The sequence below is a fragment of the Lagenorhynchus albirostris genome, chromosome 4, assembly GCF_949774975.1.
Source record: "Lagenorhynchus albirostris chromosome 4, mLagAlb1.1, whole genome shotgun sequence".
NCBI lineage: Eukaryota > Metazoa > Chordata > Mammalia > Artiodactyla > Delphinidae > Lagenorhynchus > Lagenorhynchus albirostris.
In genome coordinates this window covers 3,023,716-3,167,894 of record NC_083098.1, presented here as the reverse complement: position 1 = coordinate 3,167,894, position 144,179 = coordinate 3,023,716, and the positions used below count along the sequence as shown (strand labels likewise).

Genomic DNA, 144,179 nt, shown 5'->3' with positions numbered 1-144,179 from the left:
AGTAGAATACATAAAAATCCTAAATAATAAACAAGTGCTGAGATTTCATGTCTTAGTCCTGTTTAATTTAGGCAGCAGAGACATCCTCTTAGAATAACTATTAATTTGATTACTAGTTACATTTATATTTCCTAGGATAATGAGGTAAGTAAAATCTCTCTCCTAAGATACTTGATTAGGGCACTGAAAACACTCTAATGGGTGGTTAATGTTATAGGATGTTAGTTTGCATAATAATGTTTTCGTTTGCATTACTCCCTTGTTCCTCCAAATAACTGTGCTAGGCGGAGTTGGTATTTTATTTTATTTTTTCCACTATTTTTATTTTATTTTATTTTTTTAACATCTTTATTGGAGTATAACTGCTTTACAATGGTGTGTTAGTTTCTGCTTTATAACAAAGTGAATCAGCTATACGTATACATATATCCCCCATCCCCTCCCTATTGCGTCTCCCTCCCTCCCTCCCTATCCCACCCCTCTAGGTGGTCACAAAGCACCGAGCTGATCTCCCTGTGCTATGTGGCTGCTTCCCACTAGCTATCTATTTTACGTTTGGTAGTGTACATATGTCCATGTCACTCTCTCACTTCGTCCCAGCTTACCCTTCCCCCTCCCCGTGCCCTCAAGTCCATTCTCTATGTCTGCATCTTTATTCCTGTCCTGCCCCTAGGTTGTTTTGAGTTCTGACAGGTACATCATCTTTCTTTTACTGTGACTTGGGCATGCATCTGAAATTACTTCTTCATCCTAGCTGTTGCTGCGTTTGCTTTGTCCCTGCAACCCTGTTAACCCAATTTGAGGTTTGGTCTTTTTCTGAGTTCATCCTGGTCTGATGACTGCTGATGCCATTTTGTCTCTGGGCTCATCCTCTCTTTGTGTGACCAGCCTCTGGAACTTTGCTGTCTCACAGATGGTCTTCAGCACTCTGGCCAATAATGTGGCTTCGTAATAGATGAAGAAACCAAGGCTCAGGGAGGTTAATCAAATGATCTCGTACTACACTACTAGTAGGTGGCAGGATCGGGTTTTAGACTTTTGCCTCTCTGATATCGTAAGCAGCCTTTGGCAGGAAAGAGCTCTCTGCTGGAGGCCCCTTGGTCTTGTCACTAACCTTAAACGAGGCACCCCCACGCTCTACTCATCTCTGGCCCTAGCACACCTTTCAAAATGTTTTGATCACACAATACCTTGCCTAATTTGCTGGTTGTTTCCATAGATCAAAGAAGTAGAAATGGAGAATAAATAATTAATAGAGGACCAGATCCCTTCCCCAGCTTCAGTAACCTCATGAACACGCTGTGTGAACAAGAAGCATCTAGAGAAAGATCACAAGAAGTCGACAGCCTGTACACAGTGGGGGACGGCGACAGCTGTGACCCCCTAGCTCAGTGATTCACTGAGATCACTTCCCTTTTTGCTTTTCAAAACCTTCACGGCTGAACGGAATCTTCAGAGTTGTTGTTTTGCAGACAGTGAGTCTGCCATCTCCCCAGACTGCCGGCGTTCTGATTTAAGGCAACTTTCCTGTCCACCAGCGTTTGCCTCTCTCCAGTATTGATTATAGTCTTGAATATGACTGCACAGGGCTTTTGATACCGACCAGGGTTCTTGGCCTCCCCCAATCAATAGAAATTGATCAGAGGCCAGACAAGAAATTCAGGCAGGGCTGTGAGAAGCTCGCGCACCACAACACAGAGTAGCCCCCGCTCGCTGCAACTAGAGAAAGCCCAGGCGCAGCAACGAAGACCCAACGCAGCCAAAAATAGATAAATAAATAAGAAATAAATAAAATAAAGGCATGGATTCTGGAGTCAGACCAGCTGGGCTTGAATCCCGGCGCTCGCACTTATTAGCTGTATGCCCCTAGGTAAGTGCCTCTTTGTGCCTCAGTTGTTTAATCTGTAGAATGGAGAAACTGAGAGCAGCTATGTTAACGACTTGCTGTGAGGATTGTGTGTTAATGTGTGAAAGGCACTGGGACACAGATCGGTACATGGGTAAGCACTGAAGAAGTATTAATGACTATTGTACATGAATATGCTGGATGAACATGGCCACTTCAATTCAAAACCAACAAAAATATATTGAGTCTATACTACATTTACTGAGCTTGACTCACACTCTGTAGTTTGCCCTGTGATCTTATTTTTTTCCCTCTTGCTTATGGATTTAGTAGGCCAATTACAAAACCTAGACTGACCCGTTCCCTAAGATGGGCAAATGGCTGAGAGCTGTGATGTCAAATGTGACAACCACTAGCTACATGTGGCTATTAAAATTAATATTACTGGAAATGGAATAAAGTAAAAAAATCAGTTCCTTGGTCACATTAGCCACATTTCAAGAGCTCAATGGTCACATGTTGCTAGCGGCTACCATAATGGACAGTGCAAATACAAAGCATCTTCAACTTTGCGGGAAGTTCTTTTGCGTTGTTCTCATAGAGTTTGCTAGTGTGCTAGCTCTCTTGTTCCATTCTGACCTATAGCTAATAAACAGCTTCTAACTTGCAAATGAGATGCACACTGGAAGTTCATTGGCAAGTTGGTGGGAACGTTGAATACAGGTCCCTATGGACCAATTATATTAAGATCATGGCAACATACATCCTATGAAGAGGTCAATGGCTACAAACATAAGGAAATATTCAGGCTCATTGAAAATGGAAATTATGACAATGCGCTTAGGTTCGATTATCCAACTGGAAAGATTAAAATAGTGTTCAGGTTCAATGCTGGTAGATGTGCAGTGAAGCAAGAATTTGTGGGTGTATATTTTGGTAAAATTTATCTGTAAAGTAATTTGGCAATACATTTTAAAAGTCTTAAAATTGTTTGTACTCTTTGGCCCTATAATTCACTCTCCAGGACTTTAATATAAGAAAATAGATACTTCCAAGATCCAGCACAGAGGTTCTCATAACAGGATTAATTATAGTAACAGTTGGAAACAACCCAAGTGTTTTACAAGAGGGAGAGGGTTAGGTCAGTGATGACTTGGATATATTGGAATGCTGTATATCCATTAAAATGTTAATGTTAATTAAAATGTTCTCTTTTACCATAGGAAATACTCATGTAGAAATAAATGAAAAATAATATTTAATACTGCATAGCATGATTAAATAAAATATCCTTAGGAAACACTTGAAAATAAACTAAAATGTTAATAGTAATATCTAAGTTTTATGGGATGGTGTGTGATTTCTTTTTTAATATTCTTTTATACTTTTAAGTGGCCTACAGCAGGGGTCCCAAATATTTGTTTAAAGGCTATGAAAAAGACAATAAATAAGGTTGATTTAATAGGTATACACTGAATTTAATAGTCTGAGAACAGTTATGACACCTTATTTTCAAACATCATTAAGCATTTATAGAAATAAGATCCTATCTTAGCGCACAAAAAATTCTTCAGTATATTTTAATAAATAGAAAGAATATAGATTGCATTAATTATGTGAAAAATAGAAAGTAGAAAAATAAAAATTAAAATTTTTAACCACCTGGACATTTTTAAATGCTGCCTTAATTTTTCTTGTGTAAAGCAGGATACTGAAATTGATAGTACAGAATCCCTAGAAAATGAAAACAAAAACTCTAGATATCAAAAATTATGTGACTTGTCTAAAACCATATTTATAGAAAAATTAATAGGCCTAGGAACTTATACTTACTAAAAGAAGTAGAATAAAACATTGAATTAACCACTTAACTCAGATTAAAAATAAAGAGTATTAAAATGATTACAACAGATATATGAAAGATAAGTAGTAGAATTGATAAAACCAAGAACTGGTACTCCAAAACAATAATAATAAGATAGAAAATCACGCAGTAGCACAACCAAAATATTTTAAAAATGTGCAAAGATATTAGATGCTCTTGAATAGGAAGACTCAATATTTGAAATTTATATATTGAATTATTTGAATTGTTATTAAAATATAATTCAATGTTTGAAGTAAATCTACAAATTCAGATGCTATCCAAACAAAATACAAACAGATGTTCATTGCTGTTATATGCGTTTGCTTGGAACTTGATAGACTTATTCTAAGTTCATCCAGAAAATTAAGCATGCAAGAATAGCCTGGAATAACCTGAAAGAGAATAACAACAATAATGGACAAGCTAAACAATTTCAATATATGTTATTAAGACAGTAACTACAGCACTTCCCTGGAGGCACAGTGGTTAGGAATCCGCCTGCCAGTGCAGGGGAGACAGGTTCCATTGCTGGTCCGGGAAGATCCCACATGCCGCGGAGCATCTAAGCCCGTGCGCCACAACTACCGAGCCCGTGCCTAGAGCCCGTGCTCTGCAACAAGAGAAGCCCCCACTCACCATAACTAGAGAAAGCCCACGCGCAGCAACAAAGACCCAACGCAGCCAAAAATAATATAAATAAATAAATAAATAAATAAAGGAAACTTACATTAAAACCCCCCCAAAAAAACAGTACATTACAACTCGGTGGTCCTAGCACAAAAAATGATTACAGGACCCACAGATTTATTCAAGCACCTATAGGAATTTGGCATTCATTAAAAACATTTCAGAACACCAGAGAAAAGCAGAATTTTTCAACAAATGGTGCTGGGATAAATACCAAGTTGTCATTCAACCCCTCCACCCCCAATAAAATGCACAAAATCCTACTGGAATATATTGTGAGAGTTAATTATATATATTTTCTTACCACCTATTTAAGAACTATGTTATATTTCCATGTGAAAGCTGAAGGTTTTATTACTAAGACAGCACCTATATGTGATTTTGGAATTTCAGACCTGAGGTCCTCGATAGGAAGCACCACAAGATGATGTAAATGAAGAGACAGGATTCTAAATGACTTCTGTTGTGTAAATGAAGAGAAATTAAGAAGATTCTGGAAAATATCTCCGTTTCTGATCTGAGCATTTTAGACATGTCCAGCTTTCCTAGCTCCGTGGAACTTGTTTCTCGGTAATTTTCCACTAGGCACTTAAGAGCTGAAACAGACATCAGGCTCATTTGCCACTCCATTTACGTCAAACAGTTCACCTTAGTAAGACATCGTTCTGTACCCAGGAAATAGGAACTGAGAACTCGCCTTCCACAAGCCAGTCTACCAGTGATGGGAAGACCCTTAAGAATCCATATTTAGAATCCAACCAGATACAGCGTAGGATTTCTTAATAGCCTATTGGGAAAACATTCCTGCCTCTTGGTTGCAAAAAGTTCTTCAAAAATAGCAGGGCAAATAGTCCCAGGTCTCTGTGACCTAAAATGCCTAATGAAGCTGAAGAATTATTAGAGCATCTTAGAGAAACCTGAGGCAATTCAGCCTGACGATTTAGTAATGACGGTTCTGTCACCGGCTCAGAGAATTACGAGACTTCTAGCTCAGTATTTGCTCGGCATTACTCACAGTGTTGGCAGCACGGGCTGCGAGAATTCTTCTAGGTCCTGAATATTCTAAGGCGACACACCCTTCTGTTTGAACAACTCTAGGTGTGGGTTCATTCTGTGATGTGTTCAACTTCTAGGAAACCAAATGATAAAGTCCAAATAATAAGGCTGAAAAGGCGTGAAAACGTACAGACTGAAAAGCAGACGTCACACTGGGGATCCGACTGATACATGTAAGACGTAAGGCAGATAGTAGTTTTCTTTCCTAGTGCATATTTTTCAAATCCACTGATGGGGGCTTCCCTGGTGACGCAGTGGTTGAGAGTCCGCCTGCCGATGCAGGGGACACGGGTTCGTGCCCCGGTCCGGGAAGATCCCACATGCCGCGGAGCGGCTGGGCCCGTGAGCCATGGCCGCTGAGCCTGCACGTCCGGAGCCTGTGCTCCACAACGGGAGAGGCCACAGCAGTGAGAGGCCCGTGTACCGCAAAAAAAAAAAAAAAAAAAAAAAAATCCATTGATGGCAAATTATAGTCATTTCCGAAGAGAGGTGCAGGGCAAGGCAGGGCAAGGCAGGGCAAGGCAGGTCAGGGGTGGGGACGGGGAAGAGTGAGGAAGCTCAAACTTTAAAAAAAAAATAGTTTACATGTTTTAACATAAAGACTATCACAACTAAGCCTATACTGCCTCCTGGTGGTCAAATATGAAAATGTATTTCTACAGATGAATTAAATGAATGGTTATTTAGCATACGTCAAAATAACTAAAGGTAGAGCAACCAAGTGCCTCAGTTTGTATGAATATCTCATTTTCACTAACTCACCTGACTACATTTCCCCTAGTTATTAAGGTTGAATGGCTCTTTTTTGGAGAGGTCCCAATTCTACACTTTTCTAAACTGTAAGTAGTAAATTGTATTGGGTAATACCACTTATATACTTGGGATTTAGGTATTTATATATGTTACAATTTATGCAGAAATAATAAGAAAGAATATTTTCCTCGATCTGTTGCACTACTTAATCTTAAAAAGTAGACAATGAATTATTTAATGCCTTAAATAATTTTACCATGCATATTTATCAGGCATATTAAAATGAATATTTTAGGAACACAGACATGTACATTATTATCACGGTATATCAGGCTATAGTCTCTTAAGCCAGCAATCATACCTAGTGCTCTTCGTGGTTACTCTGGTCAGATAATTTTTCTGATTGACAATTTTAAATTTCTCAAACTTGAACTTTACTACTTGCACAATAAAAACTATTTCTTTAAAAACAAAAATATGAAATCCAGGGGAATCAAATGACCTGCCCACAGTTTCACTGCTGGTAGTATGTAGGGGCCCTAACACCATCCAGTGATTTTCTCTATAGTCTTCAAAGTATGATATATTTCCTGTTACTAACAAAAATGTAACGTTTCCTCTGAACCTGCTTTTCATTACAATGTACTGTTCCTATTTGCTTTCAGTCGCATCTCAGATGCTAATCCCCTTGGGGTGAGTACTCGGGTGTGGGGCTTTAGATATCCTGTGAGGTCTTAGTTCCCCGACCAGGGATTGCACTGGAAGCATGGAGTCTTTTTTTTTTGTGGGGGGTGGGGGTGGGGGTGTATAGTTGCTTTACACTGCTGTGTCAGTTTCTGCCGTACAGCAAAGTGAATCAGTTATACGTATACATATATCCCCTCTTATTTAGATTTCCTTCCCGTTTAGGTCGCCACAGAGTACCGAGTACAGTTCCCTGTGCTCTACAGTAGGTTCTCTCAGTTATCTATTTTATACATAGTAGTGCATATATGTCAGTCCCAATCTCCCAATCCACCCCACCCTCCCCTTCCCCCTTGCAGAGTCTTAACCAGTGGACCACCAGGGAAGTCCTCAAAAGAGCTGTCCTTGGGTGTCTTTCCCCAGCATGTCAGTGGGGTCATTAGTGGGTGTCCACTCTTCACTGGGGCTGTAAGACAGATGAAGAAGCTTCTCTGTAGATGTTTATACACTGAAAACCAGTGGAGAGCTGTCTGCAAGATCAGAAAAGGGCAACTCCCCCTTGCTCTTTGCTGGTTTCCATTCCTCAAACAGCAGACATTGTTAGGAGCTGCTGTGAAGAAGCATCAATTCAGTCCACACACACCGACCTTCTCTTACCCATGGCCTATCACCCAGCAAATTTCACAAATTGCCTCAATAAAAGTAAACCTCAAAGTTTCCCCAAAGCTTCCTTCTCTTACTATATCATATTTTGAACCAAATAGAAACACTATTTCGAACATAGTCTTACCATGTTTTTCTCCATCAAAATTTATGGAATTTTATCACTTACTAAAACGTTTTATGTATTTAAAAAATTTATTGTGAATGAACTGACCACCGAGCTCATAATGCTGTGACCAGTCAAGTCAATGACAACTTACCCTACTCCTTTGTATTTCAACAGCTCTGTGTCAGGTTTCAGCTGAAAGATGCATTACACACATGGAGAGAATCTATTGAGTTTCCTTTTTCAGACTGTGCACAAATTTCTTAAAAGGCTGAACCATGTTTTTTACACGCTTCCACATGTTTACTTCTATAGAGCTTAATTTGACTTCAAGATAAGTGAGTGAAATTCGAATTAATGTCCGATCAGGTATGATCCAGAGGAGAACCTCTTAAGAATTGCATGTTCTTTTGTGTGTTTATAATAAACATGTTTTTACTAGAGTCTCAGACACATCATGAAAATCTCCACATGACAGTATTACCAAACAGTGTATTCAAGTGTTTAAATTTGCTTCACTAGATCTTCTTGCAAAATCTCCATTTGGAAATTGGAATTTTTGTTTGTTTGTTTTCATGGCATCCTGTCAACATGAATTGTGTTAGAGATTTTATACTGGAGAAAGAATCAGTCTGCATAATCTGAAGTGAAAATAGACTTGGCCACCAGGCAGAGATGATTCGATGTGTGGAAGTTACGTGGTTTGAGCCAAAAAAGGTAATATGATGCTCAGTCATTATTACTGTTATTTTTTGCCAAAAATTCCACGTAAACAGGATGGTTTCAAACCTTTCATTTTTTTCTCCTAAAAATCTTCATAAAATTAAGTGGATACCTATTCTTTTATATCTTCTCTCTTTCCTCTAGGAGTAGAAGACAATATTCTTTTTTATTTTGTAATAACCTAGTACTTTGAAATCTTTTAGATAGCAAGGTATAAGCCACAAATAGAAAAACTTTAGAGCACAAGTGTGATAAGAATCACCAACAGTACTTGTAAAAAATGCAAATTCATACTTTCCAGCCCCAGAGATTATAATCCATTAGGTCAATGTAAGAAACCCAAGAACAGGCGTTTTTTTCCAACATGTAGAAAATGGAGGTCATCTAGTTTAAGCAGTTTAATATCTTACAGCCCCTCAAAAGAGAACATTATAGAGTGGGGATGGACTCAAAGGGTAGCTAAGAATTCTTCTTAACCACACTATTAATTTAAAATGGTGACTTTCTGGAACATGACATATCACACACTTAAATATAACAATTCCAAATGTTAATCATTTCTGCTTTAGTTGTTATTTTGAATACACACATATACTTTCTTCCACTAGGGAGAACGATTGAGAATGCATTATAATTGTTTCAGATCAGTAAAAATTGTTTGAAAATGGCTAGAAGATGAAATAAATCAGATATGAAGGGTACATTGTATATGATCCCATTTATATGAAATTTTAGAATAGGCAAAAGTAATCTAGAACGACAGAAAACAGATCACCGGTTAGCTACAAAGAGGCAGAAGGGAACTTCTTGGGTTGTTGGAAATGTTCTGTATCTAGGGTGTAGTGGTGGTTACATGAGTATATATTTGCTGAAGCTCATAGCACTGTTCACTTAAAATGGGAGAATTTTATTGGATGCAAATTATACCTCTTAAAGTTGATTAAAATAGACTACAAGGTATTTGTGAGTTTTTTTTGTTGTTGTTGTTTAATGAGGCCAAATTTCTGCAACAACTATATTAGGTAGCTCACAGAATCTCCCGCAGGACCATAGAATTGGGCTTGGAGGCTCCATGGTCAGAAAAACCCTTAGATCCTAACACAGGGAGGCTAGGAAAGCGAGTTTCTGGCTTCCACCTTTAGGAGGTGGGACTCCCACACTGGAAAATTTCCCAGTTTTGTCCTGATCTTTGTGTTTTTAGTTTGTGTGTTCGTGTGTGTGTATTCTTGCTTTGATATTTTAAACAGTACCTAGTTTGAATTACTTTAACATTTAGACATATGCTTCTGAGATTTTCTGCCGTTGATTCTTTAACACATATTAAAGAACACATAGATGAATTCATTGCCATAAAAACTAGAGTATTGCAGGTAATGCTCAAGGTCACCTTGACCTAGTGTCACCATTTTATTCTCACTATTATGAGTTCAGTACCTACGTTTTTCTAATATGTTGCATACATATGGATTCACAGAAAATGTACATATTTCTTTGATTTTTAAAAATTTATTTAAATGGTATCACACCGTGCACACATCTCTACAACTCACGTTTTTTGACTCAATGTGTTTTTCAGAAGCTCTCCCAATAGTGATACGTACAAGGCTAGTAGGTAGCAACTCTATAAGTACAAATAAATCAGTATAACAGGACCAAAAGGAGGTTTGGTAGCTCAGGGGAAAGTCTGTACTATTAATTCTTTAAAACTCGTTAGGGATTTTTGGTAATCAGGCATTTTTCTTCTGAGAGTAGAAAATTACCACAATCTGGAGGCCAGCTTCACTGGGGGCTATGCCCTCCTAAGATATTGCCCTCTGAACACAGAGACAGAGAACCAAGCCAAAAGGAATGCATACACAAGAATCTGACCATACTAGACAAGGAAAAAGGAAACCCCCAAACTTTAAGGACCGTGGGCATTAACTTCCTAAGGTAAGCGAAGGGAGTGGAGATTTGGAAATTGCCCGTTTAGACTAACCTCTACATAAAAAGTTGTTTGTTTGGTAAGCCTTTTGAAAAAGCTTGTTCTCTCCCACACTACTGTCCTCACATTATAGGCACTATCTGGTAGCAGAAACAGTAGAGTGGTAATAAGATTTTTTTTTTTCATTTTTCCTCTGCAATTGCTTTACTTCACATTTAAAATTTTGCATACAAACTGGCAACCTCAGCTGAAGAATAATTCAATGCCATTAATATAAAATTTTAAAATATATTTAAACAAGAAAAATAGCTTCGTATCATGTCAGTTGATTCAAAGATATCAACACTTTAGGTTAAAATTAAAATGAATTTTTGGAAGATGTTACAATCAAATATTTATTTATATTCACATTTCAACAATTAAACAGGGACTCCAGGATCATTTTTAAATTGAGCTCATAGAGAGGCATAAGGAGTTGTTTGAGTGTGGGTGGTGGTGAGAGGAGTAGCTCTTACAAAGTATTCTCCAATCTACAGACACAGGCTTTCTTTCTCAAACAAGACATATTACAATAGCTAAGAATTAGAGGGGCTTCCCTGGTGGCACAGTGGTTAGGAATCCGCCTGCCAGTGCAGGGGACACGGGTTCAAGCCCTGGCCCGGGAAGATCCCACACGCCGCAGAGCAACTAAGCCCGTGTGCCACAACTACTGAGCCCTCGCTCTAGAGCCCGCGAGCCACAGCTACTGAGCCCGCGTGCCTAGAGCCCGTGCTCTGCAACAAGAGAAGCCACTGCAATAAGAAGCCTGTGCACCACAATGAATAGTAGCCCCCGCTTGCCGCAACTAGAGAAAAGCCCGCGCAGCAGCGAAGACCCAGTGCGGCCAAAAGTGAATTAAAAAAAAAGAATTATATATTTGCCAAGCACCAGACACTCATGAAAATACTTCACAGATTTTCACTAATTTGAATATCCCAGTAACCATGTGAGATGGATGTTACCCTTATCTCCAGTTTACAGATGGGGAATCTGATACAGGGGGTGCAGGACCTTTATCCAAAGTCACACAATTAAGATGAAGCAGAGGCGGGATTTGAACCCATACAGATTAACTAGGGAGTCACACACCTTCTGCCTGGCCTAGCAACAAAGTAAAGTGCTTCTAGGAGAGGGAGTGGGTGAAATTGACACAGCACTCTTCCAGGTTTTTTTTTTTTTTTTTTGTGGTACGCGGGCCTCTCACTGTTGTGGCCTCTCCCGTTGCGGAGCACAGGCTCTGGACGCGCAGGCTCAGCGGCCATGGCTCACGGGCCCAGCCACTCTGCGGCACATGGGATCTTCCCGGACCGAGGCACGAACCCGTGTCCCCTGCATCGGCAGGCGGACTCTCAACCACTGCGCCACCAGGGAAGCCCTCTTCCAGGTTTTTTAATTCGACTATTTTGACAGTTTGGGAACCACGGTGATAAACATTGTACTAGCAGTTCCATTTCAGTTTTCTTAAAGAACACTATCATTTTCTGTGATTTTCTTTTACCTGGTGGAAACCGCCAGTTAAAACAGGAAGAAAACCACTGGTTACAAGAGGGATTTTAGAAAAGTATATTTCAGAAAAAAAAATTAAATTGTACATCTAAAGGAGTGTGTTGGTCCCTTAAAATTCTCACTCCTATAAGCTAGAATCTCACTTCACCAATTCTAGAATCTCCTCCCAATTTGGAGTAGTACATACATATACGCATGTGTATTCATGTGTGTACTTGTTTATGTATGTATATGTGTTACACACATTCTCAGCGGTGGAAGTTTTTGTTCTCTGAGGATGGATTTTATCTGGAGATAATCAAAAGGCACTTTGAGCTAAGTCAGGTGGGTGATGGAGAACTGGGCAACATTAATTTGAGGTTAAAATAAGTCTGGGCTAAAAATAATGAAATGGCCCTTTTCACATTCTGTTACCAACTCTGACATTTACTTTTTCTCGCAAAGGCCCCAGATATCTTTGGATTCTAATTCCACTATAAGTCTTCTTCCCACTCCTCCCCAAACATTTTTATGCCTCTCTTCACTAATGAGGTTCATATGTTGGAAATTTGGACATGTGCCAAGTTCTTTGTATACGAAATCCACACGGTTTTCTAGATTATGCACCAGTAAGTATATATTGTCGTTAAAGCAGCATCCTTAGACGTAATGCTTCATAAATAGTTCATTAGAAGAATTTCTCATTTTTATGCTCGACTGAAAGTGTTTTCCTTCATTCTCACGTTTGTGGGGGAAAAATATCATTTACCCTAATCCGGGATGGTTGGAGATCCATTTGCTGTGTGAACATGAACCTTGTTCTCAGCACAGTCTCTGTGTCCAGGAGAGACGTGTTCTCAAGCACTGCTGCCATCTGCTGGCCTTGTGGTTGTTAGATTTTAGAAAAAGCCGTGCATAAGGCTCCAGCCAAGATGATGCAAAATGCAAGTATCATCAGCAGGTAGTTCTGTCGACCCTAAGTAATAAAAATGAATAACTGTCATTAAGAAAACCTGAACCAAATATGCAAAAAGCACAGACTCTCAACATTGCTGTGGACCTTAGTAACCATCTGGTCTACCTCCTGTATGTTTTTTGCTCCCCCCTCTGCCTGATCTTCCTGACTCTCTGGAAACCCCGCAGGTCCTCCATCCTTTAACCATTCAGTAAACACATGCGCGCTCCCACTATGCATCCACACTTGCTGGGGTTAAAATGGTGAACAAAAACGTGCCCCTATTCAGTTACTCACATAATATGGGAGACAGAAATGAATAAAATCATTACAGAAAGGCTTGTTAAAAGACCGGGAGAGGCTAATAAGCAAACGCCCAAGGCTGTTTGTGTGTTACCAAGGAATCTTAAGGTGGGAGGTTTGAGGTTGAGTTGAGCTTCTAAGTATCAATGAACTGAATAAGGAAGGAGGGCAGCTGGTAGAGATCCTGGGTGGAAGGAATGTGTGTGCAGAGCTCTGCTGCAAGAGAAACATGGTACTCGCCAGGGATTAAGAGAAGGTCCACGAGGCTACAGCAGTGAGTTAGGTGGAGCTCGATGAGGTTGGAAGCTATGGGCCTGAGCACACAGGCATCTCAGAGGCCATGCTCTACTTTTGGTTTTATTTTTCCAAGCAGTGGGAAAACATCGGAGGAATGGGCAGAGCTGGGTGTGGCGAAAAGATGGGATTTGCATTTTGTAAAGCCCACGCTTTTGCAGATGGTGAACAGATTGGAGGGAGCCAGAAGGGATGCAAGGGGACCAATGAGAAGGTGACTGCAGTCCTCCTGGGCAGAAACGATGCAGTGAAAACGGAGAGACAGAGACCAGTCTAAAGGGCAAGGGAAAAACAGAGATGGAGTTTACTCGCCCAGCTATGTTGTCTTAAAGATGGAAGCACGGAGGACCACTTCCCACTGCAGCCAGTCCCTCTGTACCTTAACAAAGAAATACCGTCTTGTGCGCAGTAGAAATATTGTATTTCTCATAAGTTCCATCTCTAGGGGTACGGATAGATCAATTCTAATCTGTCTTCCACAAGATAAACCCTCAAACATTGAAAAATAAAAGTCTTTTATCCCTGAAGCATCTTTTTCCCTGGTCAATATTTTAGCTCCTTTGACTATCTTTCAAATGGAACGGTTTCAAGGTCCCGCACGGTCCTGGATGTTTCCTTCTGAATGATTGCCAGGCTGTCTATATAGCTCTTTAAATATAGACCCAATACTATGAGGCAAGTAATATAGGGTCTCAATTACACTGAGATCTCCTGATAGTCAAATCATATGATACTATTACCAGCTTTTTTTTAAGATTAATGACAATTAATATATAGTCAAAAAGGTATATCCCCTTTTTTATCATCTTAATAAACAGTTGGGTTAAAGTGGGTGATTTTGCCTCTGTTTGATGACCACAGTGGTCTTTGCAAGTTGGGTTGGGCTGGTTGAATTACCTGATTCACTGTTAGCACCAACCCTTGCCAGGCACAGGGCAGCCTATGTACACACACACACACACACACACACACACACACACACACACACACACACACTCCTGCATGAAGGTGTTAAGGGTCCCTGACATCTTTTTCTTAGTCTTAAAGATTGCAGCCTTTGCCTAGATGCCAGTATTGGTGCAGAGTGGACACTCAATAAATATTTGTTCAAAGAATCAATACACTCGGGCAATTTCCAAATGTGCTTTGTAAATTAGCCAATTGATGCAATCACTGAAATAAAGAACAATATATGGGGCCTCACTTATCAGCACTTTACCACCTAATTATGTGAACACTTCATAAGCGCTCTATTTTATTGTCTATGTAGACAGAAGAACAATGTCCTTAGGGGGTAAAATTTTTTCCCTTTTAAGGTTAAGAATCTGTCCAAACTGCCTAGTGTCCTAGATAAAAAGACTGATTATATTTGGGCAAAATAGTTTTCCTTTGTCCAAGGTGAATGTTGACTCTTAGAAAGATCATGCTAGCATTCCTTCCCGAAGCAAAGAAAAGTGTTTAACTTGGATTTCTGAGACAGCTGCTAAAATGACAAATCATCTCATTCTTTATCTGGGTGTTGCTATGGACCTGTAAATTGCTGTGGTAACAATCCCCACATTGGGATTTCTGTGGACACACAGACTAAAATGTGTTGCTAAAAATATGATGTCTGTCTAGTTTACAATAGCTAAATATAAGATTCTAAAACAAACTTCCCAAAGAAGAACAGATATCAGATATAAAAGAAGGTCTCAAGGGCAAAGCAGACAAACAGAGCACTGATGTCATTAAAATGAAATAAAATCGTTAAACTCTTTCACTCAAAAGGTGCTTGGATCTCCCATTAAGTCCTTATTGCTCCAGGCTGTAGACTTTTAAATACGTGTCTTTGAGGACTGCTTCAAGACAGAGCTGATAGGACCTATGAGTCATAAAGGTAAACGTCTTGGTTTTGTTTTGCTCTGCGGTTTTATCTTCTTTTTAAGAAAAATAATTTAAAAAATTCAGATAGGATTTTGGTAACACTGTCTAGTTGATAACTCTTTGTTAAACTCGTTGGCATGGGAAGTATTTAAAACTTTCCTTTAAAGTTGCTGTCAAGAGGCAACTCAGTATCTGCATTGAACAAGTATCGCTGGACACACCTTAAGTTCTGTTTGTAGACAGATTTGTAAGGCTTTTTAAACTAGAGTTAAGAGGTCAGCAAAACTCGCTGTGCTTTCAGCTTTGCCCTCTCTCTATTTTTACTTACATACTTGGCCAAACTTTTGCACTCACTCTCAAATCTGCAGATCAAACACACTGGGATTTTATCTGAATTACACTGAATGTAATTGGGGGTGCTGCCTAAACCACAGTGAGCCGTCCCATCAGGGACATATGAGTCTCCTATTTGCTCTGATAGTCTTTTATGTTTTGTAGTAAACTTGTGCAGTAGAGGAAAAGATTTTATAAATCCAGCACGTTTCTTGTTAATTATTTTCTTTTATTTTTATAATTTTTTGTAGGTATTAATAGCATTTATTTTCCTCTTTTTAATTGGTTCTTGGTGACATATTGGAAAGCTATTGATTGAATATTTATCCTATATTTCAGTGCCTTAGTAAATGATCTTATTGGGTCTCAAGATTTTCAGCTGATACTCTTAAATTTTTAAAGAAGAGAATGTTATATGCAAATGACAATTTTCTCTCCTCTATCTAGTCCTCTTATTTCTTAATTTTATCTTATCACACTGGCTAGGATCTCCAGAAAATACTGAATAATAGCAATGATGGAGAATCTATGACTTCCAACTTACAGAGAACTCTTATTTTTTTCAGTTCTATTGAGATAGAGTTGACAGAGAACTCTTACGTTTCACCTTAGTTACATATTTGCTATTGTTTTTTGATAGACATCTTGTATCAACTAAAGCTTCCTCCTATTTGTAAGAGGTTTCTACTATTGTAAGAGGCTGTTTTCTTAATTAAAAACTGGTTTTTAATTTTAGTAAGTGCCTTTTGAATATATATTGTCACAGAGTTTCTTTCTGTTTATCTAATAGTATAATAAATTACATTAATTAACTTGCATATTATGAACCATCCTCGCATTCCTGAATTAAACCCTACTTGGTCATGTTTTATCATTTTTAAAAGTTCCTCCTCTATTTGGCCTGAGCTGATTTTTTAAGAGGTGTCTTAAAAAAACATTTCTTTGAATGTGCTTAGTGTCTTTTTAGAGGACTCTGAAGAATTAACACGAGGCCCAATGGTTAGGGATTCTCTCTCTTAAGGGAGTTCTTGTATCTAGGGAAGAAGACTTTAAATTCAGTATCATTATTACTGTGGTAGTGACTAAAATAATTTTTAAATGCTTCATAATAAATCTATTCTTAGTTTGTGCTTATTTATATCTATAGTTGCAAATAAGCTATGGTTACTTACTTGTTCTTTTCTAAGGCTTCAGAGTGTTATACTGTATAATACCCAATTCTATAGAAATCATTATCCTTCATGAGGCAGATGAAATATTTGCAAAGAGATTTACAGCATGCCTTAGGCATAGAATTACTTTCTGTGGAAAGCAACCCTAACTAAAATAAGTAAGAAACATGTGCACAAAAGTAACTTATGGGTCTATAAATGTTTTAAATTGTCTTGTAAATTTAAAAACACAAAAATTAAGACCATGATCCAAATACCTTCTAAACAAATTTGTTACTTCTTCAATCTGAAAATCTTACTTGTATTAACATCTTATGGCTTTCTAAGTCAAAACATTTCATTTGGAATGAATGAAATGATGTTTTAAATGTAAAGCTGGATAATCATTTTAAGAATTATCCAGTGACATGTTCACTTTATGGCTCCCAGAGATTAGCAACATCAGATCTTCTTAGAAATAGGAATTATTTGCTGCTTATTAAGACAAAAAGTATTATATCTATGATGCCTTGACAGTGTCTCTAGTTTATATATTTTTTTAGTAAAAACTATTACAAAATACTATTCACATAGATTGCTCAACTGAAGACTTTTTCCACAAATAAAGGTAAAGGGGAAAAATCCTAAAACAATTTTTAATGAGAATACACACACACATCCTAGAACTATTTGATAAATGCAATTTTAAGTCCACACCATTGGAGGCTTCCCTGTTGGTGCAATGGTTAGGAATCCACCTGCCAGTGCAGGGGACATGGGTTCAAGCCCTGGTCCGGGAAGATCCCACACGCCATGGAGCAACTAAGCCCATGCGCCACAACTACTGAGCCCCCGTTCCACAACTACTGAAGCCTGTGCACCTAGAGCCTGTGCTCCACAACAAAAGAAGCCACCACAATGAGAAGCCCACGCACCACAAGGAAGAGTAGCCCCCGCTTGCCACAACTAGAGAAAGCCCGCGCACAGCAGCAAAGACCCAGCACAGCCAAATAAATTAAAAAAAAAAAAATGTCAGCACCATTTACACTCAAGAGGGAAGAGGTAGTTGTCACCTGTTACCACACTGTTTTCCTGTAAAGCTTGTGGTTGGATATGGAAGACCTTGGGAGGCATGAGAGCCAACAGAAAATCTATTCCCAAATTCCATTTGCCTCAGGGATATTTTAATCTTTGGGATAAAAAATATTTCATCTTGTTTATCTACCATATTTTACAATAGATAAAATTTCCCCTCTATCATATTTTATTGGATTATTTAACCAAAATCTCTTACAGGAAAATAAAGTCAACTAAAGCATTTTTCCCTGAAGTTGGGGTGGAGAAAAACATGTTCATAATAATTGTCACATCATTAAGATCTTCTTTCCTAGTTAGAGATGATAGCACTTTGAACATCTGACCTGTCAAATTCATTCATGTTGCATGCAATTTTCAGAAAATAACACATAGTATTAAATACCCTTCTCAACTGCACCTGCACCTTTCGTGTACATACCTGTATTTCCTTAAACATGAAGACACCCCACATTGCAGCTATAAATCCGGGACCCTTAAAAAAAAATAAGAACTTTATTTAAATTGGTTATTTTTCTGTGACTGTACTCTACACAAATACAGTAAGGTGGAGAGCTGATCTGACACTTTCCTCAAATAAACTTCTATTGTAAAAATATAACAATATTGTCAGGAAAAACTATTCATAATCTCAACCTGAGCTCACCATTGAGTTAAACTAAGTAGCGTTAGGTGAAAAAATGAAGACTTTTTTCCTTTTTTTTCTCTATGGTTTTCATTTTTATTATTTTGATGATGCTATAATATTTTATGCCATACAATGTGTTTCTTTAATGTGATTTATAATAAAATATTTTAATAAGCAAATAGTTTATTTTTTCTGGTGAACTACTTCCTTAGGATTCTAGAAATGGGCTTAAGAGGAAAACATGTATGAATAAACTTATAACTTCCTTTGGCATTAGATAATATCATAACTAAAGAAATTTTAGTGTGTTCTTTTGGACCTGATAAATAATGTGCATATGGGAGCAGCATGTACTTTAAGATTCTCTTTAGCTGATATTACTGCACAGTAATCAGCTATGTCTCACATTATGCTCTAGTGAATGCTACAGATAGTATTATGGGAAGATGGAAAAACCGTGTAAGGAAAAATAAACAACAGGTTAGTGAGCAGGAGACAAAGACAGGAATGAGATAATACAGCACAAAAGAGAAGAAATGAGATGGAGAAAGGAAGATTCTGAAAACTGAAATAGCTGAAAACTTGAAGCTATTAAAGTTTATTAATTTTTTTCACTGAGAAAGGAAAACATTGGAATTTAGATTAATTGCAGTCTTTGTGTAGAAGGTGTACTGTATCAACATTTTGACGATTCCTTTTCAAACCCTGCACACGCTCTGGAAGAGTTTCAAATAAACAATCCCAGCCTGTTTTCCCCTCCACCCCTCCAACTGTCTACATGACTGGTTCAGCAAAGCTGGACTCCACTCCTGGCAGGTGAGCAAAGCAATAGGAACACACTACTCTCTGTTTATTGGGATCTGAAAAGTCAAGATCAAAAGAGCCAGAGAAATAGGTCAAAGGAACTGTCTTCTACCAATGACATATGGTCCTAAGCCTCAAAATCCAAACCGAACAAGAAGCACCTGGGCCCTCTAGCAGATTCATAGTGACCTGGGGCAGGATGGGAGGAAATGATAGAATAGGGTGTAAATATTAATGCTGTCATGACAATCACTCAAGAATTTTATCCTCTTTAATCCCTTCAGAGTACGTGGGAGAAGACAATACCAAGAGGTACCACTGACCTCTGAAGCTTTCTGGCTGATGACTTCCTAAATATGAGTTTAGACATGGCCTCAGAGTTATTGGAAGGAGCACTGTGGTTGCTGGAAGCCGTGCTTGCTAGATGTAACCCAAGCAGAAGTCTAAGTGTGCGCGGACCCTGGTTTGGCAAAGGACGGTCAACGGAGAAGGGCATCTTAAATAAGAGTCACAGCTGTCCTGGCCCTGGGATTGCGTAGTTTTCTATTGTAAACGAGTACAAATTACACATTTATAAATCAGCCTTGGAAAAGCAGGTGAGCTTGAGCCATCTGGAGAAGCTCCACCTTCCTGAGAAGCTGATTCGGCTGTTCAATTCCTTGAGGAAGACCGGGACCACAGGTACCCAGCCCGCTGTCCTGCTACGTGGGCTGTTCTCCTTTCTTTCTCTTTTCCTTTTCTTTTTTTCTTTTTAATGGAATATTTGCCAATAAACAATGTAGATGCTGCTTTCAAGGAACTCTCAGTCTAGTCACCAATGGGTCCTAAGAATGGAAATACGTGTCCTAGGGTAAAAGGGTATGCTGCTGGGACGTGAAAAATGTACTCTTGATGAAACAAGACTGACCGTATTCATAATTGTTAAAGCTGGGTGATGGGTGTCTTTGAAATTTTCCAGCAAAAAAAGTTAAAATTAAAACCAGTCTAGCTCTACCATGAAAATAAAATAAAGAAGAAGGTAAGATCTGAAGGGCAGGGCCGAATCTTTTCTGCATACAGATAAGGCTGTCTTTGAACTAATGACAGTGAAACCAAGCAAGAGCCCAGTAGCAATAAAGACCTAGGCCCTCACCTCCCGGAAATACCTGTCCCTCCTGGAAACAATCCTCAGGGGCCAGAGGAAGCCACACGTGGTGGGTGAGACGCCTGCTTTCATCACAGTGTTTGAGAATCATGCTTCTGGTGGGCGAGTCTCCAAATGCCACAGTGACCACTTCCACCGGCCCTTTGCCTACACCCCACCTGCCGTAGCCATTTATTTCCACTGAATCGGGCTTTAATGTCTTGTGCGAAGTCTTTACCATAACTTAATACAAGAAACAGTAGGAGGAAAACCATATCTCTATCTACTATAAAATTTTTGTAAGAATATTATTTATTATTGTTCCACGTCCCCTGTATAAGGCCCCATAGGATAAATTCTATTAAGAATTTAGTGTTTAAAAAACAAAAGCAAAAAAAAAATTAGTGTTAGAAAATAACTGGTCTTTTCTGAGGAAATAATGTTACCAGTTAAAAAGAATTAGTTATCACATTGTCTCACTCCCTTTTGCAAGCAGAAGTAAAACAGTGTTTAATCACATAACTATTTACTCTCTCTGTTATTTGCTGACTTTCTCACTTGTATCATAGTTTTCATTTTCTATTTGTATTTCTGTTTGTCTTGTGTGGCTTAATTCTATCTGTGTATTTTATACAAAATGTTGCTTAAATTTGATGTGATTAATGACTGCATCTATTTTAATGTGTCATTCCTCCTTATGTAGTGGGATATGACTGTCAAATAACATTTGCATCCCTAGTCGAGGTGCACATCATACTGTATACTTTGCTCTACAAATTTACTTTTAAGCATTTCACTGGTAAGTGATATATCCCATTGCCCATTACATTGTCCTGTTATATGGTCACTTCTAGCATTAAATATCTTTGAAATAATGAGAAACAAACCCTTTCTGTGAAAAAATTTGGGTCGCCATTCCAATGATGAGGACTTAAACTTAAAAATATTCCTTATAGGGCTTCCCTGGTGGCGCAGTGGTTGAGAGTCCGCCTGCCGATGCAGGGGACGCAGGTTCGTGCCCCGGTCTGGGAAGATCCCACATGCCGCGGGGCTGCTGGGCCCTTGAGCCATGGCGGCTGAGCCTGCGCGTCCGGAGCCTGTGCTGCGCAACGGGAGAGGCCGCAACAGTGAGAGGCCCGCGTACAGCAAAAAAAAAAATATATATATATATATATATATATATATATATATATATATTCCTTATAACTTGCTCAATTTTGATAACATTTTCCCGCAATTGAAATTAAGAATGTCAAAATGTGAGCCCTTTAAATTAAAAAAAACCTAACCTATTAAAATAGTTCACTTTAGTGTACCACTAAATTCAAATAAAAAATAAAGCCAACAGTTTTATGAACACAGAACTGTCAAAATATGCTGTTTGAAACCCAGAATTTAAATTAAAATTTAAGGATGTTTCAAACTTTTATGGAATGTATTTTAGACCAGACGATGTGTTTGAAAATATCAGTTTTGTAGGCTTGCACAGGTGTGCTGCTAAAATGTTTTAGGCAAATTTTGTTTATGATGATGATTTAGGAAGCAGGGAGGCAGGTAAACAACTTAACAATCTAAGATACTAGAGTAGAAATAAGCACTCAACGTTAAAGCAATTAATTCGTGTGTGTGTGTGTGTGTGTGTGTGTGTGTGTGTGTGTGTGTGTGTCGGTCCTAGTACCATAAGGAACCTGAAACATTCTAAATTGGATTCTATACTAAAGGCAAAATGTAGTCCTGCATGCAAGAAACTCTCTCCTGAGAAACCCTGAGATGTCCACGTAGCCATGTTCTTTCAGACGACTCTGTCAGCTATTGCCTCAATTTTCTCATCTTCAAAATGGGCGCAAGCCTGACAATACCTGTCCTGCCTATGTCAAAAGAAACATTTTTGTTTTTCTGTTACCTATGCGCTACAGGATTGGCACCTAAAAACATCAGATGAAGCAAACTGCATTACGAATGCATGATAAATGCCACCATCCAGAGACAATACTTTGCTTCAGCACTTTCTGAAAGCCTTCCTTAAAATATTGACGAGCCCTAAGAACAGGGGCCGAAATACTTTCTGTCTCACAAGGCTGTCATGAGATTCAAGTGTGATAATACACACAAAAGCATTTTTTACATCTATAAACTGTTATATAGATATGAATATTGTTATCAATAGCAAATTACAATGTATCCCAAATGAAATTAGGTAAAACGTCCAAACAAAAACTGCAAGGTTATCAAAGATTAACAAACCTGCTAAAATGAGGTTAGCAATATTCCCTTAGAGATCAAGGACATGAGATTAGAGGGTATCAGTTTACCTACATGAATCTGTTATACTAATTATACTCCTGAAAAATTAAACTCCATGACAGGCTTCAGTGATTCACTAAGAATGCTTGAGAAAAATTAGATTTACGTTTGAAAAACAAAAATTTGGAAAAGCAGTTCAGCTACTTACAGCAGTGATGATTGGAAAACTGACCACAGCGCTGAGGGAGTGGTTCGCTATGAACCAACAGCAGGTAGCAATGGCCCAGAGTATTCCAGACAGGAATCCTGAAACACACACACACCACACATTTACCAACCACCTCCCCTCCTGAAAAATCCACACTCCAGGTAGAGCGGGAATGTTAAAGTGCTCAGATCAACACACTCCTATCAACACTGACGGCCAACATGGGTTTTTTAGCCATGTTTTAGGACCATTTTGGAAACCAAATGATTTCTCTTTTCTTGACTGCTGTGGGTATAAAGATCACCTTTTACCTTATTGACATGAAATCAAGTACCCAAAATAGTAGTTGAGGTAAAGATTGGGTAGTGGAGGGGGACCCAGGGAAGATACTGGGTCTGGACATATTCTGCAAACACCATTTACTCTAAACCATGACCATAAGAATCTGTGAAATTCAGAATGATGCTTAGCTAAGGGGAAAAAGACTCCTAGAATGTGAATAAAAATATCAGCTAAAAGTTTTGATACTTTAGCTAGGCATTCAGTAAATATTTACCATTTTCTAAAATGGTATAGTGGTACCGTGGCACACTTTGTCTTCAATGAATTAGGCGCTCAAAGTGAATCTCTGACATATGCTTTATTTTGTTCTTTAAAACACTTTACTTGTGGACCTATATTCCAGATTGAATTATAGCAAACTTTTAAATAAGTGAGAAATTATAATTTCTCATTATATTTATAATACATATAATTTCTCTTTATATATGTGTGTGTGTGTATGTATATATATGCACACACAGATATATTACCATCAATGCCTTGTGGATTAAATTCAAAAGCATGTACATTTAACATGCCATTTTTAAGCTCAAAAATAATTTCTCCTAACTTTTTGGAGAAAATGTTTTCCCTAGTGACAATATAAAAAATATGTGAAATTCAAGATAATGCTTAGCTAAGGGGGGAAAAAAAACCCTCCTGGAATTTGAATAAAAATAGCAGCTAAAATTTTCAGGATACTTTAGCTAGACATTCAGTAAATACCCTACCATTTTCTATAACGGTATAGTGGTACCGTGGCACACTTTGGCTTAAATGAATCAGGCACTCAAAGTGAATCTCGGACATATGCTTTATTTTGTTCTTTAAAAAATTTTACTTGTGGTTCTATATTCCATATCGAATTACAGCAAACTCTTAAATAAGTGAGAAATTATAACTTTTCATTATATATACGCTTTTTTTTTTTTTACCAATGCCTAACTGATTAAATCCAAAAGCATGTGCATTTAACATAACTTTTTTAAACTTTAAAATAATTTCCCCTAAATTTTTGGAGAAAATGTTTATTTTCCCAAGTGACTGGAGATTCATATTTGTTGACACTTTAAAAATATATACAGGACTTCCCTGGTGGTGCAGTGGTTAAGAATTCGCCTGCCAATGCAGGGGACATGGGTTTAATCCCTGGTCCAGGAAGACCCCACAAGCTGTGGAGCAACTAAGCCTGTGCGCCACAACTACTGAGCCCACGAGCCACAACTACTGAAGCCCACGTGCCTAGAACCTGTGCTCTGCAACAAGAGAAGTCACCAAAATGAGAAGCCCATGCATCTCAACGAAGAGTAGCCCCCGATCACTGCAAATAGAGAGAGCCCGAGGGCAGCATCAAAGTCCCAACACAGCCATAAATAAATAAATAGATAGATAGATAAATAAAAATAGAGAGAGAGCCCCAGGACTCTGACTCTTAATATACATCCTTAGTTGGTGAAGAAGAAATACTAAAGTCTGATACTCAATACACAAGATGTTTCAGCACAGGAAACAATCTTAGATTCATTGTTCAAGTTCTAGGTTCTGTAATAATGACTTGGCATTTCAAACCCAGTTTCATGGGTTTTTGTTTGTTTGTTTTTTGTTTTTTTTTTGCGGTACGCGGGCCTATGGCTCACGGGCCTAGCCGCTCCGCGGCATGTGGGATCTTCCCGGACCGGGGCACGAACCCGCGTCCCCTGCATCGGCAGGCGGACTCTCAACCACTGCGCCACCAGGGAAGCCCCAGTTTCATGTTTTTTAAATCCTTCATATTTGGTGGTGAACTGGGCCAAAGTCACTGAGGGAATGAACACATACGCACACAGACACACAAAAACGGACACACACAGAGAATGGCTTGGTTTCCAGAAGACGATTATTCAAGCTAAATGAATAGGGCATGATACTTTCACTGATTTACTTCACAGAGTAAGAAGAGTTTCTGTCGTTAATATTCTTACCTGGCAAGACTGCTTTGGGATATAGTTTAGGATTATTTTTCATGGCTATACAGTAGGCCAGAAAGTAGACTGTACTTGCAAGGAAGATGCCACTGAAGTGTGCAAAAACGTAGTCTAAATCTGGAAATACAGGTTAGAAAACTCTCAAGCGTATCAGTTTAGTCATTTCAAATACATCTAGAGTCCTAAGAATAAAACGAACTCACTCAAATCAACCTTAAATGTAAAGGAAGCATTAATTCTCTTTTATCATCTACATGTTATTTATATAGAATTTTAATTAACATATTTAAAATAGTAAGAAGTTAGTTACTATAATCAAATCTAAAAGACTGGCTTTTATGATTATCTTGGAAAGCTAAATAAGAAACAACAAACATTATGTGAATATAACGTTCATATCTCCTTTTTTATTTTTTTTATATCTTTATTGGAGTATAATTGCTTTACAATGGTGTGTTAGTTTCTGCTTTATAACAAAGAACATATTTCCTTTTTTAAGAATCGGTATCAGACCTAATTTTACTGATGGCTATAGCCACTGTAGCAAATCTCCAAGTAGACTGTAGTTGGGGGGATGGTGTGTAAAAAAATGTTAGAAGTGCTCATTTTTTATGGTGTATTGATCAATCTGGAGACAAGCTTCCAGGTTGCAGATGGCAGCCACCCAGGCAGCTATACAGAAGGATATTCAGGAAGTTATTCCAAAGAGGATTTTATTTGTTTTCTATAAACCTAATTACACGGGGGAGTTAATAACACAGATGGTGGCCCAATATCTGAGAAATCCAGCTCCACTGACTATTTAAAGCAGAGGGTCCTTTGGCCAAACAGATGGGTGTAATGCAGGTTCTTGACTGGGAAGGTCACACTGGGCTCGATGTCTCAACTAAATTTGGAGAAAGATGAGTGGCCCTGTTTAGCCAGAAAATCTTGAAAGTCAAAGGGTTTGTCTCTTCTTCTAAAGTCTTAAATCCTGCTTCTGAGTCATATCACAACACATCTACCCAAAGACCACCAGAAAAGGCAGCATAATCTAGTGATTAAAACACTGACAACCTGGTGGGACTCATCAATCCACCACTTGTTAACTTGGAGACTTGGGTAAGTTACCTACTCTCTCTCTGTCTTAATTTTCTCAATTGTAAAACCGGAATAATAATGGTATCCAACCAGTAGGGTTGCTAGGAGGGTCCCTTGAGTTATTACTGTAACTAGAACAGTGCCCAGCACAGAGCATATACCATTTATGTGATTGTTAAATAAGTGACATTAAAAAAATATGCCCCCTTGAATTATTTTTGAATAAATTGCAATAAAGTGTATCTCTATCAGATGACATCTGAGTTGTCATAAGAAAGATGCCTAAGAACTGATTGTACTATTTATGGGAAGAGATTGTTGAGGACATTGTTTATTATGTCCCAGTACCAAGAACAACTGTACTCCTGCACAATTAGTTGTTTTTATCTTGTGTTTGCTGAATTCTGGGACTGATCTGATTTCCTTTGTGGCTGTAAGGGATCTTAGAGCCAAATTATGACTCATCACTAGCAAGTGTAGCACAGTTTTTCGACTCATTCATGGCTCTTTTATTTTGTCACTCTTTTTTCCTTCTCTCTTAATTTATCCTATGCTATTCTACTTTTGTTAGTTTTTATCCTTTAAAATGAAAAGAATAAAAATACAAAAGGTATTTGTATAAAATCTTTAAAAAAAGACAGAAATTAATAAAAGTTTGAGTACTGTTCGTGGGGCTGAGTATAAAAAGGAAGAAACAGACCATGGTAGTCATGGTATCTGCTCATTTAGAGTTCAAATCCCAGCTTCTCCATCAATCTTTCCCTCATGACTTGCCCTCCAGAAGTCTCCCTTATCGGATCACAGATGACATTCATTTCCTGTGCCACGGATGTAGAACTGTCTTAACCACGATATCATTCTTTTATCGTTTCGTGGGTGTAAGCCACGTTTCAGTATAATCACAGGATCCTGAATTAGACACTCTCACCTCCTTGGAGCCTGCAGAAGGCTGTTGCACACTGTGTGGAAGTGACGTCTTGAGAGATTAATTCTAGGGTTAGAAACTGAGATAATCTGGCAGCATTACATTGGGCCTTTCAATGCGTTACTCTGTGCTCGAAAAATAATATACTAAGCAGGCTGTATTTTGACCTTTATTTGATTTTAAAGTACTATGTGCTACACTTCAGGGTTTTGTTTTTTTTTTTTTTAAAGAAGAATACATATTTTCCTAGAGATCATCAAACTGGAAAATAATCTCCAAATCTTGCAGCAAAGCCAGAAACCATGTGTTAAGATCCAAGTAGCTGAAACGAACCCTGACTAAAATTGATTCTATTTGTATGTTAAAGATCACATGAAAATATTCCAACAGTCCTTTATTTTTAGTTTCCCGTGCCCTTCTAACTCACCACTTGCAATGACAAAGTAAGATCAAATCTGATGAAATGAAATTTTATTTTAAGGCACGCCGAGAAAATCTAGACATAAAATTCTCTCTGTGTCTGTCTGGGCTTCCTCCCTCCCTAATGTGAGGTACGCATCTGCATTACACTTTAACTGGAGCTTCTCAGAATGGGAGTGCTTGCCTGACCGGAAAGATCAATTTCTTTTTTGCTCCTGATGCTACCAATGTATGACAACTTCTTAAAAGACTTGTTCTTTCCCAGCTCTGCAGCGGGCCATGGTGACCTGCTGCTCCTTTGCAGCTGCTTACGGTGGACTATGTGTCCTTGGTGAACTTTACGTAAAATATCGGTACGTCATTTTGATGTACGATCCTTTGTCTCGGAAAAGTATGTGACAGTGCGTTTGCCTTTTAACAGGCGGAACGGTTCTCAGAGCTTCTGAGAGTCTGTCTCCTGGGCTATAATCCTCAGTTTGGCTCAGATAAAATTCCCTTTTTTCGCTTCTTAACTTGACTGTTAATTGAATTTTCATCGACAAATCTATGTACCAGTACCCACCACAGTCCCATTCTTTTTATACTCTTAACTAGATACATGGGTATTGAGTTTATTTATAAAGTAAAATAACTTTTTCCTCTCACCGTTCTGACTTGCCCCTGCATATATACTATCATTTCTCTTGCTGTGGTCCTTGATGTAAATGATTGGCACAAATGTGGATCCATAGAGTATTCCAGATATTACCGCGAGACTGCAGCCCCTTAAAAACAAATAAATCGCTATTCATCTGGGCCCAAAGCAATGTTTCTGCCAAACGCACACATGGAATCGTATCAAAAGCATGCTTCAAAATGGAAATCACAAGGCATTGTGTAGCAATCACCCATCCATCTCAAGTGGGGTGACAAGCAGAAGCCCCAGGAGTGCCCTGCAGGGTCGAGGTACCTGACGCCACCTTGCTGTGATTCAGCTTCCGTCCTCCACCATCTAATGGTGGAAGGACATGATTTACAGACGCTGCAGTGGATTACCGTGATAAACTGTCATTACGTAGGTGAGAATATTGCCATCATACAGGTGACATAAATAAACCTGGCTCTCTCGTTAAATTATGCAGTATTTGTAGACTGACACCGTGCCCTATGCTTCTTTTTTAAACCCTCTGTGACAATAGCACAGATAATAATAATGACTAGAATAGACTAAGGACCAAACACACGTTTGTTCAAAACAACTGCTGAGATCCACAGACTTGCCTATGTCTTAGGCATGGTCAAGGGGAAGTGCTGATTTAATAACATAATTTAAGAAACTTTTTTTTTTTTTTTTGTGCTGACAACCTGTGGGATCGTAGTTCCCAGACCAGGGATTAAACCCCGGCCCCCTGCAGTGAAAGCGCCAAGTCCTAACCCTGGACCGCCAGGGAATTCCCTAACAAAATCATTTGAATATTTCAGGTAAAACATTACTTCCTGTAAGAAGAAAACGTTTTGCCTTAAGCACTAGGGTCACGTTGATCCCTCAGACTTGGGCCATATCTGCGGGAAGCAAGGGTTTCCAGTGGTTTTGGCAGGGAGGTGAATAATATTTTGCAACAATCCCTTTGGCTTAATATAAAGAACAATAGCATGAAACAGGAAAGAGTTTTAGGCAAAAACCATACCTTTCCAAGCTTGAAAACAAATGCTTAGGGACTTCCCTGATGGTCCAGTGGTTAAGACTCCACGCTTCCACTGTAGGGGGCATGGGTTCGATCCCTGGCTGGGGAACTAAGATCCCACATGCCGCAGGGTGTGGCCCCCCCAAAAAATGAAGTCTATTTTAGTGGTGTTTTAAGGAATATGAGACTGTAGGTACTCACACGGCCAGTGAGCTCTGTTCATGATGGAAACCCCTGCATCCTGGGGAGGCCTAGACCATCTGGTCCTGGAGGAGGGTCCCAAATGCGGACCAGAGTAATAGACTAGGCTGGCCAATGAGACAACTGAAAACATTCTCCTTAACAAATATTCCCTTAACAAAGGCAATGCTTTGTGAAAAATGTTTTGTTTGATATATCTATTTTATTCCAAAGCAAAAATAGCAACATATTTATTTCTTCCAAAGCGTGTGGGTTAGTTCATTCTTTCATTCATTCCATGTATTCAAATATTTATTGAGCATCTATTATGCACCCAGTACTGCCTCTTTCCCACTGTGAGGCCATTGTATATACTAACAGAGGACATGCCTCCTATTCTTGAGGTGTCACCACAGAAAGTCTAAAACATCCCTCAACTGAAAAATGCAAGCTACATACTATTACATATCCATATTTCTTATATAACATATACAAAATTTTCATACATAAAACATAAACATTCTCATATTTCTCTGTCAGCCCCCAAAACCCTAAAATATAAGGGCTGTCATTGAGCCTAACTCTCCTGGTCTTGATACAAAGAATTGGGGGTGGGCGCTAGGGCCTACACAGACACAAAATATTCCACTGTATTTGACAATAAATATCTTGGGATTATAAAACTGTCTGACACACGAGTGGAGGGATTTCCAGTGGAGAGCATCCTGGATAATGTAATGGAGACGTGGACCTAATTCGATTGGGATGGCTGGGAGCATACTGGCCATTATACTCTGTGGCCTATGGTTTTACTTTCCTTTGCTTTTTCTTTTTCTTTTTTAACTTTACTTTTACTTTAGGCGCGAAAGTCCTGCAAAATGAGATTGCTTTTGTCAGTTACTTATTGGCTAGAGACACTGCAGTGGCTTAGGAATTCCTTGGAGCACCGAGACCAAGGCCCTCTGTACCTTAAAATTCAGCAAGCGACCCGAAAGTCTCTCTACCACGGAGCTAGGAAGTCAAAGCTTGTGTTACCATTTTCGTCTTGAACTCAGATGAATATGACTTCACTCTTGCATTAACCAAATATAAAACAGAATAAGAGAACCTTTTCTTACACTAAGCGGTTTTGCACTGTAGAAAGTTTATCCACCCAGGAATGTTCAGGATCGGGGTCTTGAGTTTTGTTAACCACCTATTGAAAACATTGGCAAAAATCAAAAGGAAAACAGCATTCAACTGATAACCACACTGGTGACAAGAAGATGTTCAGCGTTTTTCTCTTCTCTCTCAAACGCACTTTAAAATATGACCACGTCACCCTGCATACTGATTCCGTGGGCATCTCTAGACTCAGATGTTTCTGATTCTGTTTCTCTGTCACTCAGAATGGTCTGGCAGTGGGCAACTTCTCTGTTCAAATGCTTTTCACAGTTTATTAAATGGCTATTTTGATACACCTGTCAAAGCTAACAAAAGTTATTAATGCTTGCATTCTATTTGCAAATTTTAATAACTTGTAAAGAAATTAGAACTTAGACTCTTCTACTATGGAATACCTAAGATCAGTAGGCATATTTTTATCCAGACTCTTTAACTAAATTAGCTAACGAAACATTTCCAGCCTTGTTTTGAGATTAGCTAATATTCTAGGTCAGGAAAAGTTATGAGCAAATTCAGAATATTTCTACTATTGAATGTAAGCATCTTTGTCTCCTGGCTGAAGTTTCCTTCATGCCATACTCCGAATGCTTTCGTAAGAGATGAGAAACTATTGTACATCTGAATTCTTCGTTATGTGCTAAGTCAAGCTTTCCTTTGGCAATCATGCTTTCTCACCCCACGAGCAGCTCGTGATGTATAGCAGCATCGTAACCAATACTTTCTATGTATCTTTAAACTTAAGTTTGCTTACATACTTCCATCTTGATGGAAAAATCTAAGGTCGTTCGCCTTCTCTGTGGCTTCTGCCAAGTTGCATTTATTTTCCTTTCTTCCCCCTTTGTTTGCAGGGAAGTTGGTTAGGAGGTATCTGGGTCCCCAAAGTGGGCAAGGAATACCAGACACCTTCCCCCCATCTCACTCCTTCATTCTCTCTGAAACATCTCCCTGATCAGAGAGGCCTACGGATCAATACATCTTTCCTCTAACACCTAAGCTACTTATCATTTGACTTTAGTGTCAATTTAACTAAGGTTTCTGTCACCTTAGTTGATAAAAGTTTTGATAGGGGAAGAAGGAAGGGGAAGAAACAGTTCATTTTGAAGTAAAGAGTAGAGGCAGCGCCTTCCAGGGAGGCAGCGCCTCCGTGTGTGGGTGGGAGGTGGCGGCAGCCAGCACTGGGCCCTGGGCAGGCGCACGAGACACTCAGCATCCGTGGTGCTGGAGTCTGTGCTCATGGCCGTGGCGGTTTGCCCTGGAACCACTTCTGTATGTGGAGCTGCTGGCAGTAGTGCTGCGGCTGTCTTGTAAAGGTTGCCCCTGTTTAACCTAGACTTGCTATTCCAGACTAATTTATGTTCTTCAGGGTCAAAACAGTGACTCCTTACTTATTTCCTGTCTTCACCTTTGAGTGGAATGGGATACGGCAGAAAAGAGAAATAGAAGAAAGCCAAGTCTAATTCCCACTTTCGTGTGATTTGATTTACCCTTTCACTGGCTTTGTCTTATCTGTGGCCCCTGCCCTCTCCCAATCCTACTTTAAAGCCTCCTTCCTCCCCCTTTCTAAAGTCATTTTCGTGTTCCTTCTCAGTATTCAGTGTTCCCGTACTGCGGAAATCCTTAAGTTACTTCAATATACGGGCTTGTGTGCACATCTCCTAGTAGGGATCTACCGTTAATGAAAAGAAGTAGACCTCTGTATTTGTTGAGCATCTTTACTGTGGAAATATTGATGGCTACATAGACCTAGCCATAATAAATATGCTAAAATATTTCAGATAGCCCTGATTTTAAAAAAATACCCCATTCCCCGCTTATCTGCATTCAAATTCATGCATTTTCCTTTCGTCTTAATTATACGTTTCAGATCAAGGTGGTTCTCATTCTCTACTCACATGCTCTGTTATTAATGGTGTGGTGTCCACTGAATATGTGTTATTTGGTATTTTGCTTTTGATGAACAAAAATATGAAAGCACTGCAAAGAAAATAAATTTTAGTGACATTTATCACAACCCTGGTTCACATTAAGTTGCCTGAACTTAAGGGAAAACATCGTATCTTAATGATACGATGACTACTTCCAAACTGCCTCTTCAGGGGTCCTGCCACTTCTCCAGCACTGCTGTTCTCTCTGACGTCTCTCCTTGTCTTTGATTACAACAGCTTAAAAGCTAGACTCATAAGCTTCCCTCCCAAATCAGATCTTTCTCCTGATTTTCTTGTTTCAGTCAATGGCCCCATCTTTCTTTTTATTCATGCTTAACCCTGGAATCACACGGTAAAAAACACAAATGGAAACACCTTGAAATAATATATCTCACCTGTTCTATTGACAACCCCCCCCCAAAGCTTAACATCCACAATTGGACAAACTCGAGGAGATAAGCACCACTGGTGTGAGTGCAGAACTGTGTGACCCCTGCAGAGGAGACCCTGAGGCCATGTACTAAAGGCATAGGTGTGTCCACTCTTGTCCCTACCAGTCCCGCTCCGGGACCTCTAACACAAGCACAGACACACTCAGGTGAGCCGACCTTCATGATCACCCGGTGGAATATGACATAGCCACAAAAAAGGAATGAGGATGCCCTCTGTGCTCTGATATGGAAAGACCTCCAGAGTATATTTTAAGAGAGAAAAACACACGTAAGCCTAATGCCTTTTTGCCCTTTAACCTCTCTCTCCCAAGGCACTGACTATTCATGTCCAGTATCTTTGTAACAAATGCCTCACTGACCTTGACTTTTGAACCACGCCAAAATGTGTTAAAATATTAAATTAACTGAAGGAAACTAACAACTTTGGTATACTTTTGATATTCCTTTTTAAAAACACTTGCATGGTTCAAAAGTTAAAGCAATATAAGAAGTTTTCAAAGCACACATGAGACTGAAATAGTATAGGTAGCTGAGTGCAGACTAGTGAACCCAGATATGCTATCTTTTGTACAAAAATTTAAAATGTCGAGTTAGCTTCCTTAGTTCAGTCTCTTGGCTGCTTTATAAACGTGAATGGTTCCATATTCCCTTCCATAGGAAATTCAAGTTTTGCTTTGATTTTTACTGCTCTCTGCTTCATGCCCCGTTCAACCTTTCTCAACATAATTCTCCCATGGACTTCTTTCCCTGACCAGCCCCTGCTCCAAGCTTGTACGTCCCGCTTGTGAGCCTTCCTTAGCTGGACATACCATGTCCTCACCTCTTACCCAAACTAGAGAAGACGTGAAGTGCTGACTGTGAGAAGGGAGCCCCACCCCCGGCTGGTCCTCCCCTATTGTCCTCTTCTCTGAATTCCCAAAACACTGAGAATCGTCATCACACGGTCCAGACCATCTGCCACAGGTCCATGTAATCTTTTTTTTCTAAAGACTTTCCAATTCAATAGAAGATAGGAACCACATTTTCCGTCTGCTTCAAGGTCCTCGAAGTACCTGACACTCAGTAAAATTGAATGCATGAAACCTGATTATATGTGTCTATCTTAATTGTTAAATAGGCATGTGTGTGCGCTCATATATATGTTAATTCGCACATAACATATATGTTAATTAGACACTGCAACTGCATTTTCTCCTCAAAGTTACCATGAAAACCCTCTGCTTTGTATAGACCCATCTGTTTTTCTAATAGCAATAGAGGATGATATGTTAGAAATATACTTGAAGGACACAGAGAAAAGCCCTAGAGTGCTTCTTCAAACAACTGTGTGACCCTTCAACAAATCACTTAACCTCTCTGACCCTCAGCTTTTTTCATCTAAAAAATGGGGAGGGACTTCCCTGGTGGCGCAGTGGTTGAGAATCACCCGCCAATGCAGGGGACATGGGTTCAAGCCTTGGTCTGGGAAGCTCCCACATGCCACAGAGCAACTAAGTCCGTGCACCACAACTACTGAGTCTGCACTCTAGAACCCGTGAGCCACAACTACTGAAGCCCACGTGCCACAACTACTGAGCCCACGAGCCACAACTCCTGAAACCTGTGTGCCTAGAGCCCGGGCTCCGCAATAAAAGAAGCCACCGCAATGAGAAGCCCGCGCACTACAACAAAGAGTTGCCCCTGCTCACCACAACTAGAGAAAGCCCGCGCACAGCAACGAAGACCCAATGCAGCCAAAAATTTTTTTTAATAAATAAATAAATAAAATAAAAAATGGAGATATACCCACTTTACAGAACTGTGATGAGAATTAAATAGTAATGGCTACAAAATTCTCAGGGTATTTTTTGGCACATGATAAAATCTCAAAATATGTTAGTTGAGAAGTTTCACTACAAATTGGATGGGAGATGGGGTGCTGAGCATGAGGAAGAAATGAAGACTAAGGAATCAGTGGTCTGAGCCTGTATACTAGACACGAAATGGGTGAGTCAGAAAGAAGAATCCAGCTCGATTAGGTCAAGAGGGAATCTGGTGGCACTAAGTTAGGACAAGGTAATGAGATGTATCTTATGGATATGAACATAAAGGCAAATAGGTCACAAGGTCATCCGGGCTACAGACTTGAAGAACTTGGTACAGTGTGTCAAACACAAAGTTCCATGATGGAGTCTGTGAATGCTTTCAAAAGCATGGGAAACTTTAAAAATAAATCAATATGTTATACGCAAGGGTACTTCTCTATACTTTCAACCTTTCCAATTTCCCTAGATTTGCAACCCTATACACATTACTATTAGTAAAACTCACGTGTGTGTCTACACTGACAACTGATTTCAACAAGCATCTATTATAGGTCAAGCACTGTGCAGCGAAGTCTGATAGTGATGGTGGGAGAAATGGTGCACAAAGAAAATAACAGACTTTGTCCTTCAAGATCTCATAGTTTAAGGATAAAGAGGGTTGTCTGAATAATACAACACAGACCCTGAGAATGTGGGTAACAGAAGAAGTGCAAAATACAATGGGAGTTTAGGGTTGACCCATTCTATTGATAATTAGGAAGAAGAAAATCAAGAAAACTTCATACAGAATGGGAAATCTTAACTGATATTTCAGGGAGGCAGAGGAAAGGGCTTTTGGGGCTGAAGGAAGTGTCGGGTATGATAAGTAATCCTGGGTCAGTGGCTGACAACCCAGGGCGAAACTGTGCTGGGAAGAAGTGCTGAATCTCTAACTGTGGAGGACACGCTGGATTAATGAGACAGATTTATTCTGAATCCAGTGGGGGGCCTTCAGGGGTTCCTAAATAGAAGAGTGATGTCCTGATTTGAGAGCAGATACAAGCAAGTCATACTGGCAACAGGAAAGAATGGAACTAGGGAACTGAGATGTGAGATTTTTACGGTATACGGGTGGGTGGGTAGGTAGTATGGGACCGAGGGAAAGGAGAGGAGGAACCTGTGAAAGATTCAGAAAGAATTTTACAGGATTTGATATGGGGTCGGGTACAAAGGAAAAAAAAATCAAGATGCCCGAGGTTCTGAATTTGAATGACTGTGGCTAATACCTTCTACGGAGAGAAGGAACGCAGGAAGAGGACGAGTGTTCAGGGAAGGCTAAAGTAAGAAAAGTAATTCTGATTGGGAAATGTTGAAGGCAAATAGAAAGGAACCAGCAGCCCAGGGTTTGTGCAGGGCTGACCTTGTGCCTGACCTGGCAGGGTCCCCTTCCACAGGTAGCCCCACCTGAGACGGAGTAGGAGGCACCCGGGGGGCATGCACGTCGAGATGTTTAGCCTGATCCGCAGTTCTACGTAAGGACTGTGGCTCTGAAGAAAGCTAACCGCTAGAATCAAAGATCTGGGTTTCCTCACAACACAACTCTACAGAGGAAGCAAGTTAAGGAAGTAGAGAAAAGAATGGAGAGTAGATTCAAGGATAATTCAAAGCCTTTTTTTTAAATTTTAATTTATTTATTTTTGGCTGCATTGGGTCTTCATTGCTGTGCGCAGGCTTTCTCTAGTTGCTGCGAGTGGGGGCTAATCTTCCTTGTGGTGCACGGGCTTCTCACTGCTGTGGCTTCTCTTGTTACGGAGCACGGGATCTAGGCACGTGGGCTTCAGTAGTTGTGGCACACAGGCTCAGTCGTTGTGGCTCGTGGGCTCAGTAGTTGTGGCACGTGTGCTCAGTAGTTGTGGCACGTGTGCTCAGTAGTTGTGGCTCGAGCGCTCTAGAGTGCAGGATCAGTAGTTGTGGCACATGGGCTTATTTGCTCCGAGACATGTGGGCTCTTCCCGGACCAGGGCTCGAACCAGTGTCCCCTGCGTCGGCAGGTGGATTCTTAACCACTGCGCCACCAGGGAAGTCCTCAAAGCCTTGTTTTCATTGAAAAGGAAATCTGTCTTCTTGTGAACTCCGACTCCTGGATCTTCGCTGAAGCATGTCTGAGAGAGTGTCCTGGACTTGTTTCTTGGCATCCGCTCCACTTCCACCCTGAACCATGGGGACTAGAAGACTGAAAACTACATTTGCCCAAACTGTGCTTCATCCCGGCTTTGCCAGCGGTGGGGGTGGGGTGGGGTCGGGCATCATCTTGCCTTGGGTGGTTGCAGGGGTGTCAGCAGCTCAGGCAGACACATTTCTCCCCACAGTACCAGCTGGGGTGGGTGCCCTGGGGCTTTGGGTGATGCCACCTCCTCCCTTTGCTCTTTTGGGCTTTATAACACTTTTTGTCAACAATTCCCTGTGCTATATCCTCTGCTGTTTAAGAGGCCTGGGGTGGTTTTGGATATGGAAACTGACTGATACTTAACCTGGATAACACGTAGGGAAGATGTAAGGCTAAACATGACCTTAGCAATGCTTTACAATTGACTGTCCAGAGGATGGGAGCAATTGTTTCCATTTTAAAAAGAAAAGCAACATCCTAAACCAATGTAACCAGATTCCAAGTTTCCTTATACTGGCTACGAAACTCCAAGTCATTTCAATGAATTCCTTTCAGAACAAACTGATTTAACGGAGTTAAAATGGAAAGGTTCCAGAAATTCCTTTTAGTAAAGGGTAAAAAATATTAACAAACAGAAAACTCAGTTAAATAGAGTCGAGAGAGCAGAATGGGGAGCTCACATGCCCTGGGATCATAGCAGAGCCCAACGGGAAAGAGACAGACCCCTCTTCCTTCCTGGCCAGGCCTCAGCCAATGGACAGCCATGGACTCCTCGTTTACTATAACCCTCCCAACTTCCTTGTGTCCTCTATAAAAGCGTTCTCCTTCCCTTGATGTGAGGGACTTGTACTGGCTCGCCATGGTTGCAGACCCTGAACTGCAATTCTCTGCTGATCCTGGATAAACCCATTTGTGCTGGGGACAATCTGGCCGTCTATTTGTTTCAGGTCAACAAAAGAAACTTAGAAGAGAGCCAGGATGCACCACAGAAGAGATCACTGCCTTTTCCTGCCTCAGACCAAGATCCAGACTAAGGTGGGTGACTCCCAGACATGCTGGCTAGTTAACTGTTGAGTTGGACAACATAGACCCAAAGGGGTAACAGTAACCAAACATGAAATAGTTATTAATTAAAAGAGTGACTGTTGTAATTAAAATTACCCACCATATAGAGCATTAGCCATGTGTCTAGCCCTATACATGGCACTGAACATATTTATTTAATCCTCAGAATATCCTATGAGGCTGGTGCAATTATTATCCCCACTTTATCCCCAGATGAAGAAACCAAGGTTTAGAGAAATTAAGTGATCTGCCCAAGGTCACACAAGTAGAAGTGATAGAACGTGAATAATTTGTAATTTTAGAGAATGTACACTTTCTAAAGGGAGAAGGAACGTGGAGAAAAACAAAGCCTGATGGAGTGGATAAATTGGCCTCAAATTATCATTACGTCAAGACGAAGGCATTCTACATTCCATTTTGGGGCGTAAAGAAATGTTTTCTGAGAGAGCTCTTCAAAGCTTGAATGCTCTGTGAATTGTACAAAATACACAAAATTGCCTCTAACCAAAAATGTCAAGAATCTGCTATTTTAGAATAATCAATGTTATTTCCTCTCCGATTGGCCTGGAAGAACTCTCTAAGGCAACATTTCAGCGACAAAGAGATTGTTCCTGAATGAGCCTGGAGAAAAGCCATCAACTGCAGGAGGAAGGGAACTACAGTGTTCTTTCCCTGAAGAATAAAAAAGACTAAAACCTTCACAGGCAATACTATCCATTATGAGAGGCGCTGACAGGAAACACAGATGGAGTCTAGAGAGGAAAAGGGACCGAATCTAAGGTGACCTAATTCTGTGATGGTTTTATGGGCTGAACACTTCCATTCAGACAGTGAATATAACTAGACATCCCCAAACAGGTATTTACATGAGTGTGTGTTGTCACAGGTGAGAGAGTGGTTACGTGAGCGGGTTGAGAAGAGCTGAGTGACGTGACAGGACAGTGGAAACTGAGTGGCAAAGAATACCTGAGTAATAAGAGAGAATCAGTGGCTATTTCAGAGCACCAGGAAGCCAGAATAACGTTGACTTATAGCATTTTCTAGTTCGCAAAATACTTTAACTCCATTTGATCCTCATTTGTGAGCTATGTCTTATGATTTTTCTGAATATTACAGATAATGAAAATAAGCTTCACAGCAGCTAAAAGGTTTCCCAGGGTCTCAGAGCTTTTGACCGCTGAGGCTGGGGCCCCTGACCCCAGAGCTGATACTTTCTGTCCCCTGAAGCCATGCCGCCTGTCAATGTAAATGAAGAATCTGAGAAAAAATCATGTTGATTGATGAGACGTGGGTGTAAAGCAATGTCCACACATCAGGATCTTTAACAAGTGTCCTGAATGTTGGGAAGAAGAGTTAAATCTTAAAAATGGCCAGGTACCTTACTACTGACAGCCCGGCTCCGATGTAATTGAGCAGTGGTTTTGACACCTCTTCTGCATCCATTCCAAACCAGCCAAACCTGGAAATGGAAAGAGTCATATCAAAGTAGGTATTGTTGAATATGTGTTCATCACAGTGTTTAAGGCCATGGACTCGGGGTCAGATTCCTGGATTGAAATCCTAGGTCCCTCACCTCCTACCTGTGACTTGGATAAGTTAACTATCTTTATTGGGCCTCAATTTCCCATGTTTAAAACTGGGACAATTACACCTCCAATTACACCTCACGTACAGGTTTCTTAAGATTAAATGAGCTAGTATATGTAAAAGTACTTGTCTAAAAGAAAAGTCCCTTTCTCATTAAGACTAAGGAAGAAGGAAGAAAAAATAGATTAAGTGGGTAATTGAATGCTGGTGAGTTGACTGCTACTTTGTATAATACTTGAAATAGATTCAATAACTGCTTGGTTAAAGATCGCTGCTCTTTGGCATCCCTTTAAATTCTTTTTTTTTTTTTTCCCCATGTCTTGAGGTTGTATTGATCATCACCGACCATCACTGTGAACCACCCAGGGCCAGAGAAAGGAGGCAAGGACAGGAAAAAGACAATAGCACTTGTAAGAAGTAGGGCGGGGATGAGGAAAGGACAGGAAAGAATGTACTGGAACTTAGCTGGCTTTGTTATAACTGAGGTTGTTGTAGTGTTTTGAGCGGGAAGAGGGGCCCGGAAAGCAAGGTTAGAGTGAAAGCCCCCTTTCTATTTATTTTCCCAAACTCAACTTGAACGTTCATCTTAATGCTGACCGAGGGTGGTGCAGTCCAAAAGGATCTTCTCAGAAGATGAAGCTGTTCCCAGGCTGCACCAGACCATAGGGCAGCTTCCGCCAGATACGGCGATAGAGCACTTGACACGTGGCCAGCGCAGCCGAGGAACTCAATGCTTAACTTTGTCACATTTTAATTAATTTAAATTTAAATACACATGGCCACATGTGGCTTGCGGTGACCCGATCTGGACAGCTCAGCTCTAGAGCTGCAGGTTGGCAAACTTTCCCTTTAAGGGCCAGTGGGTACATATTTTAGGCTTTGCGGGCTAGGTGGCCTCTTGCAACTACCCACCTCTACCATTATAGGGAACAAGCAGCCGCAGACACTCCTTAAACGGATGTGTTTGGCTGTGTTCCAATATCACTTTATTTACAAAAATGGCTGGGAAGCTGGACCAGGGTTTGCTGACACTGGCTCAGACCCCAGAGGGAAGAATATGGGCTTTAGAGCCATGGCTGATTAGCTCTGTGAACTTCAGCAAGTCCCTCATCTTCTTTGTGTACCAGTTCCCTTATAAGATAGCGCTTACCTCACACAGTTGTGGAAATGAGATGGGAATAGATAGCGCTTACCTCACACAGTTGTGGAAATGAGATGGGAATAGATAGCGCTTACCTCACACAGTTGTGGAAATGAGATGGGAATAGATAGCGCTTACCTCACACAGTTGTGGAAATGAGATGGGAATAGATAGCGCTTACCTCACACAGTTGTGGAAATGAGATGGGAATAGATAGCGCTTACCTCACACAGTTGTGGAAATGAGATGGGAATAGATAGCGCTTACCTCACACAGTTGTGGAAATGAGATGGGAATAGATAGCGCTTACCTCACACAGTTGTGGAAATGAGATGGGAATAGATAGCGCTTACCTCACACAGTTGTGGAAATGAGATGGGAATAGATAGCGCTTACCTCACACAGTTGTGGAAATGAGATGGGAATAGATAGCGCTTACCTCACACAGTTGTGGAAATGAGATGGGAATAATGTATATAATACGCCCAGCAAACTGCCACACATAGAAAGGGAACGTAAATATCAGTGTCCTTTCTCTCTCCCTGCTTTGTTCCCTAGAGACAATTCTTTACTTTATCTTGATCAGAGTGTCAGATCACTTCTTTAGAACTTAAGGGAAATAGTAATTCAAGGTAGCATATGTTATGTGTATGCCTTACCAGTAGTGGCCTCTGTGAGGGTAGGAACCAAGCATTATTCCTCTCAGCTAGTCCCATGCTTAGCACTGGCCTTACCCAGAGGGTGAGTGCAGAGAATCATAGTTGAAACACTTTGCTTTGTGTTACCTTGAGCTTGCCCAGCCGATTAAGGCATTAAATGATCCCCAGATTAAGATTCCAAGGCCCAAACCAATGGTTTTGATAATTGGGACAACCGCAATGTTTCCTGTAGATGAAATATACAGAAGAAAGGTGTTATTTCCAATACAGAAAACAAGTTTATCAATTGAATTAATTTTTATTTTAATTTCAGCTGAAGCTCATGGGAGGGTTCCCTTTTCTCCACATCTACGCCAGCATTTATTGTTTGCAGGTTTTTTGATGATGGCCATTCTGACCGGTGTGAGGTGATACCCCATTGTAGTTTTTTGTGTTTTTTTTAAACATCTTTATTGGGGTATAATTGCTTTACAATGGTGTGTTAGTTTCTGCTTTATAACAAAGTGAATCAGTTATACATATACATATGTTTCCATATCTCTTCCCTCTTGCGTCTCCCTCCCTCCCACCCTCCCTATCCCACCCCTCTAGATGGTCACAAAGCACCGAGCTGATATCCCTGTGCTATGCGGCTGCTTCCCACTAGCTATCTACCTTAGTTTGGTAGTGTGTATATGTCCATGCCTCTCTCTCGCTTTGTCACAGCTCACCCCTCATTGTAGTTTTGATTTGCATTTTCAGTAGCCATGGAAGCACCCTAAATGTCCATCAACAGAGGAATGGATAAAGAAGATGTGGTACATATATACAATGGGATATTACTCAGCCATAAAAAGGAATGAAGTGATGCCATTTGCACCAACGTGGATGGACCTAGAGATGATCATACTAAGTGAAGTAAGTCAGACAGAGACAAATATCATATGATATTGCTCACATGCGGAACCTAAAAGAAGGCTACAAATAAACTTATCTGCAAAACAGAAATAGAGTTACAGATGTAGAAAATAAATTTATGGTTATCAGGGCGTAAGTGGGGGTGGAGGGATAAATTGGAAGAGTGGGATTGACGTATACACACTACTATATATAAAATAGATAACTGATAAGGACATACTGTACAGCACAGGGACCTCTACTCAATTCTCTGTAATGATCTATATGGGAACAGAAGCTTAAAAAACAGTGGTTATATGTATATGTATAACTGATTCACTTTGCTGTACAGCAGAAACTAACACAACATTGTAAATCAACTACACCCCAATAAAAATTTTAAAAAATAAAACAAAATAAAGATTTAATAAAAATGAAAAAAAAAGCTTATGGGATTTGGACAAACTTAGTAAAGCACAATTCGTCATTTTAAAAATAAAACAGCCACATATTTTGGCATTTAAACTCATGATTATGACTGCTAAAAGAGCCAGGCTTAGGGCAACATCCTACAGAGAAAATGTTGAATTAGCTCCTTGCCTAACTGCACCAATGCTCTTCGTCCTTAGCCTAGGTCTCTGTTTTATGTCTTTTTGCAGAAACTGGTCAATGATAAAATCGGTAGTGACCATCCCCTACGACTCGAACCAGGGCCAACCGCTGGCAGATGTCCCTGTCCCAGTACGGCCCAGACTTTGCTCTCCCATGTTCACCCACTTGTCTTCTGGAGTCCTGCACCCAGTGCTTCGTGCTCAGGACTAAATTCATGGTTCGTCTTTCCAGTTCTTGACTGGCTGTCTGGTCTCAGTCAATCTCCTCTGGAAAGGTTCCCTCTCTTGGTTTCCAAGATCTCTTCATCTCCCAGTTCCCTCCCTGTTTCTCTCTTTCTCTGGCTTCTCTTTCTCATCAGACCTTCCGGATTTAGATGCCCTCTGAATATTTTCCCTAGAACACACCCCTCCTCTTGCTATATTCTTCTTTGGGTACTTGACTAGTTTCATGATTTCAGCTATCAGCTAGAGTCACATGCTCCCAGTGCTAGCCTGGACCTTCTCCAGAGTTTTAGTCTCGATAAGAAATTTCCTGGGCTTCCCTGGTGGCTCAGTGGTTAAGAATCCACCTGCCAATGCAGGGGACACGGGTTCGAGCCCTGGTCCGGGAAGATCCCACGTGCCGCGGAGCAGCTAAGCCCCTGCGCCATAACTACTGAGGCTGTGCTCTGGAGCCCGTGAGCCACAGCTACCGAAGCCCACACGCCTAGAGCCTGTGCTCCGCAACAAGAGAAGCCACTGCAATGAGAAGCCTGGGCACCGCAACGAAGAGTAGCCCCCGCTCGCTACTACTAGAGAAAGCCTGCATGCACCAACGAAGACCCAACACAGCCAAAAGTAAATAAATTTATAAAAAGAAAAAAAAAAAGAAATTTCCAACACCAGGAACTTTCAGCTCAAAAGGTCCCAGCTGAACTCATTATTTTCCCTTTCGGACACGTTCTCTTCCCCGTTTTCCTCATCCAAGTCAATGACACCATCACTCTCCTAATCACTTACGAGAAAATCCCTACATTACCATTGGGTCCTCCCTTTCCTCTGCTCCCCACATTCAATCAGCTACTGTAACCTACAGCATCCCCGTCTGCAGCAGTTCTCAAACTAGACTCTAACCCACTGACTCCCAGTGGGACCTGCTGGGTGAATAGAGATACTATGGTGGTTGTCAAGATCTGCAGGATGAATGGTTGCTTTCTCTGTTCCCCTCTCCCATTAGACATGACCATCATAAGCATACGAAGGTATAAGTGAGCTATAATAATTACAACTCTAGTGGAAATTTAAAAGTTAACTCTTTTGTCCTCCAACTCATCATCTTCACTAAATCACTTAATTCTGTAGAGATTCAAATTAAGTAGTTACCTAATACATTTTTAACGTTTAAAAATTCATTTGCTTTTAATCAAATTGCCTCTAGAGAGCCTTGATAGTTGGGATTCTCTTTGCTAAAGAGAAGAAAACTCTCCTGGGGTGTATTTATATTAATAGAAGAAAAGCATTCCTGATTGGCCAAGCAAAGGTGTAAATTCTAGTTATATAACTTCAGGCAACAGTGAGAAGGCAACAGAGGGAAGGTTTTTGTTTGCTTTTGTTTTTCTGCCAGTGCTTTTGAAATGATAATGTGTCTGTGTTTGTCTACTTTTAAGGACAAGTCCTAAAGATGATAGTAGTAGAAACGACTGTTTAATAAATATTTTCTGACAAACATAATGGGAGAGAAAGAAAGAAAGACCAGAGCACTTAAACTAATACATGAGTTATGCTTGAACAGATAGTGAGTGAAACATTTTTCCTATAATAATTTTATATAATTATACATATAATATATAGTAATAATTTTACTATCACAATTATCTACCAGGAACTAAGAAAGAAATCATTAAAAGGAAAGAGTCAGGAAACGTACCAAAAATATTTATGGAGCATATAAATGAAAGAAACGAAATTGTTCATTTAGTTTCCTTCTACTATGAACCAGATTTATTTGGATCATAGCATAAAATGATTAAAGAATAAATTATATCAAATATTACCTGTTGCCCAAATGCAGCCCCCAACCATTGCAAAAGGCCAAAACTTAGGGCAATGTAATATCACATTGACCACCAAGGCAACCAACCATATGGCAGCACAAAGTACCCACTGGAGAAACATTCCTGGAAAAAAAAAAAAACTGGTGTCATTGGTTCAAACTGATCTAAGGAATTAGTGCGCTTAGGAATATCAACGAATTATTATAGTAATGGTCACAATTTATTGCATGCCTCTATGCCAGGCACTTTACATGTTTATTATATTTCTTGTAACTACTATGCATCATAATTAACCTTAATTCAAAGACAGAAAATGAACCGGAGATGAAGCAACTTGTCCAAATAGCTAACAGTCTGTAAAACTGGAATTTAAACTCAACTGGACTCCAAAGCTTGCTCTACACTGTGCATTCCAGCTTAACAGGGATCAAAAATTTTCTACCAAAGAATGTTGGCAAGACCAAGACTATGTACTTTTATTCAGATGCTATACTTAGTGCCATTCCTCACCAAAGACAAGGCATTAAGAACTTCACAATAGCATGATAGTAATTTAAACCTTTGGGGATCACATGTGCCATTTTGGGATAAACATAAAGTCCTTTATGGCCATATGTAGGTCTCATGCACTTGGAGTTGAGTGTCTGCACTGAGTCAGACATTCCAGACCTGAGAATTAGCCTTCTAGGTCAGGGCTACTCCCCTTCCTATGCTCTGCCAGTTACTTGAAGGTCACATGGTGATATGAGGTGTATCTGTACTTTTCTGAGGCTTAGAAGGAGGGTTTAGGGATTAAAAGGATACAGAAAACATCGACATTGGAAAAAATACTAAGGTAGTTATAACTCAGTGTAGCACTTTTGACTCTATTGGAAAATTTTCCCTATTTCTATTCAATCTCACGGTGGGGGAGAGAAAAAAAGGCTGTTAACCTCTAAGACAAAAAAGTAAGAACACAGAGATGAAAGGAAACTTCATTTTACAAAAGAGAAACTGAGAACAAAAGAGTGGATAAGGTTTGTCTGGGATCACACAGTTCTTGTAGAACACCCAAAAGTCAGGTCCTCTAACCCTTAGTATGTTTTTTGTTATTTTTTTTAGCACTTTTCATTCCTGTTCTAACTCCAAAGGGGAGAAGAAGAAAGGCTCTGGAGGGAAAGGATTTGTAACTCTATTGTCTTAGTGGTATAAAGACATAAGAAAAAAGGCTGAGATAAAGTTGAAAAAAAAAAAGACATAAATTGGAGTGAAAACACAATGCCTCCCACCAGGCTTTCACCATAACATCCCCAATTTCTCCTCCTGGCTTTAACAGGAAAGGCAGGTAGATAAAAACAACTACTGCTTCTCCTTCCCTATAATTCACATTACAGTCAGTTCTACCATAAAGTGACATGTGTGTTCCTAAACATCACCGCACTGTGTAAAATCATGTGATAAAGCCTGCAGAGCTTAGGGGAAAAATGGGGCTAAGGACACAACACTCAGAAATTCCATCAACAACTTATTAAGAAAAGATAGGAGCCTAAAAAGATGGTAGTGCAGTTTTACACTGGTTAAGTGGTTAAGACATTCACAAATGCTGCAATAAATATGGAACTTTACCTTAAAAAAGATCTGAAGTTGGCTTATGCAGATGGATGTCAGAAGTGTTGTAGCTTGTGAATTATTGGGAAGGTGGTGAATGAGGGTTTGAACACCAGATGTGTATGGGTGTGGTGTAACAGACCTGGTGGTTGTGTGAAGGGGTGTGTGTGAGCATGTTTTGTGCATTGCTGTGCATCTTTGTTCATCTGGGTGCAGTTTTCTGTGTTCACCTAATGTTTGTCAGAGTCAACATTGCTCATAGGCAAACACAGATTTCGTGTTATGTGCAAATTGTTTTCTATTATATCAATTGTGTTGGCAATTTGTGTTTGCAAAACAAGTGTTATCAGTAGAGCTAACTTCCTTCTTTTCTAAACATAATAGATATGGCTAAAAGGCTTTCCCCATCCTAGCTTTATGATGAAACACAATCTTAAGGTTATTCTATACTGACTAGCAGTCAGATAACATGGCATGGGCATTGTCAAATGATTTTTTTTAAGCTCTATTCATTTGGCTTCAGGTACAGCAAAATTCATTTTTATAGCCATCATTTAAAAAAGACAGAAGAAGTGAACTTCACATTTAAAATTAATTTAAGACTAACAATGAAGGAAACATAACTACCATCGCCAGTCTCATATTTTTTAAGTGGTACAAAGTTTGAGCCAAACAAAAGGATGGCTACAATAGAGGAGATGAAACCAGTGGTGAGGTCTGTTCCATTATTGCTCATGGCTCTGGTCCTGCCCGAGAGCAAGCTGGTTCACTTTCAACTTGATGTACTTTTCAAGAGCTTCTGAAATAAAAGGAATAAAAATGAAACAATTAAAAAGTTGTGAATCTGTGAGCAAACTGTCATCAATACATGATACTTATTGAGTTTGTCAAAAGTACGGAAAGAGTCCTTCCAGATAAAAAGTTAGGACATTATGAAATTATGTATTACATTCACACCCCATGTTCATTCATTCATTTTTTCATTTATGTTGGCAACAAATATTTTTTGATCACTGACCTACAAAACAAACAATAAAACAAGCAAAATTTGTCTTCAGAGCTTGAAAACCTAACTTCTTCCAAGACCTGGATACAATTTGTATGATATTGTAAAGAAATTCTTCTGTGTGGGTAGATTGTATCATGAAGATTTGTGGACCAGGATCCTGTTCAGTTCAATTGGTTGTTGTGACAAGTCAATGACAGAGCACGGGTGAAGACTTTGAGACCTATCAGTGCCTTCTGAGCACAAGCTGTTCTACTATTTAACACGAGCTTAAGGGCACATTTAAGTTGTATTGTTGCTATATACTCAGGATCCCCTAGAGGTAAAGGCACTTTTCTTCAACAGTAGCACCACCTAGGTGTGTATCAGTTTAAATAGTTCATGAAATTATATTTGTGACTTTTTAAAAAACTGGACAGATAGAAGGATCTCCTAAAGATCTCTTTAACAATCTCTTGAAGGTGACCAAGATGGTGGAGAAGGAAGACCCTGTGCCTACCTCCTTCCAAAATCACAACTATTTACAAAGAAACTATCAATGAACATGACCTGAAGGCTAGCAGAAAAGATCGTCTACAACTAAAGATATAAAGAAGGAACCACAAGGTGATGGGAGGAGGGGTGAAGACACAGTAGAGTCGAGACCGACACCCATGGGTAGGTGACCACAAACAGTAGGATAATCACAATTGCAGAGATTTCCCCAAGGAGCGAGGGGTCTAAGCCCCACATTGGGCTCCCCAGACCGGGGATCCTGCACAGAGAAGATGAGTCCCCAGAACTTCTAGCTTTGAAGGTCAGTGAGACTTGCATTTGGGAAAACCAGAGGTCTGTAGGAAACAGAGCCTCTGCTCTTAGAGGGTGCACATAAAATCTCACACACTCCAAGACCCAGGGCAGAGGCAGTAATATGAAAGGAGCCTGGGTCAGACCTCTTGCTGATCTTGGAGAGTCGCCTGGAGAGGCGGGAGGCAAGCGATTCTCACCCTGGGGTCACAGATGTTGGCAACAGCCATTTTCAGGAGCTCATGCTGCCACTGGGGCACTGGTGCTAGCAAGCACCATTCTGAAGTCCTCCCACTAGCCTATCAGCACTGGAATCTGGCCTCACCCAAAGGCCAGTTGTCACCAGTCCTGTGATGTCCGAGGCCAAGCAGCCAGCAATGCAGAGACTAGTCCAGCCCACTAGCAAGCCAGCAGAAGCCATAGGTGGCCCCCCCTCCCCAGTCCCCAGTATCCGCAGAACCTGGTTCTGCCTATCAGCAGGCCAAGACTAGCTCCAGGACCCCCTGGCTTGCAGCTAGCCACCCCAGGACTTGATTCTGCATTAGGGGTCATGGAGCTAGTGTTAGACCACTAGTACAGCATGTGAGACTCTGCATTCTCTCTTTAAGAGCAGAGTCTCTGTTTCCATACTTGGGCTGGCACTAGACACATGACCCCCTGGTGCACTTCAGCCAGCTCCATTAGGAGCTGGCCTCACCAACCAGTGAGTGGCACCAGCCTTGGGACAACATGGTCCCCATAGCCAGCCATCCTGGGACTTGGCACCTTCCACCAGTGGCCAGCAGCCTCTGCACTAGGCAGGGCCTGGCAATCAACTGGGCTGAGGGCCAGCCACACCTACCAGTGCCCCCACAGTAGTTGGCCCTAACACAACTAAAGGACGCATGCAGCCCATATAAGAAGCACCCCTAGAGAATACATCTCTGGTGACCAGCGGGGAGTGTGCTGCTGGGATGAATAGGATGTCTACTACTTAAGACCACTTTTCCAAGATCAGAAAATATAACCAGCCTATCTAATACAGAGAAGAACAAAAACAAAGAACCAGAAAAATGAGGGGACAAAGGAATATTTTCAAAATAAGATAAAACTCCACAAGAAATGCTAAGTGAAGTGAAGGTAAGCAATTTACCCAATAAAGAGTTTAGGTAATGATCAGAGAGATGCTCAACAAACTTGAGGAAAGAATGGATGAAACAGTGAGAATTTTAACAACGAGTTAGAAAATACAAAGAAGAACCAAAGAGAGGTGAAGAACACAATAACTGAAATAAAAAATACACTAGAAAAAAATAACAGTAGATTAGATGATATAGAGGAAGGGGTCATCGAACTGGAAGACAAAACAGTGGAAATCACCCAAGCTAAACAGAAAACAGAAGTAAAACAAAGAAGGATAGCTTAAGAGACCCCTGGGACAACATCAAACACACTAACATTCACATTAAGGGGTGTAGGAATGAGAAGGGAGAGAAAAGGGGCAAAAAACATATTTAAAAAAATAATAGCTGATACACCATACTAACAAATTGAAGAATAAAAACCATATGATCATCTCAAAAGATGCAGAAAGAACTTTTGACAAAATTCAACACCCAATTATGATAAAAACTCTCCAGAAAGTGGGCATAGAGGGAACCTACCTCAACATACTAAAGGCCATATATGACAAACCCACAGCCAATATCATTCTCAATGGTGAAAAACTGAAAGCATTTCCTCTAAGATCAGGAACAAGACAAGGGTGCCCACTCTCACCACTATAATTCAACATAGTTTTGGAAGTCCTAGCCACGGCAATCAGAGAAGATAAAGAAATAAAAGAAATCCAAATCGCAAAGGAAGAAGTAAAACTGCCACTGTTTGCAGATGACATGATACTATACATAGAAAATCCTAAAGATGCCACCAGAAAACTATTAGAGTTAATCAATGAATTTGGTAAAGTTGCAGGATATAAAATTAATATACAGAAATCTCTTGCATTGCTATACACTAACAACAAAAGAACACAAAGAAAAATTCAGTAAACAATCCCATTTACTATCGTGTAAAAAGAATAAAATACCTAGGAATAAACCTACCTAAGGAGGCAAAAATACCCATATTCAGCAAACTATAAGATACTGATGAAAGAAATCAAAGATGACACAAGCTTTTTTCTTTCCTGAGAAAAAAGAAAAAAGCTTGCGTTATCATGCTCCCTGATTTCATACTTCTAAGCTACAGTAATCAAAACAATATGGTACTGGCACCAAAACAGAAACATAGATCAGTGGAAAAGAAGAGAGAGCCCGGAAATAAATCTACACACATATGGTCAATTAATCTATGACAAAGGAAGCAAGAATATACAATGGGGAAAATAAAGCCTCTTTGATAAACGGTGTTGGGTAAACTGGACAGCTACATGAAAAAGAGTCAAACTGGACTGCTTTCTCATACCATGTACAAAAATAAACTCAAAATGGATTAAGGACTTAAATGTGAGGCCTGAAACCATAAAATTCCTAGACGAAAACATAGGCAGTTCACTGTTTGACACTGGCCTTAGCAATATTTTTTCGAATCTATCTCTCCAGACAAGGGAAACAAAAGCAAAAATAAAAAAACAAATGGGGGACTTCCCTGGTGGCGCAGTGGTTAAGAACCCGCCTGCTAACGCAGGGGACACGGGTTTGAGCCCTGGTCTGGGAAGATCCCACATGCCGCGGAGCAACTAAGCCTGTGCGCCACAACTACTGAGCCTCTGCTCTAGAGTCCGCAAGCCACAACTATTGAGCCTGTGTGCCACAACTACTGAAGCCCGCACACCTAGAGCCCGTGCTCCATAACAAGAGAAACCAACGCAATTAGAAGCCTGCACACCACAACGAAGAGTAGCCCCTGTTTGCCGCAACAAGAGAAAGCCCGCGCACAGCAACGAAGACCCAACGCAGCCAAAAATAAATAAATAAATAAATAAACAAATCTTTAAAAAACAAAAACAAATGGGACTACTCTAACTAAAAAGTTTTTGCACGGCATGGGAACTACCAATCAAATGAAAAGGCTGCCTACTAAATCAGAGAAGATATTTGCAAATGCTATACCTCATAATAGGTTAATATCCAAAATATACAAAGGACTCATAAAACTCAATATCAAAAAACAAATAACCTAATTAAAAAATGGGCAGAGGATATGAATAGATGTTTTTCCAAAGAAGACACACCCTTGGCCAACAGATACATGAAAAGATTCTCAACAGCACTAATCATCAGAGAAATGCAAATCAGACCACAATGATATATCACCGCACACCTGTCAGAATAGCCATCATCAAAAAGTCTATAAATCACAAATGCTGGAGAGGGTATGGAGAAAGGGAACCCTTCTACACAGTTGGTGCGAATGTAAATTGGTGCAGCCACTATGGAGAACAGTATGGAGGTTCCTCAAAAAAACTAAAAGTAGAACTGCCATGCCATCCAGAAAATCCACTTCTTGGTATCATTCTGAAGAAAAACTAAAACACTGATTCAAAATGATATATGCACACCTCTATTCATTACAGCATTGTTTACAACAGTCAAGATATGGAAGCATCCTAAGTGCCCAGCAACAGATGAATGGATAAAGAAGATGTGATACACACACACACACACACACACACACACACACACACACACACACATATATACACACACACACACACATGCACACACACACACAACATGGAATATTACTCAGCCATAAAAATAAGGAAATCTTGCCATTTGTGAAAACATGGATGGACCTAGAAGCTATTATGCTAAGTGACATCAATCATATGGAGAAAAATAAATACCATATGATTTCACTAATATGTGGACTCTGAAAAACAAAACAAAGGAACAAACATAACAAAGAACAGAGTCATAGATACAGAGAACAATTAGGTGGTCACCAGAGGGGAACAGGGTCGGGGGATGAGTGAAATAGGTGAGAGAGTTAAGAGGGACAAACTTCCAGTTACAAAATAAATGAGTCCCAGGGATAAAGATGAAATGTGCAGTATGGGGAAGGTTGTTAATTATATTGTAATAACTTTGTATGGTGACAGATGGCAACTGGACTTATTGTAGGGGTCCTTTTTTAATGCATAGAAATATCGAGTCACTGTATTGTGCACCTGGAAATAACAGAGTGATGTAGGTCAAGTATACCTCAATTGAAAAAAAAAATAGGTAGACACTGGGAGGAAATGTGTCAAAATGCTAAAATAGTTATCTCTGGAGGGTGGGGATTATGGGAGATAGCAAATTTTTACGTTATGCTTTTATGTGTTTCTGGTAGTCTGCAGTGAACACGTATTGCTCGTAATATGAAAACAAAGCAACAAATGTCATTAAAAATGAAATGAAAAAAACATATCTCTTAAATCCCTTCCAGATTAAGACTCTTGAAAAATACCTTCAGGACTCCCCGACAGCACGAGATCAGCAGTTGTGTCTTGCGCAATACTATCAACCAGCCAGCAGAACAAAGGGGAACAGCTAGTCAGATGCTTGTGCAATCCGGGAGCCACTGGTCACATACGGGTAACTAAATTTTCATTAAAATTTAGTAAAAGAAGAAAACTCAGCTCCTTAGCTAAGTTAACTACATTTCAAGTGCTCAATGGCTACATACAGTCAGCAGCTACCATGCTGGACAGAGCAGGTTATACATAGAACACGCCTATCATTGCAGAAAATTCTACTGGACAACACTGCTGAGCTTATTAAAAAGTGCTAGCTTCCTAAAGGACCAAAACCCGAATAGCTAAGAACCAGACATTTTTCATAAGATAACATTTGGAAAAGCGTATTGAGCATAATTCACTTTTTTAGTTGTACAAGTTACATGAGAAAAAAATAACACAGTCATTTTTAACCCAGGAGGTAACCAGAGTCATGCCACAATACCATTGTGAAATCATTTTGCACATTGATCTTTTGATGCATTCACTTCTCTACATAAATCTTCTGGAATGGAATTTAAAATAATCTAGTGGGTTTTTTCCCCCAAATTTAATATTATAGTGATAACCTCTTGTGGATGTGTATTGAACAAAGTACACCTGAAATTACCTTTCCTTATTATTTTATTTTACAATGATAAATATTTACATTTAAGGTGTTTCATTTTTTTTTCACGTATTGTTCCTTATGGGTTCTTTGCAGAGAATTGTCAAATATACAACTACCTACAATATATCTTCTTTGGTATTATTAAACATAGTTTAACCCAAAACAGGAATAACTTCAAATTGATGAATAAATTTTAGCAAAAAAGATATCTATTAAAAATTTTGTGTGTTTTCTTAAAATAAAACAAAATGCTGTTAAGACAATATCCTCCATGGGACCGTAGTTGAGGAAGAGATGCTAAGACATTTAAACACTGACACAGTAACATGACTTCAATAAAAATAATAATAGGCTTACTATTAGATGCAAAGAAAGTTTCAGCCCTGTGGCTTCCCTCAATAGCTTACGTGGGTTTGGCTCAAGGGTCAAGCTAGTGGATTGTTGCTAAAATACCAGAGCTGCAATAGGTCAGAGGGGCAGGAGGTATCCAGGAAGGATATCACAGGACTAAGGACATGTGATTAAGTCCAGCTAAGAAACTTATTTTGTTTCCATTTGAACTAAAATCAGCTAAGGAAAAAACCCCTCTATCAGCACATTGCGAAGAGAATGCCTACGCTTAAAAAAATTGCAACATGGGCAAAACGATGTCTCCACTGAAGAATACTGACAGCCCTAAACCTCTCAGATTTCCTTGAAAGAATAATCTGGTGTGCTAATCACGGTGCATACACTGCATTTGGACTGCTGAGTGAACATCAGCCAGTGTTACTTAGTTATTACCTGCAGATAAATGAAGTTTATTGCATGCCCCTCTGGTACATTTCAGGAAGTATGTGATCTAATTTCATTGTGGGTTGGCAATGTTTACTATCTTTAAGGAAGAATCTACCTCATTCTAAATCAATGAAGTTCTGTGGAAAGGAAAAAAATATCACTCTAGCACACACTAGACCCAGTTTTTTAAAATGCAAACCTGTTGAGTTAACAAGGCTCAAATTACTTTTGAATAAAATTTAAATTAACTTAATATACTCTAGACTAAAGTAGTTTTCACATGTGTAAGTATATGCTGATATATTGTTAAACTATATTCATTTTTTTTGTTCTAGTACTTTTGTTTCATTGAATAGTACTTCTCCCTTAAATCTCTCGTAGTAATTTAAACTTCTTCCTGTAAACCTCTCTCTACGGAGACCTTTTTGTTAGCGTTTAGTACGTGCTGATCAATATTGTTCGCTCCTCTTCACCTAAGATTCGGTTTTAGTTTCATGTTAATTTCCTCAAATCCCCTGGCAAGCTCCTCCAGTGTCTTGGCTAAAATTAGCAGTGCTTGAATCTACTTATTCTGAGCCTTGATTTTTTTTCAATCAGGAACATGTTTTGAAAAATCATCAGACACTCCCCCTGCAAAGCTGCTCGGGTTTCCTTGAGTTGCGGTCCTCGCCGCGCCCAGGGCCGGGGCTGAAATTCCCTGGGCTCTGCACCCGCGCGGCCGCCTCCCGCGCCGGTGCCCAGCCTGCACCCGCCTGATTCCCTCTGCGCCCGGCACCCGGCCAGTCTGGACTTAACTGCGGGGCCCTTACCTGTGCACCTGCAGGAGGGGAGGGCGGGACTCCGGCACCCACGTTCCCGCGCTAGTCCGGGCGCCGTTCCTTACCGCCGAGACGGTGACCGACGCACCTGGAGGGGGGAGGAACGGGGAGGACTTAGCAAAGGAGACCCGGGACCTGCCCGGAGCGGCAGGTTGGAAAACACCTTCTTCCAGCTGCTGGGCAGGGCACGGTCATGTGACTCCATGTGAAGTCACCAGGCCCTCTGTCAATCAACCAGCAAACTAGAGAGGCTTTTGTGTATTTTAAGAGATGATTGCTTAGGGAACTCTGAGCGTGTCACCCTCTCCAGATGTCCCAGAGCTTGGTATGATTTGTACCGTTTATGGATAAAAGGACAAGGCATTTCACACAGTCGTTAGAGATTATCTAAAGCTGAATTTTTTTTTCATGGAACGTCAAGAAATTCATCTGAACCACTAATGTCACTAATTATCTCTTCGGACATCACAAGATTTCACTTGTAATCACTAATCCTTTATAAACGCCCCCAGACCGTTTATCTGTATATTTATTTGGTCTATTCTGAGGGTCAAGTGAGAACAGATCTTCTAGATGCTCAAGCCTGACTGCCTGTAACAGCCTCCAGGGGAGAGTTTCTGTCTTGTTTCGTTTTTTAAATACTAATACCTGAACCCCACACCAGACCAATTGAAATTGAATCTCTAGGGGTGTGGCTGGGACACTGTTCTCTTTTAAAACCTCCTCCAGGTGGGTCTAATGTGAAGCCAGGATTGAGAAGCCCATTCTAGACCAGCAGTTGTGACATTTTACTGCTGGTAAGAATTACCTGGAGCATGGATCAAGAAGCAGATTCCTGACATCTTGATTTAGATTTTGAGAAACATTGCTCTAGTCCTCCACCGTCTGATATGTGGCCACTAGCAGCTTATAGCTATTTAAATTTAAATTGGGATTAAAAATTCAGTAGTTCACTTGTACTTTTCAAGTGCTCAGCAGTCACTTGCAGATGATAGAACATCTCTATCCTGCAGAAAGGTCCATCCTAGACTGTCAGCCCTGGGGGTGCAGCTGTGACTTATGCAGAGTCCACCCTCATGAAGATTCCAGAATAGCGAGGGACACAGATATGAACATGTAGGTTCAGAAAGAGGAAGTGCTGGGTTCTGTCCTGTCTAAGAGGTCAAGGAAGGCCTCTCTGAGGAAGTGACATTGCACACGGAGACATTTCAGTGGTTGGTAATGGTTGTGGAGTTACCACGAGAAAACATAAGGAAAATCCGAAGGCAGAGGAAATCCTGGAAGGAAGTCCTGCTTTAAATATTATTCACATTCATAAGCTATAGTGTATTTAAGCAGGTGGGAAGGTAAAGTGTCATGTCATTAAAAGAATCAAAGAAGCTAAGGCTTTTCACTTAAGGGAGAGGCTTAATTTAGCAGTTCAGAAAAATTGTAAAGAAATAACTTCCTCTTTCACATATCCAGACCCACAGACCCACCCACACACACACATAGACAAACTCTCTCTTCCAAAAATATGGAGCTTAAATGCAGCCTAGCACTGCTTCATTTTGTGATTGCAAGAGACCTCGGTGAATGGTCGTGTGGTAGTTCTTGCTCCAGATTCATACTGAGAAACGGAGACTCCCGCTGTTGTGAATCCCCTAAAATCTAAATGGGAGCTGGGGTCTGAGTCAGGCTCGAGGACACTTATTATGGGATATCCCAGGGCACAGAGCCAACTGAAATGTGGACAATCCTCTCTTACATGGAAGTTTTTCTTTCACACTGCTTCAGGTGCATGAATGATTGAACATACGTGTCTGTGTTGGAGGAGTCTTGGCAGGTCTAGAAGATGTGGGTTAGCTTCATCTACTGGCCCTTTGTCTTTGGGAAAGTTATTTAATCTCCTTCAGCCTCAGTTTTCTTGTAGGTTAAATGCCAGTAATAAGATCTGTGGGGCTTCCCTGGTGGCGCAGTGGTTGAGAGTCCACTTGCCGATGCAGGGGACACGGGTTCGTGCCCCGGTCCGGAAAGATCCCACATGCCGCGGAGCGGTTGGGCTCGTGAGCCATGGCCGCTGAGCCTGCGCGTCCGGAGCCTGTGCTCCGCAACCTTGTGAAATAAAAATTTGTATTTAATGGCAAGACAAGAAAAATTTAAACATAAAAGAGCCTTCTCTGACCTTTGGCCCCCTCTCTCCCGGCACTATGCATTGTGTATCCGCAGTATGCACCGGCCAGACCTCCCCCGTTTGTAGGAATACCTGCTCAACCACAACGAGCAACATTCTCCCAGCATTAACAAGACAGCTCCTTAAAAGACAGCATTCCTTCCTGACCTTGTAGGGGATCACATGTCCCACCACGATGCCGATTAGATCTGGATCATCTGAACTGCCAGTAATGTGTCACTTGATGTACAGCCCTCTGTCTGAAAACACTTAGAGAACTGTGCCTTGACTTCTAATGGGCACAATAGTTCTTAGAGCTTTCTGAGATGCCCTTCCTGAGTTATAATCCTCAAGACTGGCTTGAATAAAATTTTCCACTTCTTTCTTAGATCGACTAATCTTTCATTGGCACCCTTTCATGTCATCAAAAGATATAATGGATATAAAATATTATTATTAGGACTTCAGGTTTCCACTCTGATGCATGAAGATCTTGGAAACTGTCACTGCTGCCATCACAACAAGAGAAAAGCTGAACCAACTGAAAATCAACAATTCTTCTTACATCTACCAGAGAATTCAGGACAAATCACCTCCCTGAAAACTGAAGAAATAGGTGAATGAATTCAAGACAATCCCAGCTGACTAGGAACAAGAGCCAGTAATGGGTGGAGACACTTAATCTGTGATCTGTGAATAGCTGGAGACTGAGTGTGGACTTAATTGAGAATGGAAAACTCTGGGGGAGCAAGGACTCAGACTTAGGGGAGCACCCACACTTTCCAGAGTTTTACCTTCAGGAGCCCCACAAGGCTGTCCCGTGAAGATCAGAGAAAAATTCTCTCTTGCCTCTGGCAAGGGGAGGGAGAAAGCAATCATTTTGAAGTATACCCAAAGCTTCCTTTTCCTGAAACAAAGGCTAGCCCTCAAGGGAAACTTCAATATCAGAGCTCCATCTGGCCTCCAGGGAGAACAATTAGATAACTTGTGCCTCTTCTACCCTGTCTCACATGAGGGAAAAAAAGAACTGCTGCTTCCCACTTGGACATTTGAAGGTGCTGGAAGTTTGTCATGCCTGTCATCACAACAAGAAAAAAGCTGAACAACTATTCTGAAGGTCATAGCCTGGGGATTCCTGCCGGATAAAAAGGGAGATTCAATCCTAAGATTATAGAACGCCTCTCCTTCCCAATACCTTACGATCTATTAAAAGTTCTCCAGTACAATAACAGTGGATTACAACTGAGAGAGCTTCAGGACACAGACACCATTCAGAAAGGAGTTTCTAAGTAAACACAAGGACAGACAGCAGACAGAACAAAGGATGTTAAAGGAAAGTGGAACCTCTGACGCAGCAAACAGTAAACACAGCCCGACTCTTGGCCATGTTTACATAAAACCTCACACTAAAGACCTGCTTACCTCAGTCCCTATTATCTGATACATCACGTGTGGCTGGTAAATAATTAGAATGCTTGCTAAAAGGCAAGAAAAAAACACAGTCTGAAGAGAGAAAACAAGCATCAGAACCAGACTCTGATATGGTAGAGGTTTTGGAATGACCAGACTGGGAATTTAAAGTACTTAAAATAATTAACATGATAAGATCGCTACTCGAGAAAGTTTACAACTTGCAAGAACAGATGTGTAATATAAGCAGAGAGATGAAAACTCTAAGAATCAGAAGAAGCTGCTGGAAAACAAAAACAATACGAAATGAAGAATGCTTTTCACAGCTGAGAAATAACCTATGAGCTTGAAGATATGTCAATAGAAACATCTCAAATTTAAGTGTAAAGAGAAAAAAGATTTTGTTTTGAAAAAGGAACAATATTCGAGAAGTATGAAAAAATTACAAAAAAGTGTAAAATATAAGTAATGGGAATACCAGACAGTAAAGAGAGGAGGGAGAAGAATTATTTGAAGTAATAGTGGCTGAGAATTTTCCAGAATTGATGGCAGATACCAAACCAGAGAATCAGGAAGCTCAGAAAACACCAAACAGGATAAATACAAAAATATCTACATGTAGGTGTATCATATTCAAGTTGTAGAATATCAGACAAAAAAAATATTGAAAGAAGCTGGAAGAAAAAATATACCTTACCTATGGCAAGGCAAGAATAGAATCACATCAGACTTCTCTCTTCAGAAACCATGCAAACAAGAAGAGTGGAATGAAGTATTTACAGTGCTGAAAGAAAAATCCACCAACGTAGAATTCTGTATCCAGTGTAATTATCCTTTGAAAGTGGAGAGGAAATAGACTTTCTCAGACAACAAAAACAGGAAATTTTTCATGAGTAGACCTGCCTTGGAGGAAATGTTAAAAGAAGTTCTTCATAGAGAAGAAAAATGATATAGTTAGAAACTTGGATCTACATGAAGAAAGGAAGAACGTGAGAAAAGGAATAAATGAAAGTAAAATTAAGACCTTATTTTTTGTTCTTAATTCATCTAATAGATCACTTCAAAATAATAATAGCAACAATAAGTTGGGTGATTATAGCTTATGGGTAAGTGAAATGAATGACAGCAATGTTATAAGGGACAGGAGGGAGGAACTGGGAATAGTTTATTATAAAGAACCTGCACTACCTGTGAAGAGGTATAGTGTTATATGAAAGCGGATTTAGAATAGTTATAAATGTTTACTGCATATTCTAGGGAAACCCTTAAAATCTTTTAAAAAGTATAATTAATATGCTAAGAGAGGAGAGAAAATAGAATCATATAAATCCCTGATTAAAACCAGAAAAAAGGAGGGAAGACAAAAAAAGAAAACAAAGCAGAAGGGCAACAAATAGAAAAAAGTATATGGTACATATTAATCCACCACTATCAATAATCACTTTAAATGTGAATTGTCTAAATACACCATTAAAAGATAAAGACTGACAGAGTGAGTAAAATGTAGGACCCAATTACATGTTGTTTACAAGAAACCCACTTTAATTATAAAGACACAGATTAAAAACGGAGAAAGATACACAGTGCTAACACTAATTAGAAGAAAGTTGGAATGGCCATTTTAATTTCAGACAAAGCAGACTTCAGAACAAGGAAATTTTCAGGGATACATAATGATAAAGGGTCAACTCACCAAGAAGACACGACAATCCTGTGTCTGAACCTCACAAACGAGCATCAAAGTACATGAGGCAAAACCAGGTAAAACTGCAGGGAGAAAGAGACATAAATGCACTATTACACTTGCAGTTTCAGCACCCCTCTATTGGTAATGGACAGATCCAGCAGGCATGAAATCAGTGAGGATATAGTTGAATTGAATAGCGCCATTATCATCTGGATCTGAAAGACAGTTTTGTATTTCATCCAATCACAAGAGACAACACATAAAACACTAACCTCACATAGAAGCTCAGGAAGCTCAAACAAAATGTTAACCAGAATAGGCTACATTCTAGGCTGTACAACACATCTTAACACATTTAAAAGAATATGTGTCACACAAAGTATGCTCTCAGACCACAATGAAATTAAACTAGAAATAAATAACAGAAAGATAGCTGGAAAATCCCCAAATATTGGAAATCACACAACACGCCTCTAAATAACTAAGGCATCAAAGAAGAGTTTTTGAAATAAAATTTATATTGAGCTAAAATGAAAATGAAAATACTGCTTATCAAGCTCATGGTATGCAGTGAAAGCAGTGCGCAGAAGGAAATTTATAGTATTTAATACATATACTAGAAAAGAAAGATCTAAAACCAGTAATCTCTTTTCCCATAATAGGAGACTAGAAACAGAAGAGCAAATTAGACGCAAAGTAAGCAGAAGAAAGAAAAAGAGTAGAAATCGATGAAATTCAAAACAGCAGAACAATAGAGAAAATAAAGGAAGCATCTGTTTATTTGAAAAGAGCAATAAAATGTCTAAATCTCTAGCTAGGCTAACTGAAGAAAAAAAGATACAAATTACTATTATTAGACATGAAAGGGAGGCCATCACTACTTATCCCACGGATGTTGAAAGGGTAATAAAGGAATATTGTGAACAGCGCTATGCTCACACACTTGATAAACTAGATGAACTGGACCAATCCCTAAAAGGACACAATGTGACAAAACTCATCTAGAGAGGAGCACACGGTCTGCATAGGCTTATATTAAATAAATTGAATCAATAATTAATAAGCTTTCAAAACAGAAAGCACCAGGCCCAGAATAATTTCACAGGTGAATTCTACCGACATTTAGGAAAGAAATGTATACCAATTACCTACACTCTTGCAGAAAAAAGAAACCAAAAAAACCACTTCTTAACTCGTTCTATGAGGCCAGCACTATCCTAATAATAAAACCAGATAAAGACATTACAAGAAAACTACAGACCAATATCTCTCACAAATATACATGCAAAAATCCACAACAAAATATTAGCAAATAGAGGCCAACAGTATATAAAAAGAATTACACCCAATGACCAACTGAGATTTATCCCAGGTATGCAAGCCTCGTTCAACATTCGAAAGTCAATTAATATAATCCATCGTATCAACAAGATAAAAAAGAAAAATCACACGATCATATCAATAGATATAGAAAACACATTTGACAAAACCCAATACCCACTTAGAATAAAAATGCTCAGTAAACTAGAAATTGAGGAAGGGGAACTTCCTCAGTTTGATAAAGAACATCTATTAAAAACCCACAGTAAACATCGTACTTAATGGTGAGAGACTAAAAGCTTTCCCACTGAGATCAGGAATAAGATAAAGATAGCCCCTCTCACAGCTGCTTTTCAATACTCTACTAGAAGTCCTAGCTAAAACAATTAGACAAGGAAAAGAAGTAAAAGTTACAGAGATTGGGAAGGAAAAAATAAAACTGTTTTTGTTCACAAATGATTTGACTGTATATATAGAAAATCCCAAAGAATTGCCGGAAAGAACTCCTGGAACTAGTAAGCAATTATAGCAAGGTTGCAAGATACAAGGTTAATAGATATAAGTCCTGGAACTAGTAAGCAATTATAGCAAGGTTGCAAGGTACAAGGTTAATAGATATAAGTCAATTGTTTTCTATATACCAGCAAAGGACAGTAAAACTTGAAGTTAAAAGTAAAATACTGTTTACATTAGCACTAAAAAAGTAAAATATTTAGTATAAATCTAATGAAATTTGTATAAGATCCATGTGAGGAAAACTACAAAATTATTTTGAGCAAAATCAAAGAACTAAATAAATGGAGAAACATTCCAAGTTCATGGATAGAAGAAAGTATGGTTAAGATGTCACTTCTCCTCAACTCGATCCCAATCAAAATCCTAGAAACTTACTTTGTGAATATTGATGAACTGATTCTAAAGTTTATACAAAAAGGCAAAAGACCCAGAATTACCAACACAATGTTGAAGAACAATAAAGAGAAGCACTACCCAACTTGAAGGCTTACTGGAAAGTACAATAATCAAGACAATGTGGTATTGGTGAAAGAATGCACACATAGATCCATGGAACAGAATGGAGAGCCCCAAAGAGACCCACATGGATATAGTCAACTGCTTTCTGATAAAGAAACGAAGGCAATTTAATGGAGAAAGGACAGTATTTTAACAAATAGTTCTGGAATAACTAGACATCCATGTGCAAAAGAAACTAAGCTAGATGCAGACCTTACACTTTTCACAAAATTTTAACACATATCGTACACTTAAATGTAAAATACGAAACTTTAAAACTTGTAAAAGATAGGATACATTCAGAGAACATCTGAATGACTTTGGATCTGGTGATGAGCTTTAATATACAACACTAAAAGCACAAAGAATGAAAGAAACGATTGATTAATTGAACTTACTAAGATTAAAAACTTCTCTGAGAAAGACATTAAGAGAATGAAAAGACAACCCTGATACGGGAGAAAACATTTGTAAAATACATATCAGATAAAGGACTCGTATCCAAAAACATACAAAGGACCCTTAAAGTTCAACAGTAAGAAAACCAACTACACAGCTTAAAAAGTGGACTCAAGATCTGAACAGGTAGCTCATAAAAGTTTTAAAAGTGGCAAATAATCATATGAAAGGAGTCTCAACATCACGTCACTAGGCAATTATAAGTTAAAACATTTGCAAATTAAATCACACTTCAAAACCTACTAGAATGGCTCCAATTCAAAAATCTGACAATTCCAAATTATGGAAACACCTTGGAACAATAGGAACTCTCTTTCATTGCAGGTGGATTGCAAAATTGTGTGGTTACTTTGGAAGACAGTTAGGTGGTTTCTTACAAAGATAAACATAGTCTTACCAGATAATCCAGCAATCATCTTTCCAGGTATTTACAAAAAATGAAGGGAAACTTATGTCTATACATATGTTTCTAGCAGCTTTATTCATAATTGCTAAAAACTGTAAGCAACCAAGACGTCCCTCGATAGGTGAGCGGATAAACAAACTGTAATACATCCATACAGTGGAATATTATTTACCAATAAAAGAAAGAATCAAACCACAAAAAGACATGAAGGAACTTTAAATGCACCTTTCTAAGTCAAGGAAGCCAATCTGAAAAGGCTGCCTACTGTATGATTACAGCTACATGACATTCTGGACAAAACAAAACTATGAAGACAGTAAAAAGATCGGTAGTTGTGAGAAGTTCAGGTGGGGCAGGGGAGGAATGAAGGTGTGAAGCACAGGGGATTAAGGGCAGTGAAACTATCTGTATGATCATGTAATGGTGGGTACTTGACATTATACATTTGTCAGAACCCACAGAACTAACCTAAAGAGTAAACTCTAAACTACAGACTTTAGCTCATAAAAATGTTTCAGTATTGGTTTATCCATTGTATCAAAGGTACCACACTAATGCAAGATATTATTAACAGGGGAACTGTGAGAGAGGAGAGACAGGGTATATGGGAACTCTGTCCTGTCTGCTTAATTTTTATGTAAATCTAGAGATGTTCTAAAAAATAAAGTTGGAGGGGGGAGGGATAAATTAGGAGTTTGGGATTAACAGATACACACTACTATATATAAAATAGATAAATGACAAGGACCTTCTGTATAACACAGGGAAATATATTAAGTATCTTGTAATACCCTATAATGGAAAAGAATCTGAAAAAGAATATATACAGATACGTGTGTGTATATATATATATATATATATATAGCTGAATCACTGTTCTGTATACCTGAAACATTGTAAATCAACTATACTTCAATACATAAGTAAATTTTTAAAAATCTACAAAAGTATTAAGTTTGTGATTATTTTATGGCAATTACACTATTTCCTCAGCCAGGTAAATATATCAATCACATAAACATGATAAGGTATATACCTATATATATTTTTTTCATTTGATTGTATTTTTCAACCATTCACTAAATAAGAGAAGTACTTATAAAGTGAAACATATCCTGAGAAGTACTATTTTATTCTTTCCTTTAGAACCAAAACCAATTATTTCCCATTTTGATCATTGAACAGATGTTTATCATTTTATGACTCTTTGGGGGTAAGTATGGCTGTAAGGGCTTTCCAAAATATACGCTACTCTCCCTCCTTCCAGTAGTTGCTAAATGATCGTATAGGATCCTACTGGGTGTGCTCTCCTGCTCCCAAATTTGAGGATTCTATACATAATGAGAAATTATGAATTGTGTGAAGGCAGAAAAAACCTGTTTATTCACTAGATAGTGTAATCATCCACTGTAGTCTTTAAAAGAACTCTCCCTGGGTTCTTTGGAAAAGAAGGAATCAGTTTATCACAAATAATTTTCAAGAAGAGTTTTATTATATCCAGAAAGCAAATGAAATTTTCCAAGAATAACCTGACATTAGAAAAAATACACTGTGATACTGAGAATTGATGAGGCAAAATGTTAAATATAAATGTTCCTGTCCTGATCCAAAGTTTATTTTTCATGTAAACTATTTCACAATAAAGTTTACCTCAATGAAAAATAAAACTATTACCTTTTGCTGACTTTTAAAAATAGGGTTCACAAAAAATTAGATCTTTATTTCTTAAAATGTTTACAATTCTCTAATGTACTGAACCAGTGATAGTTTTAATCACCTATTCTGAGAACACTAACATTATTTACTTACTTTCATTTATTTATATTAATTTCATGAAGTCTTTGAAGCAGTGTAGAATGAGGACATAATAATAGGAATAAAAGTTAAAAAACAGAGAACTTAGAAGAAAATCAAGATGAAACAAAAGGTGCAGATTCTAAGGACCTGTGTATTTGCTATATAAACTAGTGGTAAATTTTAGAGGTAGGTTTATAAATGGAGTCAGATCACAAAGGCCTATGTCAGGCATTTTTAAGGTACTATTAATTTTGCATCCTTGCATCCTCAACATTCATGCATTCATCCAAGACATCTTTATGGTGGATGTACAGTAAACTGGGCAGTGTTATAGACACTGGGGACAGACAACAATCCCTATACCAGCTCAGCTCTCAGCTATGAGGGCAGCCAGATCATAAACAGTACATGTGGTCTATTAAATAGTAAGATGTATTAAGGAAAAAATAAAGGAGGGAGAAAGACAAATGTGTGTGGATGTGGGTGTGGTTGTATGTGGGAAGCTGTGTTTCTGGAAGGGTCATCAGGGAAGGCCTCCCAGAGAGGGAGACATTGAGGGATGGCTGGGGGGGGAGGGGAGAGGGAACAGTGAGGACAGAAGCCCTGAGGCCCATCTCAGGACTCTGAGGAAGAGAAGGAGGTCACCGTGGGTGGACCTGGGGTGGTGAGAATGGGGTGAACAGGATGGGAGGGGCCTCATAAGGCCTACAGGGGACTCTGGATTTTCCTCTGGGAAAGATGGGGAGCAGCTCAAGTCCTGTGATCACAGGAGATGTATTAGTTATCTATTGCTGTGTAACAAATTATCCCAAATGCAATGCCTTGGGGGACACTGGACATCTGTCCTCTCTCACAGTTTCTGTGGGTCAGGAATTTGGGAGCATCTTGGGTGGGGTTCTCACTCAGAGTCTCCCCCAAAACTGCATGGAGATGCTGGCCATGGTTCCAGGCATCTGAAGATGTGGACGGGCTGGAGGTGCCACCTCTGAGGAGGTTTGCTTATGGGCCAGGCATGTTGGCCCTCACTGCTTGGGGGGAGACCTCAGTTTCCCTTCACGGGCCTCATCAGAGGACTGCATGAGTATCCCCATGTCATGGTGTGGCTTCCCCACAGTGAGAACTCCCAGAAGGCAGAGGTGCCATTGTCTTTTATGACCTGGCAGCTGAAGTCACACACTGGGGCTTCTGCAGAATTCTGCTGGTTATACAGTCCATCCCTGACTCAGTGTGAGAGGGGACTGCATCACGGTGCAGGTACCAAGCACTGAGGATCATCCAGGGCTGTCTTGAGGGTGGGCCACCAGGGAAAAGAAAGGAGAGAATTCCTGGAACAATGCCCTTGTGTGGGTGCAAGCAGATGGGATCCTAGTGCAGAGCCGAGGGAAGCCTCCTTGTTGGATGCACAGGAAGGTCATACACAGGAACAAGTACACATGTGCCGCTTCAGGAGGTGGCGAAGATGTGCTGGAGGCTTGTGTACATTCCCTTCTGATTTTTTCCTAATTCTCTGTGAAGTAGAAAATAAGGTCATATGTTAAGAATGAGGACTGGGAAGGAGGTTGTGGAAATTCTTCAGTATTCTAAGTTTTTCAGTATCTTTCAAGTGATGCTGGTTGTTGTCACTAAGCGTTGCTCAGTCATACAACTAAGGAGAAAAAACACTTTATTGATCACTGTTGTATTATAAGAGGCACAGGCTGGGTTTTGGGAAAGCAAAAGAAAACCAAATATGTGTGTATTTCATTTTTAAAACACTGATTTTCTTCCTCTTTGATCTCGAGAACGTTCTATGTTTATAGCATGGAAACGTTTAAGCTATAAACGTTTTTCTGTTTTGCAATTAGATTATTTCATGACTTCTGCATATGGAAGAGGATATCATACAGATCATTAAGAGTAGACATTTAAAATATAAGAAATTTGAAAAATAAATAAAATAAAATATAAGAAATTGTCTTTTCTTAGCTCAATCAGCCTAAGACCACCAGAGACAAACCTGTGTACCAGCTAAGTCAGCTTTACTGACTCATTGCCATGTGGGAGACTGCACATCCAAGGAACCATGGGGAGTTTCACCAAAGAAAGGGAAAAAAAAAGAGTTACTATGGGATTTTGCAAGAGTGGCCTTTAGGTGCAGTGTAAATGAAGTGGTGTTTTGATGGGCTCCAAGAAAAGTCAGGCTGTGTGTAAAGGGGCCACCGTCAATTCTGGCCTGTGAAGTGAACCCAGTTATGTTTTCCTTGGAAACAAAGTTAACGTAGATGTCAAATGCTGTGTCCAAGACCTGCTTGCTGAAACTCTGCACATGGACTGCCAATCAAGGCTGCTTCAGAGTATCACAATGATTAAACTCCTCCAGACCAGACTCTGGTGTTTTATCTTTACTGAAATAATGTCAAACAGAAATGTTTCTGATAGTTCGTGATTTCAGACAATAAGAATTCTCAGTATGAAATCCATGGTCAGCCCAAGAATTGGGCTGTTACTGCCTCTTATGGCTGCAGCTTGTATTTGGGAGAATTACTGTTTTCCGATAAATTCTCACCTGGCTTTACTTACAGTTCTGATTCTGGATTGACGAATGGTAAGGAAGATATTTACTCTCTACATTCAAACCAACTTTTAGGTTTTTACTCTATATTATTATAACATACTATAGCTCAAAATCTTGATGCATACGTCATTCTCCCTTCCTGGGTAATCTTGGTCAAGACACTTAAGGAGTTTGTACCTCATGTTTTAAATTCATAATATAAGGAGGTTGAAAGCAGTCCTCACCAGTTGGTTTATATAAAATTTGACCTCTTTTATTTTTAAAGCTGAAATTACAATGCCTCCTGCAGTATGTTTACAAGACCTCAGCATCCAAGTTCCCGCAATTACGTCTGCCAGTCCCCAAAGGGGAAGCCTCCCAGGTGATCATGGGGCCCGTGTGACATTTTCATCTTCTTCTTTTCCTGTTCTAGTTTCCCTAGGTTACCAGCTACCAGCATCACAGTCGTCAGAAGAAGACCTCTTGCTGCCGTGACTGATGGATGTGGCACCACCACTGTGCTCATGATGCTGCAGCTCCCGAGGTGCTGGGCACCGTTAGTTCTAGAAGAAGCTCGGAGGAAGTCTCTCCTCACCATGATGTCCTCTGGGCCTTGAAGTGGTTCTGCTCCTGCTGGGTCTCTCAGCAGAGCAGCTTCTGCCTTCTGGGCTTCATCACCTGCACGTGATTCTCAATGCTTCAAACAAGCAAGCAAACAAAACAGAATCAAATAAACAAATCAACCAATTATAACAATAAACAAAGGATGTCAATATTCTCAGAGATGGAGTTCATTCTACCTTACATGGTGACTGATCAAACCACAACACCTGACTTCAGCCTACAGGTCACTGCAACTTTGTCACAGACAAAGGACTTGTCTTAAGTGTGTGTGGTCAAAGGGCTCATTTGTTGATTTTCTAAAAACGAGGTAATTTAAACTCTCCATCTTTGGAGACCAAAAACTTCTCCTAGTATCACATTTAATTAAAAGTTTTGCTTGATTTTACTCATCAAAAATATAAAATCTCTTGAGCCCAGGGCTTAGCCATGATACCTGTCGTGTACATAATCTTTACCGTGCCCGCCTGTGAACGTACATGGCCTCTTCACTTGCTTGTTGGTGTGAACGTGTGGTTTTTCTTCAACAGTGTTTCCAGTTGATGGATTCACAGGGTAAGAGGGAGGCAACATGACACCTGTGGTGGGAGGACAGTGGGGCAAGGTCAGGGGTGTGCTGATGGGTACTCTGACAAGAGCTGGCAGGCGCTTGGGGGGGTAGAAACAAGTCAGGAGAGAAGGTCACTAGTAGGGCCCTAAAATGAAGACTTCTGGATGGAGGATAATGATACTAATGATAAATAATAATTGTGGAGTGTTTACCATAGGCAGGGACTGCATGAAGACCCTTCTCTGCATTATTTTGTTCAGTTCTTAGACCAACTGGGTGCGTTACACGCTATTATTACCTCCATCTGGTGGGTGACGAGGCTGAGCAAGGTTCAAAGGGTGATTTGCTCAGATCCACATGGCGCATCAGTGGTAGTGTTAGTTCTCAAGTCAAAATGTCTCTGATTTCAGTGATTTGGTTATTCATTTTTAATATACTTTCTAAAGTATTATGAGATCCATGCCTCATTCTGACCTCTGTGAAGATACCTGAAATGTGCATTCAAGTATCTGAAACAGGTAAAAAACTATAATGTATCTATACACCTTGACATGTATGTTCAAAAGCTCACGTCTTACGACCACCTCTGAGTTGGTCACTCTGGCCAAAAGTGTGGGGCACTCTGACCGGCCAGTCCTTGCTCATCCACTTCTCCTGTGTCTGTGAGTATGTCAGACGTAGCTGTACTCGAAACCTGGAGACTGTGATTAGAAGGGATATGAAAATACATTCTGAGAAGACAGCATGGTAGCTACCACAGTTCATGACATCGTTGCTGGTTCAAGCCTTTCTTTGATTCCATGCAACAAGAAAAGCCATTTTTTGTCTGAGCCAGTTGAGTTATTTCCTCTTATTTGCCACCAAGAGTCCTGATCTCATCTCTGTTTTTCTTCTTAGGTGCTTATCTCCCTGCAGTATGCTGTTTACCAGATCGCCCTAGTTGGAGGTGTGGGGATCCTCTTCCATTTCTCCCTATTCCTCCTCTCCCTTTATCCAGAAATGTGAGAATTATCCTCCATTTCTCCCTATCCCTCCCTCTCCATATCCAATCAGATATCCTATGGCAGTTCTAACTCTGAAATGTCTCTAAAACCAACCTCACTCTTCCATTCCTATGGTCACAGCCATTGTTCACGCCTTCATCATCTTTTGTTTGATTTCCCCCTTGGTTAGTTTTCTTACTTCTAGTCTTGTTTCTTTGCACTCTGCCCACCATGCTTCTGTGAAAGTGAAATGATCATGTCACTTCCCTGAATACATTTTTCTCTTGGACCCATTGCCAAGAAGTTAAAAACTTCCTGGTGACACGTTTGGGACCCTTGTGAACCCTTGCTGAGGATGCCTCACGTGGTCCTCGTGCCCAGGTCTCAGCATCAGCTCCTACCTATGTATCCTGCTACTTGGCTACTGGGTTATCTTGTTATCTGGGTCCTATTCCTTTCAGGCATTGCTGTCCTGGCCCTAAACTCTAATCTCATAATTAGGTGACTTTTATTGGCACTTGGGATTCCTTGATATCCTGACTCCTTCTGTCTTTGGTACTTAACACGTTTCCAAACCTGATATTGTCTATAAATGACTTAGGAAGCTTCTAAGAAGCACGTAGTTCCTTGACGCAACCCAGATACACTGCATCAAAAATATTTTTTGAAATGAACTCCTGGAGATACAGAGGCAGACAGTTTGTAGAAGTGGTCATTTGGCAGACACCAAGCTTGAGTGTGTTTGCTGTTGCCTGCTCTCAGGGTCCTCTGATGCCTCTTCTCTACACTGACTGAGTTTCTTCCTTTACCTACTCCAGAGACTCCTGATTGGCCGACCTGCCTTGGAGTCCCCTCAGTTTACATCCTGGTCATCTCTGCTCTGGACCCTCATGCCATCAGCCAAGAATCAGTTATTTCAACCTCTGAGCTCTCCTATAGTTATGTAGTCCCTTCATAATTCCACATCCTTGGATTTATTCTGTCTATTCTTGCTTTATCATCCATACTTTAACCTAAGTTCAAGTCTAAGTTACTTTTCCCATCTGCTTTGGCCATGTCTCCAACCATAAATTCTCCTCCTCATTTCGGGGCCCCAAATACTAGGTAGATAGGTAGATGGATAGATAGATAGATAGATAGATAGATAGATAGGTAGACAGATAGTCACTAACCCTTTAAAATTATCATAAAGGTTCCAGTTAGTGGTGAGGTGCAGCTGATGGGAGACTGTATACATCTCTCTCAAACTCCATATTCAATAAAATTACATTGTTTGAAATTGAATATTTACACAGAAATCAGCAAATACTCAGAAAATCCTACTCCCCCCTCCAAGGGACTGGGAAACATTTCCCATCATACCACTATTTCCAGAGTTAGACCAAGCTGTGGGAGCCCTGGTGCCAACCTGCAGTACCTAACACAACACTTGCAGATAAGACATGTGTACCATGAAAGCACAGGCGGACTGAGCCTGGACAGGTGGGTGGTTAGTGTTCTCTAGATCTTGAAAAGTAGAAGAGCGAACTCCTTATATTGCTCCAATCTGTTCACCTCCTAGACGATCCCTCTCAGCTAATGGCAATTACATTCACATGTCATTTAAGCAATCTGTACATCAAGTTCCTCGTCCATAAAATGGGGATGCTAATAACATTTATATCATAGGGTTGTTCCAAGGATTACATGAGCTGTGATTGGCAAAGGGCTTAGAATAATGTCTGGAATAGTTGTGATGCCCTGAAATAGTATGTGAGTGTTTAAATAATTGCTCAGAGTAAAACCTGTGGAGTCAGCCTTGCTCCGTTCATTCTCTTATATCCTAGATTCGAAACTCCAGGAAATCCTTTTACTTTGCATTTTAAAATATACATCTGGATCTGACCTCATCTTACCACCTCTCCTGTGACTACCATGTATCAGGGCTCCATCGTCCCAATCAGAGCTATTTTGATTGTCTGCAGATCCACCCCCCACCACAATCTGTTCCTGAAACAACAATCAGAGCGATGATTTTCAGTCATTTTTAGACCGCATCCACTTCTCAACTGAAAACCCTCCAGGGCTCTCTAATTCCCTAGGGTAAAAGCCAGTGTCTTTACAATGGCCTTGGCTTTGCTCTGAGCTCTCCCGGGACATGACACCGTCTCAGTCTATCCAGTCAGGCCGTCCTAGCCATCCTAGAATGGAGGGGCAGTAGGGAGTACAGTAGGATTGTTAAAACAAGAACAGGGGAGAAGGAAGATGGACACAGTGAAGCAGTGGGGGCAGGCAGGAAGGGCGGGGAAAACAAGTAAGAGGTAGAGTAGAAGCAGGTCAGGAATTTTGTCCAAAGCAGATCAACTAAGAGCTTAATCTGTACCCAGTCCCTTGGAAATAGGCTTAGTACGAAGAAAGCAAGATAGCAGCCACAACTAGTACCTGCAGAGAACCTGGCAACCCTGAATGCCCCTGAGTCCTGGGTAGACATGGGTCAAGTGTGGTCTGGCTTTGTTGTGCAGTATCAGAGCTGGGGACCCTGTGCAAGTCTGGACAAAAAAATATTTCCAAATCTGGTGGTATGTAGAATACACTCCACTAAGAATATTGACCTCCTCCTCTCCTAGAAAAGTGATGGGAATTGAATGTTCCTTGGGAACACTGGGATGGGTTTAGGATGAGGGCAAAGGTTAACACAGCAAAGAACAAAACCGTGGCAACCAAGGCACTTGGGAGAATCAATCTTGATCCAGATCATGGATAATCTTCCTTTTCCTTGAGACAGAGAAAACATACACCAAGAACAAATATACTGTGACATCTTTAAGGTCTCATCTTGATAAGGTCGGGATTATAAACCAAACAAGCAGATAATCAAAAAGAAAACAAATATAAAAACATTGCACTAAGGAAAAGATCCCGCAACAAAATCTACTGGGATTTCAGCACAGAATCAGGATGGGATCCTGTCTGTTTTCTTATAGACCAGCCTCATCTTCTGCCTTTTCTCCTCTTCTGGTACCGATCTCTGTCTATTGATCCTGTTCTGGTCTGTACATGTACCTTTTAGGCTTTGTGTCTCATCCATGAGCTTGCTGTTAGCTGCCAGTATCTAAGAGTCCATACCCCTATGATGACTTGGATGTGGCTTGTCCACTGGCTACTTGCTTTGCTTAGATCCCTATGCTTTAGGTCCTTGATGGTACAGTAGGCTCTAGTGTTGTAATCTTTCCGCTGCTGCCTCTTTGTCCCCTGCATCCACCCCATCCTGGTTTTCTCCAGACCACATCCTTGGGTTAACCCAGGTTACCCTCAGAGATACACCCACAGAGGTAGACTCTGTGCAAACACCTCAGGACAGGATAGAAAATTCCATCATAGCACATCCAGGTACCAGATAAAAGATTCTGGAGTGCTGACAAGGTCAAAGCTTGGTCTTGGAAAATTTATTCCAACTGAGGGTTTAGGACTTGGTGATCAATCATTTCTACTCAGCAGCGGAGGCTGCTGGTTCCCCACAGAGTTCCCGTAGCCAGTGTGCCCTCCCACAGCGGTTCAGAGTAGAGCAGCTCAAGCTTAGAACTACTACAGCTTCCTCCAGAGAACTGCCCTCGCCTTTGGCTGAGAGGAGCTGCCCCTCCCAGAGAGGCCTGGGGCCTTACTCTCCCCTCCCCCATCAGCCCACCTAGATTAGATTTCAAATCTCACTTTTTGTGTAGGTGGAGTTGGGGGGAATGATGCTTCCACTACATAATCGCCAGGTAATGTGGTTATGAGTCTGTGACTTTGTGCTGATTGCGTGCTATCAATTAAAATGATCCTTCTTCCGACCTATAAATAAAATCTACCTTGTGACTTGGAGATTTTTTTGTCAATTCAAGCATTAATAACTTTCTCTAACTCTGATTAGGGAATTATTTCCAGATGAGAGCTCTGATACATCTTCTTGGACAAGCTGTCAAACCCACACTTCATCAAAGGTGCCTCACCCCTGTGATGACTTGCATCTTTTGGAGGTAATAGATCTTTAGACTTATAAAAGAGAGGTAGGAGGTGGTGTGTGAGTTCCTCTCATCAAACTGCATTGATGTGAAGCTCTAGAGAGAGGTATTGGATTCTGTTTCCATGGCAACTGCTTCACTGCTCAAGGGGAAAAACAGGACAGCAATTGAAGTCTGTATTAATAGCAGCTCTAAATATAATCAGTAATGTGTTGAAATCAAGTGAAAGGACCACAAAAAAGCAATAGGTAAAACTTACAACCATGCAGGGTGGGGTTGAAAAATGAGGTTTTGTACAAATATTATTGCAACTACAATACGCTTTAAGAATTACAGGAATGGGGGCTTCCCTGGTGGCACAGTGGTTAAGAATCCGCCTGCCGATGCAGGAGACATGGTTTTGAACCCTGGTCCGGGAAGATTCCCACATGCCGCGGAGCAACTAAGCCTGTGTGCCACAACTATGGAGCCTGTGCTCTAGAGCCCACGAGCCACAACTACTGAGCCCATGTGCCACAACTACTGAACCTATGTGCCACAACTACTGAAGCCCACATGCCTAGAGCCTGTGCTCCACAACAAGAGAAGCCACTGCAATGAGAAGCCCGCGTATGGCAAGGAAGAGTAGCCCCCACTTGCCGCAACTGGAGAAAGCACGCACGCAGCAACGAAGACCCAATGCAGCCAAAAATAAAATAAATTCAAAAGACTAGACTTTAAAAAAAAAAGAGAATTACAGGAATGGTTGGTGACAAATATAGTTTTGAGGAGAATCAACTATTATTTTATTTGCCCATTCATTCAGGTGAATGAATCTGAATCTGTAGAATCCTGATCGTATGTCAGCCACGAGTAGGATCTGAAGGCACAGAGGTATGTCAGGACTCTCTCTTTCTTACAGGCTCTCATGGTTTTATGGGGACAATAGAAAATACCTACTGTGATTATAACGATGCTTTATTCGTCTACCCAACACCATTCTAAGCGTTTCCCACCGTGTAGCAGTCAGGAGGTTAGGGATTTGTATGGGATTAATATCACACGCAGCTCCAGGGATAATTCAAAGTCATTTACTATAGTTACTGGTTCAGCAGTGAACGGGTAACCAAGGTGTAAACCTATATGACATTCTTTCATCTATAGGCGTTGGCTTCTGCACGAAGCTCAGAAAGCTTGTTTGGTGGCTGTGAGATGCTTACAATTTTTTTTTCTCCTAGAGGTGAGAGAGGGGTCACATAGAGTCTGTTGCTTCAGGAAGCCACCCACCTGGGGATCAACCTGAGGAAGTCTGCCGTTGACAAGGGCACAGCCAAGAGAGTGACAGAGAATCATAGCCAGACGTGACCCAGCGACACTGAGGCCAGTTCTATCCCTGCCTGTTCCAGTGACACCAGACAAGACCACTTTTTTTTGTGGATGCTTGAATTGGATTTTTAGGTTTCCTGCTGCCTGGAAACAAAAGAAAAGCATGGCACCAATGACAAATGACAATACCATGGAATAAGTAGAGTACTGGAAATAAGCAGAGGGGTTGACGTACAGAGGAAGAATAAATCAGGGAGAGAGAGGAGGGGACAACTGGCTCATCTGGCAGAAAGGAGTGCAGAAAAGATCAAAAAGGTCCTCTCTTGTGAGGGAGAGAATTCAGCGCTTCTGTCAGCGTAGCTCCCGACTGTTGTTGGAGAAACGGGCCTCTCCTAACCCAGGCTCTATGCCTGGGGGGATGCGCCATGGACCCAGAGGGGCTTGAGCCCAGGTGCCCTTCACTTACACTGCCCTTTGCGGGGGCCGGGTGGATGTGCTAGCCCAGCTGCACATCAGCACCTTGCCCCCTGGATGGAGGTCACCCTCCAAAGCCTGGTGGTGTTTCTGGGCCGTGGGCAGGGGAGGGGTGCCAACAGCACTGCTTCTACTTTTCCTGACCTCCGGTTTGCAGCCCCTGGTGGACCCCATGGAGCACCTGGCCCGACCTCCAGTTCACAGCCCCTGGTGGACCCCATGGAGCACCTGGCCCTTACCTTTGACCCCGACGATGGATGCTGTTTCCTGCCCTCCTTCAGGCCTGCTCTGCACACTCACGGCCCAAGGTTGCCCAGCCACGTGCCCAGCCGTGTGAGGGAAAGGCGAAGGCAGACTTGGGGTCACCGTCTGTGACGATCCCCTCTCCTCAAACCCAGCGCCTCTGGCTTCGCGGACCCCACATGTGTCTCGGCCCGTGAGACCCCTGCCTTCTTCTCGGGCCCTTGTTGCCCTGGCCACAAGTTGGAAGATGCCCACGGGAGACTTCTGAGGTGACGCGAGTCCCCTGCGTGTATCCCTTTCTAGGGATTCCAGCTGCTGCAAACCATTTGCGCTGGCTCTCCAAGGCCTTCAAAGGATTGCTTATATGTGTTTACAACTTTTAAAGTTATTTTTGGTAGAAGATTTCATTCAGTATAAGCTACACTGTTGGGCCCAGGACTCAAAATTGTATCCATTGAGTTTTAATTTCTATTATCATTTCTCCATGTTACTTTAAAATTTCTTTTAAATACGTGCTCAATCATTTTTAATCCCCTCTTATTGCATGCTCACTTTGTTGTCCCTTAAACATTATTTATATAGTATATACTAAATTTATCTTTGGTTTCTAATTCTAAAATTTCTCTTTTTTTTGAATATTGGTGATTTCTGATAGTCATCTCATATAAACTGATATTCTTTTCTGGAAAATTTAAATTTGAGAATTGTTTCTTTTAGAGAACTTGCAAACAGTGATTATATGTTTTTCCTTATTTGTCCTGAGCCTAGGTTTAAAGTACGAAGGTCTTTAAGAGTAATGGCCTCGGACACAATGCTGAAGCAGAAGTTACACATTTTATTCTTGAATTGTGTTCTCTGTGGAAAACTTAGAAAAGTGATAAAATGTTTAGTGATGAACTTAGATTCACTAAGCTTCTCAGACAGTTAAAAGCTTCAGCTGTTGAAGTTCCATACTCATCTTTTAAATGTTTTAAAATTTATTTAAAAATTAATATATTTTAGAGGGAAAGTTATTCACCTGTTAGCTAAAATTCGACTAATTTTAAAGGATTTTCTTTTTCTTAAAGAAAAGGACAATGTCTTTTTTTCCAAGGTCCAATAAGTGAAAATAAGCTTTGGTTTGGTTTGAAACTTAGGACAGATTGGTAGTTGAATTCTTCATCAAGCTAAAATGAATAATCTATAAAACTAATCAAAGTCTAGTTCTGCCACTTGGCAGATGGCAAATTTGGCCTGATTAGAATTGTCGTATTTGAGGCTGTGTGTAGGAGGGCTCTGCTTAACTGTGTTGAGACCAGACAGGATGGGAAGAATTTGGGTCTGAAACCAGACATTATGTCTGGGAAGGTCCTAAGGTGGTGGCTGGGGAAGAGGGTGGAGAACAGACAGAGCTGAAAGCTCTTGGGGAGTCTGGCCTGGAAGATGGGATCCCAAACTCCCCTTGACGGCGAGATCCTAGAAGAAGATCAACCCTCTTCTCCACAGCTACATCCAAAGGAACTCGACAGTGCCTGTCACAAAGTACTCGCTGCAAGGATATTTTAAATGAAAAAAGCAAAAAGACTAATGTAGGCAACAGACACCTCAGGCTCTGATAACCCCTTACAAGTGTCTGCATAGGAGGGAGAAACCTGCCTGGAGAAGGACTGTTTAAAACCATCCAACAACTCGGTGACTCCTCCCGTGAGCTGTGAGCAAAAGGCGGTGGTCAACTCTGAATCTCTTTCTGGCCATGATAAGTAAACATTTCTAAGGTCTATTTTTCCCCACCACAGTGTCCTGGTAATGACTGAGTTAACTGCTTTTTGGTATGCTAAGGGCTTTTATTTATTAATTCATCTAATCCTCACACCAGCCCTATGAGGTGTTACTATTAAGAAAAGTAAAATGAATATTAGAGTTTTATACTTCTGTCATCAGTCATTATTGTTCTGGTAATATTGTTCTGGAGGTCTAACCAGCTGGAAGATGTCAAATCACCCGAGGGGAAGTCCTTCCCGGTGTGATCCACACCGTAATACCTTGTATGACAAACGCCCCGTGATGTCAATTACATTGCTAAAGACCTCCTGACTGTAGCCTCCCAGCGGTTACCAGAGACTAATTTTAAATAAAGGGAAAAATCACTGAAGGTTTGAATCCAAAGTAGCCAGCAGAATGTACCTGATTATCTTTTTTTTTTTTTTTTGCGGTACACGGGCCTCTCACTGCTGCGGCCTCTCCCGTTGCGGAGCACAGGCTCCGGACGCGCAGGCTCAGCGGCCATGGCTCACGGGCCCAGCCGCTCCGCGGCATGTGGGATCTTCCCAGACCGGGGCACGAACCCGTGTCCCCTGCATCTCAACTACTGCACCACCAGGGAAGCCCACCTGATTATCTTTTAAGTCCTTTGCTAAGTATAGAAGGAAATAGTGAATCAAATTCTGGAGAATTTGCTGGATTAGTAATTCAGTAAGATTGATGACTGTTTCTTGAACCTGAAACTAAGTGTTGATCAATGTTTTACCCACTGGTGTTTTCTTATGGTCTCCTGAGAGAGTGCTCAGTCATCCGCGTCATCCTTGCAAGAAAAGAGAGCAGGTGAATAAGCCATGACTTCTGTGGATCGACCACTGTGCTAAGCGCTTTACGTACATATAACATAGAATTTAATTGTTAGAACAACACTTGAACTAGATACAATAACCCCAGTTTTTCAGATGAGGAAATTGAGCAAAATGAACTTTCTTGGTCTCTTAGTCCAGGCTAATAAGTCTATGGTAATAAGAAATTACCATAGACTGGGTGGTTAAAACAACAAACATTTATTTCTCACGGTTCTGGAGGCTGGAAGGCTGAGATCGGGGTGCCAACGTGGCCAGGCTGTGGTTGAGAGCCCTCACCCTGGTTGGCAGGTGGCTGTCTTCTGGCTGTATCCTCACCCGGCCCAGAGCAGAGAGAGAAGAGGCATGCTCTTCTGTCTCTTCTCACAAGGGCACTAACTCCACCACAAGCGCATCACCTTCATGATCTCACAACCTCCTCATCTCAAAACACCATCGCATTGGCCACTAGAGTTTCAATATGTGAATTATGAGGAGAGACAACATTCAGTCCACAGCACCTGCCAAAAGCACCTCGCTGAGGTAAGAGTATTTTGTTTACAAGTTCCTCAGCTCCACTGAACTTAAATGCAGAATTATTGTCATCAGCTCTGTTGTCTGGCTGTTTCTCTGTCCTAAGTAATTAGTGCAAAGGTAAAGCAAAGAGCATTGCCTTTGAGCTGGTGATGACCTCAATCAAGGTTGTCTTCATACCCCAAAGACCTGCAAAATAAGGTGCCTTTTGAACCAAAGCATTGGTTATTTCCTGTAGGGAAATAATTGGGGTGTGTTTTATTTAGAGAAGCAACATGTTCATTCTTATAAAAATAATTGATTTTCTTCTATGTGTACAGTGCTTTGTATCTGTTCACCTTTTCAACTGCAGAACCCATTCCAAGCTTCTTACCAAAGATCTTTGGCTTATAATTTTTGGCCACGATACACATTACATGTGGCCATGGGAGCCTGAGGACTGCCTTTCGGAAACCACTGTGATTTTCCTGTAGAAGGTACTTTATGGACGCAGAACTGGTGATGGCCTGTAGAGGATCTGATTTCTTTCTGGGATTTTCCTCCACACTCAGCCACGAGGGCTCCTGGTTTTCATTCCATGGATTGTGAATGGCAGTCTCTCTCCAATTTCTTCTTTTCCCGGTATTTACAGGTTATGGCCTTGCTTTGAGCAAGGGGCTCGAATCGTAGGGCTGGGTGGTGAAGGCGAGTATGTGATGTAACCTGTTCTCTGTGTGTTCTAATCCAATGGATGCAATGTCTAGGAGGAAATAGAACACTATTCATAAAGGGAGAAGAGGTACGGAGCGGCCTCACATAATGTGGTTTTGAGTCTTCTGAACTTCTTACTTTATCCTTCCTCTTTTGGCATTTTCCTCTCTTCTTCCTGGCCTGCCCCCTTCTTTTTTTTTTTTTTTTTTTTTTTGCGGTATGCGGGCCTCTCACTGTTGTGGCCTCTCCCGTTGCGGAGCACAGGCTCTGGACATGCAGGCTCAGCAGCCATGGCTCATGGCCCAGCCGCTCCGCGGCATGTGGGATCCTCCCAGACCGGGGCACGAACCCGTGTCCCCTGCATCGGCAGGCGGACTCTTAACCACTGCGCCACCAGGGAAGCCCCCTGTCCCCTTCTTTTTGGGGCGTGTCCACCAGGGCAATGGGTCTCAAGCACAGGCATGCATCAGATAACTGGAGGGCTCGTTACCGTACAGATTACGTGGCTTCTCCTCCAGATTTTCTAATTTAGCGGATCTGGAGTGAGGTTGAAGGCTTGCATTTCTGATAAATTCCCAGATGGAGCTGATACTGCCGGTCCAAGGCCAGAGTTTGAAAACCACTGGTCTAGGGATTCTCAGCTGCCAACGCCTGGAAGTGGGACGGGGAGGATGGGCTCTTCCCTGACCTTGCACCCCAGTTCCTGCCTGGAAACCAGTGTGTACTGCTAGGGCCTCTGTGTCTCCGAATAAAACATGAAAATCCCTCCATCAGGGTTTGCCTGTAGTTCTTTCCTGGGGCTTGAATGCATAGGGTGGACGGGCCAGATACATGACACTAACACATTCTGTCTTTTCTAATCCAGTTTCTTTATCAATTTATAACCGTGTGTGCGTGGTTTTCAGAGCCCAACAATTTATCAGATGTGCCACACATGTCTGACCCATCGTGGGGAACACAACTGAGTCTCAAAACGAGACACCAGTGTAAAAACGACCCCAGATTTCTCTCTGTCTTCTTTTCCTGTCCTTTTAAGGTGTTTATTTATAGCTCCATTTCTAATGTGCTCAATTTAATCTAGGATCGCCAGGGGGCCTTCCTTCCTTTACTTGTACTCCACCAGCAGCTTATTCTTTGACACCAACTTGCTTTCGGGGAGGAGAGGAGAGATCCTTCCTCTGCACTAGTATCCTGCAAGGAGCCTAAGGATTGAGAGTGCTTTATCCCATCTTCATCCCTCCACACAGGCTGAAGACCACTGCTGCTTGGGGCGTTCTGTCCTAAGACAAGAATGACCCAGGGCCAGCGTGTCTGTCCGTCCTGGCTTCCCTGGGAGTGTGGGTTGGAAACAGAGAATTGAGGCCTTCAGTATCCACGGCTGAAACAGAGAAACTTAGTTGTCTAGACTGTCTGGGGCTTTTAGAAGGAACTTGCCTCAGAGTTAACCTACTTTTTCTGTACTCCACAATGAGTCTGTGTGTTCTTGGGTTTTATAATTATAAAACAGATGCTGACTATTATCACATGCATAGATCATCTAATTATCTAGAAGTGAAATGACAACCCTACAAACATCTGTTGCTTCCAATATGTGTCAACTTGACTGTCATATATTTTACCTGTTTCCTATACTATGCTGTGTTTCTGGAAACATTGCTCAGTTTCTGGGCACGTGGTGGGACCATCCTAACACAAACACAACTTTAAATAAACGGAACCAACATTCCTAGGGAGATGAGGCTAAAGGGATTGTTGTGGGAGATTTCTACACCGGGAAAAGGCGAGGTTACTCTTCACCAGATATAACAGTAGACAGAGGGGAGGAGACCCAATGCAGTGAAAGGCCAGCCTGTGCATCCCCTGGAAATAGACCTATTGGTGCTCTCTTGGTCGCACGTGAGAGACGGACCTAGGACACTCAACATCGCTTCATAGATGGGTGAGTCTAGCTTTTTTTTTTTTTTTTTTTTTGCGGGCCTCTCACTGCTGTGGCCTCTCCCGTTGCGGAGCACAGGCTCCGGACGCGCAGGCTCAGCGGCCATGGCTCACGGGCCCAGCCGCTCCGCGGCATGTGGGATCTTCCCGGACCGAGGCATGAACCCGTGTCCCCTGCATCGGCAGGCGGACTCTCAACCACTGCGCCACCAGGGAAGCCTGGTAAGTCTAGCTTTGAGAAGACATGGGGTTTTCTTTGAAAGTACTTCTATTGAGACTAGGTGTGGTGGCATGGGTCAATAGGAGAAACGTCCTTAGCAGTGTGTCATCAGTGTCAGATAAAAGTGCACGTATCTCTACAACACATAACACAAAACGTGTAACTTCTTTATAAGGTTTTAAAGACAGATCGAAGCACTACTGAAAGAACCACCAACTTCTTGGTACCAATTAAACCCCTTTGTAACAAAATTTCAAAGCTTATCAGGCTAAGAGAATTTCAGAAACAGGTCAGGCCAGCTTGGTCCCGCCCAGGCCTGCTGTTAGGATGGGTAGCAAGAGTACTAGCAAATTCCTCATGACAAGCAGGTCAGAGGTCAGACCCAAGAACCGAGGCTAAGGCCAGGCTTATGATTCTAAGAGAGCTGTGGGTCCTATAGGTCAGGAGGATGGTGGGCAAGTGTTAGGGACCCTGGGGGCAGGTCTGGACAGCACAGACCAGGGATAGAGTATCCATCTGTGGGTCTATAGCCTACGTAACAAGTCTGGGTCAACCACAGCAAGGAAAAGCTTATACTTAGGTCTTCAGTGACTGGAGCCCTTACGTAATCCTCTGGTGGGTGAGCTTGTTCCCACGGTAGCAGCAAACAGTACACCTGACAGACATGGGGAAAGGAGAGTCCTTCCTACTGTCGGCCCTGGTCCTGGACTTCTCCCAGGTTGAAGGAGAAACAGCCTTTCCACACGTGGGTCTTTCCCTTGGAAGAACTGAAGGATTTAAAGATTATTTCCCTGACAGTAAAACCTAACGCGTGTCACTTGACTGTGAAAAGCTGTTAATTTGCCTCTGAAACTAGCCATTTAACCTTTAGAAGAGTGAATTATAACCCTGCACACTGGACATTTTTCACACTATGGATTTCTGGGCCGCTCCTCACAGCAATTAAAGGAGAACCTCTGGGGAGCTGGATGGGACCTAGGCATCTATTCTTCAAAGTTTCAGTGATTTCGTTGTTCTTCACGTTTTTAATTTAATTCTTGAATGACGAAAGTATCAGGACCTCTTCACTGTAAATAAAAAAGATGTGAAACATTGTTACTCTCTCACTCCCTTTCTGTATGGGGGTATAACGGCTATATCCACAATATAAAGAATATAAATGAATATTTGTTAAATAAATATTTGTTAAATAAAATAAAAATAAAATAAATAAAAATAAATAAAAAAATATTTGTTAAATAAATATTTGTTTACCCACCACCTCTTTCAGTTTTATTAAAGGATAAGATATATACGGAAAAGTGCACAAATAGTAAATGGATAGCCAAGGAATTATTCCCAAATAAATATCATCTAGGTCAAGAAATAGAACATTAGGGAGTTCCCTGGTGGTCCAGTGATTACACTAACGAACGTAGTAAGGTAGATAGCTAGTGGGAAGCAGCCGCATGGCACAGGGATGTCGGCTCGGTGCTCTGTGACAGCCTGGAGGGTTGGGATAGGGAGGGTGGGAGGGAGGGAGACGCAAGAGGGAAGACATATGGGAACATATGTATATGTATAACTGATTCACTTTGTTATGAAGCAGAAACTAACACACCATTGTAAAGCAATTATACCCCAATAAAGATGTTAAAAAAAGAAGACTCAGCTCTTTCACTGCAGGGGCCCAGGTTCAATCCCTGGCCAGGGAACTAAGATCCACAAGGTGCATGGCATGGCCAAAAAAAAAAAAGAAAGAAAAAGAAATGGAACATTGCCACAAACCCATGTTACTTCTCCATAAAGATATAAAAAATTCCCGGTTATTTTAATGGGCCACACCATTGTCTTATCGTCTACCTTTACACTTTGTTTTGCTCATAGATCTATTTTTTAATGGAGAGAGAATACTTCAGGTATGAGGTAATATTATCATATCAGTCTCTCTGAGCTAATAATATTCAGAGCAGTAACAAATATTTTGAGTGCTCCATGCGTCCTCACGTGGTGTATGTGAATATTATATCGTGACAACAAATTTTCAAACCGGGACTCACGCAAGGAATTCAGGCTTATTCTTCTAAAACTGAATGGAACTTCGCTCTGGAGCCCCTTGATACCTGACAGGAGAAAATACCTTTCTGTTCAGTTTCAGCCGTGACCTTGAGCAACAGATGGGAATGGTTGCACATTCCAAAGTGTGGTGTGAGATCCCTGTGCCTGGGAAGGCGGCTGCTGTCTTGGGGAGCCTGAGGTTGCTGAGGCAGAGGATGTGACTGCGTCTGTTGGACCATTTGTGGGCGATACACACAGGCCCAAGTGAGAAAGCCAGCCTGCTGGTTATTTCAAATGCTTTGCAAGAAAGGGCCTGAAGAAACAAGGTGATCTCCGCAGAATAGTGGGCTGCCAGATTCCAAGGGGCTGAGCAGACATCGACAGCCAGCCAGAGAGGCCACGATCTTCAAAGTGACTACACCTTCCCCCCTAGAGCGGACGCGCAGGCCCAGCGGCCATGGCTCACGGGCACAGCCGCTCTGCGGCATGTGGGATCCTCCCGGACCGGGGCACGAACCCGTGTCCCCTGCATCGGCAGGCGGACTCTCAACCACTGCGCCACCAGGGAAGCCCTTGGCCATACTTTTTTGAGGAACAGCAAGCTGCCCGAGAGGGGAAATGCTGTAAACATAAAAGAAATGTGAACATCTCGACTACTACATAGAATCTAACTGTTGATTCGTTTATGTGCGTGTATGTGTGTGTCTGTGGCTCAAATGATGGAGAAATTTAAAAAAGTCGGACTACAGAAATTATGCCTGAATTTTTATCCAAAGCAGTTGAAAAGGGCTACTAGTGCCCAGAGTGGGTTTGAATAGGCAGTGGGAAGAATGATTCAAATTGTTTTTTATCTGCTGAGCCCTGTTTATCCAGTGTATTTGTAATATCAATATATTAGCTACACCCATGATTCCATGAGCTGGTTCCTAACTCTACCAGAGACCTTCCCCTTCGGCAGTGGTGACTCCCTGTCAGATGCCAGGGCTGGGAGAAGGGCCCCCAAGAAGTTCAGTGAGGTGTCAGGGGGCGAGAGGAGGAGTCCACCAAGTTTGCTAAGCCAGACAACTCTTATCTACTTCCTAAGCATTTCGCCGCTAAAGAAACCTGCTCTGGAAACAGCTAGCAGAGTCTTCTGCTTAGTAGAACCTGGCTTCTGCCAAAGACTTACTTTTACTTTTTAAAGACTTCAGGTCAGTTATTCTTCTGAATACTGAAAATAGCAAGATAGTTTTACAAACTGGCTTGGTTATCGTTTCCTTTCAAAAAGTTAATATTTACTATCTAGAAGATAATTCTGGGCTCATGGAAGTGTGCTTTAAGAGTATTGCTACCATATGATCCAGCAATCCCACTCCTGGGCGTATATCCGGAGGAAATCATGGTTTGAAAGGATACATGCACCCCAATGTTCATTGCAGTGCTGTTTACAAGAGCCAGGACATGGAAGCAACCGAAATGTCCATCAACAGCGAATGAATAAAGAAGATGTGATACATATTTACAATGGAATACTACTCAGCCATAAAAGAGAATGAAATGATGCCATTTGCAGCAACATGGATGGACCTAGAGATTATCACACTAAGTGAAGTAAGTCAGAAAGAGGAAGACAAATATCATATGGTATCACTTATGTGTGGAATCTAAAAAAAAAATGATACAAATGAACTTATTTGCAAAACGGACTCACGGACTTAGAGAATGAATTTATGGTTACCAGGGAGGAAGGTGGTAGGGAGGGATAGATTGGGAGTTTGGAATTAACATATACACACTACGATATATAAAACAGACAACCAACAAGGACCTACTGTATAGCCCAGGGAACTCTACTCAATATTCTGTAATAACCTAAATGGGAAAAGAATTTGAAAAAGAATAGATACATGTATATACATAACAATCACTTTGCTGTATACCTGAAACTAACACAACATTGTTAATCGTCTATTCTCCAATATAAAATAAAATTTAAAACAAGAGTATTGGAGAACAAAGGAAATCAATTTGATGCTCAAGTTCTCATGCAGTTTAGCCAGAATCTATGGGTGCTTCTAGGAAGCATGGGCTGAGTTTGAGAGCTACAGGAACAGTTCTAGTATAATTTCTGGTATTTGATCACTTGGAAGTTTATCCTTTCCTTCTACACGTATTCCAATGCCTTGATCTTTTCCGCATTGTTAAATATAGTCTTTTTACAATTACACACCATACTCTAATTCCCACTCCCTGCCCCCACCCCCCCATAACAACCTTCTTTTCCTGTGGGGAAAACATTCCCTGGCCCCTGCCTGCCTGCGTGCCTTCTAGACTCTATTTGCTGTAGAAGCAAAAACAATAAGTCTAAGTGAGACCCGGAGGTCATCAACCCCTGCCTTTGTGCCCGGACATGCAAGCCACCTAAAGCAATCACTAACCTGTTTTTAAAAGAAACCTCCAAACAGGGAGAATCCACAACTTCTTTTTGTGAACTGTTGCACCGGGCAACGGCACACTATAAACGTCTCTTCCCACCGATGTGGACTCTTATCGGCCTGTTCTTTTTTCTCCCTCATTTGCATTAACCCTTTCTTGCCTTTTTCTGAACTTCTGGGCCTTCTCTTCTCAGAAGCGGTGGGAGGCCAGTGTTACTCTGGACACAGCCAGGATGGAAAGGTAAGTCCCTGGCAACGTTGCTGCTCTAATCCCCGGTGGCTGGGATGGGCAGAGAGGTGAATGCCTTCACCTCATGAGGTGTTTATTTCACTGCTGCTAAGCGAACACTCTCTAATGCATTTTAACACCAAAAAGACTGACACTTCTGAGTCTGTTTCCATACAGGACACTAGAGGGCTCCCAGGAGTTAAAAATAAGTGGAAAAATACGGCATTTGCTTTTTTTTTCCCCAGAATTTAAAATTAAAGTTTATTTTTTACAATATTAAAAAAAAGAAACCCTTACACATCTTAAAAGTGGGTTGTCAGCAGCCAGTGAACAAGTACCCGTTTTGCTTTGCAATCAGGAGTTTTCAAGGGAGCTTTGAAAGCAGAGCTGAAATATTTGAAATGTGGAACACTCTTGACCATGAAATATGTTCTACTTACATGCCTCAGCCTTTAATAGTTCTTTGCATTAGAGTCAGGGATTGCATTCTTCCTGGGGCCAAGCACGGGGCCAGCTGTGTAAGTAAGGTTGCTTTTTACCAGTTCTTCTTTTTAATAATGTGAAAAAGTAGAGCTAGAGGGCTTTTGGTTCTCTTCTTTCAGCTGACTTTGGTGAAAAGAAAAGGAATAAAAAACAGTTAGATGTGTGTTTTGTGTTTACGTGTGTGTGTGTGTTTCTGTGTGTGTGTGTGTGTGACTGAATAAATGTAATTGCTTCCGAGATACATGGGCATGTATGCCTTTATATTATGATAACCCTTAAAGTAAGATAATGGAATATATTATGAAGAAAAGACTGTACCATACGATTAAGAGAATATGTTTCTGAATTTGAATGTTAATACTTGGTGCTTCCGTCCAACTAGTTAAAGCAGGACTTTTAAAAATAAATAGAAGATAGCTACAGATTTCTAAAACCTGTGGTTACTTTTCTTAAATTATTTCTGAATTTCAAAACGAAAAGCCTGGATTTGTCCAATTTTAATGCTTTTCCTTCAGGATCAAATTAAATGACTCTAGCTACAAGTTATAAAATAGTCTTGGATTTTGGTGGTTGGTTTTCACTAATTGAAACTGAATATCAAATCTATACATCTATCTTGTTTCTACTTTTTTTTAAACCTCACTTAAAAAATCATTTCGTGGTGATAGTGATGAAAGGAAAAGGTTCCGCGTTTTTCTTTCCTCTTGTGGAGGAACTGACCGAGTTTGAGACTGTGACTCAGTTCGCTCTGTTTCCATTCATTCCCAGGAACTAGCCAGACTTCTCCTCGGGGAGGCTGTCGGGGTTTAGAAGGTCTGCTGTGGCCAGTGTCAGAAGCCTGCCCGGCTCCATCACCAGCCCTTAACTTCCTCCTCGACCCACTGAAGACCACGTAGACACCTGAGTGGAGGCGACAGCTGCGTTCAGCAAACCATGCATCATGCCAGAAGGAGCCAACGGCAGACTTTAAACTCTGTGCAGCATGTGGACGAAGCTCAGAAATGAGCTGTCCGGACAAGCCAGGGCAACTCATAAACTGGTTCCTCTCCTCCCTGTGCGTCCCGAGGGTGCGGAAACTCTGGAGCAGCCGGCGCCCCAGGACCAGGAGGAACCTCCTGCTGGGTACGGCCTGCGCCATCTACCTGGGCTTCCTGGTGAGCCAGGTGGGGCGCGCCTCTGCCCCGCACGGAGGGCGCGCGCGCAAGGGGCCGCACTGGAGCCGGGCCACCGCCGAGGCCCCCTTCCCTGAGATACCCCTGGACGGCACGCTGGCCCCTCCCGAGTCCCAGGGCAATGGGACCACGCTGCAGCCCAACGTGGTGTACATCACCTTGCGCTCCAAGCGCAGCAAGCCCGCCAGCATCCGTGGCACCGTGAAACCCAAGCGCAGGAAGAAGTATGCGGTGGCTTCTCAGGCCCCGGGACCCGGGACTTTGGTCGGACCGTCCCTTCGGCCTCAGGAAGCTGCAAGGGCAGCTGATGCTGAAGTGCCCGGGCACGTCCGGGGAGGAAACCTGGCCAAGGCTGGGGAGCGACCCTGGGGGTGGATGCAGGGTGTGGGAGCGCAAGGTGGGGACGCAGATGCGCAGCTGCCCCGGGCCGAGGGAAGCAACATCAGGATCTACAGCGAGAGCGCCCCGTCGTGGCTGAGCGGAGAAGACATCGGCCGGATGCGCCTGCTGGCCGACGGCACGGTGGCGGGTCTCCAGCCGGCCTGGCCCAGGAGCAGAGCGCGCCTGCTGGTGTTGCAGGGGACAGGCCGGCCCGCGGGGCCCGCCTGCGGACCCAGCCCCTGCGGGCTGCTCAAGCAGCCTCTGGACATGAGCGAGGTGTTTGCCTTCCACCTGGACAGGATCCTGGGACTCAACCGGACCCTGCCTTCTGTGAGCAGGAAATCCGAGTTCATCCAAGGTAACCGTTTCCCGGGCTTCTTGTTTGCAGCTGTTGGATTGGGCTTGATTTTCTCTTTTCCCTCAGCCTCTTTTTCTAAATGATTTTCTCCACCCGCCTTTCCCATTTGGACAGCAGCAGCACGTCTTTCCATACGCTTGGCATCCTCGATTTTCTCAGCTTTGGGAGGACACGAGAGTGCGCGGGCGATGCTGTGCTGCACACGCGCGAGAAGCCCCCTTGTGCAATCTGTGCTCTCCGTTTCCCTCGCCGCGCTTCCCGAAGGCTTATTACACCTGATGAAAGCCAGTGGCAACTGTGTGATCAGGAGAGAGAGCCGGGGTGGAGGCAGAGAGCTTGCTGACAGTCAGGCATATTAGTAACCGGGTTTGTATGGAAGTAAGTAGAATCCTGCGCACTGGAGGTTTTTAAAAATAAAGGCAAAGAGGGTTATCTTTCTTCGGCAGATGGAATCTTTTTAAGAGGCCCAGAGCCAGACCATGTTAGATTCAACCCCTTCATCTTTCACGATGGACGTGACCGCTTTAGTTTACAAAGAAAATGAGGCCAAAAGAGGTGATTTGTTCAGTGTATATACCGACCAGCCACGTGGTTTCTCCAAGTCCATGACTATGGTTTATTGAGCCTGAGTGCCGAGAGATGCCGTCAGGTGACAAACATCGTGGCAGGTTCTGGGGTGTGCAGCCTGCCGATTCAGCTGCAGGCGTCAGGGCTGGCGTGTGACAGTGCTCATGCCACAGAAAGGATTTTCTCTGAATCCTAAGGCTATTCCAGCGTTCCAACACAAAGTAGGGTGGGTCCTTGGCTGTGTTTGAAAGCAGAGTGATTCCAGAAGTTGCCACTCTGAACCCAGGCTGGTCCAAGAGGCTAAAATGGACCACAAAGAGATTATAAGCTCAAAGGCTATTTGCTTACGAAACATAGCATTTCAGCCCAGTTCCCATGGAGTCTGGACTGGAATGGATTAAAGCCTTGGGAGTGGCCAAAAGCCAAACTGCATTTCAGTGGCTTCAGGGGTATAATTTAGTCTTAGAATGGGTACTTCTTGAAGCACCACTGGTTTATTTAGAAAGACTTGGCATTCCCTACTCAGCCTGGCTCGTGGCTAAGCGCTGCAGATTCACAGGTGTGTTTCGATGCCTCAAATTCACAGTCTTCCACCAGTGTGATGCTGATGTGAGAAGCCTCTCAGACATTCTATCAAATGGTGATACAAGTTCGTTTCTAGAGGGTGCTCACTATTTGCTAAGCGCGATGCTGCCTGAGACGTAGAGTCTCTATACATCTTGACTCCTGTGTTTCTCACAGCAGTACTAGGAGGTAGGTGTGATTCTTATCTCCACTTGGGAGATGAGGAAGCTGAGGCTTATTTAGGCAAAGTAACTGGCCTCATGTTAATGGTTAAGCTGGGTTTTGCGCCCAGGCCCAGCAAACTTTAAAACGTCAGCTCTTAGCCATTGGGCTTAGGTGATGCTACCACTTCTGTCCACCCTGGAGAGAGGGAGTATGCAGGTGGGCACGGAGAAGCAGGCACACACGGAGCCTCTCCTGGACCAAGCAGGGCAGAGGGTCCCCCTGGAAGGCTCCCTTGCCGTTCACTCATGTCATAAAGGCCCTGAGAAGAGGTGATGCGTGTTGAATGTATCCTGAGGCATGGTACTCTGATCTGTCCTTCCGGCTTCCCTGGGAGCTCCTGGACGGAAGTTGAGAGAGGAAAGTAGTGGTTAGGAGCCTGGGCTCTGGAGCTGGACCCCTGGGTTTGAATTTACCAACCTGTGACCCAGAAACGCTCATGTTCTCAGCTCTAAGTGACAACAGTACCCACCTCATGAGTTTGTCGCTAGTTAATACAGGGAACACACGTATACCTGGTGCTTGACACACAGTAAATCTTCAATAAATACTGCTGTTGGTGTTACTACACGAAGCACATGAGGTTCCATGTTCACTGAGTTACTCATATAGCCTCCAAGCCTCACCTGTCATTTCTTTTTTTTAATTGAAGTCTAGTTGATTTACAATGCTGTGTTGTTTCAGGTGTACAGTTATACGTATATATATTCTTTTACAGATTCTTTTCCATTATGGTTTATTACAAGATATTGAATATAGTTCCCTGTGCTACTCAGCAGGTCCTTGTCGTTTATCTATTTTATATATAGTAGTGTGTATCTGTTAATCCCAAATTCCTAATTCCTCCCCTTCCCCTTTGGTAACCAAGTTTGTTCTCTATGTCTGTGAGTCTGTTTCTGTTTTGTAAATAAGTTCATTTGTACCATTTTTTTAGATTCCACATATAAGTGACATCATATGATATTTGTCTTTCTCTGTCTGACTTACTTCGCTTAGTGTAACAATCTCTAGGTCCATCCATATTGCTGCAAATGGCATTATTTCATTCTTTTTTTGGCTGACTAATATTCCATTGTGTATATACCACATCTTCTTTATCCATTCATCTGTCAGTGGGCATTTAGGGTGCTCCCATGTCTGGGCTATTGTAAATAATGCTGCAATTAACACTGGGGTGCATGTATCTTTTCGAATTAGCGTTTTCTCTGGATACATATCATTTCTTCATGTGACAGGGCTAGGACTAAAACCTAGGTCTCCTGCTGGCTTAAACTTTTTGGCGTCAGGATACCTCTTAGGTATTTAATTCTGTTCTCTGAATATCCAGCATCTTTGGGAATGAAGAAGGCAGTTGCATTAAATTTGAAGGAGGCCTTTATAATTCCAGTGTAGACTGGTATTCCTCTCTCTTTGCAGAAGTAAGTGATGATGGAAAGAAGGCAACAAGGTTGTATTGACATGACTCTCAATATGATGAGTTAAATACCTAAGACTGTATCTCAAGTAATACTGGAACTTTCTTTATTCTCTCTTTGATACTTTCCACTAGAATGTAGTTACTGAGAGTCATAAAATCAGACCAGTTTCCTCAGGAGGCTAGGACACGATATATAGTTATGAGCACCCTACACAATATAATTCTACTCATGGAGACATTGTACTGATGCAAAGTACATAAATAGATCAGTTCTGGTCATGGTAGGGGATTAACAGTCTTAGGTTCTCGGTATCTCTCTTCACTCACCTACCTCTAGTCTTTTCCTGACTTGTGTCTTTCTTCCCTTGATTTCCACAGATGTGTGGATCTTCCCTCTAGGGTCCTCCTAGTCTTCTCTTGGTCCAAGCTTAGCTTTATTTGCACTTCCCTAGGTACCTAAGGGGGTGATAGATCTTATCTTGTTACCCAGCACCTGTTTCTGGCTCATTCTATATCATTGCTGTATAATTATAATTGCTTATTTAATCATCTCTTCTTTCCCACTACGCTCTAGATCTGTGAAGGCAGAGACGTTTCCTGTCGTGTTCATCATTGAATGTCCAGATCCCAGTGGAGAGTCTGGCACATAGTAGTTGCTCAATAAATATTTTTGAATGAATGCAAGAATGCATTTTTGGTCTGTTTCACTGACTCCAAACAGTAAATCTGTACTTGCTTCTGGCTTCAAAAACTCAGGACAAGTGCTACCATTTTAGTCCCAAATCCAGGCTGGGATTTCTCCTTGAGATTCTTATAAATAACTCATTGAAAAGGTAAAGAAAAATATCCTTGGCAGCCTCTGTATTATGTAAATAATAAGGTTTATGGAGCTTATTCTTGTGAGGACCATCAATATATGGTCTGTGGCTTCACTCTGTAATGTAATTTGATAATGAGTTTTCTATAGGAGGAAAAACAGAACTCAGCTTAGGTATGCATTTCTCTGATGATCTGGCTTGGTCTGGGAGGAGATCTCTTCATATCTGGGAGAGTGGATAGTCAGCCAGTCCTGTAAATAATCTGCCTTAAGTGTTGTTTCTGGTCTCTGACTTTTGATGAATGTTTGTGAAAATAAATTCATGCTTCGTACCAAGAACATCACTTGTCTCTTGTGAGTCGAATATAGATATTTGACTTACCGCAGTTAATCTTTCAAAGAAACCTATGCAGGAGATACTTTCTTACCTCAATTTTGAGAAGAAAGAAAGATAAGAAGAAGGCAGCTCAAGGTCGTACAATGAGTTAATTGTCCAGAAAGCATTCAAGCCCTTGTCTTGTAACTTCCAAGACTTTCCTCTTTATCAATCTGCTTTCCTCACCAAATCCTTTTGGGGGTCCTTAAGGTGTGTCTTCTTTCTCTATCACCACGACCTATTTGTATACCTGATTATCTAACACAACTAGACATTGAAGACTTGTGTACTGCTGCACAGATAGGGGCTATGGGAACCTCTTATTTCTCAAGGAGACGACAGCCGTAACCATAGCAAGAGTAATATTGAATGTTACCATATACTGGCAGTGTTTTAAGTAACATCACCTATTATCTCAATAAATCCTCCTAAACTTTTATAAGGTGGGTACTCTACGAGAGGCCTTTTGTGGATGTGTAAGTAGAGGCCCAGTGTAATTAAATACCTCTGCTGAAAGTCATGTAAATTACCTGGCTGTAAAAAGGAGACATATGATGCAAAGGGAGATGTAAAAGAGTGTCAGAGGCTGTGACTGAATGATATGTCTGCCTCAGCCTCTCAGATGAACTTTCTGTTCATCCAGTCCAAAGACAAAAGGTCCCGATGATAAAGCTCATCTTCAGGTATTTATTTGTTTGTTTGTTTGCAAAACTGACACAGGTGATCCTATTGGCCCAGAGCCACTAGCTCAGGTTCCTCTGGGACAGGTTCTTGGTTGTATAACTTGAATTCTAGATGACTCCCCTTGAATCCAAAAATATATATATGAAATTAGCAGGTTTACTGGCCCTGAACTGTATACTGGACCATTTCCTGACAGGTGTCACTCCAAAGATATCCCAGAAAATGGGAAGGTTGTACTTGGGGAAGGACAAGGTTGTAATTAGATAGGGAGGGCCAGGAGGGTACCACCCTACAAAATCCAGCCATGACCACTAGACCAGAGTCTCATCCTATGCGTATCTGTGTGGGAAATACAAAAGTGAATTGAAATATAGCATCAAAGGCCTTGTAAAGAAATCCATGTTTGCAATAATGATGTATTTTTCAGTTGTAAACTTATAAAGAACCTAGTATTAGGCCTCACAGCGTGTCTATGCTGCATTTGTTGTCATTTGACTATTGCATTACTTAACAATTCCACACAGCAGATAGTATTGATACTTTATATATGGGAATCCTGAGGCTCGGTGAGGTGTGAAATTTGCTCAAGGACGCATAGCTAGTGAGCAGTGGAAGTGGAATTTGTACCCAGTTCTGTCTGATACTAAAGTATCCTCATGTTGCTTCTCTTGCCCTACGTTACCTCTCAAATATAACTTGATATGATCATGGGACAGTGACAACAATGTGCAAATTTTAACATGGTGATTTCTGATTTACCATTATGCCAACCTTTCTATTTAACTTCTTTTTTCAACTCAACCACTCAACATTGTTAATATTTTCACTCAAAGGAAGTATGGCCATACTACCCTGAACACGGCTACAAGGGCTGTTGTTGTTTAAATACAAGCCAATGCTTCCCAGATTTTCTTGTTTTACCGTAAACAATCGTGTATATGCAAATATGACTGAATGTATTAGTATGTTTTCTGCCAAACCGTCGTTGCAAAAATCATCAATCATGATAGAGGTCACCAGATACTATGTGATACTGATACTTTTAAATACTTTTTTAAACAAAATATTTAAAAATATGTATCTAAGACAAGACAAAGCAGACTATGTCTATGTAGAGAGCAGAAGAACCCCAGCCCCCCGTGATCTTCCACTGAGCACTTTGGCCGAGCTCCCCAGCAGTCTGCACAGAGATGCAAATGAATCCCAAGGGCTACCATGTTGGTAGCACTTAAGCATCGGACTGTTTTTCATGCCCAGCATGGGAGATGCATTATGTGTGCATTATTTTTAGGATGCCGCTTTACGGCCATAGAGCTGTCAGACTGGATTAGGTAGCCTCGTTCCAGGAACGCTGTGTGTCAGGGCTGCTTGGATGACAAAGTGCAGGCCCCTCACCCACTTCCATTTGAATTCAGTGTCGATTCCAATGTGCTCACTGTTCTCTGACTTGTACTGCCTCGTCTCATCATAGAGCAGGAGAGATACAGTGGGTACTTTCCTCTCTCCTCTCGAGTCCATGCGAGCAGTGCTGTGAGCTGCACGCTGGTGGCATGGCTGCCAGAGCAGGGGAGTGGCAGTGCACAATTCATGTTGTCCCAGGCTCTCAGGCGAGGGCAGAGGCACTTTGCAGGGAGTTACGACAATTACCCAGATGCCCTCACAACTTGGAAACACACTGACTTCAAAATCCTAGAAGTCCTGGACATGGGTGCAAACTTTCTTAAAATATTGACTCAGGAATATAGGAATCATGCCTTGTTTCTGAAAATTTGGATGGAGAGCACATTGTGTTCTTTATCAGAAAAGCCCTAAGGGTATCATTCTTTAGCGATCAAGTTGAGCTGGTCAACTAAATGCATTCATAAGTGAACAAAAGTTTACTGAGCGTGGGCTCCAAGCAGTGCTGGGCTTCACTCTTGTCTTGTTTGCTCACTACATACCTTCTTTGGTAAAGTGGGGGAACTGGGGAGTGGCCAAAAGCCAGACTGCATTTCAATGGCTTCAGGGGTATAACTGGACAGCTACGTATAAAAGAATGAAATTAGAACACTCCCTAACACCATACATGAAAATAAACTCAAAATGGATTAAAGACCTAAATGTAAGGCCAGACACTATAAAACTCTTAGAGGAAAACATAGGCAGAATACTCTTTGACATAAATCACAGTAAGATCTTTTCTGACCCACCTCCTAGGATAATGAAAATAAAAACAAAAATAAACAAATGGGACCTAATTAAACTTAAAAGCTTTTGCACAGCAAAGGAAACCATAAACGAGACAAAAGCACAGCCCTCAGAATGGGAGAAAATATTTGCAAATGAAGCAACTAACAAGGGATTAATCTCAAAAATATACAAACAGCTCATGCAGCTCAGTATCAAAAAGAACAAGCAACCCAATCAAAAAATGGGCAGAAGACCTAAATAGACATTTCTCCAAAGAAGACATACAGGCGGCCACGAGTCACATGAAAAGATGCTTGACATCACTAATTATTTGAGAAATGCAAATCAAAACTACAGTGAGATATCACCTCACACTGGTCAGAATGGCCATCATCAAAAAAATCTACAAACAATAAATGCTGGAGAGGCATTTATTGGAGAAAAGGGAACCCTCTTGCACTGTTGGTGGGAATGTAAATTGATACAGCCACTATGGGGAACAGTATGGAGGTTCCTTAAAAAACTAAAAATAGAATTACCATACGACCCAGCAATCCCACTACTGGGCATATACCCTGAGAAAACTATAATTCAAAAAGAGTCAGGTACCCCAATGTTCACTGCAGCACTATTTCCAATAGCCAGGACATGGAAGCAACCTAAGTGTCCATCAACAGATGAATGGATAAAGAAGATGTGGCACATATATACAATGGAATATTACTCAGCCATAAAAAGAAACGAAATTGAGTTATTTGTAGTGAGGTGGATGGACCTATAGTCTGTCATACAGAGTGAAGTAAGTCAGAAAGATAGAAACAAATACCGTATGCTAAAACATATATATGGAATCTAAAACAGAAACAAAAAAAATGGTTCTGAAGAACCTAGGGGCAGGACAGGAATAAAGACGCAGACGTAGAGAATGGACTTGAGGACACGGGGAGGGGGAAGGGTAAGCTGGGACGAAGTGAGAGAGTGGCATGGACATATATACACCACCAAATGTAAAATAGCTAGCTAGTGGGAAGCAGCCGCATAGCACAGGGAGATCAGCTCGGTGCTTTGTGACCACCTAGAGGGGTGGGATAGGGAGGGTGGGAGGGAGATGCAAGAGGGAGGGGATATGGGGATATATGTGTACGTATAGCTGATTCACTTTGTTATACAGCAGAAACTAACACACCATTGTAAAGCAATTATACTCCAATAAAGATGTTTAAAAAAAAAAAACAAAGACGGGTAGGGTAAAGACCTCCAGGAGATATGGTTAGGGAAGCCTGCAGGCCCAGAGAGTGATGTGTGTGTATAGGGGGGTGGGTGGGGGACTGCAGAAGGTTCTAGAAGCAGTTATGTCAGACTAGTTCTTCAAAGTCACTGTGGGTGGGTACAGAAGGGTGGAGAGAACCCATGTGTGAGAAGCTTGTGAAGGGAGTGTGTGCGTGGAAACTGCAAACCGTTCTGGAAAAAGGAGAATAGGGGCTGGCGGCGGTGAGCGGAGACTGGGTGGGATTATGTTATGGAAGGACGTGGACTTCATCCCGCAGATAATGGGAAATCATTGAAGGGTCTGAAGAAGAGAGGTGATGTGATGAGCTTTCGACCGTAGGAAGCTCACTCCAGTCAGGAATTCATGGCTTCTTCATCTACCTTAATCAACATTAAATGGCCCAGGACCAGGTCCCCCCGATGTAACCAAGACTTTACTGGCAAAATGTTTGTGGAGTTTGGCAGTGACTCCATCATCACGACCCTCTGAAGTCAAGGTCGGTTCCTGTTTTTCTAAAGGGAATATTGAGACAGGAAGTGTCTGGGAGCTCCCATTTTTATAGCGGAAGTCCAGGGCAGGCCTAGAAAGCAGAAGTTCCCATCCATTAGTCAAAGGTTCAGGACAAAGAAGGACACTTTGTTTTTATTTATTTATTTTTAACATCTTTATTGGAGTATGATTGCTTTACAATGGTGTGTTAGTTTCTGCTTTATAACAAAGTGAATCAGTTATACATATACATATATCTCCATATCGCCTCCCTCTTGCATCTCCCCCCACCCTCCCTATCCCACCCTTCTAGATGGTCACAAAGCACCGAGCTGACCTCCCTGTGCTATGCGGCTGCTTCCCACTAGCTAGCTATTTTACGTTTGGTAGTGTATATATGTCCATGCCACTCTCTCACTTCGTCCCAGCTTACCCTTCCCCCTCCCCGTGTCCTCAAGTCCATTCTCTACATCTGCGTCTTTATTCCTGTCTTGCCCCTAGGTTCATTAGAACCTTTTCTTTTTAGATTTCATATATATGTGTTAGCATATAGTATTTGTTTTTCTCTTTCTGACTTATTTCACTCTGTATGACAGTCTCTAGGTCCATCCACCTCACTACAAATAACTCAATTTCGTTTCTTTTTATGGCTGAGTAATATTCCATTGTATATATGTGCCACATCTTTATCCATTCATTTGTTGATGGATACTTAGGTTGCTTCCAGGTCCTGGCTATTGGAAATAGTGCTGCAGTGAACATTGTGGTACGTGTCTCTTTCTGAATTATGGTATAAGCCCAGTAGAGGGATTGCTGTGTCGTATGTTTTTAAAGTAGAGCTGATGGTTTGGGTTGTTTCAAGCGTCTGTGGCAGAGGGAAGTCACAAGTGCTTCATGCTTAGCTAACGCTTGAGGAAACGTGGAGATTATTTTAACTCTGTCCAACCTCGAGAAAACCAGTTAGTGAAACAGTTAGGAAAGTAACTAAATACCTTTCTATTTTTGTTGGAAGAACGGTTTTCTAAATCACCCAGAAATTGGATTCCTAAGACAAGCCCTTGTATCGAGGATTTGGTTGGCTGCATGGAACCTACACGTGTAAAATCTATGGAATTCTGCTTCTCTGCCACCTTCCCCTTTTAAAACCTAATAGAGGTTGATTCTTTCTAATATCTGACAGTGCCGTATTTTCAGTGTCTCTGGATCTCACACTTTTCACGCCTTGGGGAGCCCGTTGCCTCAGTCAGGGTGGCTGGAGGACTGGGCTTGAGTCCTGTGGAGACCAGAGATGCAGCGTCAAGAATCAACACTCGTGACTTGGTTTTCCACCCACGCGCTCAGCTCCTCTTCAGACATGGCTCTTCTCCTTGTTAATGGCCAGAGCTGCTCATTTCGCTATGCTGGGGCCCGGCAGTTCTTCGTTGCTTGGCTTGGCTCTGAGAGCTCAGCCTTTATTTTAGTCCTTCCTTCACTTGGTCCCTTCAAAACACTCTTCAACTGGCAGACACGCAACCTGATCGTCCTTACACGCGTGCTTGTCTGCTTCCACTAAACTCCCAGCTGTGGCCCAGGCCTTGCCTGGGACTGGGATTTTGCAGGGCCTCTGTTTCTGGTATGCCTCACTCTGAATTCTTTCTATCCCAAACACAGGAACCAAATGCGTCCAGATATTGGGGGACAATGGTAAATATGTGCTTTGGGAATAAGTGAATTAACAATGTTTAAAAGCATCTTATCCTCCACATTTCCTCCCCGGCCAGACTGTCACAGAATCCTATTTCACCCTCCCTCACATTGACTGACTTGTCCACATTCGCCATCCCTAAACCAAGAGATCTTACCCGCTTTTTCCACTTTCAATCGCAAGAACCCTACTGTGAGAGGCACAGTAGAAAAATAGAGCAGATAGTACTTAAGGGATCGTTAACAACCAGACACCTGCTACCTTCTCAGCGGAGGTGCGCCCGCATCAACACTTGCTTTTAGATTAGAGAGCTGCAGCATTCAGGTTTTCCTTCAATGCATTGGAAGTTGCAATGGAACATGACAATTTGTTTCCCATAACAAAGGTGAGCCTCACGGTTTGGCTGGGCTTTGTTTTCTTTAGAGGGTTTTGGAGTTATTTTTAATGAAGGTCTCTGAGCTGAACTGTCACTTTCTTTTTTGTCTTGTTCACGAGAAGCTTGGAACTTGGCCCATGTGATAAAATAGGCTTGTGATTTCAGAGCTCAGGATGTTTCTACTTGGTTTTGCCCAGTGATAGATGCAGACATTCACTGATAACTCCCCCTGTAGTTCAGCAAAACTGGTCACTGGTTCAAGGTGAAGGGCACCTGATAAACCAGGGCAGAGGAGGTTGTGTAGAGCATTCATTCTTAGTGGATTTTCACGTTCGTCTTCTCACAAGCATGTCTTCTTTGTGCTTTTGAATAAAGAACGACTTGGGAGAACATCAAAATTCAGGGGGGATATTCAGATTTTGGAAAAAAAAAGTTTTACTGGCAAGTCTCAGTTTTTTAAAAGACAGTTATATAACCGTTAATTCACACGAACACCCACATTTCTTTTAAAACCCCACTTCCTCCCCATTCTGACAGGTAGAATTTTCTCTCTTCACCGTTAAGATTTCTCTAGAGAGCCCAGTACTGCCTCATTCTGACAAATCCAAATGCGAAGAGATGAATGCCCTTCATCTCTGAAACACTTCAGGTAAGTTGCTTTAACCTGTTTTCTGCTTTCAAAGGGTATTTTTCTGTCATCCCTTCAGATCTATCAAGGTTCATTTAATTCTGTTATCAGCCTTATTTTATACAAAGTGGAATGCACCTCACAGTAGTTGCTCACAGCTCTGAGCTCTGGAACCAGCCTCAACGTGCACAAATGCTCTGCAAGACCTGCTGGCTGGAAGGAAGGGCATCCAGGCTGGCTCAGCCTGAGAACTGCCTCTTACCCTGCTCTCTGGAAGCCCCTTTCCCTGCGGTGACTGACGCCAGGCATGGCAGGACAGAATGTGTTTCTGTGGCAGTCAGAATATTTTGCTGAGGGGAGATGCATGTGGAGGAAAACAGAGGATGTTAACTGAAAACCAATTATTCCTATCCGTTGAAAGCTCCCTGTGGCAGTTTGAGAACCATTTAATAGAAAATGTGTCATTCAAAAAAAATTTTAAGATTTAAAGGAGAGAAATGGTAAATGAAAGACAATAAACCCATACACTAGATTAGGGATTGATTCACTACAGTCTGTGGGTTTTGTGTGGTCCCTGAGCTACCAATGGCTTCCACAATTTTAAATGGTTGAAAAAAATATCCAAATAACAATAATACTACTATGACACTTGAAAATTACAAAAAATGTAAATTTCAGGGTGTGTAATACAGTTTTATTGGAACACAGTCACCACCATTTGTTTATATTTTGTTTTGACTGTTTTCGTATCACAATGGGGTTGAGTACTTGCTAGTTGACATTGTATGGCCCTCAAAGCCTGAAATACTCACCGTCTGCCCTTGACCAAGTTTGCTGACCACTGGGCTACATTATTGTATCACAGTTAAAGTGACACTGTTTAAGAATATTTAAGTGTAAGAGAAATGTTTGCAATGTAACATTTAGTGAAACAATTATGATAAACTCTATACATAAGGTGATTCCAAATAGTTTATTTTCCCTTGTGGCATTTTTGCCTCTTTTCCCTGCTGGAAATGTAAACTCTATGAAAGCAAAAAAATCCCACAGAACAACAAACAACTGAAAACCTGGCATGTATGTCTGTATGCTTTAGGCCTAGAATAGTGCTTGAGACATAGTAGATGTTCAATAAACAAATAAGGGCTAGAAGGCTGATGAATTATGTGATTGTATAATGCATGCATATAAAAATAGTCATAGCAAAACCTTTCCAGGATATGCATATATGTTAGGCACCAGGCTGAGAACTTTAAACGTATGATTCTGTTTAACAGAGTTTGTTTTGGAAGGTACAGTATTGCCCACACTTTACAGAGGATGAAAGTGAGGTTTGAAAAGGTTATATAACTTGTCCAATGTTACAAAGCTAAGAAGTAGTAGGATCAGAATTCAAAAGGTCTGTTGGGTTCTAGAGTCTGAACTCTAACCGTAAGCTCTACTCCTTAAATTTCTAAAAACAATTTACTTTTTCATGTGTGAAAGAAAGGGATGGGAAAATACCAGATGTAAATATACAAATAACAGAACTGGTTACTAGGGTAGGAGATTGTAGATGATTGCTGTTTTCTAGGCTAGACATTTTTTTATGTTTGTTTATTTGTTTTTTGTATTGAAGTAGAGTGGATTACAATATTTTATTAGTTTCAGGTACAACATAGTGATTCAATATTTCTGTAGTTTTACATTCCATTTAAGGTTATTAAAAATCACAGATATATTTTCCTGTACTGTATATTTTATTGTTTATTTGTTTTATACACAGTAGTTTGTGACTCTTAATCCTATAGCCTGTATCTCACCCCTCCCCACTGGTAACCACTGGGTTTTTTTACCTGTATCTGTGAATCTGTTTCTGTTCTGTTATATACATTGGTTTGTTTTATATTTTTAGATTCCACATATAAGTGATGTAACATAGAATATTTGTCTTTCTCTGTCTGCCTTATTTCACTAAGCATCATACTCTCTAGGTCCATCCGTGTTGTTGCAAATGGCAAAATTTCCTTCTTTTTTATGGCTGAGTAATATTCCATTGTGTACATATACCACATCTTCTTTAACCATTCATCTGTTGATGAACACATAGGTTGCTTCCATATCTTGGCTATTGTAAATAGTGCTACAATGAACATTGGGGTGCATGTATCTTTTAGAATTAGTGTTTTTGTTTTCTTTGGAATATACCCAGAAGTGGAGTTGCTGGGTCATATAGTAGCTCTGTTTTTAGCTTTTTAAGGAAACTCCGTACTGTTCTCCATAGTGGCTGCACCGATTTACAGTCCCACCAACTGTGGAGGAGGGCTCCCTTTTCTCTACATCCTCACCAACATTTGTTATTTGTAGTCTTTTTGATGTTGGCCATTCTGACAGGTGTGAGTTGATATCTTACTGTGGTTTGATTTGCATTTCTCTGAAAATTAGCAAGGTTGAGCATCATTTCATGACCTGTTGGCTGTGTGTAAGTCTTCTTTTGAAAAATGTCTATTCAGGTCTTCTGCCCATTTTTTAAGTGATCTTTGTGTTTTTTTTGATATTGAGTTGTATGAGCTATTTATATATGTTGGATAATTACCCCTTGTCAAACATATAATTGGCAAGTATTTTCTTCCATGTAGTAGGTTGTCTTTCCATTACTTTATGGTTTCCTTTGCTGTGTAAAATCTTTCAAGTTTAATTAGGTCCCATTTGTTTATTTTTGCTTTTATTTCTTTTGCCTTAGAAGACAGATTTAAAAAATATTGCTACAATTTATGTCAAAGAGTGTTCTGCCTGTGTTCTCTTCTAGGAGTTTTATGGTTTCAGGTCTTACATTTAGGTCTTTAATGCATTTTGAGTTTATTTTTGTACATGATGTAAGGAAATGTCTAATCTCATTCTTTTACATGTAGCTGTCTAGCTTTCCCAGCACCAGTTATTGAAGAGACTGTCTTTTCTCCATTGTATTTTCTTGCCTCCTTTGCTGTAGATTAATTGACCAAAGGTGTGTGGGTTTATTTCTGGGCTCTCTATTCTGTTCCCATTGATATATGTGTCTGTTTTTGTGCCAGTACCATGCTGTTTTGATCATTGTAGCTTTGCAGTATTGTCTGAAGTCAGGGGGCGTGATTCCTTCAGCTCCCTTCTTTTTTTCTCAGGATTGCTTTGGCAACTTGGGGTCTTTTGTGGTTTCATATAAATTTTAGGATTATTTGTTCTAGTTCGGTGAAAAGTGTCATGGGTATTTTGATAGAGATTGCATTAACTCTGTAGATGACTTTGGGTAGTATGGCCATTTTAACAGTATTAATTCTTCCAATCCAAGAGCATGGGATATCTTTCCATTTCTTTGTATAATTTCCAAAGTCCTTCATCAATGTCTTACAGTTTTCAGCAAATAGGTCTTTTACCTCCTTTGTTAAGTTTATTCCTAGATATTTTATTCTTTTTTATATGATTGTAAATGTGATTGTTTCCTTAATTTCTCTTTCTGAGAGTTCATTTTCAGTGTATAGAAAAGCAACAGATATCTGTATATTAATCTTACATCCTGCAACTTTACTGAATTCATTTATTAGTTCCAATAGTTTTTTTGGTGGAGACTTTAGTGTTTCCTATATATAGTATCATGTCATCTTTTAGCTATACATTTTAATGTTATATTTCCTAAAATGAGTAGATTTACTCTTAATTACTTTTAAAATATGAAACAAATGTTTCTAAAGGGAAGGAAAAACAGCACAGAAATTAACTGTTTCAATTGTTTATGTGCATAATTTCCTCATTTCTCTGAGGGCCTTGTGTACTGAGGAAACTGGCGCTTTGTCTGTCTTGTGTATTGATTTGTGTTGTTGAATTTCAGTGTTTTTCAACTCCCTTTGAATACTTCCCAGCCCTGAGAATGCGAAGTGCTAGCTGTGTATCAGTTTGTTCCAAAGACACTGAGTGATAGAGCCTCTTGGTGTTGATATTTAGAAGTCTGAAGTGCCCATATCTTTGAAAGCTGTATTGTGTCTCTTACATGTATTTGGTTACACTGGTTTATGTGTGTCTCCCACTACATGATGGCCTGTTTTTACCTAGAATTTATTATTATTATTTTTTAAATTGGCATAGTATTTGAAGCATATACATTTAACATTATATTTATCTAATACCTAAGAAGATAATTGGGTCCCAGCAGCCCCAAATCATTTAATACAGTAAAAGGAAATAAAAAGGAGAGAGATAACGATTAAGTTCTTTATACATGGTTCATGTTCCTTTGTCTATTTTTCTTTCAATTGTACATCAGTGACCGTGGCCTATTTTCCACAATCTAAACGACTTGCTACTGGCCCTGGCCTAAATTTCAAGGCTAAAAGGAGAAAGATTTTTCTTTTGAACAAAACTGGAATGTAGGTGATTAGAATGAGTAAGTGAATGTTATTAATATTATTAAGGTCATTGTAACACCACTTTCAGGAGTGGTTAGAGGAGTGACTGTCCTTGCGTTAAAGACCAGAGATTAGAGCTCTACATGGAGGCAAATAAGCAAGGTGGGAAAATAAAAGTCTTTAACAAAAAACAGTTATAGATTGAGAACCTCTCAGGTCATTTGAAAGAGCTTTAAAAATCCCTGTGATGTGTCTTGACATTCCAGCCATAGTTTCAGAGGATTCGAATGCCCAGGCCTGTTAAGAATGAGTTAAATGGGATTTTTCAGACCTTTGTGACTTAGTCATTTTTTCTTTCCCCAAGAGATCATTCTGATTTTTAAGTTACAAGCAAAGCTGCTCTTCATCATCTTTCAGTGACTTGATTTGACAGACATGGGAGCTTGAGAGGGAAGCTTTGGCTTTAAGCTTACAGTGTCATTGAATGTACAGTTCACCAAGGAAATTTCTAAACTATCAAGAATGAGACAAAAACATTCGAGTGACAGATTTTTTTTGAAAAAATATTCTTTGCACAGGAAGTTGAAGAAATGACATTTGCTTAAATACACTTTGTGAGGTTTTATGTGAATAAATGACCCATTACCAGAAGTGCTGTTGTTTCTATCAGAAAAACAAACAAACAAACAAAACCCTCTTGCTTCCTTTTCCTTTCTTTGGAGATTATAGTGACTGGTGCGAAACATGCAATTTCACTTTTAAATTTGCAACTTCTAAAAATTCTTTTTCTTCCTGACATCATAATATGGCCTCAGAAAATCAGACTGTTGTTATTACAAATAGAGAGCCACTCCACTCAGACACTGAATAGATCATTATAAATGTCTGGATTCTTTCCTTTTTCATGGTGGCTGCTTTTAGATGTGGAATAAAACCACATTAACCAGAGGACGTAGTTATTGGTGGCTAGTGGCCTGTTCCTGCCACATCTATAAAGTATCTTGTTTAAAAAAAACTTTTCTTTCCTTGTCTAACAATAACTTTCCATCTTATAAGACTGCTATCAGGAAGCATCACTGAGGTATAAAAATAGTAAATATTCAGAAGGGAAAGTGATCATAAATGTCATCTAATCAAACTCTCACATGTGACAGATGAGAGTGTGAAGCTGTGAAAGACTGAATGACATCCAAGAGGACACGCTGAGTCAGTAACATTCTAAAAGTGTTTTTTGTGTGTGTTTTTGGATTCTATAGATGGCCGCCCATGTCCTTTCATTCTCTGGGACTCATCCTTATCTCCAACGAGTAATGAGACCCACTCTTCTGTTAAGCTCACCTGGGGAACTTATCAGCAGTTGCTGAAACAGAAGTGCTGGCAGAATGGCCGCGTACCCAAACCTGAATGGGGCTGTACTGAAATACATCACCACGAATGGTCCAAGATGGCTCTCTTTGATTTCTTGTTACAGGTAAGTTCAATCAAGTAAGTGGTTATCTGAGACTGACGCAGAGTTACAGAAGTCTGCCACTAAGGAATTTCCTGTACCTTGGGGTTTTATGAAGCCAGAGTTTAAGTTCTATAAAGCTGTATTTGGCAAGCCCGGTATTCTATAAGGTTGTATTTGGCAAGCCTGGTACCACATCACGAGATGTTATATCCTTTTGGGAAATATTCAGAAATGTCCCTTGGCCCTCATATTAATTTCTGAATAAGTAATTCTTCAGTATTTTACTCATGGAATAGTCATACCCATCATAGATACAATTTACTGAGATAACCCATCAACAGCTCTTCAAGGTAGAGAGTCTTACCCGACTTGAGAGGTAAGTAAACCAAAGTTTTTTGAGGTTAAGTAACTCACCCAAGTTCTCACAACTACTAAAATCTGGGGCTTGGAATCCTGGGATCTGTTGACAGTAAAAGTGTCTGTTTTCTATTATTGCACACTGTTTCAGTGGTCACTTGGCCACATACCTTACAGCCACCATTTCCTCTGGTTTTTTTTTCCAGTAATGCTTTGCAAATATGTCGTTAAGATTAGACATTGGAGAATAATAAATATTGGCTATCTACATAACTGAGTGACTTGATGTTTTATAGGTTTTTTAATAACTCTTACCTCCTTGTGATGAAGATCTCATGACTCTCCCTACCCCCTCATTCCAATTACCGTCTTCTCCTTCTTCCACCTTAGAAAAACTGGTTTTCTGTTTTTGTATTGTTAATTCGTATATTTGTGGCCATTTAGGACTGCCTTTCTACAAACACATAGGAAGAAAACCAATTTAGTGCACGTTGGGGTTTAGGAACTTCGAGAAGGAGAGATGACCTCTGGTGTCTGTGCCTCAGAGCCACCAGTGAGAGCTGAGCTGAGAGCAGGCCACTTGGTTTGGAAAGGAGTCGCCAAATACTGATGAAAAGGGCAGCTGTGAGACTCAGGCTGGGCTCCCTATATGTATAGCCTCATTATTCCACTTAATTAGCACACTATCTCTCTGAGGTAAGTGCCCTCTCTCCATTGTACAGGTAGGGAAACTAAGGCATAAAGAAGTTCCTGTCAAGAACTGTGAAGGGTCTGAGGTCTTACCCTGCTTGCAAGTTAACAAGTTAGCCAGCCATAGATGCTATAGCAGAAGACAAGAGCCTCCCGGGTCAGCGACAAATGACTTCATCACTGACGTTCCTCTGCCCTCAGGTCCCACTGGGGCAATGTGGAGTCGCCCCACTGAATGCTACACCCAGTGGGGTTTTGTACCTACTGAGGAAACCTCCAGTCTTATAAGAGGCTGCTGACACAACTGCCCAACATTTGCCCCAGAAGGAGACATTATCTTTATTATCCTGGTCAGGAAACAAATCTGTCTTCCACCCCAGAGGGAGACACTCATTGTATCTTCCAAGGCTGTTTGCTATACTGGCATCCTTGAAGAGATAGTGCAGAAGAAAACTTGATATAAGATGTGCAGAAATGCCATGGAGAACTGTTTCTCAAGAGTTACCTCTCTTGTTTGGTGTTACTTAGCTAGTAAGTTCCCAAATAGAGATTTTAGCAGGTTTGGCTGACTGTATTTTTCATATTTTTAACTATTATTACATAACAACTACCAAGTTTTTCTTAGTTTAATGGAAGATGTTGGTATGATAACATGTAGTAGCAATACAGTGGAGAATGGAAGAAGATTGCTAGGCTGAAGTAGGTAAGGGTATTCCCTATGGGGAGTGGTCAGCATAGATGTTGAAGGTCCTGAGGATGATGACCATGGTAGGGGGTGGGGGATGGAGAGGAGATTCATGAACCTTGTGGTGAAGTCTACGAGAAGGGATAGACCTTGAGGTTTGCCGCTGACGAACGGAAGAGCTAACCTATAATGATTAGATGGCAAACCCTGTTAGAAGTTGTCTCTGGTGACATTTGTTTTAATTTTGGAACCTTCAACTAAATCTCAACCTACCATCTGTCTTTATCATTCTCCTTTCTGTTAAGGGAAGCTCCAACGATCATTCAACCAATGAAGATATATTTGTGCGACATCTGCTGTGCATTACACCATAGAAAACCACTGCAGGGGCAGCGAAGCAGTATGAGATGGTTATCCCAATGCTGCACGCCAAGTTTCATTTTTAAAACATTACTTAGGTAGGAAACTATACTGTATAAAACAAAAAGATAGATCCATGTAAGGATGGCTGGCCGAAAATAATATAAGTTCTTACTGTTATGCAGTCAAAAGAAGAAGAACCTTTTGCCATAAAATAGTGAAGGAGAAAGTTTGAGTGGGATCGTAGGCTGGGAATGATAAAGAGGTTGGGGAAACCATGAGAAAAAGAACATGGATTGGCAATGTTCCTATGACACTTAGTGCATCCTAAATACAGGCATACCTCAGAGAGATTTTGGGTTTGGTGTCAGACCACTACAACAAAGCCAATGTCACAATAAAGTGAATCACACAAATTTTTAGGTCTCCTAGTGCATATAAAAATTATGTTTATAGTATATTATAGTATATTATAATCTCTTAAGGGTGCAATAGAGGGAGGAGTCTTTCTCATCCCCCATAATTCATGAGGATGAGACCTTTGCAAGACTTTAACCTGGAACCGTCCAAGGTAAGACACCAAGATTGGAGTTCCCAGTTTTGGCTCTGGTTAAAGCACTGAATCTAAAAGTCAGAAGTTAGTCTGACTGTTAAGAGTTCATTTGGTCACTATTTACAAAAGTAGATCAAACTATATATACGAGGGTGGCATCTGTGGGAATGGATTTACATTTTTGACTCATCCAGCATTTATTTGTCCCAAAGTCACAGACACAGGCTAATTTTCTCTAGATGTTGCAGAGTTTCACAATTCTACCAGTAATGTGTGAGAGTGTCTGCTTCCTTCTCTCTTACCAACTTTGGGAAGTGGAAAACTAATAAATGTTTTTGCTGATTTTATGGAGGATAATGGGGTCTTGTATATATTTCCAGGTCCTTCATTACAAGTGAGGTTGAGGATAACATATTTTCATACATTGATTATTTGTGTTTTTTCCCCTGTGAATTGCTTGTTCAAATCATTTATGTTTTTATTGCATTCCATAACTTTTTTCTTATTGATTTATAAAAACATTTTTATGTGATGAAAGTTAGTTATTATCCAACCCTAAATGTCTCAAATAATTTTTCTTACTTTGTTGTTTTTCTTTTGACTTTTTAAAAAATTTATTTATTTTTGGCCGCATTGGGTCTTCATTGCTGCACACGGGCTTTCTCTCTAGTTGCGGCGAGTGGGGGCTACTCTACGTTGCAGTGTGTGGGGCTCTCATTGCAGTGGCTTCTCTTGTTGCAGAGCATGGGCTCTAGGTGCACAGGATTCAGTAGTTGTGGCATGCGGGCTCAGTAGTTGTGGCTCGTGGGCTCTAGGGTGCAGGCTTAGTAGTTATGGCACATGGGCTTAGTTGCTCCGCGGCATGTGGGATCTTCCCGGACCAGGGCTCAAACCCGTGTCCCCTGCATTGGCAGGTGGATTCTTAACTACTGCGCCACCAGGGAAGTCCTCTTTTGACTTTTCTAATAGATTTTACTCCAGAGAAATTTTACATTTTTTGTAAGATCTTATTTTATTTATTTTTTTGCTTCTTATATTTAGCATCATACAATGTTTATGGAGAGATGTTTATTGAAAATGTTTACTGAGCAAATAAATGAATAGATGAACAAGCTTAGGCCATTTTTCATGAGTACCATAATAAATGGTTATTTTTTATACAATAATGCTTCTCATCAATTACACTGAAATTTTTATTTTAAAGTCAAATATATGCCTTATTTAAATGGTGTTTGGGAATATGTTGGATTATACTGGGTGGATTTTGTGAGCAGTCTTAGAAAAGTTATGCCTGAAGCAAACTGAAATCACTTGCTCTGATGCTACGGCAAGGGCAAGGGAATACAGAGCACAGTTGTTAATTTTCTGTACACAACATTCTTTCTGTTTCACCCAATTAAAAAATCTACATTCCCAAAGGCTATGGCATTTTACTGGGTCTGTTAAATATGACAGAGGCACAAGTAACCTTTTATTCTTGAAGCGTGGGTATCTGAACTGAGTGGATAAAAATTCTCCCCCATGAGGATGACAAAGGGTAGTATTCTAGAGAGCATTTGAGTTTCCAAGATTTGGTCAAATTCCTTTCAAAAGATTAAATAAAATAACAGAAGAAGATTTAGGAGGTATAAAACTTGCTTTTGACCTCAGATATAGTCTGTTTAACAGTTAGAAACTAAGATTCTGGAAGCAGTCTGCTAAGTTTGAATTCCAATTGCCAATAATTAATTTCTGAACATTGAGAAGCTACTTAACCTCTCTTTGCCTTGGTTTCCTCATCTGAACTTAATGCGACAGATACCACATTAGTGCTTTTGGACTCTTTAACATTATATGAAAGGCTATGTTTGGCTTCCTAGGTGTTGTATTTAAATAATTTGCTTCACAACCATTTGTTCTATTTTTCCTATGAGCATATGTTAGTACTTTTCATTTTACTTTATAAACAAAACTAGGAATTATAAGCATACAGGATACTGCTTACAGGGTTCGATTAAACTCAGCTAACTTGGACTGAGGGATTTCTGTGTTCTAGTAGATAATTCCCACCCAATCTGTGGGCCTCAGGTATCATTTCAGATCTTGTGTCTTGGCTCTCGAATCTGACACGATGTCATCTCCAGGCCTGGGAACTGTTGTTATCTCATTTCTCAGTGTGATTCTTTCCCAGAAAAGATGGCCCCTTGGTTGACTCACACACCCAGCTCCATCTAGGAAGTTGGTAAAGTCTTCTCCTGCAGAAATTGACCCGTTAGATCATCCCTCCTACTAAGAAGTTAGGCCGACTCAAAACCTCGTGGAGATTAGGAAACCAGCACTATTTCAAAAGGCAAATAGTTTCACGTTTTATGGCCCTTACATGGAATGTACTTCTGCTGCTAAAAGTTCTCTGCAAGAACATGACAGGATGGAGAAAGTAAATACAAAGGCCCTGACCTTTGTCAGTCTGTCTTTTGGGCTTTGACATCTTTTCTCTGGTGGAGACCTTTTAGAGACCACATTCTCTCACTCCACAGAATTTAAGCTATTTATTTGATTTTTCAAGGATGCAACTTTGAAGATAAAGAGCTGCCACACCAACCCTAGTCCGTGACAGAGGTGTAGCTTACTGGCAACCTGGCCTCTACAGCAGGAAGGTATTTCTCTGGATCCTGGCCCACTTCCTGTTAAGGGTTCTCTGTGTCTCAAAGCATCTCCTTCCTGTGAAGAAGCACAGAGTTGCTCAGACGTCTGCTTCCAACTTCAAAGCCTTTAGAATTTTATGTATCCTTTCCACCTACTGTCTAGCATTTATTCTCAGAGCTTTCTGGCATGGATTACGCTAAAGCCTCATTTGTGTAAAATGTGGGCGGGTTGACATAGGTCTTTGCTCTTGTATCTGTCGGAATCAAAGGAGAAATGTCTGGTCAAATACATGATATTCATAAACCTCATATTGCCAAGTGACAACCACCTGAGCATTTCTGGGTCAATTCTAATGTAATTGTTAATCAAAGCACAGTCTATTTTCCTTAATTACAGGTCATCTTTGCTTATTTCAACCCTTGCCATGGAATTTTTAGGCTGTGCTGAAATTGATTAGTGCCTGGTCAGTACACATCAATCCTAAATCTTGTTGTATCCATAGCTGGGCTGGAGAGATCAGGGATTAGAGGAAGCCTGTGTGATTCCATCAATAATCTTTTGAGACTCAAAGATTGTTTAATGCACTGTTTGAGCTAGCTTTTGGGATTGGCTTCGCCACTGATCCTATGCCATGGAAACACAGACAGTTTGAAACCATCCTTGACTCTGCTGTTTTCCGGGAAAACAGGAGGTCTAAGCGTTGAATCTAGATCAATCTGCCAGGAGGTAAATAAGGAAACCATGGAAAAAGCAACCCAACAGTATTGCCCTAGCAACAATGAGAGGACAAGCAACTATTTATCTGGCTCCATATATATGTGTTTTGTATGTAATTATTTTTTAAAGATTCATGGTTTGTTTTGCCCAAGGAAGTAGACTCAGAGAGATTTAAGGGAGAGCTGGTCCATAAGGATTCTATTAGTGACAGGCTCTTCCCAACCACATTCAAAATGTTTATGGACACAGATAACTAAGAGATAAACGGGACTTTTCACATTTGTTACTGATTATGGTCACATTGAATGGGACTGTTTGGGGTGATGGCTTTTCTGTGGCCCTTTCAGGGGAATCTGTGAGGTCACAAAACTCAGAGTTTTTGCTTTTTTCTTTTTTTTACAATATTTACAAAATTTGCAATCATGGGTGAATCTGTTGGTGCCTTGGGATGAATTGAAGCTGGCCCCAGACTCTACCAAGAGTTGTTCTCCTTTCGTGGCCAATGGACTCATGTGAAAAGACCCATGGAATGAATGCCTGATGCACTTAAGAAAGTCCTTGATGAAGCAATAAAAACTGTTAATGTTCTTAAGTCTCTACCTGTAAGTGTACATCTTTTTAATATTTTGGGTGAGCAAGTGGAAAGTGTGTATAAAGCACTTCTATTGCTTCCCACAGTGCAGTGGTTGTCTTGAGGAAAACCACTTATACAATTGTTTGAATCAGGAGCTCAACTCATTGCTGTTTTTTCCTTTAACACCATTTTAACTTGCAAGAACAATTCCATTTCTCTTATTATATTTTTAGAGATACAGCAATTTCTTGTAAAAATATGTTATGTTAACATGTAATGGGTGTACCAGTGTTATTTTTAAATGAGTTAATATGTAACTATTCAAGTTTTTTCAGTTTTAATTTCTATATGATAAATAACCCACATAAAGGAGGATTTGGGGGGCTTCAATACTTTTAAGAGTGCCAAAACGTTCTGAAATAAAAAAGTTTGAGAACTATGGCTCTGGGGTAATTTTTCTGAAATAAACTCACTTTTGCCTGTATAGTCTCTGGTAACTTCAGCGTTATGACGTTTCTGTAATTCTAAGATTCTTTGATTTTGATTTTAACACTCTGAGCTTTTTACAAGATACTGGATCAGGAAAACATGGAGGTCTGGCCTGATTAGAGAGAGGTCTCTTAGTAGTTAGCTATCTGCATTAGACAGATTTCAGTAGGAACTGGCATTCATTCCTTCATTTTTTCCGACAGACATTTATTGAGTATTTGCATCGTGCAAATCATGGTGTTGGTTGATGTGGAGGATACACAGTGAATCATACTTAGAGGCATTCGATTGGAATCTCTGTGAAAGCAGGAATCTTGTCTTCTCCATGTTGGGAGGCAGTGTGGAAAAGGCGGAAGTTGGTAGAAATCCACATCATTCTCTAGCTGTGTCTCCTTGGGCAGGTTACTTAGCCTCTCTGAGCCTTTTCTTTATTTGTAATGTGATACCTAACCTTTTGGTTTATTTTGATAATTAGTAACGGCATGACATAAAATGCTTTTGCAGTATCCTGGGATTTCATATCTAAGCTACATAAATGGCTTTACTTTATAGCTATTTGCCAACCCAGGGAGCATAGAAACAAATACATTTTCAAACAGGAAATTCTATACATGTGTGTAAAAATAATCTTTGTTTTTAAAGTCTAATTTAGTAAAGCAGAATTTGTTTATTTATTTTCTCTTTTTTTTCCCTTCTAGTTTTATTGAGGTATAATTGGCAAATATAATGCATATACTTAAAGTGTACAATGGGGTGATTTGATTTACATATATGTTGTGAAATCTTTACTGCAGTCAAGCTAATTAACACCTCCGTCACCTCACAAAGTTACCGTGTGTGTGTGTGTGTGTGTGTGTGTGTGTGGTGAGAATGTGTAAGATCTACTCTGTTAGCAAATTTCAAGTGTACAATACAGTATTATTAAATATAGTCTGATCCTCAGAACTTATTCATCTTCTAACTGAAAGTTTGTTCTCTTTGACCAGCATCTTCCATCTTCCCGACCCCCCAGCTCCTGGCAATCTCCATTCTACTCTCAAGCAGCAATTTATTTTTAAAGAACCAGAAAATAATCAGTCTATCTTTCTTATAAAGAGAGCTGATTTCCATAAAAAATAAGTTTCAATAACTTTGGGGTATGTTACATTAGGTTGTGTTAATCATTGTTAAAGAAAAACTATTCCATGGTGCTTGTTAAAGATGGTAAATCAGCCTTTGTTCACGATCATCGAAATAGGTGTAGGGATCACTGCAGTGGGAGTTTACAGTGGGGAGAGAGACGGGGCTGAACCCAGAATACAGCAGTGCAGGTGGGAACGTATAGCCCGGGGGGGGACAGAGTAGGGGTCATGGGGTGAAAAATGGCTAAGAGCAAACATCCGGGGGAAGGGGAGTTCCAGGTAAAGTGACCTAACCAGATTCTTGCTAAAGACAGGTGCTCAGACATCACCTTTGGGATGGTGGAAGCTGAGGACCCAGGTTAGGTATTGAGCGTGATCAGGTAGCTGTAAGGGTGAGGGCTCCTGGTTAAACTGACTTTGCAGGGTTCTTGCTAAAACTTGATTTTATAAGGAAGGGCGTGAAAAGCCTCGGAGAAAGTTCAGGAGCCTGACTTTGGTCAAGCACAGAATCTTTGTCAGCATAATCAGCATTGTGTTTTACTATAGTCATTTAGTTTATCTTTACTCATTTTTGTCACTGTCCTTATAATAAAATACTACATAATAGAGGAAAATAAAACAGATAGAAATTCCATAAGAATGCTAAAAATGAATACACGTCAAGTCACGCAAGGGGAAAGCTTTGAATGAACTGTTCCCTGAGATGTAAATGTACATCATTTAAAAATTATTGGCAACCCTGTTTAATGTTAAATCATTAAAAATGCTGTTTCATTTCATTGAAAGTATTTTTAAGAACGTGTACTTATATTAAGGTTATTTTATTGCTGTTTTAAATATTTGCTTCATATAAATCCATTCTATAAATCAGAATTCCATAAAATATTTACTGTTTTTCTTAGTCAAGTGCTCTTTGTAAATCTTTACAGGAAGGTGGGTGTGCCTTTGACAGGCTATTTTCACGCAGCTCTGCTTGTGCAAATTACAGAATGTGAAATTTCTTTCTCTAAAAGTAGATTGTCACTTGCCTGGTGACAAATGACTCTTTCCACAGTCTTTCTGTGGCAGAATGATGTTTGACTTCTGGTATTTATTCAGAGGTACATGAATTCAAATACTGCATCTGTAGAAATAGATCCAAATGTATCGTAGCATTAAAAATAGTTTTACTTATATATAAAAAAACACTGTTAGTCTTTACTTATGATTCAGTAATGGGACAGGAACTGGAGCGTCTGCATGGAATTGGTATATACTGATAGTTATTTTTAAGCGTGGAATTCTGGAGGATAGGCGGTGTAGAGCCATGACTGCTGTTTATAGAGGTTGAGGCACAGGGAAACCGATGCCCATAGTTAGATCTATGTACCGCAAACGATTTTTACTTTTCCCATCGTTCACCAGCTACTCTGCTGGTCACATTTGAATGCATACTCATCTAACAGGCTAGCTGCTGCCATGGTAGCACAGAAGAAAAATGAAACCTATTATTTCATGAGATGAGAGTTCCCTAGCTATACAGGTGCAGACTGGTGAGAAGGATGCTTTTGCTTTTGCTTTGTTGAGCTCCCAAGGTATGGGCCTAGGTCTGTGATCACAAGTACCATAGGGACCGCGGTGCTTGTCTGAGGTCGCCCTTCTCTGTGATCTAGTAGAGATCCACACACCCACTAGACCACAGGGATCCAAATCTGGTTCCACTGATAACATGGCAACAGTGCGTTGATTGACATCAAGACAAATCCAAGTACGAGGATTTTCCAACGTGAGTTATTAGCTGGCAAGTAAGTCAGTCCATATGCTTGTGTTTCTCTTCCTAGGGTGGGGCTGACAATTTTCACTGTTTTTTTGCCTTTTTGAGATAAAATATGTACTGAAAGTTTTCTCTCCGTGCATTTTCTAAAAACAAATGAGGTGTCAAGTGAGACGACTGGAATTCAAAGGAATCTTCCAGAAAACTGCAAATGACAATGCTATTGTTATTTCTGTCACATGTGCGTGTTGTTTTTCAAATGCCTCTTGCATGCAGGGTGTTCCATGGACTCCCCGTGGGCTGTGAGACTCCGTGGTCCACAGTTAGTGAAACTGAACCACGTAAAGGCGCCAACCAGAAGCAAACGAGGAGGACAGGCAGCCCTGTTCTTTGCTCCCTGCCCATCTTTCCCACTCCATCCACTGGATGCTGTTCTAAAAAGACCCACGTCTTACTCTACCGGAATCGTTTTGTTCATTTGAGTCTTCCCAAAGAAGACAATGTTTTGGAGGAGCTTTGTAAATAGCCAAATGCAAAGCGGATGCTCTCGGGAGAATTCTGTCCATGGTACACGTATGTCAAGTGCCTGCTCTGTACCAAGCGTCGGATGAGTTACTACAGTGAATTGTTCAATTCCACTCATTACGTGTTTTATTGTGTAATTTAAACTTTCTTTATAAAATGCAGTTTTCTTTGTAAAGGGGCAGTTTTAATGTTTTAAATTTTATTTACATTTTCTTTATTTTTTATTTGAAGTATAGTTGATTTGCAATGACTCAGGTGTACAGCAAAGTGATTCAGTTTTTTTTTAAACATCTTTATTGGAGTGTAATTGCTTTACAATGGTGTGTTAGTTTCTGCTTTATAACAAAGTGAATCAGTTATACACATACATCTGTTCCCATATCTCTTTCCTCTTGCGTCTCCCTCCCTCCCACCCTCCCTATCCCACCCCTCTAGGTGGTCACAAAGCACAGAGCTGATCTCCCTGTGCTATGCGGCTGCTTCCCACTAGCTAGCTATTTTACGTTTGGTAGTGTGTATATGTCCATGCCACTCTCTCACTTTGTCACAGCTTACCCTTCCCCCTCCCCATATCCTCAAGTCCATTCTCTAGTAGGGCTGTGTCTTTATTCCTGTCTTACCCCTAGGTTCTTCAGTTTTACATATATATGTTCTTTTTCAGGTTCTTTTCCCATTTAGGTTATTACAAAATATTGAGTATAGATCCTGGTGCTCTACAATAGGTTCTTGTTGTTTATCTATTTTATACATAATAGCGTTTATATTTTAATCCCAAATTCCCAACGTATCCCTCCCTTCCTTTCCCCTTTGGTAACCATAAGATTGTCCTCTGAGTCTGTGAGTCTGTTTCTGTTTTGTAAATAAGTTCATTTGTATCGTTTTTTTTAGATTCCACATATAAGTGGCATCATATGATATTTGTTTTTCTCTGTCTTACTTCGCTTAATACGATAATCTCTATTTTATCATCTTTTAACAAAGCAACAGGCCACATGGAATATGGGGCCCGGGGAGAGAAAAGGCAAAACCACTAGGTTTTCCATGGCAGACCATTTGAGAAGCATTGGTCTAACATACCCTCAGGTTCTCTAAAGATGCCTTTGGATTTGCTACCTTCATGCCTTTGCATGTTTTTTAGCTAATACTGCCTGTCTTTTAAAACCCAATTATAATATCCTCTCCTTCATGAATTTTCCCTGAACTCTTGCACTGAAGTTCTTTGTGTTTCTGCTGAAACCTGTGACCAGTACTTATTGCAAGTTGGGTCAGTTAACATTCTGCACAAATGTACTCATCTCTCTGCAGCACCGTGTTGGAGGATGCCCTTGAGAAACACAGGGTGATGGACATCTGGGTTGGAAGCCTGACTTTTGTCATGTGTCAGCTGAGGGACCTTGAGTCAGTCCTCATTCATCAAATGGGACTCTTGTTAGCACTTAGCTCTTAGGGTTGCTATGAGGATCGAATAATCTACGTAAAGAATTAAGTGGACAATTCCTGGCACATACCAAACACTCAGTAAATGACTGCTATTATGTTTTTCATTATTAATATTAGCAGCATGTTTAGAATATTTTTATTGCCTTTGTTCAGGCAATAAAATTAATCATTTAATTGCTTTACTTTAGCAATTAAAAAGAGATAAGAAGAAACTCCCACAGATCCACTCTTTGAAGACACAGGTAGAAAGGGTGGGGTGCAGAAGTATGGGGAGTGACTGGATTTCTGCAGGTTTCTACTGGGCCTTAGAGAGCTAGTCAGGGCAGCTGAGACATCCTGGTTTGGGCTCTGTGCACATAACTTGAGTCACTCTTATGATACTTTTTCTTACAGACAAAACTCACACTACCAAAAGGAAAATGGGATTAAAAAAAGAAACTTGAGAAGAAGGCAAGATATCTAAAAATATCCCCAACAACAAAATATTTGGCAGGAACACCTGAATTTTCTGAGTATAATTTTAGTTAGGTAAACATTGGGAAGATATATTTTCCTAAAAGAGGAAAGAGTCATTTTATAGAAACTCATCATTGGCAGGAGTCTTCAGATTCAGAAGATCAATTTTGCAAAAGATTTTCCTTGTTTTAAAGAGTAAGAAGATGTGAATTTGAACAAGTTGCAATAACGGTGATCAACACCTAACTGCTTAACTGACAAGATTTACCCCCAAATAGGTTTCTTTGTAGGATTATTATCTAAGAACATAGACATGTAGATGGTAACTATGGTGCCTGATCATGCGACACTTAAATGTGTGGACTAAACAAGTACATATATTAAAACCATATTTATGGATATATAGATGTCTAGGATGTGCTTTATTGGGCCTTAAAAAGTGGGTAAACTCTGCTCAGTGTAAGTGGAAATATATAACTAAATATATAACTAAATTAAATGCCAAGCAAAATGGTGTTGAATTTAAGGGAGTGGATTATGGTTTTGTGGTCAAATCATTTTGGGTATATTGAATGTCAATTTGAAAGGGATACTATAAACAGAATTCTGGGAAGAGCTAGGAACAAGATTTAAGAGCTGCTTAAGCCCTTGCTAGACAAGGTTATTAATACAAAGACATAATTTACTATAGTTGGATGCTAAGAAAAACAAAGTAAAACTCAGAGTATTTAAAGCCTTGCAATCTGATTCTCTATCTGTAGGTGTACACACACACACCACACACACTCAACATGTGTTAACGTACCCACCAGGTACATGCATAGATCTGAAAAAAAGGAACGATAAACATTTTTGGAAGAGAAGTTAAGCTGAACGCACACACCCAGTTTCAATAACAAGGTCTGTGAGACTTGAAGGGCACAACAGTCTGACAGGGAAGTGGTGAAATCATCACAGACTGTTGAGTGATTCAAAATGAGATCAGACAAAACACTTTAAAAGTGCACTGTTTGAAACAGTCCAATGTTAGAAGATAGTAAGAAGATGCCCTAAGTCGGTCTGTCCCACTTCTAACTTTTAATGCTTTCTTTTAGCTTAAAAATAGAAAAGTATAATATTTACAGAAGTACTAAAAGTTAGGCCTGAACGTTAAAGTGCTTGTTATTTAGCAATAGCATATATGATACTCGTGTCCTTGTTGTAGAAACAACAGAAATATTGCTATATGTCTTGGTCCTTTCCCGCTACTAGAAATCAAAAATGAAGAAAGAGCTTAGGGTTCAGAGCACCATTTAAGAACTGGCTGGTAGGTCTGTCGTTAAAATTTAAGTTCTAATCACACATATCCAACACAACACACCTTGATTTTGTAGCCAAAATGAAAGAGGATTAAGTTTTTCCCCCTGTATATAATGTCATTATAATTGGATAAAAACATGTGAAGATGATGGGAAAAGGATTCTTTGAGAATTATTAGCTAATGTATATAAAAAAGAGACATTGGAAAGTGACTGGCAATATAATTTTATAGACAAGCCCTCAAAAATAGCCCACTCTCAAAAATCCTCTCGAGTCCAATAAGCAAACTTTTAAAACCCCACCCCCAAAGGGGGGACATTGGGTGAGACGCATTCTCTAGAAGAGTTAACTTTACCTTCTCCCTGACCCCCCGATGGTCACTCAAAAACTGGTGAGCATATATAATCTCTCTGTATCATTTGGTTTCTCTTATAGTCAAAGGCAGTCAGGATGCTACATAAAATACATCAAATTGAGAAGAAAGGGCTCAGTACATTTTTCTAATAGTTTCCAACTTATGCTTTTTTCCATTTAACCTGCAGTCCTATGGTTGGGCATTCTTGCCCACCTTTGGGAAACTTTGAACCAGCCCCGGGAACTCACCATGCCCTGGAATCAGCCGATGTGATGTTTTTGGATAAACCACTGGTTAGGTTCATGACCCTGTGGATCGGCTGCCTGGAGCCAGTTCTGCCAGAGCCCTCCCTGATCTGTAGACTGTTTCTCGACCAGCACTGTACCCTCCGAACTGTCCAAGTGCTTGTGGTTCATGGGCCACCCCATCCCACGTAACTGCTTTTATATAAACCTCATAGAAAATTGGCCTATGCTAACTTCTCTTATAATTCCTGCTTCCCAAAGTGTGCTATTTGATACCAAGTCTACTTATCTGCAGAAAACAGAGAGGAGGGTCCTTTGTCCAGTTCTCAAAGTTTGCTGTGGTAGTGAGACAAGATTAAACCACTGCATTTTCCTCCGGAAGTAGTGCTGGTGGAGGGGTGCTGGCCATGGGTGACATTTGCCTTGGTGCCTGGCCCACTGCTAGGGGGTAGAAGATGTTACATAAACATCTGTTGCATGAATGAATGAAGAGTTGTTTCAAATTAGGCTCAATTTTGGTAGTACTCTTTCTGCATCCGTTCCTTAGCAAGTGGCCACAGCCCCACAGGATCTGCAAAAACCCAGGAAGAAGAGAAAGGATGGGAGTTTAGTGACAAAAGAATAAAAATGACACTCTGTGTTGAGCCATCTTTTGAATTTTGAGCGTATGTACAATCTTCTACTAGCCTTAAACTATTCAACGTGACGTATTGGGGGGAAATCGTGGCATTTTGAAGAAAAACACAACTGTGTCTGAATCTTAAATTTGCTACTTACTAATATTTAAGTAGCAGAGTGGATTATTTAACCCCTCTGAGGCTCAGTTTTCCTTCACTGAAATGGAGAAATTATCTTTTGCCTTGGAAGCTTTTTCTGAGGTAAATCACTTCATATAGTGTGTGCGTTGTGTCTCAACAATAGTAATGACAGTTTTCTTTTTTTTTGAGTATCTTCTAGATGCCTGGGTCAGGGCTGGTGTGTGTCCAGACACTTTCATTAATCTTCCCACTAAATGCGCAAGGTGAATAGTTTCATTCCCATTATGCAGATAATTAAACTGAGAGTCAGTAACGTAAAGGGATCTATACAAGGTCGCGGAGCTGAAAAGTGTGAGAGAAGAGACTTGAGTTTAAATTTATCTAACTCCTGAGCCTAGGCTTTTCTTTAACCTGATTAATAAATATTATTTCTTCCCTTGCCCAGAAGAAATGGAAGTAACCCAATTCTCCCTTTCCTAGTTAATCTGTTTGCCCTCTTCTAGAGGGTAGTAGCCTTATTACCCACAATAAACACCAATAGGCCCAACTGTTCTGCTCACTCTGGTTACTTATTTAAAATCTAACTCTGGGCTCCATACATAGAGTGTTCTTGGCTATCATTACTGGATCGCGCATCTTTTCAATAGATTTCTTTTCTGTTATTTCGCGTTAGACACTGCAATACTGAAATCCAGAGAGGTTAGGGGATGCAGTCAACTTTTAGAGCCTCTGAGATCACTCAGGGTTTCTGGATGTGTCAAAGTACAATTGTTTCTGTCTTCTGTCCCGAGTAGCACCAGAGCAGAGATTCTTCTGGCCACGCATCGGTGTATGATGTCAGTGGGAACTCTGAATATTAAGGGTGGAGATGCTTAGCTTGGACGACCTGCCTTTGGAGCTGTTAGCAGATCTGGCAACGCTTAGACCCATCGCTGAGTCAGAAGGATATGAACCTTGGACTTTAAGTGTTGCCTGTAATTAAATGAGCCTGGCCCCAATTAGATCCTGGCAAGTCAGCTGTTTAGAAAGCGCTCATTCTTTGGAAATCTTCCGACTTTCCCAAGTTTTGTTTTTACTCAGCATCTCAGAATTGTTTTTGTTTTCCCTTTTAAGATTTATAATCGCTTGGATATAAACTGCTGTGGGTTCCGACCTCGGAAGGAAGATGCCTGTGTACAGAGTGGACGGAGGGCGAAGTGCGACAACCAGGATGCCGTGGCTCTAGCCCACATTGTCCAGCGAAAGCAGGACCCAAGGCACTTGGTCTTTATAGACAACAAGGGTTTCTTTGACAGAAGCGAAGACAACTTGAACTTCAAACTGTTAGAAGGCATCAAAGAGTAAGTTTCTTGATGTAGTAACATCTGCAGGACATTACATTTCTCTTGAATAAGTAGCAAGGTCTGGAGAAGACTCACATCCTGTGTCTGATCAATGTAGCCCTTAAAGAGAATCTGGGAATGGAAGCCCAGAGAAGGGAACCAAACCCAAGGGGAACAGAATAAGGGTGCCGCCAGGTTTTACCGTCACTGACCTGTGCAACCTACAAGGTCCTACTGAGTTTCACCTCCATCATGTGGCTTGACCCTCACTGTGAAAATCCATGTGGGTGAGGTTGGAGTCATGTGGAGGTCTGTGGAATAGGAAGCAGCACAGCAGGGGTGAGCAGGTGACAGGGGCTCCATTACCAGGGCACAGGACCGGGGAACTAACAGACGAGCTGATATTGACCAGGCAGGATGTCCAAAGGCAGAATAAACTCAGTGACTTTGATCAGCGCATGGGAAGTCAGAGCCAGTTGGCCGAGTAGGACATGGTAGCCAAAGACAATGGCTGTTTAATTCAAGTAGGAGGGTTTCTGAGCATTTGAAGATCCTTCCATAGACATAGATTATGGGGAAAAGTATCTTGAGCTTACACTCAAGAAGGATTTGGAAATATAGGAAACTAAGACACTCCATAGTGGCAGGAACCTCACTGCAGAGTCTGAGCTATTCGCCCCCAACCATGGAGGCTGAGGCTACATTTCAGTGCTTCCCCCCAAAAAGCACACTTCATAGTCTTTGTACCTTAGTGAGAAATCAGGGTCACTAAGGAACTGGGGTGTGTGTCTGAACTTGAAGATAGAAGGGTGCTTCAGTGAAACAGTCAACCGGCCTTTTGTGAAACTGAGTGACTGCTGGGGTCACATGAGCGAGCCTAAAATTGAGGGTAGAAGCCAGGCCTTCCAAGTCCAAGTCCAGTAATTTTTCTGCAGTGACTCTTGGTGTTTCTGCTGTTCCTATTTCTCTTGTTAATAAAACTCTGAAGCATATTTCAACAATTCTTCCTAGCTCCATGAATGAGGTAATGTGGATTTTATGGTCTTTTGACACTAGAGACAATGAGAGTTTCAGGAGCCCCACTTTCATGAGTTTTTGTTGTGTCTTTCCCTGTTAATATTCATTCTTCACATCTGTTTGTGGACTGAAGGTAGAATATGTGGATTCTCTTAGATTCTCTCTTCTAAGTGTCTAAGTTCAGGAAATTTTATGTGTAGGAAAATTTACATACTAGAGACATCACTTACTGAGTTGGTATTACGGGGTCTTCTTTAAATCCCTGCATTTCCTCTTAGAATTAAGTGTATGCCTGGAGAATCCATCTATCCTATACATTCATAAAAATATGAATCACGTTTTATTTATGCTTTCAAAGAGGATTTAACCTTAAATGCATTATGAGTAGTAATGAGTTTAAAGTTAAATCTTCTTTGAATATGTAATTTACCCATTCAACAGCAAAAATGAAGACTTTGCTAAGCCAGATTTATGCATAGAATATTTCTATTAATCAGTGTAATGCAAAGTCAGGTAATTTTTTTTGATTTTCCTTTATGAAAAGGATGAGTCGCTAAAGAGATCCATGGTTTTAGCAGTTTCATCTCGTACATTCTGCCACAGCTAAATTAGTTCAAGGGCCATAGAATTTATAAATCATGGATTATTAGTACTTCGTAGAGCAAAAATTCTTACTTAATTAGTACTATGGTCACTAAATTATATAGGACATGTCTTCGGGGAGCTCCGAGCATCTGATTAGCATCCTTTAAGCACGTCCAGCTCTGTGGCCTTTGGTCTCTCTGCAACATCAGAAATGCTGGAGCACGTGGATTGCTGTGTTCATGCTCCCTCAGTGCTCTCCCCAGCTTGCTCCACTGACTTTTGGAGAAGGTACTTAGAGGCCTGAAACTCCTGGCAGACTGTACTCTTGAAACAAGCATATGTTCTGTTTTAGTTTTTATATGTTCTGTTTTAGCTTTTAAGGAACAACTAAGTTTACTATTACACCCCAATATTTGTACTGTGCTTTCATCAGCATTTTAATGAAAGCTTGGAGAGAGGCCAAATTGGAGATTCAGCAAAACATTGCAGGTAATTTTGAACCAGAAATTTTACTAAGTCCTTCGGATAATGTATATGCTAGACCCCTGGCTTTATTCTTCCTAAATGAAGAGCGGAAATCGCAATGTACTCTCTTTAGGTAATTCAGCAAGGATCCTTCTAAACTGACCTCAGGTTTTCCAGAGAGATGCTTCATTGTGGAATGCCCTGGGTCTCAAACTTGAGTTTTGCTAAATTTACTTGAAAACAATTTAGTATTCCGGTTTAATAGAATGTTCCCAGATTCTTAGAAATCCTGAAGTATTATCTGAACCAAAGGCAGTTCTTTATTTAATTGGGCATTTTGGAATGATTTCTTTCTTTTTACTACATACATTTTGGATTATTTCTCATTAAGTTCAGTCATGCGTCTTCTCCTCTAGAAGAGTACTCTACTGAAATTGTCAGCATTTTTCTTCTCATATTTCCTTGCATAAAACCCCATGTTGACACTTATGAGGTTACGATTCTACTTGACTGATTCAAGTGGTTTCTATGGGGGCAATGGAGCTTAAGATTGAGGAAAGTATTTTTCCAGGTTATCAGAATCCATTCTCATTCCATGCCTCTCTTTGCGTACATATTGTAACCTTAAGTTAGACATTGGTATTTATGTCAAGTTCTCAATGGTGTAGAAGGTGCAGTTCCCTTGAAACCTATTCTTCTAGTATGTAATTATTAAGAGATGTGTCAGCTTGACAGTGACAAAAACCGTTTTGATTCTCACGGTATTATCTGATAGTGTGATTTCTGCCAGATTAATGAAGGGCAGAGCCATGGGGTAAGGCATAATATTTCCAAGCAATTACGAAGAATGAAATATCATCTTCTCTTTTTAGGTTTCCTGAATCTGCAGTTTCTGTTTTGAAGAGCCAGCACTTACGGCAGAAACTCCTTCAGTCTCTGTTTCTTGATAAAGTTTACTGGGAGAGTCAGGGAGGTAGACAAGGAATTGAGAAGCTTATCGATGTAGTTGAACAGAGAGCCAAAGTCCTGCTCACCTACATCACTGCACATGGGGCCAAAGTGTTACCTATGAATGAGTAGCAAAAGGTCTTGTGGCTAGAGTTCTACATGTATTTATGCATTTTTGTTTTGGGGTCAAGTACACAAACCTCAAGTCCTTTTAGGGATGAGGCAGTAGCGATGAATACACAAAATAACTGAATTTAATCAAGTATATATGATGAGCCTGAACACTATAAGCAGACTCTAAAAGCTTTTACAATTATACTGCTACAAAAGGTGTACATTTTCCTTCAACACCATGACCTGTGAGTTGCAACATCTGAGCACAGAACGGTTGCAATTATTATCCCAGCTAGCCGTGTTAAAATATCTGTCGTGTCGGTTAGTGTGAATCAGACGTAGTGAGTCCTTTAATAATTTGCTGCTCTGATGGGAACGGCTCTGGATGTCCTTCTGTTGCTAATTGTTAGAACATAGAGCAGTCTCAACACTATGCACAGGCAACTCTATGTTGGAAATTGGAGGCGTATGATCTGCAGAAACCTCAGAGCTTACGGTAATTCTTAGGAGAAATGGTGGTTTATTTGTAAAACCCCCAGTGTATATTCTATTGTACCTATAAATGATCAGCCAGCTCTGTGATCCTGAGCTCAAGAATCGCATTTTCCATTCCTTTTTAGAGAGGTATTTGTTGCCAGTATAGAAACCATCCATATCCGAAGATTTATACGTTAAGTAGTTTTGCTCTCTCAGTTTCGCTCCAACTTACGTCTAGTGGCTTAGACATTCAGCAGTTATAAGGTATTTACACATGTGAAACTATACTTACAGAGTAGCTTTTTGTTAAGTGGATGCTCTTTTTACACTTTTTGTCATCTTTACCAAGGATATACTATAATTTCTGTATATTTCATTAATAACAGTGGGTTTCTTCTAATTTGTTCTGTGTAATTATATTTAAGCTGAATTAATTGATATTATCCAGATATTGACCATAGGACCGGATACTGAATGTGTTTAAATATATTTTTTGGCTTATTCTAATATGAAAAATATGAACAACATCAATTAAAACCCAACGCTGATCAATTCTCCTCAATGAAAGCACATGACTAGAACTGAAACAGCCAAAATTGTTTAGGCTCAAATAATTCTCTCCGAACTCTACCAACTTCTTAATGAGGTAGAAGGACGTGAACACATAGCATTCCTGTGTTGAGTCTTCATGTCCTTGAAGGTGTCCACATAATGGTGTTTGATAGATGTTCACATAGAGATTTCAAATCCTGAACAAATCATTATTACCCTCCCCCCATCCCTTATTAAGAAGCTATTCTACTGACTTCTTCTTTCAGTTTAAAAATACAATTTAAGAATGTTTATAATGCATTCTATCCTCTGTTTTCTCAGTTCTGCATGTTATTCCTAAAGTGCGCCCCATTTTCTGTGTTCTGATCGAGGGTCACTCAATATCACTGTAAATTAGAACTATTGAAGACATTTTGATAAAGGCTAGCATATCTATAGATTATAATTTACACCAATGAATGGGGCAGAATGTCAAAATAGCATGTTGAACACAAGAGAAGACAGACCAAGGGAAAAGGAATCATTCAATCATCTAATTATAACTTTTCTAGGGTCGCATTCAAGCCCTATTCTCAGCACCTTCCCTTGCTGGCGGACCCTTGGAGAGCTGGTCTTCAGACGATCTTCTCTTCAGTGTCCCCTCTGTAGCCCTGAGTGCCTCCCCTGGTCCTACACATTCAGTGTACGCTTGGACCCTCATGCGTCTCCACGTCTGCCTGCTGGATTTGGGCTTTTTAAGATCGCTTTATGTCTCAATAATCAGCACATTAATGAAAAATTGGCCTAACAGAAGTCTGGAGATCCAGACTCCACTTTAAAATAACTCTTTGTCAAGTTGCCTTATACCTTGTCTTATCCATGTGGCATATTTGCATTTTAAAATGCTTTTTATGGAATATACCATCTTATCCAAATTTGTGAAATTGATGCTGGGAATATTCCATGGTCCTCAGAAGCGGCTTTAATTTTGCATCTCAAGCTACACCATTTTGGGGTAGCTTTGTCCTCCCACTAGTGGGTCTGATTGTAAGGTCCAGGAACACATGTTTATTTTAGTCACCTTTGCTTTTCAACAATGTATTTTGTTTTGGAATCAGTGAATAATTCATGCTGTATTATTTTTGAATAATGGATGACTGAGGGCCAGGCTTTTCATTCTAATAAGTAATACTCTGCTCTTACTGGAACTAAGGGAACACTCTGTGCCTTTCAGGTATACTCACTATGCTGTGGTTTGGTTCACGTCGCACGTTATGGGGTTTATTTGTAACTTGACAAATTTGAAATAGAGCAGTTTACCTGGGCAGACATACAAAAGCTTATTCTTCTGTGATTATTTTTTTAGCTGATATTATGAAAATAAATATCTAAAAAATGTATAATAAAAATATTAGAAATGAAAGATGTGTGCTTTTTATTCGTAGGTGGTTTTTTTGTTGTTGTTTTGTTTTTGTTTTTGTTTTTTTGTAGATGGGCTGCTTTTCAGAAGTGAAGTCTAGGAGAATGTTTGCTGCCTTCATTCATGATAAAAGAAACAACTGAATAGTCAAAAATTATACTGGATTGTGTTTGTGTACGCATGTATTTGATATCATTAACAGTGATTTCATGACTTCTCTTGGTGTACGTTTAGCATTGTTTTAGGTGGTATGAAAATTAGGTAACAGGTATCATAAACTAGAAGAAAACACTAATTTAGGGTTTTCTTTGCTTTGGGTGAGTCTTACCATTATGTTTAAAGTTTTCTTTATAGTATTCATATTTATTAAGCTTATTAGGCACCTGGGGAGCTTATTAAAATATAAAGTGTTTTAGACTTATGCTCAAAATATTTATAATCCCTGAACTTGTGTAATAGCCTGTTTATACCATTGTACTTTTAAATATACATTAAATTACAGCTAATGACTAAAATAACCTAGTTGTAGATTCATCTACACACTGTCTTATGAAATTCTAATGTTTATCTTAGCACAGAACAACTAATGCCCATTTAGGGCACTAGTCTGAAAATATGATATGGGAATTGTACAGGGGTCAAATAAAGATGATGAAGACCTTTCTCTAAAAACTAAATAGTGTCATCAAGAATTAAGAACTTTCATGAATGAAAGATGATTCGACTTGTCAGAGAAGTTTCCAGACACTTGGAAATAGCCAGAAGTGTTCTTTCAGTGCAAGGCTGGGCTTGAGTTTTTATTGAATGGACTATTTAACAGTGCTCTAAAGCAAAGGTTAACTTGTCAGTTTTTATCCCAGGGAGATGCAAATCATTTCTGTCTGGTGGAAGAGACAACCCTAATGGTTTTACAGTTTATTACCTTGTTGGACATTAACCAGTTTTTATATCTAGTCCAACAATCTTATCCTAACATAGCCTGTAAATATTTAGCTTTGAAATACTCTTTGAAATGATCTTACCATCTTACTGGTTCCCTTGTTAGTTAATTATTTGAATAAAATCTTTGACATATGTTCATTTTACATTTGCATAGGAGTTGCAGTTCTACCTTTTTGAAAATTTTGCTTTAATAAATTTTTGACTGCAGAACCAAATAGTTGTAGTTTCTTGAGAGTCATGATTTTAAAATTTTGAAACTTTAACAACTTTCAAAACAGAGTCACATAATTTTACGAACTGAACGCTACCATTTGATCAACAGCTTAAGTTTATTTTCATTTAATCCTTTAATTTATTAAAAATTCTTACTTGATCATCTACTTGAAAGGTCTGACTCAGTCGGGTTACAGGCAAACTTTGTTTTGTAGCCTAAAAATTCACATGGTATGTGAATGAAGTCACAGAAATGACTTTCTTACATCAGCGTTTCATATGGTTAAATTAGTTCAACACTTCTTTTCACCTTAGAAAGGTATCCTTTTACACTCATGTTTCCAAAGTGCATTTAATTTGTTGATAAAAATATGCACAATTTTGCACACATTCAGAAATCTCTATGCATCTTCTTTCTAAAAAAAGTAATGTGTATTTCTTAGCAGCACTTGTCAAGATTTCTAAGGCTTTTGAGACAAAGAGCTAAAAACAAAACAAACAGAAAAACCCTCCCTTGTCAGGGGCTTTTATCACATGCTGCAGAATAGCTAGCTGAGCTATATTTCAAAAGGCAAACTGGGCTGCAGGGAGTGGACCAGTAACTAAATGAGACCGAAACAGCTGTGATTTTGCAAAACGTGCCAACATTTTCTTTAGCTCTAGGACACGAGACATTATCTGGCTCATAAAGTACTCTATGTTATTGGCTCAACTTCTGTTTAGGAGAACAAGAGATCTTGTTCTGTATCCTCATTTCAGATCCTCAGGAGTATTACGAATTGAGGTCAACATTATTATTTTACCTTTTAGTACTTAAAAAATTAAACTGTGAGTCAGATATCTGCTCTAACTTGGTGAGAATACATTACAATGAAACTTGCAAGATTCAGGTCTTTCATAAGAGAATTTTGAAATAATTTATAGCATCTCCTAGGAGAGAGTCAATCTTCCTCTTTCGTCATCAGGTAACAAGTGGCAGTTAAAATATAAGACTTTCCCAAGACTTCTGGTGACAATTGTGGCAGTACCATTTGTGTCATTTCCTTAGTCTTACTTTATTGTTAGTTGCAAGTAGAGATGAACTATGTTTAAAGAGGAGTGATGATGGGCTTCCCTGGTGGCGCAGTGGTTGAGAGTCTGCCTGCCGATGCAGGGGACACGGGTTCGTGCCCCGGTCCGGGAGGATCCCACGTGCCGCGGAGCGGCTGGGCCCGTGAGCCGTGGCCGCTGGGCCTGCGCGTCCGGAGCCTGTGCTCCGCAGCGGGAGAGGCCACGGCAGTGAGAGGCCCGCGTACCGCTAAGAAAGAAAAAAAAAAAAAAAAAAAGAGGAGTGATGGCAGCATCCAGAGCAGGAACTTCCTGATTAAGGACGTAGATTACTAATTAAATCTTGACTTTGTCCCAGGCTACCTACCAGTTTCTAGTAGTAACATGCCTTCAAGTTGTGACAACCAAAAATGTCTCCGGATATTGTCAACTATCCCCTGAAAGGCAAAATCATCCCCTGGTTCAAAACCACTGCTTTAGTCCATTGATAAAAGGCCCCCCCCCCCCACAGAAGGTAAACCTTTAATTTTCTTTTGTCTTCTTACGTTCAGTTCATGAAGATGTTCTCTGTCAAATTCCTCATATTAGAATGGATTGCCATGTTGTATGACATCAATCAGAGCCCCAAGAGGTTTGATGGTTTGGGGGAAGGGATCTTGAAATAAGCCACAGGAGAGTCAGGAGGAAGAGATATCTTGGGCTCTGAAATACAAACTTTAGGTGAGGAATAAATCTAGGAGCACACGACAAATTAAACGTCAGCGCAAACATTTTGGAACGAGTGGTGGTAAAATTGCTTTACCTTCCTCTGCCCCCGAGGCCAGCATCTGTATCCTTTGAGAAGAAGACAGGTCTGTAAAGAAGGCATGCTCTCATCAGGACTCTAACAGCCCAGGGGACCACCCCCACCCCACAACAGAAAGTCAAATATTGCGGAGGGTGTTTCCTTACAGCAGGAAGGAAGAGTAATGAAGTGCATTAGAGGGAATTGTTGGACCAGCATGCAGTTAGCAGCCAATGGGCAGAGCAGAATCACATGGGAAATCCAAGAAGAGGATGGAATATCAATAAAATAGACTAAGTAACGTCACGGGAGCAAAGTGCCGTCGAATCTCCGTGGCTTGAAACCACACATGTCAATTTCTCCTTCACATGCCCATCCCAGCTTGGCAGGAAGGCTTTGTGCTTCCTAAACCCTGGGACCCGAGCAGATGAGCAGGCTGGAGGTATCCATCGCTGTGCCCGGATGAAGGGACGTTCTGAAGGGCCGGTATATCCAGTTACAAGTCATTGGACAAAAGCAGTCTGGAAAGGGATAACTTGAACTGTTTGGTGAATGAGTGGAGGGCCAAAGGTATACAAGTGGTGGCTCAGATTATATCTGAGGCAAATACAACCTATGTCTACTATTGTCCATTCAATAACCCTCTTCTGCTGGGGACCCCTCCCGTCCCCATTTCACTTCCCCTCTGCCTGGGCCCCCAGGCCATAGTCGAGAGGTTAAGGGATGTATGTGTGACTTCCACTGGGCAAACACAGTCTCTTTATTCAGCTCTCTTTGCTATCATCATTGATTGGTTCAGAATTGAACACCTGACCGACTGGGTCAATCAGAAAACGTGCCTCAGAATTTTAGACCTGAAAAGGAGGAAGACCAGGACTAAAGTGATAATGGGCAATATTCTGGAGATCTTACTCAGACTTTACATGAGCTGGAGAAAGCTGATTACAGAGAAAGGAGGAAAGATGGAAGGGAACCCGCAGAGGAGCTGACAGCTGACAGGAGGGGCGGCTGGTGCCTGTGGTCCTGTTGCTGCCGTTGCCTTAGTTGCCATGGAGATGCCTTCCAGTTCTTGGTTTCCTTGAAATGGCTCAGTGTCCTTTATTAATTCACCTTTTTGCTTCAACTTAATCTGGGTTGGTTGTTTTTCTGATACTTGCAACCAACAGAAAACCTCTGATTGGTTTCTAAGGTAGTTAGGTCTTCTTCTAATACGAAGTTTAGAAAGCACGTCGTGAATTCTTCCTATGACAGATGAAGATGTCCGTGCTCTCAAGTGTTCTTCCCCCACTTCTTCCCTTCCCAAACCAACTTCTGAAATAGGTATCATCGTGCTCACATTGTTGATCTTCTTACTATTTACCTTCCGGCTTCCACCTGTCACAGGTGCTTTATTGCTTTGTGTGCATGGATTCCCTGTCCACCATCAGTTACAGCTTCCTCATTCCTGACGTCTTTGTTTTTCCTCCTTCATCTCTTTGCTGACAGGTTTCTTCATCAGATGATGTTTACAGACTTACTCATGAGTTCTATATTCACAGAGACCTGCTCATTTGTGCATAACACTCTGTTTTATTGATGTGTTTAAACAACAGCCTGGTGATAGGAAATTTGGATTTCATATAATTTTTTTTAAACCAAAATGTCGCTGGAAGTCTGTAGACATTGCAACCCTATCATTTGGCATTGAACATTACAGATAAGATTTCAGAGGCCAGCCTGCAGTTTTTCTTTTTTTTCCGTCTAACTTGTAGGTGATTTGCTTTTCCAGTTTTGATGCACACTGAATTCTTTCTTTATTCTTTAATTTTAATAAATTCTCAGGACATGTCTTAAATTTGGTCATTCTATATCAAATTTTCCTGGAACACAACAAGAAATCAACATATTTATATTTTTCCTCATTTCAGAAATAATTTTACAATATATATTTGAATATTCTTTTAGTTCTATTTGTTCTGTTTTCAGGTAAGGAGATATTTATGATGTGTGTATGGAATCTGCCTCCGAATCAATTGTATTTTCCTTATTTGCTTACTTTTCTATATTTTTTTCCTTCACAAAAGGTACTATTTTCTCAAGGGTTTTCTTTATGTCTCTGACTTTATTTCAGGGGCATCTGTTCATCTCTGACTTTATTTCAGGGGCATCTTTTCTACTTCTTACTGCTTCTCAGTGTTAATTCCACTAACGAATTTATCTTCAAATTTCCTTTTTAGAAAGCTCAGCTTTCATCTTTTGCTGCTTTTATTAACTCTTTATTGATTTTTAATTTTTTCATCCTTTTTAGTCAAACTAGTTTTTCAAAGGGTTTTAAAAATATCCTTCAAGACTGTAGGAAATAGTTTCTGAAACTATTCAAATTAAATTCAAATGAAATAAAGTTAAAAGTTTATTTCCTCAGTCACACTAGCAATATTTCAAATGCTCTGTAGTCACAGGTGTTTAATGGATACTCTATTATCATATCAGCTCAGATGGAGTGCATTTCCATCATTGTAGAAGGTCTGTTGGCCAGTGTTGCTGTAGAGCACAGGCTGCCTCTGTGTATTTTCATGTGCCGTCCTCAGCAGCAGCTGCTGTTCCCCGATTTCTCCCCCTCTACCTCATCTGTCAGGCAGCTCATCTAGGTTAGGGTTTTGGTCTCTGTCTTAGTCAGGTTGGGCTGCTGTAACAAAACACCACAGACTAGGTGGCTTCAACAACAGGAATTTACCTTTTACAGTACTGGAGATGGGAAGTTCAAGACCAAGGTGCCAGCAGGACCAGTGTCTGGGGAGGGCTCTCTCCTTGGGTTCCAGACAACCACCTCCTTACTGTGTCTTCACATGGCCTTTTTGGGGTGCACAGGTGGAGAGAAAGGAAGCAAGCTCTCAGATGTGTCTTCTTATAAGGGCACTAATCCCACCATGAGAGCTCCACCCTCACGACCTTGTCTAAACCTTCCAAAGACCCCACCTCCAAATACCATCACATTGAGGTTAGGGCTTCAACATATGAATTTTGGGGTGACACAATTCAGTCTATAGAACTAGCCCTTCAAAGTTCACATCCTTCTTGCATATAAAATACATAAATTCCATGCAAACAGCCCCCAAAGTCTTAAACTGTTTCAGCATCATCTCTAAAGTTCAAAGTCTCATTTAAATACCATCTAAGTCACATATGCAGGAGACTTGAGGTATGATTCATCCTGAAACAAGATTCCTCTCCAGCTCTGAACCTGGGAAACCACACAAGTTGTGGGCTTCCAATATACTGTGATGGGGCAGGTCAAGGATAAACGTTCCCATTCAGAAAGGGAAAAATAGGAAAGAAAGGAGGGGGGACAGGTTCCAAGTAAGTCCAAAACCTAGAAAGGCAACTCTCATTGGCTCTAAAGTCTTGAGAATAATCCTCTCTGGCTTGGTGTCCCACCTTTCAGGGTCATAACAGTGGCAGCGTCATCCCCACAGCTCTGCCCCTGCGGCTCTCTGAAAGGTCCTGCCCACATGACGTCTGGGATGGCAGCGGGTTTGGGGTATCCTGGCCAAGTGAGAACTGAAGGAACTAGTTCTGTCCCTTGGGACTGTGGTGAGAGTATCAGCCCTGATGATCTCTGAATCACCCTCAGCATCATCCTTCTGTTTACTTGAGGAGTAGTACACATTCATAACTGAAGAGATTTATGGTCCTGTCTTGTAGAATCATGCAGACTGAGAAATCCCATGATCTGTAGTTAGTGAGTTTGACAGCATTTCTTCATTCTGTCCTGCTTTCTCTGTCTCTTTCATTTCAAGACAGCAGTGTCTTTGCTGGCATAATCCCATCTTCTCCTTAGGTTTCTTAGAACCCTATTGTTTATTTTCAAAGAAATCAACGCACTGCTTTCTGCTTTCGGTGATGGTCATCTTATAGCTTTATACTAGAGACATCATTCTTTCTCATTTGCCATCTTCTTTATTCATTTTAGTGGTTTCCAAAGAATAATTGTATGCCTTTCTCCCATTTCTCGTTCTTCAGAAGGGGAACCATGTGAGAAAAGATTCTGTTGGGGTAGACTGGCGAGTGTGTCAGGGAGGACGTGGAGAAGTGATCTAAAAGCTCTGGAAGTTACTTAGGCACAAGGGAATCAAGGAGTGAGGCAGGATGTGTCTAATTTTGAAGTGTTTTTCATACATAATTGTGGGTCATTATATATTTTAAGGTTCAAAGTGTATTGGCTAACCATTCTGAGAAAATTCATGACTATGGGAGATAACTTGAAAAGATATTCCAGAAACAGTATGTAAAACAGGCTGCTGTGGGCTTAGATGTGTTTTCTGCACCTGTAGTCATCACACCAGTAGTAGTCTTTAAAGGGAACTATGTCAACCAGAGAAGGTTCCCTGTGTTTGTATCACTGAGAAAGATTCAGAGCAATTGACGGTCACACACACACACACACACACACACACACACACACACACACACACCCCACACCACACACGTGGGACAATAAATCCAGATAAAGAGCTAGATTGTTTTCTTTCTTTTGTTTCTTAATGAACAGGTTGATTTCTTTTCACAGTTGATTATAAACTGAGTGATTTACTATTATCAGAATTGAGACTTTGAACTCAGGTTGGGATGCCCCAAACCATGAGATTAAACCCACATCTCAGGACTTTCTGGACTAATTAGCTCTGAGCTGGTGGTGACTACAGAATTTATTTTAACTTGATTTCTTTAAAGTTTTATTGTTTTATTCATGTAATAAATATTTCTTGAGTGCCAACTGTGTGTCAGGCACTGCCTTAGATCTTGGGATCCAGCAGAGGAAAATAAGGGAACATATTTTTCTTCGGCAGCTTCCATTTTCAAATCTTTGATCATGAAACTGTAAAATTTAATATGTGTCTATATGTGGTATAATGGAAATCAGAGGCGTTAGCTAATTTTTTTCATACGTAAGAAAAACTAATTTTATATAGAGTTTTTTAAGACTTTCCTTTCTGTTCTTCAAATGTTCCTACCAAAAAGAGAAATATTATTCTTTCAGATATATTTATGAATCAGAATCTCTTACATAATTTCTCAAATATCCTTCATGATAGCTCCAGCCAATGTATTTTATTATCAGGAATTGTGTTTTGTGCACTTAACGTTCTGTTCTTCTTCAATTTTATCTTCGGTAGAAAAACACTCCTCCTATAAATCCTGACAAGGACTCCAGGAAGAAAGAGCTTGGATTTTTGCCAATCTTGGTAGTGTGCTTTCAGATCAAGGAAATGTTCTAAAATCAGTATTTAAATAGCATACTTGGCAAAGTGTTCTGCCCTGAAAGGAATGGATAACTTTTTTTTTTTTGAAGAGAAAGAGTAATGGGAACCAGACAGTGAAGTTCAAGAAGCCAGTCCCATAAACCTACTTCCCTTTGTTGCAGCATAATCCCCTTCAACTCCCTTCAACATCTCAGATCTCTTTCTCCACTATCAGCCGTCTTCTTCTCTTTCTATTTTGTTTTTAGTGAATTGCAGAATCGCAACCTTCTATTTTATTTTGTCTAAAAGCCTCTTCAGTGCAATATCTGACTATCAGAATACTTTTCTGCCATATACCGCCATTTCATCTTTGTAAAATCTCCATTGGTTCTTCCCCTTTCTCACTCACATTGATTTATCCTCCTTCTCTGAGATGGAGAGACACAGCCTTTGATAATCTGTCCTATTCTCCTGCTTCCCTCAAAGCTCTATCCTTTTTCCCCCTACGTTGTTGCTCTTAAGAAATTTATAACTTTGTTTCTACTGCCTGGGCTGATGACAGCTAAATCAGCTTTGCCTTATGAATACTTCCACAAACTGTTTGCTTGTCTTACCTTTCAGCTCTTTAAAAGTTTCTTGAATAAGTACTGGACACCATTTAAATCAACTGAAAAGAGCATGAGATAAAGCAAAAGACAAATAATGGGAGAATGATACAGTTGGAGATCTGGTCATCATGTAGGCTCATTTGGTACAAATTTTTCATTTATATTTTGTGAGTTCTAGAGGGTTGTGGCATGAAACAGTATGGTAGATCTCCTAATTTAATCACAATAGCTACCCACCATGGCCATCATTAAAAAGTCTACAAACAGTAAATGCTCGAAAGGGTGTGGAGAAAAGGGAACCCTCCTACACTGTTGGTGGGAATGTAAATCAGTGCAGCCACTATGGAGAACAGTATGGAGGTTCCTTAAAAAACTAAAAATAGAGCTACCATATGATCTAGGAATCCCATACCTGGGCATATACCCTGAGAAAACTATAATTCAAAAAGATACATGCACCCTAATGTTCACAGCAGTACTATTTACAATAGCCAAGATGTGGAAGCAACCTAAGTGTCCATTGACAGATGAATGGATAAAGAAGATGTGGTACATATATACAATGGAATATTACTCATCCATAAAATAGAATGAAATAATGCCATTTGTGGCAACATGGATAGACCTAGAGATTATCGTACTAAGTGAAGTAAGTCAGACAGAGAAAGATAAATATCATAATATATCACTTATATGTGGAATCTAAAAAATGATACAAATAAACTTATTTACAAAACAGAAACAAACTCACAGACATAGAAAACAAACTCATGATTACCAAAGGGAAAATGGAGGTGGGGGGATAAATTAGGAGTTTGGGATTAACATAGACACACTACTATATATAAAACAGATAACTAACAAGAACCTACTGTATAGCACAGGGAACTCTACTCAATATTCTGTAATAACCTATATGGAAAAGTAACTGAAAAAGAATGGATATATGCACATGTATAACTGAATCAATTTGCTGTACACCTGAAACTAACACAACATTGTAAATCAACTGTACTCCAATATAAAATAAAAAAAAAGATAGCTACCCATATCAGGTTCACACCATGAGGCTGGCATGGTGTGATATGCTTCAAAAATAGTAAATACTTTAGTCCTCTGGACTCTGTCACATGAGATAAAGAAAGAATGGAGAAGTTAATAATTTGTCTAAGAACAACCAGGAAGTGACAACCTAGTATTCATACCCAAATCCACCCAACTTCACAGCTTGTGCTTATGACAGACAATCGGGCCACACAGCCTTCCCAAGTTCATCCAAGGCCTCTCACCACTCTGTCGCAGTGACTCACTTCCTTGAGAGAATTCGTATCTCTTATACACACTGAGATAAATTGCAGAAACCATGGCCAGGTGTTTAAGTGGAAACATTGACTAAGAGCCGTCTAATCGAGAAGAGCGTCAGCCGCTCGAGTTTGCAATAGCCCCCACACGTCTGGTTCTACTCATGTGTGTGAAATGGTCATTGTCAGTGTTCCCCAAGATGGCTACCTACTCTTTAAAAGTGTTATCATCTGGGGCCATGTGTTTGGGCTTCCTGACTCCTAGGAGACAAAGAGAATTTCACCTCAGAGTTGCAATCTCAATCTACTTGCCGTGATGCTGAGTTACACAGAACTCGGGCACGTGTAAAATAAATACCTCTTTCTGTTCCAAGCCTTGATGAACATTTTTCTTGATGCATTTGGATTCCTCGGCTAAGAAAATCACAATGTAAAGCCATTCTTTACATTCGATGTTGTGAGCTTGAACAAAGGGCTGTGAGACCGCTATGGCGTGAAAGCTGCTGAAGTTCACAGAACAAAGGAGGATTAAGCCCCCTTAAAATCACAGCCTTCCACTTCATTTTACTTTGTGTTGTTATGTCGAAAATTGAATTTGCTAGTTTGCAAGTACATATAATAGCCAGTTAGGGCTTTGTTCAACTGATTAGTTAGTGTGTTTTGAAGCAAGAGATTGAAAAAACAATGAACAGATTTGAACTCATATAAAATCAGCTCTGTGCTGGGAAAGAATTTTTACTTTCACTGAGAGTCATATAAAAAAGTTTATTTCCATGACCCAAAAGTGATCCTTTGTAAAATTTTTGTTACCATTGCTATGACTGAAACATTTTTTTTTTGCATTCTTGTTGCCAGTTGTATGAGTGACAACACTCTTAAAAATGGTGTTAAGTCCCCAATATATACTCAACAATCCAGTATCTATCTGGTTGGCTTATATGAAGTCATTGAGGATTGTGGAAGATTGAGAGGTAAAAACAGACATCTTTCCCTTTAGATTGTGGAAGATTGAGAGGTAAACATAGACGTCTCTCCCTTTATCATCGTGAACAGTGTTTTAAGAACCTGGACTCTCCAGGCAGCCATGTATGGCATTGTGACCATGAAACAACATCAAAGCTCATGGCCAGTGGGATATCTGAGCATGCAATGCACAGAGTATTATGAAATTCATGGCTCAGTCCAGTGTTTCAGGGGGAGATGAGGTGCTTTTTTAGAATACCACATTCTTTCTTATGAAGCTGATAGACTATCAAATATATTCCATCACCATATGTAAAAATGAGAAGCCATAGAACTGGTTAGTACAGGACCTATTTTACAAGAAGCTACTGTTGAAAAGTAAATCTCCTTAAATTCCTTCTATCAAGACTGCTGCATCGCACAGGGAGATCAGCTCAGTGCTTTGTGACCACCTAGAGGGGTGGGATAGGGAGGGTGGGATAGGGAGGGTGGGAGGGAGACATAAGAAGGAGGAGATATGGGGATATATGCATACGTATAGCTGATTCACTTTGTTATACAGCAGAAACTAACACAACATTGTAAAGCAATTAGACTCCAATAAAGATGTTAAAAAAAAAAAAGACATGCATTTGTACAGCATTGATTTATTTTTCCCTATGTCTTTCCCTATGACATTCCAAAAAGAGCTTGAAGCACCTGGTTTCACTTGCTCCCAATTGAAGCTAGGAGTAGCAAAGAGCTACTCCTGTATTTCAAGATATAAAAATGCAAATGATGAACTCTTGGAAGCTGAATTTTGATCCACAGAAAACAAGAGACTAAGAAATAAGGTGATTCTTCTGAAAGTTTGGTATTGGATATAGGACCTCATGAAACAGAAAAAAATCAGTGAGCTATTCAGGACCAAGACAGTCGAAGTGTAAGGGGATGGATGAATGTGTGAGAGAGAAATGTCTTCAATGTCACAGCTACACAAAATCTTCACCAATGTTAATATTAGCTTTGGAGATTAAAACCAAATTATAAAATATAAAATATATTTACCTTGTATCACATACAGATTTAATGCATTATATGATATATGGTTATACATACATATAATGTATATTTTCTGTCTACATATATTATATACATAGATATGTATATATTTAATACACATATGTGCATAAAATAAATACATTATAAAAATATATATGTGCATACACATAAATATTTATATAATGTATACACATGCATTTATAATGTATAGTATGCATACATGTATTTACATTACATAATGCAGTAATCATTTAGTAACTGTGTATAACTTGTTTCATAGTATATGTTCAGTCACATACACCTAAAGCTTGAAGTCCTTTGAAGTTCAAGATCTGCAGAAGTTCTTCAGTCAGTGTTAGTGAGCGATCACTCCTGGTAATTTCTGTTACATATTAACTAATTCTTTTAATAAATGTTTCCTGAATACCTGCCATATCCCAGGCCCAATAAGAAGTAGTGAACTAAATAGACACGGTTCTTGATTTTCTGATGCTTATATTTAGGGCAGAATATATACAATAACATTGACAATTGCAGTGGAAGTTGTGAGAGGGGAGCTATGTTACAGATTAGGGCAGAAACGAGGGCCTCCATAGGAGGGGTGTGGGTGGGATCAGAGGATTGAGGGGCACTTACCCTGCGAACTGGAGAAAGAGCATCTCAGGCAGAAGCATCAGCACGTGGAGTGCAGCATTTCCACAAGGAGCTGGAGAAGCGTGCAGCGTCCTCCAGAAAACAAGGGAAAGCTAATTTGTCTAGAATGTAGTGAATGAGGGAGAGGTACAGAAGGTGATTGGTGAGACCACCACACCGGACCTAAGGCCTGCTGGGAGTTTGGATTTCATCACACATGCAGTGACGTCGCCCTGGGGTCCGTGTGGAATACAAGCAGGAGACAGGCAGTTTGGAGGGAGGGGGATAGGACAGAAGGCCACCAAGTAGCTCCAGTGAGAGATGACGGATGTGATGGGGTGAGTGGATATGGCAATTCAAGTGTATTTAGAAATCCACCTAATTGACTGTAAAGATTTCAGGCGTGACCACAGGGTTTCTAAGTTGAGCCATCAGGCTAATTATGGTGCCCTTAACTCAAATGGGAAAGATCAAGTGAGAAACAACTTTGGTGCATGAAGACAAAAAGAATATTCTGTTTGACAGAAGTCACTGTGCATTCAGGTGGAGATGTCAAACGCAGATGAGAGGTGTGAGATGGGCAAGGTCCTTCAGCACTGGTGCCGTTGACATTTTGGGCCAAGGTAATGTCCTGGAGACTGTAGAATGTCTAGCAGCATCTTTGGCCTCTGCCCACCAGTTGCCAGTGACACTCTTTCTTGCTGTGACAATCAACCTGTCTCCAGACATCGCCAAATGTCCTCGGGGGTAAAACTGCCACCGATTGAGAACAACAGGTTTAGAAATTTAATTCGGGAATCGTTGAAGTGTAGATGAAATTCAAAATCAAAGAAAGCAGAAGAAATCACCTAGGGGCTTTCAGTTCTTGCAAATTGAAAAAAAACATTTTCTAATTATCAAAAAAAAATGCAGAAACTCTCCCACTATGTTTGAAATGCTTGATAAGATCTAACTATCAAAATGTGTCACTGAGAACATAAAAAAAAGAAAATGCCCAGGCAACAGTATCATATTATAATAATATAATTCATTATATTATTAGGATATAATAGGACTATTATATGATAATGAAAATAAGAAGGGATGGAACTTAATAAACATGGAGCCGCTGATGCTGTGGCCTTGACCCTGGAGGTGGAGGGCTTAGTTACTACATGAAGAGAACATGGAACTTGAATTTTAACAAACATGTAGGTGCTGTACAAGGAAAAGATTCAGAACTCTGTGTGAAAAACATTCTTTCATAAAGTCTGGGCCCTAGAAACCTGAAGTTTTAGTGAAAGGTGGACATGAAATATCTACCCATCATCCAGCATTTGACAAGGAAGCTCTTATGTCTGGTGTCAGGAAAAAGTCTCCCTTTAGCAATCTGAAGCTTGAACCTACGTCCCCTCTGGTTTGGAGGCTAACTTTGCAGCACCGGAGAAGGCCAGAACTGCCGAGCTGAGAAATTAATATAAAAGGTGGTCCTTGGGGTACTCTTAGGATGTACAGAAGGAGTAATGCAAAACATCCTTGGAGGGTCATTCTCAGAACAAGTCAGCACATGAGACCTTGAGCAAAACCAAGCCCCTCTCAAAGAAGTGCAAAATTTTAAATTAAAATATGAAGAACTTATTTACCATGAAAGAAAAGTTTACAGGAATAACAAATAGGAGAATCATTGCTTTAATCAGTTGAAACAATAAATAACCTGAAGCCAACTATATAGCCAAACTATATAATAACCTGAAGCCAACTTTAATCAGTTGAAACAATAAATAACCTGAAGCCAATTAATAATGTGGAAAATGATTTAAAATATTAAATATATACCTATATGTATGTAAGAAGAGCAAGAGGTCAGGGAAAAAAAAGGACAGGATGGAATTCTTGAAATGACAGTTATAATAAGTGACTGCAAACGCAGTGGAAATCAGACAGAAGGCTCTTGCTCTACAGAAACTGAAGAAACTGGAAGATAGAGCTGAGGAAATATCACAGATTACAGCTGAAAGATGACTTCTTTATGGAAGATAGCACAGAAAGGACCCACACATATCTGTGAGGCATTCCAAAAAGACAGGACAGAGAGAAGAGAGAAGTGGCAATAACTGAAGAAGCAATGCTCACAAATTTCCAAAATCGATTCAAGACACAAATTCTCAAAGTGGAGAAAAACCGAAACATAAATCTCAAGGAAGATGAATAATACATTCAGCATAGGCACAGTGTAGGGAAACTGCAGAACACTGAAATGAAACAAAGTATCTTAAAAAGAGAGATCATCTAGTGAAGGGAAGAGGGACAGATGGCAAGAGGCAGTAAGACCCATCCTGGGTGAGCGCCAACAGTGAGAGGAGGCGGATCAAGGGCATCAGAACAGCCAAGGCACGGGAGCAACCCAGTGACCAGTAAGAGAAAATGGGCTTCAGAAGGTGTGAGATATACAAGCACAATGGAATACTACTCAGCCATAAAGAAGAGTGAAATAATGCCATTTGCAGCAACATGGATGGACCTAGAGGTTATCGTACTAAGTGAAGTAATTCAGACAGAGAAAGACAAATTCCATATGATATCACTTATATGTGGAATCTAAAATATGGCACAAATTAATGTGTATAGCAGAACAGAAACAGACTCACAGACACAGAAAACAAATTTATGGCTACCAAAGGGGAGAGGGAGGGGGAGGTACAAATTAGGAGTTTGGGATTAACAGATTCAAACTGCAGTCCATAAAATAGATAAGCAACAAAGATTTACTGTAGAGCACAGGGAATTATACCCAATATCTTGTAATAATCTTTAATGAAATATAATCTGCAAAAAACTGAATCACTAGGATGTACCCCTGAAACTAGCACAATATTGTAAATCAACTATACTTCAATAAAAAAGAATATTTTGGAGATTAATATCTGAATAAGTTTGTTTCTGTGTGGTTTTGCTACTTACCACCTGCAAGTGGAAAGAGAGGAAAAACAACCCACCTAAATATAACATTTTTCTTCTGGGCGCATAGAGCACCTAACACCAGGACTAAAGCTCTTCTGCTTCCGTATATATAATTTGATCTTGGGGCCTTCTCTCTATTTCAAATCAAATCAAATCAAAGATCCTCAGCTTCCACCCAAAATCTTTCACTTGGTGTTAAGACATGTAACTTGTCTGACTTTTTAAGTTCCCTTTTATTTTATTGATAAGGCATCAACTCTGTTGCATGAAAACATTTTTTTCAGGTTTTATCAAATTATGACAATCGAACATAGCCTTTACATTTATTTTTTATTTGAAATGTTCTTTGTATCCCAAAATATTTGGTAAATATTGCATGAGTAGTTGAAATGGGTATATTCTCTGAATCCTAGAAAATTTCATATGTGTCTCTTAATGTCACCTTTTAAAGTTAAAAAAAACCTCCCAAAGACTTTCAGAATTTTGTTTTGTTTCCCACCATTAGCTAATAGTGTTTTGTTAGAAATTTCCTCTTCATATTATTATTGATTTTTCCTTTAGTCTCACAGAGACTTTATTTTGTGTACTTTTTATTATGCCCTGGTGTTTGTAACATAAATATCATTGTTCTATTTTACTAATACTTAT

At 40.4% G+C, this 144,179-nt stretch overlaps 2 protein-coding genes and 2 long non-coding RNA genes across 5 annotated transcripts; 2 read left to right on the top strand and 2 right to left on the bottom strand.

The window, feature by feature from the left end:
- Positions 1–12,725: 12,725 nt before the first annotated feature.
- Positions 12,726–47,178, bottom strand: TMEM144 (transmembrane protein 144). The gene is made up of 11 exons (XM_060147079.1): positions 47,070–47,178; positions 44,856–44,978; positions 41,462–41,561; positions 39,327–39,407; positions 32,448–32,529; positions 30,510–30,586; positions 28,193–28,311; positions 25,120–25,239; positions 22,838–22,935; positions 18,252–18,305; positions 12,726–12,809 (listed from the first exon to the last, which is right to left on the bottom strand). Exons 1-11 carry the CDS (start codon positions 47,176–47,178, stop codon positions 12,726–12,728), a joined length of 1,047 nt encoding a protein of 348 aa, XP_060003062.1.
- A 17,662-nt stretch (positions 47,179–64,840) lies between these two features.
- LOC132519616 (uncharacterized) lies at positions 64,841–89,711 on the bottom strand. Its single transcript, XR_009540210.1, has 6 exons — positions 88,311–89,711; positions 87,701–87,880; positions 86,938–87,103; positions 68,801–68,899; positions 68,155–68,397; positions 64,841–66,674 (listed from the first exon to the last, which is right to left on the bottom strand). It is a non-coding gene; the product is annotated as an uncharacterized LOC132519616 (long non-coding RNA).
- Positions 86,348–127,843, top strand: GASK1B (golgi associated kinase 1B). Of its 2 annotated transcripts, none has more exons than XM_060147514.1 (5): positions 86,348–86,509; positions 87,749–88,891; positions 105,766–105,980; positions 122,075–122,301; positions 125,223–127,843. In XM_060147514.1, exons 2-5 carry the CDS (start codon positions 87,982–87,984, stop codon positions 125,428–125,430), a joined length of 1,560 nt encoding a protein of 519 aa, XP_060003497.1. In that variant the 5' UTR covers positions 86,348–86,509; positions 87,749–87,981; the 3' UTR covers positions 125,431–127,843. The 2 variants fall into 2 exon arrangements, with proteins under 2 accessions (XP_060003497.1, XP_060003496.1); XM_060147513.1 differs by lacking the exon at positions 86,348–86,509 and adding an exon at positions 86,844–87,015.
- On the top strand, positions 108,084–113,958 carry LOC132519617 (uncharacterized). Its single transcript, XR_009540211.1, has 2 exons — positions 108,084–108,149; positions 111,150–113,958. It is a non-coding gene; the product is annotated as an uncharacterized LOC132519617 (long non-coding RNA).
- Positions 127,844–144,179: the final 16,336 nt, after the last annotated feature.

Excerpts from the sequence above, each read along its gene's own strand:
- TMEM144 (XM_060147079.1), bottom strand. The coding sequence starts at position 47,178 with ATGAGCAATAATGGAACAGACCTCACCACTGGTTTCATCTCCTCTATT. Across the intron at positions 22,936-25,119 it reads TCCCAAAGCAGTCTTGCCAG|GATTCCTGTCTGGAATACTC; the intron begins GTAAGAATATTA and ends TGTGTGTTTCAG. Across the intron at positions 18,306-22,837 it reads GTTTTCCAATCATCACTGCT|GGTCCCGGATTTATAGCTGC; the intron begins GTAAGTAGCTGA and ends TTTTTTTTTAAG.
- GASK1B (XM_060147514.1), top strand. The coding sequence starts at position 87,982 with ATGAGCTGTCCGGACAAGCCAGGGCAACTCATAAACTGGTTCCTCTCC. Across the intron at positions 88,892-105,765 it reads GAAATCCGAGTTCATCCAAG|ATGGCCGCCCATGTCCTTTC; the intron begins GTAACCGTTTCC and ends TGGATTCTATAG. Across the intron at positions 105,981-122,074 it reads TCTTTGATTTCTTGTTACAG|ATTTATAATCGCTTGGATAT; the intron begins GTAAGTTCAATC and ends TTCCCTTTTAAG.